The following is a 123,961-nucleotide window of genomic DNA, read 5'->3' as shown; positions in this document are numbered from 1 at the left end:
CCAAGATCCTCCATGAAATTAACCATATACTAGATGTGCAAATCTATTTAAGATCCTACAAATATTGCACCAGACTCTACAACAGATTCTTAATTGATGTAAAATTATTGACATGTTCCTGTGAGTCAAAGAGAAATATCTCAGTACGTTTAAAATACTTGACCTGTTAATCACAGTTAAGCAGTATGTACTATTTATGTTAGTAAGAATCTTTCTGTGTTGTATTAAAATTAATTTTGAACATTAATAATCCAGCAGATATTGCTAATATAAATTTATCAGCTTTGTTAAATAGCCAATGCCAAATGTCTGGAGCCAGATCAATGGATTTATGCAGACTTGCATTTATCATTATGATAGTTCACCATCAAGAGAGAATATTAATGTGCACATTGTATACTTTCCAAAGTAAAATGATACAGTTAACAAAAGCAGTACTGAAGTGAATGAGTGTGAATGAGTTCTCTGGCTCAAATATGTAAATCTGGAAACAAAAAACAGTTTCAAAAGCCAGGTAAGTCTGTAAGTCTGTCATGTAACAACTAAAATTTATGTCATTAACAAAACCCAAAGCACTGAAAAGCAAAGAAATTGACATTATAAATCTTACCCTATTTACCCAATAAATAAGTACCTTATTTTTATCCAGTATATAGAAATACATGTACTCTAAATGGAAGTATGGGTCTCTCCCACATTGCTTGCTTCACAAGCTGTACTATTTTTCAATATGTACATTTGGTTGCTGCAGATAGAAAGAACTAGATGTTGTGTGACAAAAATTGTAGCTATACATAAACTGTTGGAATTTTTGTGTATTGTATTGTGGTATCATTGTCTGATACCATCTCCTTGGGTATTTTTTGTCAGGCAAAGATGTGGTTATGCTTAGCAGTCACTGTGGAAGATTTTGAGTTCCATAGCACTATAATAGTCTACTAGAATCACACTGATTTTATTATCTAGTGTAAAAATTTCTGATGCCACCTTTTGCCATGGAGATAATGTCATGTTGTGACTATGCTTGTGGGAGGCCTGCAGAGGATATACTACTGCCTCAGCTGAGTGGTCAAGCAAAGTGGGATATCACACTCAACTTGAGAGATTACATTTCTCTGTTTGTCTGAGAGGGACATAGAGGGCACACGAAGCCCCTGGCACAGAGGAGAAGGGAGAAATGGGGATGCACACAGAGTCCCTTGCATGAGGGAGGAGGTGGGGATTCCAGAGAGTTGCTTAAATAGAGGGGGATAGGAAGGTGGCCTAAAGGGAACTTAGGATGGGGGGAGGGGAGAGAATGCAGGGAGCCCCTGGTGTGTGCCTGGTGGCCTCCACAAGAAACAAGGTGTGTGACCTTCTATTGGATATTCTCTTTTAGCTCAAGCAGTAAGGGCATGGAGTTCCTGAGTTTTTTCACATATGGATGGCCATTAAGTATATCTACACTCAGCCATGATATGTGGCATAGTTGGTGACCTAAAGATCTATGTAGCAGTGAAATCTATACATAGGTTAGGCCTCACGTTTGATTTTTCTTTGCTTGCTTTTAAAAACCAAGGATCTGCAGAACCTAATATGAATAAGATTATATTAATGATTTTTTTCAATACAAGTATTCTCTCCTTTTAATTCAAAATGTTCCCCTGCTAGTTTGTGATTCCAGACACAACACTGTACTAATATATGAGGTCCCACAAGTAAAACTGACCAGTCTGGTTTCACCATTGGTGCAGAAGGAAGTGCAAAAAGGAAACAAAGCTTAGGGAACAGTAAATGAGATTTTTTAATCTTTCTCAATTTACTCAGGTATTCTTTGCAGTATTGCCAACCTCAAGCAAAGAAAAATCATGAGTTAGCCCCCCCGCCCCCCCCATACCATGACTGGCTTAAAAATCATGATTTTAAAAAAATACGAAATTTAAGATTCTTTCTATTTGCCTTCTTGTTTGACCTTTTAGGGTGCAGTTCATGTTTTCAACTTTTCTCTGCAACCATGGGGGCTAGAAACTTACTTTAACAAATGTGGAGATTCTCATGCAATCTCTTCATTCCAGGAATTGGGACTTCAAGAAATACACTGAAATTGTGGGACTCAGATGGCAACGCTGTCTTAGTAACAAAAATAGGGACATAGTTGTAGAATAGCTATTTGAATTTCTACCTTGAGTGCTCTTTTAAATCCTTTGTATTAAGGGCATATAGGGTCAGTTCTCCCCATGCCATCACAAACATCAGATAGGCCTACATGTCTATGGTTTTGTTACTTCTGGATTAGATATGTTTGCTCTATCCACAACAAATACTAACAAAGAAAGAGTTAAAAAAAGAAAAAATATATGTCCAGCAACTAGATGGCTACAAGTAAAGTCAGAGAATAACTTTATTAGACTTCTTCAGTTGAACATGGTCATAGATTCAAACATTTATTTCATTTTCTGTGTCAGTTAGTCACAGGAAGGTAAGACTTATATCTCAACCAAATGCACTTACACAGACTAATGTCAGGCTTTTTTCATCTCATGAACATTTCATGTATGCATTGAAAAACATTTTTTCAGGAAAATAAGAGTGACTGTGAGTTTAGTTATCCTCATCTCATAACTATTAGAGAGTCACAATAAATAAGTTTTAAAAACTGGAAACAAAGTAAAGTAAACAAAATCCTACCTTCATTAGGCACTAGAAAGCACTGAAGTGCAAAATCTAGTTAAGAATGCTGAAGAATGGATTTGCATATTTCCTTGGTCAGAGATTAAAACAGCTCTTCTGTGATCCAGTGGAGTAGTACAGGATATATGATACCTGTGTCTGAGAACTAGTAAACCTCACCTGACAGTATTTATTTGTTATACAGATCTTTGTCTTGTCCCAGAGTCCAAACAGGGTACCAAGACAAATTTCCATGTGAAAACTTGGGAATTCTCCCATCTACAGTTATGTTTTTTTCATAGTAGTTATAGTTCAATAATAGCATGACAGAGGATCTCTTTTTAAGAAATAAACCTCAATCTGCAGCATGGAATAATTTGAGCCTGTCTACAATTCATTTAATATATGACTCTCTGTGGGAAATTAAGGTATCATCTCGTATACACGTCTGCTCAATCAGCTGTTAGCCCTGTGATTCATTCACTGCAGCAGCCTGTCTAATAGCTGCTAGACCTTGCTCAGCTGCAGCGTTCAACAGCTGTGCTATAATAGGAGCCAGTCAACTTGACATTTCTGTCTAAACACTGTTAGCCCACATTCTGCATGTCAGATCATGCTGGTCTTTGGTACCATTAAGTCATCTCTATTATAGGAGCGTTTGTTAGTAATAGTAACATGAGGTCAGAAACATTCTTAGGATTATTGGCCTGCCACTTCAACTGGATAAGGTATTCTTCTCTACTTCCTATACTAAATAGTGATTGTGCAGGGTTGCTGATGCCATTAATATGACTGCATTACCCATGTAGGAGGCATATGAATTTTGGTGGTGGATGAAGTGGCATGATCTTAATGGGCAAAACCCTGGCCCTGGGCCCATTGCCTGTACAGTAAAACATTGCTAGCTATTCTGCTTTGGGTATCATCATCCTGCCATGGCAGGATAGGATTCCACACATAGGATCAAGTTCATTGCACTGTTTTTTGCTCCATTTTGTGGCAGCAATGTATTCGCTGCAGTAATTGCCTGTTTACACATCCTCTGGATCTCAGCATTAGAGCATATTGAATTTTGGCCTACCCTGCCCCTTTATCTGACTGAAACCATATCTTTCGTAGGTATGGCCTATGTCCAGTTGTGTTGAGTGTGTCTACCTGATTACACAGTTCTGTGAACACAATTGCAGAATTCTCTCTGACATGCTACATGGTCTCCTGCAGCCTGAACACCCGGGGTTATCTGAACCCTCCCTTTTTCCAGGTCTCCAGATGGTTACAAAGATAACCTTCAAAATATGAACCATGTGTAACCAGTGCAGTGCTATCTATATGAGCAAGCGCCAAAAGAGTTGTGAACAGCCCCTATTCATCTCAATGGAGTGCTGATTGTGAAGCATAACAGCTGTGATTTAGATACAACCTTGTCAAAGGAGGTGCTGTCGTCATCATGAATAGGTCAGAATATGAACAAGAGGCTGCTAAGCAGCTCTCTAACACCACTTTCTACAAGCCATTACCCTCTGATCCCACTGAAGGTTACCAAAAGAAACTACACCATCTGCTCAAGAAACTCCCTGAAAAAGCACAAGAACAAATCTGCACAGACACACCCCTGGAACCCCGACCAGGGGTATTCTATCTGCTACCCAAGATCCATAAACCTGGAAATCCTGGACGCCCCATCATCACAGGCATTGGCTCCCTGACAGCAGGATTGTCTGGCTACGTAGACTCCCTCCTCAGGCCCTACACTACCAGCACTCCCAGCTACCTTCGAGACACCACTGACTTCCTGAGGAAACTGCAATCCATCGGTGATCTTCCTGAAAACACCATCCTGGCCACTATGGATGTAGAAGCCCTCTACACCAACATTCCACACAAAGATGGACTACAAGCCGTCAGGAACAGTATCCCCGATAATATCACGGCAAACCTGGTGGCTGAACTTTGTGACTTTCTCCTCACCCATAACTATTTCACATTTGGGGGCAATGTATACCTTCAAGTCAGCGGCATTGCTATGGGTACCCGCAATGCCCCACAGTATGCCAACATTTTTATGGCTGACTTAGAACAACGCTTCCTCAGCTCTCATCCCCTAATGCCCCTACTCTACTTGCGCTACATTGATGACATCTTCATCATCTGGACCCATGGAAAAGAAGCCCTTGAGGAATTCCACCATGATTTCGACAATTTCCATCCTACCATCAACCTCAGCCTGGACCAGTCTACACAAGAGATCCACTTCCTGGACCCTACGGTGCTAATAAGTGATGGTCACATAAACACCACCCTATACCGGAAACCTACTGACAACTATACTTACCTACATGCCTCCAGCTTTCATTCAGGCCACACCACATGATCCATTGTCTACAGCCAAGCTCTACGATACAACTGCATTTGCCCCAACCCCTCAGACAGAGACAAACACCTACAAGATCTCTATCAAGTGTTCTTACAACTACAATACCCACCTGCTGAAGTGAAGAAACAGATTGACAGAGCCAGAAGAGTACCCAGAAGTTACCTATTACAGGACAGGTCCAACAAAGAAAATAACAGAACGCCAGTAGCCATCACCTTCAGCCCCCAACTAAAACCTCTCCAACGCATCATCAAGGATCTACAACCTATCCTGAAGGATGACCCATCAGTCTCACAGATCTTGGGAGACAGGCCAGTCCTTGCTTACAGACAGCCCCCCAACCTGAAGCAAATACTCACCAGCAACCACACACCACACAACAAAAACACTAACCCAGAAACCTATCCTTGCAACAAAGCCCATTGCCAACTGTGTCCATATATCTATTCAGGGGACACCATCATAGGGCCTTATCACATCAGCCACACTATCAAAGGCTTGTTCACCTGCACATCTACCAATGTGATATATGCCATCATGTGCCAGCAATGCCCCTCTGCCATGTACATTGGCCAAACTGGACAGTCTCTATGTAAAAGAATAAATGGACACAAATCAGATGTCAAGAATAATAACATTCAAAAACCAGTCGGAGAACACTTCAATCTTTTTGGTCACTCGATTACAGATCTAAAAGTGGCAATTCTTCAACAAAAAAACTTCAAAAACAGACTCCAATTGAGAGACTGCTGAATTGGAATTAATTTGCAAACTGGATACAATTAACTTAGGCTTGAATAAAGACTAGGAGTGGATGTGTCATTACACAAAGTAAAACTATTTCCCCATGTTTATTTCCCCCTTCCACAACTGTTCCTCACACGTTCTTGTCAACTGCTGGAAATGGCCCACCTTGATTATCACTGCAAAATGTCCTCCCCCCACACACACACTCTCCTGCTGGTATTAGCTCACCTTACCTGATCACTCTTGTTACAGTCTGTATGGTAACACCCACTGTTTCATGTTCTCTGTGTATATAAAATCTCCCCACTGTATTTTCCACTGAATGCATCCGATGAAGTGAGCTGTAGCTCATGAAAGCTTATGCTCAGATAAATTTGTGAGTCTCTAAGGTGCCACAAATACTCCTTTTCTTTTTGCGGATACAGACTAATAGGGCTGCTACTCTGAAACCTTGTTAACTGTTTCACAGATGATCAGCGCAAGCTAGAAAGGAGAGGGAGGGTCATATTGTGAAGATCATCAGACTCTGTTTTGTGTGACATCTTGGTTTTTACATCTCATGTGATTAGAGAGTGGACCTTGGTTTGCGTGTGCAACTTTATTTTTTTGCACAAACCTTGGGAAAGTATCACTACTTTTCCTCCATCAATCCATTTGACCTGCACCTATTTGTGAAAATGTGGACATAATTTAAGAAATGGAACCTAAATCATAAAGAGTGCATCCAGGGATGGCAAACAAAAAGTGGGCAGGTGTAAGAAGTATGAGGACACAACAATGAATGCCATATATGGCTTGTATTCAGCCATAAATCATTTTTAAAAATGGAAAATGTGTTCAAGTTTTGCTAAACAAGATACCTTCACTATAGTTGTTCATTGTTGTAGAGTGAGTGTTGGAATTTGGAAATGAAATTTAGAACTGGAATTTAGTTCTTTGATGATCATCTCATTGAAATTATATTTTATAAATAAATATAATGGCTTTAAATAGATATTAATCTACAAACAAAAATAAAAAATGGACATGGAAATAGTTCTAGCTGAGGGGTAAATCTATGATCAATTTGAAAATAATTGAGTGAATAAGCTATAAATGGCTGAAAAATATCACATTGGAACACATGCAGCAGACATCTGCTATCATGTCCATGTATATGAAATCCATATGAAAGTTCATCTCAGTCTAAGGTTGTTTTATTTGGTCTTCTGTAGTCACTCTTAGACATGGAAAGAGAAGAACAGCAGGCCAAGAATGAACTTCATTCCTCCAGCTATGAAAGAGATACTAAGCATAATTTGGGACACAGCACTGCCAGCTAAAGGGTGTTGAATTCTTATGCTGAGGTTTACAGGAGAAAATTACACAGGTGCTTTGATAAGTATTTGGCAGAGGTTGCAATGCAGATACCTAAAAGTCTGTCACACTTAAGAGCTAATTGCACAATATGTAGAAGCGAGTGAAAATAACCAGAATAAGGCCCCCAACTTTACGGTTCATCTTTATGGTTCTACAATTAGCCTTGTCTACTGTAGCTCTGCTATATGTAACGTTTGGGTTACTGTTTGACAATGTTTTCTTTGACACAAAAAAACAAAAGAGTTTTTTAAAGCTGATATTAATGAGCATTGTTAATTTTTTATATTAAAATACTATATAGCCTGAGCCTAGCTTTCATAGCTATATTCTACAGTTATTGCTAGAAAGTGAAATACTTTTGATGATGTTCCAAAATGGTGGATAACACAAACACGTCTGGGAGGATTTTACTAAGTTATGTCTCTGATGGTAAACAGTTTTTTAAACTAAAAAGCAAGTGGCTACTTTTAACTTTGTTACTCTGTGAATTTGTGTCATAATGTTACACTGCTATGATTGGTAATCACAGATTCAAATATACAGGCTACAGATGGAAGTTCTGAAAGTTAATTTAGTATGTGTGAAAGGTACTGGTTTGCCAATCAATCCGTAGCGTCATGTAGGCTGGTTAGTGAATGGGGCTCAAGACGCTGACACAATGCAGATCCTTCTTTCATCCCTTGTAGATGCAGTGGGGCCTTTGAATAGCATCTCTACAATTAGGGTTGCCAACATTGTATTTCAAAAATAAGGGACTGTTTTCTGAGCACCCGGGGCCACCCTTCTTCCTGATATTATTAATTATTATTTAATAATAATTAACAAGTGGTACACACCTTCATTCGCTGGGGTATTTATTGTTGCTTTTTGCAGCACTCAGCAACTCCCTATCTTGTTGTACAGAGATGAAAAAATAAGGGAATGATGGGTAATAAGGAAATGTTGTCAACCCTATCTACAAGGCATGCACAGATATCTATTCCATGGCTTGGAAGAAGAATTTTTTTCTCCTTAATCCCTAGTGGAGATATTCAGCATCCAGCCCTATTACTTAGGCTGTCCCTGGATTGGTCATTAATGAATAGGTGATAATATATATTACAGAGGGCTAAAACAAAAATGTTAATGCACTGATTTCACCACCCACTTTTTAACGTAAGGAGTTCATGCTATTCTCTCAGTAGCAGCAGGGGAGGGATTGCTGACTGGAGCTAGCTGGCTGATTTGTCAAAGGCATTTGGTATCATCAGTTACAAAATTTTATCACACTAGTTAGATAACAGTAACTTGCCTGGGTGAGGTCATAAAGTTATTTATCTTCAAGCTCTACCTCATTAGTTAGGCATATAAACTCTAGCCAGACTAATCTGAAACTATCCAGTTTTGATCTTCATCTTGATGTGCTGTAAAACTAGTTTTTATAAAAAGAACAGGAGTACTTGTGGCACCTTAGAGACTAACAAATTTATTTGAGCATAAGCTTTCATGGGCTACAGCCCACTTCATTGGATGCATAGAATGGAACATATAGAAAGAAGATATATATATATATATATACATACAGAGAACATGAAAAGGTGGAGTAAGAGGCTAATTAAGATGAGCTATTAGAGACTAACAAATTAATTAGCTATTAGCTCATCTTAATTAATTAGCCTCTTACTCCATGTTCTCTGTATGTGTATATATATATATATATCTTCTATATATATCTTCGATATATGTTCTATATGGAACATATAGTAAGAAGATATATATATATATACACAGAGAGAGAGAGAGAGAGAACATGAAAAGGTGGAGTAAGAAGCTAATTAATTAAGATGAGCTAATAGTTCACCTTAATTAATTAGCCTCTTACTCCATGTTCTCTGTATGTATATATATATATATATCTTTTCTTACTATATGTTCAATTCTATGCATCCGATGAAGTGAGCTGTAGCCCACGAAAGCTTATGCTCAAATAAATTTGTTAGTCTCTAAGGTGCCACAAGTATTCCTGTTCTTTTCGCGGATACAGACTAACACGGCTGCTACTCTGAAACCTAGTTTTTATATATGACTACTCACAGAATAAGGAGATATTATATACAATCATGCATAAAGATTATTATTCATATGTTTAAGGGACAGTTTACATACAAATGTAAACTTTAAATTTCCTTATTTTTCTGGATTTTAATTTTCAAATGTAATACTTAATGTCAGTTTTTGCATTAAAATATAGTGGTAAACTTCTACACATTTATAGAGTACCCTCCATACTGAGGAATTTCAAAGCACTTTCAAGTTATATACGAACTACAGTATAGAAGGATCTTTTAATTCATCAGTGAAATGCAGCTACTGAGAGGATGAACCACAGCAGCTGTTTAAAAGCACACAGCCTCATACAGATATAAATATGATAAATGTGTAGTGTAGGAGTAGTGTAAAATAACTGAGTAGTGTAATAACTAGTGTAAGATTCTGCTCTTAATTACCATGATCTAAATCTGGAGTAACTCCAGCTAAGAATGCTGTTAGTGTTATTCCAGATTAACAGCATTGTAACAGACAGTAGAATTTGCCATTTCTTTCACGTTAGAATTTACTTCAGCATTGCCTACATGAAGAGGCTGCATGAAAACTATTTACCAAGGTATTAGAATAACTTTATGGAAGAATCTATTTTCCCTTACTTTGAATAATCAATTATATTATTCTATACCATCTTACATTATACCAACTCAATAATGTTTTACAGCCAGCCTGTGCTATACTGATGTATTTTTGGAAAACTTTGATACTATATTTAGTTAATGCTGGATGTAGTCCACAGTATTTTGAGAAGTTCATTCAGGCAAATTGTAATTATATTGTATTTTGTTTTTTTTACTTTTTGTTATTATTGTAGGAAATATGTTATTCTTAATGTTTGGACTTTAAATATAGGGACTTAATGAAAGTGAAGACATATATTGTTTGTATTTGGTCTGTTCTAGATCATGGAAATAAACAGTGATTACACTGCCCCCTGCTTACTTGTACAGGGTCAAATTCTGGAATTCTTACTCAGTCCTTACTCAGGCAAAACACTTGTAAAACCAGTGTGAGTTTCACCTGAATCAGCTGCATGACATCCCCTACTCAGCACATTGAGCAAAGGTTCAATGGAACCTTAAGTGATTTATCTGATATGTTGTAACCAAGCTACCAGCTGCATTTTAGAGGAAATAATAAGTGTGTGTGGTGGGAGTGTTCGGGAAGTGGTTTTAATCTATTTAATCTATATATGTTTGCAAAGTAACATTTAGTGCCACATTTAGTACAGCCATTCTAAGTACACTCCTCAGATATATGACAGTCTGCCCACCAGGGTGACCCAAGTAAGAAGTTTCTACTGTATATGGATCTACTTGGGGTATCTGTGTCACATGGTCTGTTGAAAGGGAAGTATTGCCTTCCTCATCACTTGTCTATAGCGGATAAGGGCAGAGCAATCAGATTACCCTCTGATGCAATCCTACAAGCATGAGTCTCCTAGAAAGTTTAAACTGGAGGTGTCACAATTATAGCTTGCTAAACTATCTTAACAGAGTCAGATTTTCCTGTGGTCAATAAGGTTAGATATGTCATTATTTGTTTTAAAGTTTTCCACTTAGGAAGCAACAACTAAAAACAAAAAAATTCTATTAGTTTTGTGTTGTGTCGATATCCTACTTGATCACAGACATTTTGTTCCTCAGCTCAGCAACTAAAATTATACTCACAAGTTGTTTGCCTGCAGTTTTTGGAGCTGAAAAAGACATATTTGCATTTACAAATGTATACTTGCACATGCAAATCAGCAGTTAGACATGTAACGACCTGACTAATGTGTGCAAATACCCATATTCATATGCAAATCTGAGGATTCAGTGTGCAATTGTTTACACATTTGTGGGCACAATGTTAGAGGCTGATTTTCAAAATGTTCCCCTTTGCATCTATAAATAGTCAGAAATAAACTATTTAAACATGTGAGCTCTATAATAACCATCCTAAAGAATCAGTGGGGTCAGCTGTTTAAAAAAATAATTTGGCTGGTCTGTTCTGTTTTCTAACTTGTCTATTTTTAGCAAGGCTTTTTTAATATGAAATATTTTGGTTCACATCTTTTTGCTTATATATATATATAAGAAAGATTTATGTAGAATAAAATATACAGGGGAAAAAGTCAAATGTTTAAATAAAAATATAAACACTGCAGGGTTTTAACCCAACAGGACAAAGTCAGATGTGACTTTGGTAAACTGAGCAAAAGCAAACAATATGCATTTTAATATGGCTAAATATAAACATATGCATCTAGGAACAAAGAGTGTAGGCCATACTTACATGATAGGGGGACTCTATCCTGTGAAGCAGTAACTTTAAAAAGATCGGGGGTTCAGTGCATTATCAACTGAACATGAGCTCCCAGTGTGACGCTGTAGCCAAAAGAGCGAATGCAATTCTGGGCTGCATAAACAGATTAATCTCAAGTAGGAGTAGAGAGATTATTTTACCTCTATGTTTGGCACTGGTGTGACCATTGCTGGAATATTGTGTCCAGTTCTGGTGCTCAGAATTAAAGAAGGTTGTTGATAAATTGGAGAGAGTTCAGAGAAGAGTCATGAGAATGATTAGAGGATGAGAAAACATGGCTTATAGTGATAGAATGAAGGAGCTCCATCTATTTAGTTTAACTAAGAAAAAGTTAAGTGGTGACTTGATAACAATCTATGTAGGGAACAACTATTTAATAATGGGTTCTTCAATCTAGCAAAGAAAGATATTGTTGTGTATTTGGTTGTCATGGTAATAAAATCTTGTTGGTGCTATGGCAATAACACAATCCAATGGCTGGAAGTGGAAGCCAGACAAATTCAGACTGGAAATAACATGTATATTTTTAACAGTGGGAGTAATTAATCATTAGAATAATTTATCAAAGTTCCTGGTGAATTCTCCATCACTGACAATTTTTAAATCAAGGTTGGGTGTTTTTTCTAAAATATATGTTCTAGGAATTATTTTGGGGAAGTTCTCTTGCCTGTGTTTCCAGGAGGTCAGACCAGATTGTGATGGTGTATCTAGTCCACATAGGTGTAAAAGGGATTAATCCTGGGTGTGAGCAGTGGAGGGGAGTCCTCAAGCAGCTTAGAGAGGCTGTGCTGGGTGCAGCCAGCCAGGGAAGGGCTGCTGGGAGCAACCAGTATCAGGGCCCAGTGGTTAAGAAGTTGCTGGGGCAGAGGCACAAGGATTCAGGACTGTGTCTCTTGCAGGTACCATGGACAGAGCAGTTGCTGGCAGGGACCGGAGGAGTGAGAGGGAGTTCCTAACTGGCTGCTAGGATTGACATGCTGAGGCCCTGAGCTAAGGGTGAAGCTGCTGGGGCCACAGGGAAGTGGCCAGGGAAATGTACTGAGAAGCTGGAGGGGATGCAGTACATGGCTGCCATCCACAGGGTCCCGGGCCTGGGACCCGGAGTAGTGCGAGGGACTGGGTCTCCCCAACTTGCCACTGGGGAAGCGATACTAAACCCTGGAAGGGGGGCAGGGGGAACACAGATGGTGACACAGCCAGACGGCTGAGTCATGAAGTGGGTGCTGCAGTTTCTGAGGCTGTGAGAGGGGTTTCAGGCAGCTGCAGTGATGGTGTGTAAACCGCAGACAGGAAGGGGTGGCCTTGAGCTAATCCCCAGAATGACCAGGAGGAGGCACCAGTCCGGCAGTGAGTGATGTGCCCTGTGACACAGATGATCACAACGGTCCCTCCTGGCCTTGGAATCTATTAAACTGAGCATAAATGATGGTGTGTGTCACACATTGGTGAGTTAGCAAATGAGGGGATATATCACATACACAGAGAAAGAAATACTAAAGTTTAGTTAAAAAAACAAAACAAGGAACAGGAGGGTATAGCTAAGGTTAAGATAAAACAGCACCTGCCTTGAGTCATGTTTTAGGCTGGTCTACATAGAAACTTGCACTGATTTAACGGCATGGGCCTGCTAACATCAATTTAGTTATTCTGGTGCTAGTTTCAGTGTGGGTACCTATTGTGGAATAAAAGTGGTTAGCGAAATCAACTTTAGCCACTTTTCTTCCACTATGTAGGAAACTCAGTTCTAGTCCCTGCTCCGATGAATATTTAAGTATTATACAAAGTGGAGCAGCTTCAACTGGGGAGATGTTCTAGTTAGGAGACTTGGATTTAAGTCCTTGCTGCACGTCAGGCAGAGTGGGGATTTTTACCTTGTTTCCCACATTCTGGGCGAGTGCTCTAACTATTGGGCTATAGCGCATCGGGGCGGCCGCACCACTACCCCTTCCTCAGCTTTTCTTGACAAAGGGCTGACCTGGCTTAGGCACCTAACTCCAGGAGAGGATTCATGCCTAACTCCCTTTGAGGGATGGGTTTTAGGCCATGCCCCTCTCGTTGGCATTTCTTACTGGCTAGCTTATGCAGTTTACCACTCAGCTTGCTGAATTCTGTGAATCCCTTTTTTCAAGTATCTAACTTTCCGCATGCATTGTACAGGGAGACTGGGGGCTGTGAATTCCACTAGGTGGCAGGGCACCTAAAAGTTAGGTGCTGCAATGCTGAGCATTGTAATGCCTAAGTTCCCCTTGAATCTAGCCCTAGAGCTTTTACCTGCATAGCTGTATTGGCACATAGGCAGCAGGTACCAGAATCTGGGGGAGGCTGTGCCTCCCCAAAACAGCCAGGCATGGCCCTGCCCATGCTCCAACCCTCAACTCTCTGCTTCCGCTCTACGGCTACGGCCTGGCTCCAGGGGCTGGGGCCTTGCCGCCCACCCTCCGGATGTTCCAGGGCTGGGGATACCGCAACCATGCTGCCCATGCTCCCTCCCGGTGCTCTAGGGATGAGGGAGCTGCGGCTGTGTGCTGCCCTCCCTCCCGGGGGTGGGGAGGCTGTGGCCACCCTCCTTCCCAGGGCTGGAGAGGCTGGGGAGACTAGCCTGGGGTGGGGACTGGTGGCTGCAGTAGGAGGGCTCTGGTGGGGGTGGATGGGGCAGGGCCTCAGGCAGAAGGGGTGGGGCTGGGGGCTAGCATCCCCCAGCTGGAGGTTCACATGCCGCCCATATGTATTGGCAAAAAGATCACACCTCTAACGGAGATAGCTGTGCCGGCAACACTTTCTAGTGTAGCTCTGCCCTTAGTTAACCTGTCAATTTTTTCCACTTACCTGAGATGCAAGTTGACAAATGTGTTCTGACCAGTAAAATACGACCAAGGCCTAAGGGCTGTAAATTTCAGTAGCTAAAAACTTACACATTTACTAAGTGTAACGGACTCTTTGCTGAATGGGCTATATATTTTTGCAGAATTTTTGCATTCTTTGCTGATCCAGCTGCATATTCTCTTTGCCAAAAAGATGATCACAACAGTACCCAAATTCCACTGCTATAAACAAAAAAGTCTGTCCACTTTTTCACTAGTGACCCTGTATTCCTAAGGTTCATACTGGTCATTTTTTTTTAAAAAAGGTGCTAAATATGGTTGTTGAAAGCAAAGAAATCTTGGAAAACTTATATAATGGGCTCTCTGTATGAGCAAGAAGTGGCAACATTTTTCAGAGGCGGGTGTCTGAAGGAAGGCAAGCGGCCTGTTTTTCAAAGATACTGAGCATCCAGAGCTTCCAGGGATTTCAATGGGAATTACAGGTGTTCAACATCTCTGAATGTCATGGCACTTTTAAAGGTACCTAAATGTGGATTTATTCTGAAAATTTTGAGCCAAGCCTTTAAAAAAAGTTTGTAGAACTGAACAGCTGTAGGCTCAGCAAGGTCTTGTGTGGAAATCCATGCAAGTTTACAGCGAGGGTGATATCAGAGCATATAGCGATGTTCTGGACCAAACTATTTCTGATGCAGGCCACCTAGCTCCTGAACTGCAGAGCTCTGTCCCCCAATGTACTTGCAGAGGGGCTTTTGTAGGATCATGCTGCAGAGCTTTTCTACATCAGTCCTTTGTCCCAATGGGGTGGTGCCTTCCCTAAAAAATAACAAATGGAAGAAAGGGGACGTTGACAGTAATGAATATAAATCAGAAGCTAGGAATTGTAGAAAATTGATAAGGGAAGCAATAGGACACAATGAAGTCTGTGGCCAGCAAACTTAAGGACAATAAGGAGTTTCCTAAATATATTAGGAAGAAAAAGAATCCTGAGAATGGTATGGTCCAAGGAAGATATTCTGCTGTACTACTGTCAAGGTTCCTTCCCCACTCTGAATTCTAGGGTACAGATGTGGGGACCTGCATGAAAACCTCCTAAGCTTACTTTTACCAGCTTAGGTTAAAACTTCCCCAAGGTACAAACTATTTTACCTTTTGCCCTTGGACTTCCACTGCCATCACCAAACGTCTGACCAGGTTTATTTTTGAGAAAGCGTTGTTTGGAAACGCCTTTCCCCCAAAAATCCTCCCAACCTTTGCACCCTACTTCCTGGGGAAGTTTGGTAAAAATCCTCACCAATTTGCATAGGTGACCACAGACCCAAACCTTGGAACTTAAGAACAATGAAAAAAAGCATTCAGTTCTTACAAGAAGAATTTTAATAGGAGAAACAGTACAAAAGAATCACCTCTGTAAAATCAGGATGGTAGATACCTTACAGGGTAATTAGATTCAAAACATAGAGAATCCCTCTAGGCAAAACCTTAAGTTACAAAAAAGACACACAGACAGAAATAGTCATTCTATTCAGCACAGCTTATTTTCTCAGCCATTTAAAGAAATCATAATCTAACGCATATCTAGCTAGATTACTTACTAAGTTCTAAGACTCCATTCCTGTTCTGTCCCTGGCAAAAGCCTCACCCAGACATACTCTTTGTTTCTCCCTCCTTCCAGCTTTTGAACGTATCTTGTCTCCTCATTGGTCATTTTGGTCAGGTGCCAGCGAGGTTATCCTAGCTTCTTAACCCTTTACAGGTGAAAGGGTTTTTCCTCTGGCCAGGAGGGATTTAAAGGTGTTTACCCTTCCCATTATATTTATGACAACTACTGTGTCTAGTTCTGGAGCCCACAATTCAAAAAGTATGTTGATAAATTGGAGAGGGTTCAGAGAAGCGCCACAAGAATGATTAAAGATTGGAAAACATGCTGTATAGTGATAGATTGAGCTCTTTGAATTTATTGCTTAACAAAGAGAAGATTAAGGGGTGACTTGATTACAGACTATAAGTCTGTACATGGGAAACAAATATTTGATAATGGGCTCTTCAGTCTAACAGATAAAGGTATAACATGATTCAATGGCTGGAAGTTGAAACTAGACAAATTCAGACTAGATATAAGGCATAGAATCATAGAAGACTAAGGTTGGAAGAGACCTCAAGAGGTCTTCTAGTCCAACCCCCTGCTCAAAGCAGGACCAACCCCAACTAAATCATTCCAACCAGGGCTTTGTCATGCCAGGCCTTAAAAACCTCTAAGGATGGAAATTCCATCACCTCCCTACATAACCCATTCCAGTGCTTCACCACCCTCCTAGTGAAATAGTTTTTCCTAAAATCCAATCTAGACCTCCCAAACTGCAACTTGAGACCATTACTCCTTGTTCAGTCATCTGCCACCGCTGAGAACAGCCTAGCTCCGCCCTCTTTGGAACCCCGCTTCAGGTAGTTGAAGGCTGCTATCAAATTCCCCTCCCTCCCCCTTCTGCAGATTAAATAAGACCAGTTCCCTCAGCCTCTCCTCATAAGTCATGTGTCCCAGACCCCTAATAATTTTTGTTGCCCTCCGCTGGACTCTCTCCAATTTGTCCACATCCTTTCTGTAGTGAGGGGCCCAAAACTGGACACAGTACTCCAGACGTGGCCTCACCAGTGCCAAATAGAGGGGAATAATCACTTTTCTTGATCTGCTGGCAATGCGCCTACTAATGCAGCCCAATATGCCATTAACCTTCTTGGCAACAAGGACACACTGTTGACTCCTATCCAGCTTCTCATGCACTGTAATCACCAGGACCTTTTCTGCAGAACTGCCACTTAGCCCGTCGGTCCCCAGCCTGTAGCAGTGCATGGGATTCTTCCATCGTAAGTGCAGGACTCTGCACTTGTCCTTGTTGAACCTCATCTGATTTCTTTTGGCCCAATCCTCCAATTTGTCTAGGTCACTCTGGACCCTATCCCTACTCTCCAGAGTATCTACCTCCTTCTAGCTTAGTATCATCCGTAAACTTGCTGAGGGTGCAATCCATCCCGTCATCCAGATCATTAATGAAGATGTTGAAAAATCTAGCCCCAGGACAGACCCTTGGGGCACTCTGCTTGATACCAGCTGCCAACTAGACATGGAGCCATTGATCACTACCCGTTGAGCCCGACAATCTAGCCAGCTTTCTATCCACCTTATAGTCCATTCATCCAATCTATACTTTAACCTGCTGGCATGAATACTGTGGGAGACCATATCAAAAGCTTTGCTAAAGTCAAGATATATCATATCCACCGCTTTCCCAATATCCACAGAGCCAGATATATCATAGAAGGCAATCAGGTTGGTCAGGCATAACTTGCTCTTGGTGAATCCATGTTGACTGTTCCTGATCACCTTACTCTCCTCCAAGTGCTTCGAAATGGATTCCTTGAGGACCCGCTCCATCATTTTTCCAGGGACTGAGGTGAAGCTGACCGATCTGTAGTTCCCCGGATTCTCCTTCTTCCCTTTTTTAAATATGGGCACTATATTTGCCTTTTCCCAATCATCCGGGACCTTCCCTGATCACCACGAGTTTTCAGAGATAATGGACAATGGCTCTGCAATCACATCGGCCAACTACCTCAGCACCCTTGGATGCATTAGATCCAGACCCATGGACTTGTGCAGTTCCCGCTTTTCTAAATAGTCCTGAACCTGTTCTTTCACCACAGAGGGCTGGTCACCTCCTCCCCATACTGTGCTGCCCAGTGCAGCAGTCTGGGAGCTGACCTTGTCTGTGAAGACCGAGGCAAAAAAAGCATTGAAAAAAAAGCACACTTTTTTAACAGTGAGAGTAATTAACCATTAGAATAATTTACCAAGAGTTGTAGTGGAATCTCCATCACTGACAATTTTAAAAATCAAGATTGGATATTTTTTGAAGAGATATGTTCTAGGAATTATTTTGGGGAAGTTCTCCAGCCTGTGTTCTCCAGGGAGCCAGACAGGATGATTATTCTGGCCGTGGAATCTATGTGTAGTAGCAGAGGAGAGTGCACCGTCTATCGTTACTTTAGAATGTATCATTATTGATCATGGGCTTGACTTTGCCATTTGCCATAGGATGGTGTGGAGTAAACCTTCCGCCCCTCCAGGAGAGGCTGGGGAGGGATGGTGTCTCAAGGAAGCCAAGGCCTTCCCTCAGCTGTCTGGTATCTATGGGGGAGTGTACAAGCTACACCATCCTTTGTGAAAGTGTAACCTGCTCCCCTGGGCTTGCCTGGCTGGCTCAATAGGCTGGAGCAGGTAGGTATGTTGTCAAGGCCCTACCCCTGCCCTACTTTATTTGGGGTGATTTGTGCCCCAAGGGGCACCAGGAGGAATCAGTTCTCTGCAAAGGTTTCTAGCATTGTAAGGGGTGTGCAGGGAGGGAAAAACTCCTCTTGCTTTCTCCCCATTTTCCTGTGCAGTCAAGCTAGAGCCAAGGACAGTCTGGCCCCACTACAACATTTTGTGCAGAAATAGCATTAACAGATTTGCTTATGTGAAAATAGAGTCCAACAAGAGTTTATTATTTCTGACAATTTTAGTGAGAACCCAAGAAAGACGCCATTGTAACCTCATATACTGAAATTGAAGATAGCAAGAAGCTGACAGGATGGGACATTTACTGAATCAATGATAAACAGATAATGAAAGATTATGGTTCCAGAAATCAGTTTGCGAATTTAAAAGAATTCAGTAGAAAAGGGAAAATGAGTCTAAAAATAGTTTATAGAACAGGAGATTGCCAATGTGCACTGATGAAAACAACATCAGCCTTTGTACCAATTCATTGTCAGGCTGTTTCCAGGAAAACTACAATAATGAAGTAAACACTTTATCCACAAACCAGAGTTTTAAGTGCTTTTATAGACGGAACAATTACAGGCTCTTGTGATGCTCATTTTCTGAAAATGGACCCTTAAAAAGGAAAGAAGGGCAACTGTGACATAGGCACCACTGTATTCACATCCTACACATTCAGTATTGCCAACTTCAAGAGATCAAAAAAATCCTGAGTCTGACTCCCAAAAATCACGAGATTTTTTAAAAAGATGATATTGTATTTTTTAGGTCAGTCTCTTGATTTTTGAATTCCCCCTGCCCATCCCCCAGATGTGCGCATGTGACAATTAGTTTTGCCCACTCTGCCACATGTACTGGATAAGGTGACGTTGGCCCTTGCTGAAAAAACTCTTGCTCCCACATCTGCCCCTCTCCTGCCCAGGAGTGGCTCTTGCTGTCAGTCAGCCCTGGGTGGCCAGGGCTGTCATTGGGAGACAGGGCTGTCTGTGATTTCTAAGTAAAAAAAAAAAATCCTGACATTTGAGAGTTCTATCATGAGAGAGGCTTAATTTTACTTAGAAGTCACATCTCTTGTGATTAATTTGCAAGAGTTAGCATGTCTGCACGCTACTGTAATGATCTTGTAAAAATTTGCCGTGGGAGGTATCATTTGAAAACTAATAACTCACTGATTACTAATATACTTCTCTAATACATGTATTAAGTATTATGAATATACACTGGAATTATGACTAAAGCATAAGTAAACCTGGTATGTCAGAGGGAGTTGGTAAACATGTCTGCACTAGACAAAGGAATACATTTTCCCCACCTGAAAGTTACATCCAAGGAAGTACTGTACTTTGAAAGAATGAGAGCATATTTACATATCAGGTAACAGATCCACCAAGCTAACAAAAGATGGAGGCAAACCTCAAATTAACAAGTGGGGGAGAAGACAGCATGGCATCTATACCCATCAGGACAGAGAAGGTTGGTCTAGGTTTTACTTTTTGATAAATACATTGCAAAGGTTTACTGGCCTATGATGGGAAGGGGCAGGTGTTGAACCTCAAGTGATAAACAATTTAATCTAGTGACTGTATACACTTACTGAATTATAAAAGTGTACAGAATGAGATCTTTTCTGAAAGCCGATTGTGACAGCGTGTGACACACCCCTGCAGCACCTCTTGCTGGCTGTCCTGGGGATTAGCAGTGTATGACAGTGCCCCCTCCTCTGGTGGCATCTTCCCACCATCACTTCTGCTCCAGGAACCCACATCACTCCCAGGTCCGCAGCATCCTCTTCGTGACACAGCCCTCCAGCCATGCCACACTCCATATTTCCCCCTTCCAGGGGACAGTATCGCAGTTCCTCAGTCCAGCCACTTCCTCAGTGGCAAGCAGGGGCAGGGGGATCCAGGCCCACCCACTACTTCTGGTCCCAGCCCAGCCCAGGGACCCTGTAGGTGGCTGCCACTTGCTGCATCCCCACCTACTCCTCTGTACATCTCCCTGGGCCACTTCCCCACAGCCCCAGCACCCTCTTTGCCGTTGCCTCAGGGCCTCAGCCTGCAGATCCCTGCAGCCCACCAGGAGCAGCCTTTAGTTCCTTGGGTCTCTGCCTTCAGCACTGGTATGTGCAGGATACTTGCTGCCCTCTGCCTGCAAGGCAGCCAGTCCTTCCTCCTCAAGCTTCTTATATGGGCCAGCCCAGCCCTGATTGGCTGCTCCTATAAGCCCTTCTGTGATTGGCTGCCTCCTGCATAGCCTCCTTCGGGCTGCTTTTAACCCCTTTTCTGCCAGTGTGGGGCAGATGCCCCATCACACCGATGACATACTAGTAATTAATATCACTGTTAAACATGGATACTTAACCATATTATGTTTTAAAGTCTGTGGTGAAACAGGGAAAAACAGGTTCTCTACTAGACAGGAGAGAAGGCAGCTATTTACCTGTTTTGAAAGTAAATTAAACATGGTGGAATCAAAACAATGGAAGCTCCATTTTCATAAAGGGCAATGGGAAGCCCACAGGGAGGGAAGAACAGCAACAGGTCATTCTGCCTCTTGAAATAAAGTCATTGAAAGATACAAGCAAAGACAGAAGTCATCTTTGGCATGCATCACTAGACAGACACAAGGGAACAGAGCTCTAGCAAGCTGAGAAAGGTGGGTTCTTCAACCTACCAGGATTGAAGTCTCTGGAAACAGAATATAGATGAAAAACAATCATGAACCATGCCTGTACCTTGCTAGACTAAGGCTTGGTCTACACAAGGAAATTAGGTTGGTATATCGACATCGCTCAGGGATGTGCAAAATCCACAACTCTGAACAATGCAGTTAAACCCACCTAACCCCCAGTGGAGACAATGCTAGGTTGATAGGAGAATTCTCCCGTTGACCTAACTAACCCCTCTCAGAGAGATGGAGTATCCATGCCAATGGGAAAACCCCTCCTGTTGGCTCAGGTAGCATCTTCACTGAAGTGCTACAGTTACGCTGCTGCACCTTTTTTAGTGTGGACAAAGCCTACGTTTTAGACTTTTAGACGTGTTTCCACATGTATTTACTTGTAACTCTTTGTAACTTTATTCCTTTCACTTGGCATCTCTTAACCTGTGTCCTATTAATACATTTGTTTTATTTTTACTACACACCAACTCAGTGCTGAGTTTAAATGAAAGGGTGCATTTACCTGAGTTAAGTTAATAAGCTGTGCTGTGCTTTTGTGTCCTTTGAAGAACAAACAAAACTTATTATTTCTCTGAACTGTCCAGGAGAGGGCTGGAAATTATAAATTACATGGTATGGGGGAAATTCAGGACTGGAAGAGTGTGGGGGTCATCTTGGTAGTTGTAACCTAGGCTGGAGGAAACCAGAGTGGGGCTGTAGACAGGCTGCTGGGATCTGAGCTGCTGAACCAGGCTGTCTTTCTAGCACACAGACTCTTCAGGGTGTGACCTGCGTGATTGTCCCAGGCTGAGAGCCACCACAATAAAGCAGTGTCAGGCACCTAGGGTTGCAGAGCAAGTAGTGACACAACCCCTCACTGGTCTGGATTGCACCCCAAACCCCAACCCAGTAATAATTAAAGCATTTTTGCTAGAAAACTCTGTTGTGAACAGCAACACTGATTAAGTTTAAAACTTGCTGTAAAGCAGTGCAGAGGATGTGCAAGATCATGTAAGGTTTAAGGCCTCTGGTTAAAACTAGGTATACAATTTGCTATTTACAATTTATTGGGCAAATGTAGCCCTTTTCATGTTCATGAATTGTCCATGAGCAGACTGGGGTTGTGATGCGTTGGTTCATTAATCAAAATTGTTTCATGAATGCTTTGCCCAAATAAATTCCAGCCTATGTGCTCACAAGTTGTTTGTTGCAAGTACTCCTTAGAGCAGGGGTGGGCAAACTTTTTGGCCCGAGGGCCACATCTGGGTATGGAAATTCTATGGCTGGCCATGAATGCTCACGATATGGGGTTGGGGTGTGGGAGGGGGTGAGGGCTCTGGCTTGGGGTGCAAACTGTGGGATGAGGCCAGAAATGAGGAGTTCAGGAGGGGCTCTTGGCTGGGGCAGGTGGTGAGGTTGGGGTGGGGTGGGGTGGGGAGGTGAGAGCTCTGTCTTGGGGTGCAGGCTCTGGGGTGGGGCTGGGGATGAGGGGTTTGGAGTGCAGGAGGGTGCTCCGGGCTGGAGGGAACAGCAGGGGAGGGGCCAGGAACTAGCGTCCTGGGCCAGGAGCTCAGGGGCCGGGTAGGAGGGTCTTGTGGGCCAGATGTGGTCCGCGAGCCATAGTTTGCCCACCTCTGCTCTAGGGGTTATCACAATATCGATGTTAATAAAAATAATGCAGATCAACTTTTCTTCACAATTTTACAGTTCCTATTATAGCTTTGGGACAGGAATGGGCATTAAATAGTTTAAAACAACCAGTCCAGACCTATTTACATGAGATGTCCTTATCCTAGAACATACCTATGTTTTGGGATGTTTGTAAATGACATCCAGAATGACACTGTAGATACGTTTTTCTTTGCTACTACCTTTGCCTTCCTCCAGTTAGACTTCAATATTGATGCAAAGTTAAGATGCTTCTCTAAAGTAAATTAAAACTATTATAAAAGAAAATTGGATCCTTCTTGCCATGTAGAAGCTCCTAAAATAGTCTGTTCAATCCAAAGCCCATATATGGCTACTTTAATTACAGGGTGAGGGCCAGACAGTAGTTGGCCCTTAAACAAGAGAGCAAGAGGAGAGAGCAGACTTTTCCCACCGTTGGGAAGCTTGCACAAAAGCCAGTCACAACTACTCCTTCTGAGTGCAGGGACTGCTCCCTGCTAGGCCCTGCTGAATGCTAGCCATCCCAAAAGGATCAAGCTACACCCCTACTCCTCTTCTGTACTGGCCAATGGATCTGGTTGGCCATGGAGGGGAGTATGTGCTATACTGTCCAAAGGGTGTGGTGTCCTGAAGGCTAATATGTTTTCCTGCGGCACAATACCTCCCAGAGCTCTCCTGGAAGCAATGCTGCATGTCACTTTCCCTTATGCAGGCCTGTGCCTTTATGGCGAGGGCCCTAACAAATTCATGGTCCATTTTGGCCAATTTCAGGGTCACAGGATTTTAAAAATCATAAATGTCATGACTTTAGATACCTTAATCTGAAATGTCATGGTCTTGTAAGTGTAGTGGTCCTGACCCAAAAGCAGGTTGGGGAGGAGGGGTCTGCAAGGTTATTGCCATTCTTACTTCTGCACTGCTGCTGGCGGCAGCAGCGCTGGCTTCAGTGCTGGGTGGCCGGAGAGTGGTGGCTGCTGGCCGGGAGCCCAGCTCTGCAGGCAGAGCCATCTCCAGCAGCAGTGCAGGAGTAAGGGTGGCATGGTATACAGAAGATGTTTTTATACACACGGACCATGAAAAAAATGGGTGTTTATCACTTCAATTTTCATGGTCCGTGTGTATAAAAACATCTTCTGTATTTTCCACAGTATGCATCCGATTAAGTGAGCTGTAGCTCACGAAAGCTTATGCTCAAATAAATTGGTTAGTCTCTAAGGTGCCACACATACTCCTTTTCTTTTTGCGAATACAGACTAACACGGCTGCTACTCTGAAACCTATCTTTAGCAGTAATAGGATAGTTCAGTCTTCGTGCCTATTCTTTGCTGACACTACCTTGAGCTGCAAGTTTTTGTGGACACTTTTCTACTAGAAATTGGAGAATTGTTTCACATAGATGACTAAGTAACCTTCATATGGTGATGATTTTGGCTCACATTCTATGGTTCTTACTGAACTGAAACGCCCAGTGACTTCAATGGGACTTTTGCTCCAGCCAGGAACTTAAAATTTGTCCCATAAATCACTAGTGATGTGAGTCAGTCTTGAACCACTGAAAGTTTTAAAGCAATCCATCCACCCAATCATCCAAATCCCCCCTAAAATAAATGTTACATTAAAAGTCAGGAATTTTCTTGGGGATTTTACTAGCTATCTTTGCATCCTTGCAAAATGATTTTAACTTGGGAAGCAAACAATCAAGATGTCAAGTTATTTCAAGTTGTTTGCAATTTTGCTTTGCTCAGAGCACCTAAGCCATCTTCTGTAAATTCTTCAATATTAAATATTGTATTTGATAACATTGTATCATCTTGTTTCAAAATTGAATGTGATGTTACTTGGGCTATCTAATCATACCTGTTCATTTTAAGTTTCTGCACAAGAGATGAGAATGCAGATTACATGTATGCTTTGATGGGAGACAGTGGTCAAATATACTGGACTATACTAAATGATCTTCTAGACAGTATAAAATAAAACGTAGAACTTTAAATGAAAACCATACCAAAAAAAAAAATAAAAGGACTTCTGATTACTAGATCAACTGTAGTCTACTGTACAGTGATGTATGTTGGTGGTATTGGTATCAGCAGCATAATTTCCCACACATTATTGGGCAATGTCCTAGTGATAGAAACTATTCAGATGTTATAGAAATGGTATGGAATCATACCTGATTTTCATCAATATGTAGGAGTACAAAGTCTTTTAAAATTAACTGAAGTTACCCTGGGTTGTGCAAGAAGATTTGAACTTTAGAAGGTGTCTCCACTTTAAAAGATTTGTATGTGGATATGAGAAAAGCTGGTTCAGATGAGCATCTATTTTGTAAGATTAATGTCAAAACTGAAGAACTCCACATGATAGAGGAAGAAAGTAACTCTTATCTAAAGGAAAGCATGACATGCAAGTGAAATGTTAAAATGACAGGTAAAAGACATTGTGCAAGCAAGAGATATATGAGATCCCTTGGGAAGTGCTGTGGCAGTGAAGTACATACAGCAGTCCACATCGTACATTGTTTATGTAAAATATTTGCTTGCATTTTGCTTCTTCATAGCTTTTGATATTCTTATGGAGAGTTTTGTGACATTACTTTAAAGATCAATAAAGACTAATAGTAATAGTACTATTCACTTGCCTAGTGAAATGCTTCCTAGTCAAAACCAGTCAGCTCTTCCAAAGGATTTTAAAATGTAATAGTAATACCCACTTCCTTTGCCAGTCGAACTTTCAACACTGCACAGTCCAGTAAAAGTCACAATGAACGTAAGCATGGAAAAAACTATGTAAAAGGTCTTCACTAGCATTACATTCGTGCGTCTGCAAGGAGAAGCTTGGCACTCAGTCAAGTGCTATGAATGTTCAGTTTCTCCATTAAAAGAACTTGCCTTCACAGTTTTCCCTCTACAAAGACGCCTCTTAGCTTGGATTCTTTCCTATGTTACAGAATACCGACTAGTTCTGGAAAGAACAGGACATAATTTAAAAGCACAGGGAGTGAAGGACATCTTATAAACAGATGGGCATTTATAACAAAAGATTGTTTGCCTTATGTATTGAAGCAAGATTTCTTATTTAGTTACAATGTGCATGCCACAAAGTGAATTTGGTTTCTATTAACTAATTTCTCTGGTTTGTAACCTCCTTCATCTCTCATTTAAATGACCACTCTAATTGTGAAATCAGGTAACTACTGCAATGATATAAAGAGGCTCTGATATTAGTGATATGCTGTAACTGAATTTCCCTGCTGCACCGAGACCATATTAGTTGGAAGGGCTAGATAAATTGCAAGAACCTTCTCCTCTGCAGCTCTCACCATCTGAAAAAGCTTTGTAGTGTCCGTCTTACTGAGTTTCTATGCCTCTTTAATTTTTCTGCTCCTGTGGTGTTTATTGTTTAACTCTATGAAGGAAAGATTTGGGGTAGAGTCCGCATAAGCGACACTGTACAAACCAAAATGTTATTGTGTAAGTGGAACAGCAGGACTCATCTGCCCAGTTATTCCACTGAACTTTCTCTGGGGCAGTTCATCACAGCTGTCTAGCAGTTTCCATTTCAATCCATAGTCAGAATGATGGCTGTTTTTTTCCAGTCTCATTTCCCCCCTCTTTCTTTTAGAATTAAGTTTTTCATTTGATGCATTTAAAATTATACAAAGTTACATTAATCAGCGACAGATTAAAAAAAACATGAAGGTACTTCACAGCTGGGCAGAATGCTCCCTTCCAATTTTGAGAGCAGGATCTGTGGTGAGGTAGAGGAGAAATATCCAGTCTAACGAGGTAGCTGCAGATCAGGACTCTGGGTTTGACCTTGCTTTCGTGGAAATCAATGGCATCACCTTGAATGATGCAAATTCAACCCCTTCACTTCCTCTTGCCCAGTCCCATGGAATTTACTCTTCAGATAGCTGCTCTCTGGTTTGGGAGGGCACCTCTCAGTCAGACAGGGGTACTGCAGTAAATATCTTCCATTGATTGATTCGCCCTCCTCGCACTGAAACTTCCCCACTGAGGAGGCCTTGGGGAAACTAGTGATAGAAGACCCCTGGGAGCATAGCTTCTGAAAGATGTGAGCTTCCTGGGTGGAATGGGGGAGAAGTGGGGGTACTCCTGGGTAGTAGTTTAGAGGAATCGAACCACTGCCCAAATGCCCCAGACTTCTTGCAGGGGTCTTGAGACCTGTGAGATTAATAGATTCCAAGGCCAGAAGGGACCACTGTGATAATCTGGTCTGATCTCCTGTATAACACAGACCATAGAACTTCCCCCGAATAATTCCTAGAACAGATCTTTTAGAAAAACATCCAACCTTGCAACCCTTCCCGCCACTCTCCATGTGTTTGGAAGGCCAAGCCTTCAGTGAGAGTGTTCTGGGCTGGATTAAGGCAATCAGGGCCTCCTGTGGCTCCACCCCCAGAGGGTTGAGTGGTGGTAGCAGGGGCCTCCCTCTCCTCCAAAGGGACAGGGTCAACAGCATGGGGTTCCCTGTCACCCCCTCAAGGACAGCAGCAGGGGTATCTTCTTCCCCTCAGAATGGCTGTGGTAGCAGTAGGGAGTGCTCCTAGTACTTATCCCAGCATGTGGGGTGTACTTGAGTGGGAAGTTGCACTGGGCCTACTGCATTTTTCTCCTGCCACCTGCAGAGCCCTCTCCTGGAGTGGCATTGGCAGGGCCCCCTAGAGCAGTGGGTCTTGGAGTTATCAACCCACTGGCTGGTGCAGTTTACTCCCAGAACTACAGCTTCAGGCTCTCTGCTGACTCAGGCACCAACTAGGCTCAGTTCACTTTTTCAATTTTTCTTTGCAACCATGACAGCTAGAAATTAGGGTTTAAAAAAAAATGGAAGGTGAGATTTTTCTACAATTACCTGACTCCAAGAGCTGAGGCCCTAGATAGAGGTCCACAGTGCCTGTACCTTAATCCAGCACTGTCTGAGCCTGTTCCATAGTAGCCGCAAGACTTGCCTTCCAGTAGACTGATCTAAAGGAAACTGTGCAAGCTAAAACTCAAGAGTTTTCTGGCCCTTACATGGCCTTATCCTGCATAGAAGATTATATGAGTCAAAGGTAGGAAAAAGGAATATATACACATGAAACTATTTTAGTTAATTACTTTTAAAAATTAATTTATAAATTTCCTTTTCAAACCCTACTGATTATATCTTCAAACCAGAATTATTTGGTTAAATTAAATATCTAATACAATATATATACTGGACATAAGTACTAGAAGAAATTAATACTCAGTTTGTGTGTCAGACTTATTTAGTGCACATGTTTAGTTTATATATGTCAAATATATTTATTTAATGCTCAGACACCAGAGTGATTTGCGTAAATCTGGGCTGTCAAGAAAATATGTTCAAACTTGGGCTCTAATATTGCAAACATTGAAATCAATGGGGATACCCACAATAGTAAAATTAAATACATGCATAAGTATTGGCAGAATCTGGGGCCTCAGGTCTGAAGTTAGGCTCTAATATCCACAAAAAAGGTGTCTGAAACTCAGCCCCCCAAAATTGAGGAATCCCCATAGAAGTGGATACCTTTGAAAATGTGAGCATATGTACTTCAATTTAACTTCTTTCTCTTCCCATCTCATTGCCTTCCCTGAAAACAATAAATAGGTAAGGAAACAGTTGCTGTTTCTGAAGCAGAAATGCAGTCAGCTGCCATAATAATCCTGCAGATCATTCTATAACCCAGCTCAGTCAACAGAAAGGGTGTTGTATAACTTTTCCTAGAGATGGCCTTGAGATATTTCAAACCTGCATGTATTACATTTAGTCTGCCTGCAATTCCAAAAGGCTGCCACAGGGTATCATATCAGTATGGTTTAGCTGTCTTTGCAAGCACAATTCTTTCATGCTGTGTAGATTCTGTTAGGCTCTTGCTGCATTGTATTATATTAGGTGTCTCATTAACTGTTTCTTTCAAGATCTGTATAAACAAAAAGTGCCTATCCAGATTCTAGGCTCTGTAAACAATTGTTTTAGAACACAAACCATACAAAAGAATTTAAAATCGACAAATTCAACTGCTTTTCCTCACCGACAGGAGAAAAATGAGAGAGCCAAACAATGAAACCAAAAGACTGAACCCCCACCCCGATCCTCCACAAAGAAATGAAGCCTCGTATCACTCTTCCCCAAAAGCCCCTCCTCAGGTACACTGCAGAGTTGGCGCCCCACAGTTTGGGAGAGGTTGGGCCTTGATAATCAAGAAACTATAGCTGTTTCAGACCGTGAGTGGGAAGTTCGTTCTCCACTGAGAATGCTCTGTCAACAGCTCTCTCCCTTTTAAATTAGTCTTAATCATGCACCTCCCTGAACAAGACCATACAAGCGATATATTTTTCAAAGCTATCAGTTCTCTAAGGCACAGCTTTCTCCAAATTGGCAAGGTCACTTAGTCCATGTACCACTCTACTGTAATTAGCTTTTTTTTTTCAGGGGAGGATGGGCAGTTTTCCACTATTTGACAATTGACCTTTCTGAACTAACAGTAGCTTTCAAAGGGAACATGTCTTGTTGCTTGCTAATACCACCTGGGATGATAATGCTTAACACGTATTTAACATTTTTCATTTCCAAAGCCATTAACAAGCATGAACTTACCTCACAACAGGGAGGCAGGTAATTATATATTAACCCTATTGACAATTGTACAGATAGTGAGAGTTGAGGCAGAGATATAAAGTGATTTACTCAAAACCCCAGAGAGAATCAGTGTCTGACCTAGAGTTAGAGTTCAGGAGATCCCAGGTCCCAGTCCTGAGCTCATGACACACCTCTTTCTCTCTCATGGATATTACTTAGGCAGGCTTACGATTATGGGAAGCCAGGAGGGGGCACCAACTCCCCACTCCCTTTGGATCACCTTCTCTGCAGCTGCCCCCTCACTGTGCAGCAGTGGACTTCATAAGAAGAAGCAGTCTAAGCAGTTGCTCTTTTCCTAGGGTGACCAGACAGCAAGTGTGAAAAATCGGGACAGTGAGTGGGGAGTAATAGGCACCTATATAAGACAAAGTCCTGAATATCGGGACTGTCCCTATAAAATCGGGACATCTGGTCACCCTATCTTTTCCCCCTGCTGCAGCTGTTCAGCAGCATCCCCACTGGCAGCCTGCCACAACACAGCAAGAGAGAGCCTCCATGTCCTTTTACCCTGTTTTGGTAGAACTGGGGAAGGAGATGCAGTGGATACCTCATATAATTGCACCTGTCTCTTACTCAGTTCAGAAAAAGTACACGCTCTCCGAGGTTGCTTTTGGCCAGGTGTCCCACATGAAAACGTAGTGATTGAGGCAAAAGGGGAGATCAGTTGAACCTAAAGCACTAAGCGCCAGTGTCCTGCACTGATATTCATACACTCAACAGTTTTATTAAGCCATAGCAGCACTCCTTCATGTCATGGATGACCAAGCCTACATGGCCAGAGGGCAGGTCAAGCTCTGACATAAAGCCTCTGCCTTGTTTGAATCACTTCCTTAGGATGAGCTGCGGGAGCTCAGTAGGATTGTGAACATTCAAGTGAATGTGGCCCAACTTCAGCAGCAAGTGGCCTTTATAGTTGATCCAGTAGCAAGAACTGTCTGAAAGGACACTAGCCACACCTACCTCTGGCACTTTTCACCATGCATGGATCATAAATTCCAAGGGCAGAAGGGACCATTGTAATCATCCAGTCTGACCTCCTATACAGCACCCACTGCAGAACTCCCCCAAAATAATTCCTCAAGCAGATCTTTTAGAAAAACTTCCAAGCTTGATTTAAAAATGGTCAAGTGGTGGTTATGGGGGTGGCAGCATGTTGCTATATTTCTGCAGGGCTGGGAAATGTAGCTAATATGTTTATGAATATAAGGTATATACGCTGTATAGTCATAGTCATATATTTATGTTTTTAACTGTATTAGGTTTTAGTTGCTCTTGCACAATATTGAATTGGACACAAAACTGGTGTTATATTTCCTTTCTCACTCTCCAAGCCCTGTAGATTTCCTCTCCTGTTCTGCTCAGGATAAGAATAGCCCGTCAAGCTTCCTTTTACTTTTTTTCTCAGTGTTTTTTGCTTTAAGTTTTTGTTCCCTCCAACTTTTTCTCAACTTCTAAAACTATTTTATTTCAGACTTTCCTGCAAGCGACACAAATGATTTCAGCTTGCTGGATACAGTGGGATACATGGTTTTGGCTCCAGTTGGCTAAGTGTAGCGATTCTGAGAAGGTTATATTGCCTTTCTGGAAATTTCAGGACATGGATCTAAAACAAGAACAGAGCCTGATTACTGTTGTCCCTCTGCTGAGCAGGGTCAGATGTCAGGGCTTTGCAGGTCAGTTCCCCAGTGAAGGAGACATCAGTGACATGCTGTTAGGGTATTTTCTTAGTGTAACTTGTTTTATTTACACTAGACATCAGTCCTTGAACAGAGGTGGTCACAAATAGCCCATAGGCAATCTCTTTTTTCAAAAATCTCAGCCAAAACACCAATGTCCAGTTCCCACGGAGCAAGTCTCCCCAGAAATGGCTCTAATTAGAGAGATTAAGGCAGAGAACAAACTCCATTGCTGCTTGCCACAGCTCCCCTAAATAGAAAATACATCACAAAGCTAATGACAATGCAGCACTCCTTTGAAGACTGAACAGTGCTCACATACTAGGAAAAACAACTTGTTAGACTGTGTAACTCCCTCTGGCAACTCCCAGCATAACAATATATAGAAAGGCATCCAGGCAACCAGTGTGTAGCAGTTGTGGTGCTACAGGAGCCATCAATGACATTGTCTCTCACTGCTCCTTCCCCGTGAGCAGTAAAACAATGGCCACAACAGGAGGCCCTATGAAAGTGCTTCTATGGCTTGAAATAGGACAGAGGTGAAAAGCGTGGTTAAGGCCAGGCTGCCCAGTTTGAGCATAGCTTATGCCAGCACCCTGAGCAACTTTATAAGGTTCATTAATTATTAAATATTTTTATCACCTGATTTAGGAGCATAGTATCATATTGGGCCTGAATCTCCTCTCACCTGTATTGGTGTAAATCAGGAATAACTATCTGCACAATGGAATTACGCTGGTGTAAAATTAATGTACATGAGAGCAGAATCAGGCCCATGGTGAAAGTTGCTCCTCTGCTTTTTCATCGTGACAATGCAACATTACATCCCAAACAGCATGCTAGAGGCACATAGGGTTGTGCAGGAAGCAGAATGATCTAGTGGCTAGGCCTTGGTGAGACTTAGGAGACCTGGGTTCTATCACTTTACTTTATTGTACTTCATTTTCTCCACCCACCTCTTGCCTGCCTTACCTATTTGGACTGTAAGCTCTTCAGCCCAGGGGCTGTCTCTCATTATATGGATGTATGGTGCCTAGCACAATGGGGCTCTGATCACAGCTGGGACCTGTAATAAAAATAATAATAATCGTGATGTGTGTATTTGTCCTACTGGACAAACTATTAAAAATGTGGCATCCCTTTACCTGGTATTAAACATATAAATAACTTCCAAAGCATAGGCAGCACATAATGGAAGCAAGGGGAGGCTAAGCCTCCCCAAATCTTTTGCCACTGGGGTGAGGGCAGTAGTGGATTTGGGGCCCTGTCATAAATATAAAGGGAAGGGTAAACCCCTTTAAAATCCCTCTTGGCCAGAGGAAAAATCCTCTCACCTGTAAAGGGTTAAGAAGCTAAAGGTAACCTCGCTGGCACCTGACCAAAATGACCAATGAGGAGACAAGATACTTTCAAAAGCTGGGAGGAGGGAGAGAAACAAAGGGCCTGTGTCTCTCTCTGTCGGTATGCTGCTTTGCTGGGGATAGAACAGGAATGGAGTCTTAGAACTTTTAGTAAGTAATCTAGCTAGGTATGTGTTAGATTATGATTTCTTTAAATGGCTGAGAAAAGAATTGTGCTGAATAGAATGACTATTTCTGTCTGTGTGTCTTTTTTGTAACTTAAGGTTTTGCCTAGAGGGATTCTCTATGTTTTGAATCTAATTACCCTGTAAGGTACCTACCATCCTGATTTTACCGGGGTGATTCCTTTACTCCTATTTACTTCTATTTCTATTAAAAGTCTTCTTGTAAGAAAACTGAATGCTTTTTCATTGTTCTCAGATCCAAGGGTTTGGGTCTGTGGTCACCTATGCAAATTGATGAGGATTTTTACCAAACCTTTCCCAGGAAGTGGGGTGCAAGGGTTGGGAGGATTCTGGGGGGAAAGATGTGTCCAAACTACATTTCCCAGTAAACCCAGTTAGAGTTTGGTGGTGGCAGTGGTTATTCCAAGGACAAAACATAAAATTAATTTGTACCTTGGGGAAGTTTTAACCTAAGCTGGTAAAAGTAAGCTTAGGAGGTTTTCATGCAGGTCCCCACATCTGTACCCTAGAGTTCAGAGTGGGGGAGGAACCTTGACAGGCCCCCTGAAAAAATCTCCCCCAGCCAAGGCCCCACTGCCGGAGGAGCTTGCAGTGGCACAGAGCTTTTCTGGTCTTGGGGTTGCAGTGGGTGGGGGGGAGGAGGAGTGGGGGTGGAGTCTTGGGGAAGTGGGTGGAATGGGGGTGGCGCCATGGGGGGAAGGGTCAGAATAGGGTGGGGCCATGGGCAGGGCTGCAGGTGGAAGGGGTGGAATGGAGGAGGGCAGAGAGCTCTGCTGTGTTCCCAGCTGAGCCTGAGAGCTTGACCCCAGCCAGGGCCAAGCACTCTGTCCCCTCCCCGTATCCCCATCTGAGCTCTAAGGCCCACCCCTTTGCCCCAACTGGGGCCATGGGGGGGGGAAGGGACCAAGCTCTCAGCCCTCCCCCGTGCCCTGGCCAGGGCCATGGGTGGGGCTGAGAGCAGTGAGCGGTGGGCGTGGCCTCAGCCTGAAGAGGTGGGGCAGGGGCCGAGCCTCCCCATGGGGAACCTTCACCTGCTGCCCATGTTCCAAAGTAAAAAACAAACTAGCAGAACCAAAATCCGCCAAAGAATAATGAAACACTGAAAGTTAGGGACAAGGTTCACTACTTTGCTCCTGAACGTACTTGATATTTCTATCTGCTGTGCTGAGCGTATTGAATGGATCCTAATATTCCATTGGTTTCAGTGGAATGGCACTGGATGGCACCTGCAGTCTTGCAGAGGACCAGCAGTGAAAGAGTTAAAGGACCCCCAGACTGTTCATTCTGGAAGCTAGCTAAAGATTGAAAATTTTGTGAACAAACACTGAAAATGCTAACTGTGAAACTAGAAAATGGTAAGGATGACTAAAACCATCATAAATGCTATGCCACCACTCAGCACATTATTCCCTTGGATTGCTCCCCTACCCCTTTTCCACGTCAGTGATATGCTTCTACCAACAGTGATTAGTGAAAGATCAGGTGTGAGGGGAAAAAAACATGGAGTATTATACACAATAGTTTACCTCAGAACTTATTGATATCTGATACAAGCATGATGGGAAATTATTTCTGTATCATGGGTAGCGTGACTCACTGCTGATTACATACAAAGTGTCAATGCAAGAATGTATGACGTGTAAAATGTTCAGTATCAGAATGAATTTTACTATTATTCCCTCCCATCCCCCGCCCCCAAAGAACCATTCTTGATAATGGAAACTACGCATCTAATTTTCCATTCACCTGCCTGAAAATGTGTCCCTTTCCTCTTCTATTCCCTGCACTCATTTTCCTTCAAGATCCGATAACTTGATTCTAGGATATACACACCAAATAATATAGGGCCCAATCCAAAGATCACTGAAGTCAATGGAAGTCTTTCCATTGATTTCAATGGGCTTTGGATCAGGCCCACAAAGTCAGGGGCAGAGCTAGTCTAAGTTCCAGCTTCCCTGACTAATTCTCTACTCTTCTGAGCATCACTTAAAAGCACACGTGTGCCAAACCAATGCACCAAAGCTGTATGATGTTTCCTGGTGAAGCTCTGAGAACAAACAAGCATTTCCCAATCCCTCTCTTTCCCACTCATGTGCCTGATCCAAAACATTTTCTAATCTGGCCTTCAGCATTCAGTTTATTTTATTTAATTTATTTATTTATAATATTTCATATAGTTAAGGCTGTAAGAAAATTGTGGGCTGCGATTTTGTTCCTGAACCATCAACTTTCAGCACTCAGCACAACTTTCAGCCCACACTGCAATACTGCTGCAAATTTTAGTGGTGCTGTGACCTGCCCACCAGGTTGCAATGCTGCTCACTCAAATGAGGCCTGGCTACCCTGGCGTCATTACTGGGTCAGGCTGGCGGCAGAGGGGGACTAGGAAGAGGATGGGGACCCAAGTGGGCTGGGTCCAGGCTCTCCAATGGGCTCGCCCTGTTTGCTGCCCTGGCTCTACACTGAGTGCTGTTCCCTGCACTCAGTTCTGAGGGCACTGGCCTTGCACTTTGCCCATGTGCAGTTCTGCCTCCGCTAGGTGGTGCAGGCTGGGCCTGCTAAGCAGCAGTGGCTCCTGCATGACCTCGAGGACTTTGCCTTCTGCAGCTGCCTGGCCACACTGTGGGACGGGCTTGGGAAGAGCCCTGTGAATGGGACACGGGGAGGCAGGAGCTTGTGCCTCCGGCAGGGCACAGTAACAAGACATGGGACCCCCGGTGGTGTTAGACCCAACAGGGCCTCTAGGGGTCTCTGAGCTGGGGTCAGCTCCAGGGCACAAGGGCTGAGGACCTTGCATCCTACCCTGGGATTGGAGGAATGGGAGGGGGGTTTCCAGCCCTTGTTGGAGGGTAAAGGACCCTGCTGCCAATTCAACATCTAGTCAGTTATAAAACAAGAGTGCCCACATACACCTGCACCCCCCACACCTCTGGCCCCCCTACCCTGCAACCCTACCACACCTCTGCCTTGGGGGCACCTCTACACACACCTGCACCTGACCAATATGACATAGGGACAGTTGGGATAAATCTGAGTGGCTTTTCAACCCCATGAGCCAGGTCACAGTGCCACTCACTCATATTTGGCCCCACACCAAAACTACTTCAACAAAACTGTGGCCACAACTTTTGAACCTAGAAAAATCACAACTTTCTTACAGCTTTAATGATGAGAGTGTTATAGAGGTCAGGGTTTTCCACGCTAATTTTTAGATTCACAGAATCAGTTTGAATTCACAAACCATTTGCTTCTTAATTTTTTCCTCTAAAAGGAGTTTAAATATTTTAAAACCTCATGTTTTTAATTAAAGGGAAACTTGTGTTATGTACATAGGTGCTGGAACGAATGGTGCAGGGGGTGCCGCAGCACCCCCTGTCTTGAAGTGGTTTCCATTATGTACAGGGTTTACAATTTGATTCAATGGCTCTCAGCACCCCCACTATAAAAATTGTTCCAGCACCCCTGGCTATGTATGGGGGAGAGATGAACCTCCCCAAAAGCCGGATTGACCATGTGTATACTGGTATCTTTCCATTAGAGGCTCTGTCTCTCTCTCCTCCTCTGCTCCTTTCTTCAGTTTTTCTGCATCTATGCTGCACTAAGCTTGTTTCTGCTGTATTTTCACCCTATTCATTTACTGGACATTTCCCTCTTTACTTCATTTCTGCTCCTTTTTTTCAGTGTCTCCCCTAAGCAGAGCATTAATCCAACAATTAAGCTCTAGTCAAACTTTTGAACCTATTAGATTCAAGTTGGTTAAGGACAAAACATCTTTCAGCATCTTTAATTTCAATAATCAATACCTATTCTAGAAAGTGGGTAGGGTTAATGAATGGGTTACAGCAATTCCTAGATGGCGAGATAAAACAAATCCACTAATTTTCTTACCACTGATCTGTACCTTTCTTGTCCTCAACATCCAGTCTCACACTCACACAGAACGTTGGTTGAGATACTGGGGGAAAAAATATGCCAGCATTAGACCCTTGGTCTTACTGGAGTGGTCCAGCTCTGAAAATGGTATGAAATGATGGATTCAGTTCCTAACAGAGTTTCTGTGATTTGACAGGAATGAAGGCAGCTGCATCTGAATATCTCTCTCTGGGCTGCGTTATTTAATCTTCCCAAGCACTCCCCTCTTCTCTCTTCATCAGCAACTGAAATTTCAATCTTGAATCATCCCCTTTTCCTTGCAGGTCCCTCTCAGGATTACTTTGTTGTTGTTTGGCAGGGGGCTGGGAAATGGAGAAGAGCCCAGCCACTGAAGTCAAGATTCAGTATAAGTTAGTGCTGTATGATGGGCCAGGAGACAGCAAAGTACTGGTGCATTAATTAGGCTCATAGGCAAATATCTGCCAAATATGTGCCTCAGAGTGGTTATTAATATGTTGGTTTGTGACGGCTGTTATGCTGCTGCTTCTTTGTCAAAAAAAAGTGAAAGCTCATGCTCAAATAAATTGGTTAGTCTCTAAGGTGCCACAAGTACTCCTTTTCTTTTTGCACCCTCCTGGACACTCATACTGTAGTCTGGTATATTTTTTAGAGAGTTGCTTCATACAAAAGATGTAATAAGATTAAAATATGAATCCGATCAGGGAAAATTTGGTTTTCATGGCTTCTTCTGAATGATCTTCCCTTGTTTTGATTGGTCTGAAGCTCAAGTGGGATTCAGAAACAGAAGCTTTTTCCATACTATATCCTGGCACATTCAAACTGTGGATTTAGATAGCATGTCCTCATCTACAAACTATGCTTCCTCCCTGCCTGAGGGCAGAAAAGTGACTCACGCAAGGTATGACACAATATTGAGTCAACTGGAACCACTGCATACATATTTTTTTAAATTGCACATAAACTGATACTTAAATGGAGAAGGCATTTTGCTTGCAGTGCAAAAATCCACTTTACTCCCCTTATGCAGTTTCAGTTTAAAAAAAAACAAACAAAAAGCAATTTGTGGGAAAGGCGAGCTGAAAGGGAAGAAGTCAATTTTGCTTGCTGCCCATGTTCTTGCACTGATCTGTATTTAAGTGACCAGCAGCATGTGCATTTAGGATGACGTTAGAAAAGGCTTGGATAAGAAGGGACCTAAGTGTTGAATTGAAAGGCATTGCAATGTATGTTATCCAATCTATTATGATTTAGTTTTTGCACTGTATCTTTAAATGGGAAGAAGTCCTCCTTCCTGCTAATGAGGTAAAATCCTTGTAGTGTTCTGGTGCAGCCTACCACAGAAGAGAGACATACAGTGCATGTAGGGTGACCAGACAACAAGTGTGAAAAATCGGGACAGAGAGTGGGGGGTAATAAGCTTCTATATAAGAAAAAGCCTCAAATATCAGGACTGTCCCTATAAAATCGGACATCTGGTCACCCTAAGTGTATGTCTTCCTGATGACAGAAAACATACTATTCTTCCTTCTTGCTTTTGATGTTCTCTAAAGATTATTCTGACTGCAAGTTTGTGATTTCTATTTGTGTACAGAGATACACAAAATAAATAGCGAGGGTAAAATGGACGAAATTCAAAAGTTGCGTCTTTCTTTTCTTTCATTGTTTTCTTCTTATTCTATCTTTTGTTTTTGAGAGACAGTTAGAATATGAAGGTGAATCAAGTTAGAAAAGGGAAATGGAAGAGCAAGTAGGGAGGGAGTGGATTAGTGATTTGTTTTACTACTACCACCGCACAAGCCAGCAACAGCCCCATCCCCTGGCTTGCTCGAGAAGCCAAGTGTCAGTAAGGCAGGAGCACACATTGCAATAGAATCACTGTAGTTTTTACGATGAGTTTGTGGTATCTGAAAGGACTTGGCTTGACATCCTTAGATGCTGAAGAGGTACAGCATGGGAAATGGCAGTGCCCAATGTCCCAGCCAATGTGCCCTAGCCTCAACACCTCTAGGGGAAAGAGAGCAGTTCACTCTCCAACCTCTTTTTATCTTTGTTCTCACTCATGAGGCTGCCAATTGCGATGTGGATGCAGATCTGCTAGGAACTGGACTGAGACCAGCAACCCATTTTATGATCACACAGGCCAATAAAAATCCATCAGATGGTAAAGACTATTGATCTGGACTCCATTTAAACTTCTGCCCTAGACATGAAAAGCTGTGTGTTCCATTACCAATTCCTCAATCTTTCCAGTCCCCAGCAGCAGTACTTTAAACAGGGGTAAATTCTACACAGGTGAGGGTATTAAAACAATACCTTATACTTACACAGTGTCTTTTATTTCTGTAAATGCCAAATTGTTTTGCAAACTATTATATATATATATATACTCACAAAAATTGTTACACCCACCATTGAAATGCAACAGCCTCTTATCTGGAATGCAATAGCTATTTAACAACAACCCGCAATGCACTACACAACAGTTTAAGATAGGTTTCAGAGTAGCAGCCGTGTTAGTCTGTATCCGTAAAAAGAAAAGGAGTACTTGTGGCACCTTAGAGACTAACAAATTTATTAGAGCATAAGCTTTCGTGAGCTACAGCTCACTTCATCGGATGCCACTTGCATCCGATGAAGGTGCAACAAGTACTCCTTTTCTTTTTACAGTTTAAGATAGTAACTGAAGGAGAATACAATATCCAGGAGATTTCACTAGATTTACTTCTGAGTTTCACCAGTGCAAAACAGATCAGACCCAGGTGCTCTAGCTTCAATGGGAGTTTTTGAGGAAGTAGTGAATGATCGGGCAATTTGAGTGGACTATACACTAACTAGTTGAGTATGGATGTTATAAAAACAAACATAGCAACCATGGATTGAAAACTGAATGTAAATATGCTAGATCGGTGTCATGCTGTCTGAAATGGCTTACAACTGTGAGTGCCAGCCTCAGGTCAGACTGTCAGAAAACAGGGCAGACACTCCAAACTGATGGTATAGTCTATAATTAGATTTCACCAAGCCAGTAACATGTATGCACTCCTGGATCACTATGTTAGTCTTACCATGGAGTCACAAACAGTCCCCTTAGGCTCTCCAGCCTGCCTTGCCACCCAGACAATCTGGATTTTGTTATAATGGTCCCTTATACCAATGGTCCCTTATACCAAATTACACTACATTACATTAGGTTACTCCCAACCCTAAAGGGTCGGTCACTTACCCGAGGTCAGTGGATACTCTCGATCTCACACCAAAGACAATGCTAGCAGTCAATTTCTCTAGTATACTAACTAAAGATGTATTCGCTAAGAAAAGGAAATGAGAGTTATTGAGAGGCTAAAGTAGGTAAAATGCATTAACAGGTAAATCAAAGTCTGTAAATCCAAAATGTTAACAGAGTTGTAGTAATCTGCTAGATTTCGAAAAGGATAATTCTGGGGATCTCTGGCCACTTGTTCAGTATTCCGCCCTGCCACAATCCAAAACAGTTCAGAGATACTGGATTGACCCCATATCCATTCTTATAAAGCAATTTGGCAAGTGTTTTCATCATGGCATGGGCTCTTCCTTTGTTGACTAAATGCAAACTGAGCCTGTGAATTTCTGTTGTCAAACACAGTCACCCAGGCTTTGAAGTTAGCAATCTACTTCCTTGCATTCACAAGTAATTTAGGGCTTGTCTACACTGGCAAGTTTTGTCTACGAAACTAATGTCAACATGAAAAAATCAACAAAATCAAAGTCGCCAAAGTGAGTCTACATTTGCTCCCTCTGTCAACAGATCGTGTCCACATTTGGAGCACCATTGTTGACAGCGAGAGCAATGCACGGTGGGTATGTATCCCACAGTGCCTGGCGACACCAAATGTTGCTAGGTTTTGTGGGAAGGTGGAAACAGAGCGCGGTGCATGCTGGGACGTGCAAAATATTGTGCATGACAGCAGAGTTACTCGCAAAGTTACTGACAGAGGATGAATAGCAGGCACCTGAGTGTGATATGGACAGCAGCAACTTATCAGTGCTTTTGGCATTCACAGAGCAGCTGCATATGATAGACCGTCACTTTTGGGCTAGGGAAACAAGCACTGATTGATGGGATCGCATTGTCTTGCAGGTGTGGGATGACGACCAGTGGGTACAGAACTTTAGGATGCATAAAGCAACCTTCGTGGAGCTATGTGAGCTGGCCCCCGACCTGCAGCGCAAGGACACCAGAATGAAATCTGCCCTTTCGGTAGAGAACCATGTTGCAATCGCTGTGTGGAAGCTGGTGAATCCAGACTGCTACTGGTCAGTTGCAAATCAATTTGCAGTGGGGAAGTCCACTGTTGGGGCTGTATTACTCCAAGTGTGCAGGGCAATAAATCACATCCTGCTGCGGAGGCCCGTGACTCTGGGAAACGTGCATGAAAGAGTGGCTGGCTTTGCAGAGATGGGTTTCCCTAACTGTGGCAGGGCGATTGATGGCACACACATTCCAATTTTAGCACCAGACCACCTTGCCTCTGAATACATCGATAGGAAGGGATACTTCTCCATGGTGTTGCAGGCGCTTCTGGATCACTGGAGGCATTTCATGGACACCAGTGCAGACTGGTCTGGAAAGGTGCATGACGCATGCATCTTCAGGAACCGTGGTCTATACAGAAAGCTGCAGGCGGGGACTTTCTTTCCAGACCACAAGATCACAGCGAGGGATGTGGAAATGCCCATAGTAATCCTGGGAGACCTGGCTTAACCCTTACAGCCCTGGCTCACGAAACCTTACACAGGGTACCTGGACAGCAGCAAGGAACATTTTAACAACAGGCTGAGCAGGTGCCACATGGTAGTCAAATGTGCCTTTGGCCATTTGAAAGCTCACTGGAGGTGTCTCAATGGCAGGCTAGAGCTCACTGAGGATAATATTCCCATGGTCATAGCTGTGTGCTGCACTCTGCATAATCTGTGTGAATCGAAGGGTGAAATGTTTGCTCAGGTGTGGAGCACTGAGGCAGAGTGCTTGGCCGCACAGTTTGAGCAGCCAGATGCTAGGGCTGTCAGTGGAGCCCAGAGGGCTGCTATTAACATCAGAGAGGCTTTGAGGAACCACTTTGACAATGGGGGCACTAACACATGTCTGCTTTGGAGTTGCTTCCCTGGTGCATCCATGTACAATTTTGGGGCCCAAGCTCCATGTAACAAAATGCTTTAGAAGTCTGTTCCTGAGATTGAATTGATTGCTGTACGCTTTTGTAGAACACAGAATAAAAATGCTGTACCATTAAATACCTTAGCCTTTATTTATTGTTTAGCCTTTATTTATTGTTAAAATGCTGTACCATTACATACCTTTTAGCCTTTATTTATTGTTAAAAAGGTAAAACCTCACAACTGTGTTCAAGCTGTGAGAGGGGGTGGAGAGATGGGGAAATTCAGGAGTGCTGTGAAGTGAAAAGGAATGTGTGGGCATAGAGGGGGGTGGGATTGGCAAAGAATTATACATGTGCCTGTTCTACAGAGGTGGTCGACCGTTGATCTGCTCAGCCTGCAGCTGTATCAAAGACTTAAGCATCCCTGTGTGATCCTCCATAACTTTTATCATCTGCTCTGTTGCTTGCCGAGAAAATGCTGCATTGGGTTCCCAGCACTCTTTGCATTCCCTGGTCTGTCTCTCATCATGCCGCAGCACCTCTTGGAACACGTCTTCTTTGCTGCGTTCTTTGCTTCTTTGCTCGGGTTCTTCCTTACCTGATGAAGCTGGTCAGCAGGGGCACGTGTTGTGTTTCTCAAGGTCTCAGTTGCTATGGACATTTCACAGAAGAGGCATTGTTACATTCCAACATTTCAGTAACAAGGGCCTTTTGCTGAGTAGTAATCACTTTCTCACTGACTCCAGGCAGGCACACAGCAATGTGAGCACCCCAATCATGGTGAGTGTTGGAAGTGGGGGGGAAGGCGATTGTGTGAATGGACAAAACGGTCACGGCTTGCAGGGCAGCTTTGCAGGGAACTCATTCTAAAATTATCACACACTTTTTCACAGGCGGCCAATCTACTTGCTGACATCTCATTGCTGTGGGTGAGCAGGGAAACCAGGGCACAACTACTGCATGCTTGCGGCTTTCAACCCAGTCTATATGCATCTCAGCTACGTGCTGCTTTGGTCCCAGCTCCAGTGATTGCTAAATGGCATGGTACAGTTTCCTACAATGTGGGAACTAACAAGGCTGCAATCCCTTGGAATCTGCGGCAGAGGATTAACAAGTACCTCTTGGAAACTTTCCAGAGCCTCTCTCTGGAGGATTCCCTGCAGGTCTCAATGTCTATCGACACCTTGCTTGGTCACACAGATTAGCTACACAGGGCAATGTCCTGCTCACATAAAGCACTACCTGCCTCCCACTTTTCGATTCCCTGGACACAAGCCACAGCAACTTACCTGGCATCTCATCTGCTTCCTGCTCCCTGCAGAGCACTTCTGGAGTGGAGAAAAGTTCCTGTCTGCCTGCCCCACCAGGCGAACCTGCTGGGAGCTCCACATTCTCTTCTATCTCCACTTCTTCGTCCACAATTTCAGCCTCAGGGTTACCCCCTCTTTCAGCAGCCTGTGAAGTATCCACGGGGCAATCGGCAATGGAGGCGGGGTCACCACTGAGGATAGCATTCAGCTCCTTATAGAAGCGGCAGGTCTTAGGTGCACCACCAGAACGATGGTTCGCCTCCCACGCCTTATGGTACGCTTGCCTCAGCTCCTTTATCTTTGCTCTGCACTGCTATGTGTCCTGATCATAGCCCTTTTCGCACAGCCCTCAAGAAATTTGCCCATATGTGTCCTGATTCCTATGGGTTACTCGCAGCTGCCACTGAACAGACTCCTCTCCCCATACAATGATCAGATCCAACAGCTCAGCGGTGGTCCAAGCGGGAGCGTGTGTGGTGCAATAGCCAGCCATGCTTACCTGGGAAGCCACCTGGGAAGCCAGCAAGCAGGAAATGAGATTTAAAATTCCCAGGGCTTGCAAGGGGGAGAGGCAGGTTGGCTGCAAGGCAGAGGAGTTTAAACCGCTGAGCAGAGCGGCAGCATGGGAATTGTGGGACACTTTCTAGAGGCCAATAAAAAAAAATCCTGCTGTCTACACTGGTTGTTAGTCGACAATAAAGGGAGGTGGAAAGACAAAAGTCTCTCGTAGGGGTCGAAGTTTTTTGTTCCCAAAACTGGGCTTGTTCTTGCTACAGAAGTCCCATTGTAGTGTGTATGCTATTGCTGTTTTGTCGCCAAAAGGCAGTTTTTGGCAACAAAACTTGCCAGTGTAGACAAGCCCTTAGTTACAATGATTACATAATGCAATTGCCTGCCATTACATTAAAATAGGGCTAGATAAGTGAAACAATACAAATAACATTTTATTAGTTTTCATGCAGTTGACATATCAAACATCTTCTCATTTTAGCACTAACACACACTTTAATCTAGGGTTATCTAATAACCAGTCATACATAATGTAATGTGATAGCAATCAACAATTTATAGATAAGTAAAGACAATATCACTCACATTTCCTTTGAATTAACACGAGTGAATTAGTATACTTACCATTTCTTTGATATTCACACACAAGTGAATTGGCCAATGGGTTTGATTTGAGCTGGTCTATCAGTGTCACAGTAGGAATCATTTACTCTTTTTGATATATGTATATATTACTTTAAAAAATCTATTTATGTTACATATGTTATGGCTCAGGTATCAAAATGGTGAGAGTGAAATTCTGGCCCCTTGAAGTCAATGGCAAAACTCCCATTGACTTGAAAGGGGCCAGGATTTCACCCTGTTTAACAAAGCCATTCAATGAAATATAGTAGTGTCATTTGCTTTTTGCCTTTTAACATCTTTCATTTTGATTGGTTAGCATTTCCTTCCACTTTGCACAAGTTAATGAGCCAGACTATAGGAAGAAGGATGAAATGGTCAGCAACCAAATTTAGAACCTGCAAAGGTCAAACTGAAACTGCACTATTTCAATGTATAGGTCATGTGACAAATTGTGCTATTTTGTCCTTGTATTGGAGACTACAAGAATGGGGAATTACAAAGATTCATGCTATTTCATTTATACTTTGCAGACTGAGGATTTGAATTTCTGTATTCCTCAGATGCTGGAACCACCACCGAGTGACACTCTGCTGTGAAATGTTGCAGAAATGATTATGTATTATGCTTTCAGTTTCATAAAAATATCAGAATTGCCCCTCAAAGTTTTATCTAAACTAATGGTTTGCAAGAGATTGCAAGTGGGGCAGCTGGAAAATTTCCAGGGGCTAGAATGCAAAAGCTATTTCTTTTGTACACTGTAGAATGCATTCCACAGCACATCCTGTACTTGGCCAGGAACGTCCCTTTGGTGAGTGCAGATTTTTCAATAAAATGGGTCAGGCTGGATGGGTGTGGGGGGGGGGGGCGGGGGCGGGGAGGGATGAGTAGCACACAAAGACCTTCCCCCCTTCCTTTTGTAGCTTGCACGAGAATCTGTCACAATTGATTTCAGAGTGGTAGCCATGTTAGTCTGTATCTGTATTTGTTTTTGTCACAACTGAGTCCCTGCATTAGGGGATGGGGTGGGACTACTTGCCTGGTGTGCCCAAAGGGGTGGGGAGGAGAGGGAAGGAGGTGGGGTCACAGTCCTGCCCTGTCCAGGCCAGTCCACAGAGGAATCAGAATGCAGCAGGTGGAAGAACAGACTTCATCATCCTAACAGATAGTACAGTCCATGTGGTCCCCTTGTGTATGCTGAGCCACATGGGGAGGGATTATGCTTCTCTGAAGTACAATCCCTCTCCAAGATCCCTATAGGGCAGTTGTGATATGCACTATTCCCTAATTCAGGCCTGTGGTATTGCCATAATTTCTCTACAGTATTCAGTATAGGAAATCAGGAGTATTATTGTCTCATAATCCCCCTTAACAAGCAAGGCCATATTTGATTGATGACTCTCCACTACCTATAAAGTTTAGTACACTGAATTCAGAATGCAAACTGCTGCTGAATTAGATGTTATTACTGACATATTACCTCTCTAGCTACTTAGTTTTCAGTCTTAGTGGGGGCTTTACATTTTCTTTATTTTTTTCACTGAAATGGGTCCACTGCCAGACTGTCTTTGGGATTCACTCTCTTCTAGGGCTTGATCCTGCTCCAGTGAAGTCAATGGGAGTTTTTTATCTCCCCCACCCCCGCCAATTTGCCCTTCTATTCCATGGATATCTCATGGGTAGCTCTGCTCTGGTTATCTTTTCCCTACAGATCTCCATCAAGCTCACTTTCTGAGGGACTTATATCTACCTGTCTTGACTCTATCTGTTTCTGACTATAATTAGCAATAGATTGTTCCAGTAAATGTTTCAATACTGAAGTATTTCTCCTGAAAAACTGTCCTATTTGTCCCATGTCTCTGATTACTATCACTTTCCGTTATTCAGATATTTTTGTTTCCAATGTCAGAAATCTTGGAGACATCTTAATCCCCAAATTATTTTCTTCTCTCACTTCTCCCTTTAAATCTCCTTATCATCACTTCTGGAACAAATGCCAGAAATTGTCCTGTCCCTGACCCTAGCCTGGGCTGCAAGTTATAACCTTTATTCATGCCTTAATTACTTCCCACCTCAACTACAGCAACTCCTTCTTTTAGAATCTATCTAAATCTCTTCTCTCAACTTTAGGTAATCCTGAATTCCGTGGCCAGATTACTCTTTCACTCCATGAAGCAGGACTATGTCATTTTCAATTTCATCGTTTATGCTGGCTTGCTGTTTACAAACTGAATATCAAATTGTTTTCTTTGTTTCCAGTATTACCCATGGATCTGTGCCACCCTACCACATAGATTTAACACCAACATATTCTACCCCCCAACTCACTCTCCTCTTCTAGTCCTGACGTCTGTCTTCTTCCTTTAATTCTCTGCATTTTGGAGTGGCTACCTCAACACAACTGAATCTTGTCCTCAAGCATCTTCCCCTTTTTTTCCCTTTAGGTTATAATTGACACGTTTGTGGCTTTTTCTAACACGTTGTGGTGTTGAAGATTGAGGAAACTACATCTAAATAAATGTAAACACTAGCACAAATGACTTAGGTTGACTCTGTGGTCACTATTTTTTTCATTTTACAGAAATAAACTGAATTTCAAGGGTCAACTTTTATTTAAAAAGCGATCTACAACTGATTATATTTTAACCACTATGCTAACTGAAGTCCCCCAACTCTGATTTAAACTCTGATAAACACCTGGCCTCTGAGGATATCAAACAAAGAAGAGCAAACACTACCAGAACAGAAATGGACAGAGATTTAGACAAAGTGCAGGTCATTCAAAAGAGGGCGAGAGAGACCAACAATCCCTTCCAATTTAGAAGGAGAATATTTTTCAAATGTTTGGCCTTGCAGGATACTGCTAAAAACTCTGGGTGAAAATTAATGTTCAGACACAGGCCCAAAAATGAAGAGGACTGAGGAGGGTAGATAGAGGGAGTGAGGGGTATTCTTCTGTTTTAACCCTAATGTGCTACTTTCAGGTGGAAAGTATACAATATGGGCAATTTTACATCCTGTTCAATATGCTGATAGATGATTATATTTTCCTGTACCCAGATCTTTGGGGCTCGATCTGACCCATTATGATGCAGAGGTACAATACATCTGCAAATCTCCATCTTTGTCCTTGACAAAAATGGAAGCCTGAGTCTTCTCTCCCTTACATGGGTGTAGATCATTGAAGTCAATGGAATTATACCAGTGTAAGTGAGGTAGAACCAGGTCTGAGGCTAGCTTAAGAAGCAACCACACAGTGGAGGGAGTATACTAGGGTCTTTAGCTTGGGGAAAGCTAGCAACTCAGGGTATGTCTACACTGCAGTTAAAAACCCATGGTGGACCCATGTCAGCTGACTCAGACTTGTGAGGCTCGGGCTAAGGGGCTGTGTATTGCAGTGTAGATGTTTGGGCTCTAGGACCTTGCAAGGTGGGAGGGTCCCAAAGATTGGAGTGCAACCCGAGCCTGAACGTCTATACCACAATTAAACAGCCCCTTAGCCCGAGCCCCAAAATACTGACTCAGCTGGCATGGGCTAGCCGCAGGTGTCTAACTGCAGTGTAGATGCACCCTTAGTGTCTTTACACCAGCCTTCACCCCAGAAAGGACATAGCTAATGAGTTGCTCATTACACAAGGAGGGTTGAAGCAGTCTTTTGTTTTTTCCTAAAACAACCTGAAGATAGTGAGAAATTACAGCAGAACAGTTTGAACACAGATGTAAAAAACAGCTGTGTGAATAACTGATTTTTGGTTCGCTGCAATTCCAAAAAACTGAAAACAATTGTTTTGGGTCATCCCCAAAACATGAAATTTATTGTGAATTGAAAAGTCAAAAAAATTCATTTCAGGTTGAATGAAATGTTTTATTTGACCCAAAACAAAACATTTTGTCTGGATTTTTTAATTCTTTAATTTTTTAAAAAATAAAATGGAAGGGCTTTTTTCAAAAAGTAATTTTCAATAAAAAATTCTAGATGTTTCACCTTTTTTTGATTTTTTTTTCTGACATGAACAATTTGGCAAAAGTGATGAATTCATGTCACATTTCAGTTTCACCAAATTTGCATTTTTTGTCAGAAAAAAAGTTTTGGCTGAATAATTTCACCCAGCTCTAGTAAAAAGTTTCCACAGACCCCCTATATTCTATACATTCAAATGATTTATAGAAAACTAAACAAATTTAACAGTTACTTGAGAACTTCAGTCCAATTCATTGCTGCCAAAGCTAGAAGTCATTTTGATCTTGTTTACAAGTTAACTTGCAGACACCGTGTGACAAGTAATGTGTTTTTCCCCCAATATGCCTGTCTTGTCTACATGGGGACACTCAGGAAAATTAATCCGAATGATAACTGAATTAGTTAAACTTCATTAAACCCCTGTGTGAACATGCTCATTCAGAATTAAAGTGGCCTTAATTCAGTTTAGAATATTTCACTTTAGAATTAACTTTCCTGAGTGTCCCCATATAGACAAGCCCTAAATTTAGCTGGATATAAGAGAGCCATTTCCACTTTAAGTTTTGCGAAAGCTTATCCAGTGGGTGGACATCCCACATTTAGCCTGAGATTTAGGGCAAATATTTGGAAAAAATAATGGAACAGATCCTCAGCTGGTGTAAATTGGCCACACAGAGCTATGCCAATTTACACCAGCTGAGAATCTGGCCTAATATATGTTGTTTTCCATTGTACAGTATAGAAGATCTGCTTGTTCCTGGCTGCAGTTAGGATTCTATCCGGATCTCTCAGTCCAGAGAGACCATCACAATTCTTGAATTTCTATTAGTAGAATCCTGTTCTATTCTTTTGATAGGGAATCTGCAGACTCTTTCAACTTAAACCTGTTCTTCAGTTTTCACCTTTAGTTATCCATCCACACACTTAAAAAGCCAACAAGATCTCTGCATTCCATTCCATCTGGAAATTCTACAACCCACAGACAAGCAGCCGGCTCTTGATTTTCCATCACTTCTCCCATGCGGTATTCCAATAATTTATTGCTTTACAGTCTGAATGTCGTGATATGGCCAAAAATCTCATTTTTGTTGTTCATCTTTTTGAAGTTAATCTGTCCCCAGTACTTGAGTGACAGCAGAGCTCACCCTGTTTTCCACATTATTGACATGAGAAACCTGTTGATCCTGGCTGGCATCCATCAGTGCCAGGGATACTTTAATTTCAGTAGCATTTGAGTTAATTTATTAAAAAATTGTCCAATACAGTTTTCAGAACTCACAAAAGGGCCTGCATCTTTGAAAATACTAAAATGAATCTCTAAAGTCAGGGTTTATTTTTGAATCAAAGAGCTTTAAAAGCTAAGTAAATTGGCCTCTCAGTACCCTCTGAGGTAACTGCTATACCAGATAGAGAAATTGAGGCACAGAGAGATTAAAGTGACTTGCCCAAAATCACAGAATACATCAGTGGCAGAGCTAGCAATAGAGCCCAGGAGTCCTGGCTTCTTGTCTCTGTCCTAGCCACCAGACAACACAACCTCCTGAACTAGCTGAGGCTCAACTAAGGGTTAACCTCCAGAGTGCTAAGAACTTTGAAATGGCACACTAATAGACATGCTGGGTCTTGTGCAGGTTTAAAGGTAGCCATGTGGGTGGGAGGAAATGGCAGGTATTTTAGGAGGAGGCAGGGAGGTCTTTGGGGACTAAGTCAAAGGGTCTGAGTAGCTCCCAGAAGTTTCTCCACTACTGAAGTTTATGGTATTTTCTATTCTTCACTTTCTGCTTTTTTCCCCGGAAATAATAGTGCCTCAAGCCTGGTCCTACAACCATCTACACACTGTCAACTGAAGAAGAGGGGGCTCGTTACTTATCCCTCTCTCTTCACTCACACAGTTGTTTTTTCCCATTCTGTAAGAACAGCAAATCCTTCCCTCCTTCAATTATTAGTTACCTCCCTGAACTGATTTCCACCTCCCGCAGAACTCATCTTCTCTTCCAATGGGACTAATCCCTGCTGTTAATGACAATCACATTTCTCTAGTCTGCTACCAGGGTTCTCTGGAGCCTCTAATGGGATCCTGCTGTCTGTAGTGCTTCACACAGGGCCTAGCAGAATAATTCCTACTGCAGCAGGAAGTTCGATAGCAGAATATTAAAGGATCCTGTTGAGAAAATGAGAATGCTTCACAGAGCTAAAGATAGGAACAGCTCTAGGTTTTATGGGACTCTATGCAGAGTAACACATATGGAGTCCCATCCAGATCGTCCTTCCTTAATTTATTTACACCCTCTCCCATCCTCAGCCAGTTTGGAGCTCCCTCCCCCACAGGGTATCCTGAGTGACTTGCATATTTGACTCCACAGCTTGAGGTGAGGCTCCCCCACCAACCCAACATAGTCTGGAAGGCTACGAACCAGCGCTGAAGTGCAATTTTCCCAAGAGAGAGGGCATTTAGGGAATCCATCTCTGCTAGTTTTGAAATCAGTTTGGAACATGGGTGAGCGTAGGGGTGTGGCACACTGGCTAGGAGATTTTGTGTGGGTGTGGCTATGTCTGTGGAAAGGAGGAGCCCAACTGTAGCCACATAGATCTCATAGACCTAAGGTCAATAGCGGCTACTGGCATGTGAGACATTGTTAGGAATTAAATAAAACAAAAACCCTTCTCCGTAAGTAAACATCAACAAAAAACCCAACCCTAGAGTATGTCTAAAATTGAAATACAATGAGAGAGGGATTTCTCTGATGAAACTGTAGAATGACAATATAACCCAGTTAACATTATTTGTGACTGATTTTCTTCTTGCTTACACTGGAATAAATCAGGCATAGCTGCATTTATGCCAATACAGCATTGCAACTGAGATTAGCATCAGGGCCTTGGCGTTGAAGACACAGAATAGCAGGTATTTGCATTCTGCTCAGTGGCAAAAAGTAATTTTCCCCTCTGCTGATACTCACCCCTTCTTGTCAACTGTTGGAAATGGGCGATGTCCACCTTGATTGCACTGGCCTCGTTAGCACTACAAAAATAATTTTCCTCCTTTGATATTCACCCCTTCTTGTCAACAGTTGAGAATATGCCACTTCCACCTTAACTGAATTAGGCTCGTTAGCACTGATACCTCCCACCCCCTTGGTTAAGCAACTCCTATCTTTTCATATGCTGTATATTTATACCTGCTTTCTGTATTTTTCACTCCATGCTGAAGTGGGTTTTAGCCCACGAAAGCTTATGCCCAAATACATTTGTTAGTCTCTAAGGTGCCACAAGGATTTCTCGTTGTTTTTGTATTTTTTCAGTAATGCTATCCCTGTCTTTAGGTTAGCAAAACGAGGCCTAACAATTTCAGAGCTAAAGCATGCCCTGTATGATAGGAGAGTGCTTTCATCTTTTCCCAGCATCTAATACAAACATTTAAACATTATTTTGTAAGATCTTCAATTCAAGGTAATGTTTGAACATTTAGATCGTGGCAGAGTGGGTCACAGAACCGGGAGAATGATTAACTTAATTTGACTATCTTGTTTGTTTGATGCTGTCTAAGTCGAGTGTGAGTCAATAAAACTGACACAGCATTAACACAGCTTTCAGCGCAGAGCCAGCCTGTCCCAAAATGGGGATTAGCAAAGCCGTCTTTCTGTTATTTTTATTTCTATACACAGGTAAGGTTTCTTTATATTGCATTTTAATCAAAGTGAGATTCTGGCCCAACTTTCCAAATTTGGGGCTTGGAATTGGGTACCTAAATCCATATCTAGGCACCTAATTCAAAGGGCCTGATTTGCAGAGGTGCTGAGCAACCACAGCTCCTAGAGAGGAAAATGGGAGCTGTGGTTGTGCAGCAACTCTGCAAATCAGGCCACTTTTATTTACTTGCCAAACTTTAGGCACCCCAGTCTGAAAACATTGACCTATATATTTAAAAGTGCAAATTAGTAACGTTGCTAGCCTTTAAAGATCTATGTGAAAGCCACACAGCCCAGGGTCACTTATCTTCTTTCAAATCTCTATTTGTTGCTCCTTTATGAAGGCTGTCTGACGAAGCATGGTACCTACAGAAAGGGGACCTTGCAGTCCTGACTAACTGCTGCTGCTAGTATTTGGGAACAACAATATTTCTATCCAGAGCCTAGTTCAGATTCTGAATTCCTTCAAAGCTCCAGAATCTCCTGATCTAAATTTTGGTGTAGTCCCCTCTATTCTTAAAGTAATTGTTATGTATTATACACTATATTGTATATCATTATATATAATAGTATATTTGTCTCATTTCCTGCTGTATATGTTCTTCTGATTCAATGTAATGCACCTAGGGTGACCAGATGTCCCAATTTTACAGGGACAATCCCGACATTCGGGGCTTTGTCTTAAATAGGTGCCTATTACCCTCCACCCCTGTCCCGATTTTTCACACTTGCCATCTGGTCACCCTAAATGCACCACTAGGATACTCACTAATTTTTGTGATTGTGTCATACCAGGCAGCCCTTAGAACAAATAACAACACAGTTTTAGTTGTTTGCAACTTTGTCATACAGTACCACATTCAATAAGTGGTCGGTTAAACAAAGGATTTGGCTACACTAAATGGTGTAAATCGTGAAACTTCTGACATAGGCCCAGTGGTAGCAGAGATCTCACATATTTATTCTGCTCTTTGCTAAAGTGCCAGGAAAAATGATGAACCATCCTTCAATGTTTTGTGTTGAACAAATGACTTTAATGAATTATGCAACAGATTTACCAGTGGCCAGATTTTCAGAGGTAATGAGCTGCCACAAATCCGATGGAAGTCAATGGGAGCTGAAGGTGCTCAGCACCTTTGAAAACTAGGCCAATACAGGCCTAATATAAAAGCTGTTTAAGTCCATGGAAAGACTCCATGTGGGCTTTAGATGAGGCCCGAGGTCTGTTTATTACATCAGTTACTATCAAATATCCCAAAGCTGTCTGATTTTGATTTATTTATTGCAGTATTACAGATTGTTATTTTTTGTTTGTTTTTAAATCCAAAGTGTTTTCAAAAAAGCAGAAAGAAAAGAAAATATCCCCTGTAGCACAGAGATTTTAGTCTCCTCTGTGGCCAGCTTCTTGTAAGAGGCTTTCCTGTTACTGATTTGTATGGGGCAATAAAGCATTTCAATAGATTGGAATTTAATCTTCAGTAGTCTAGATGCTATAAGATTAGTTCTTCAAAAGATAAAAACAAGAGGATTTATAAAATGCTAGACAATACGTTAGGTCTTTTAAAATATATATCTGTTTTACGAAGATCAGCGAATGCGATGGAGATTTTGAATAAGTACTCTGTGTGCTGTACAAATGAAACTTGACTCAGATATCAAAGCCTGACGGCATTTCTTCCCGCAGACATTGTATATATCTACATGAACTGCTGCAATAGCACTTTTAAAAGTGAGGTTAACAATCAAGGCAATAGTTCATATGATTATATAACAACTTTATCTTCATAGAGATCATATGGAAAGATAACAGAAGAAAACGGATGTGTTGTGTGTGTGATTGTGTGGGAGTGAGGGGTATAAAAGAAACAGCTGTTATAGTTACTTGTAAAAGGTATGAATAGATTCTAGCTAATGGAAGTTAGGATTTAGAAATATTACAGAGGGGCCCTTCTATCACAAAATATAGTAAATAAAGCATATCCAAGTGAATTTAAATTCTAGTTTCTGAGTTGTCCTTACTGATATGAATACTCCTAACTGAAAGCAAAGGGATTATTTATGTGAGTGAGGACTATTGATATGATTAGGGGTTTACAGGATTTTGTCCTCTGTTGGCAATGTAGTCAAGAAACATACCCAGTATTTGCCTTGCCGATCTGTTCATGGGCCTTTCTCAAACTGCTGTAAATGTCAATCTTTGTTCCCTTTTCTGACTAAGAAAGTAACATCTTTTTAATGGTAGAGAATTCCACAGACTTAGAAAAAACTGCAGTCGGCGCATGTCACAAGCTCAGGGCTGGGTGAATAAAAGTATCAATATTATTCACATAAATTTTCATTGTTTTCTCAAAGTACTACTCTCTGTACTGACACCATGAGGGAAAAGAAAAGAAAAAAAATCATATGTCTTTAAAAATTAATTTAATCTAATTTTAGACCATCAACACTAAATGCCTTAATCACAACCATATGGGTATTGCATGGGGTTGCTATGGGGCAGCGGTAAGGTTGTTTGGATACCCTAGCAATATATTTTCATATCTTAACATGTTTGGACTTCTTTAAGTTTAACCTTTACCCTGAATTTTCAGGATTAGTAATGAATGTATCTGAGATGAGTACAACATCCCTTTATTTTATCCTAAATTACTGATGTGTTCTCTCAATCTTACTTCTTAGTAATGCCATTTTTGTCTGGGAATACAGTAAAGAGTAGAATCAGCTAGATATGTGTGTAGTAAATCTAAGTAACTGTGTGACCTTAATATTGTAACTCCTGTCTGTTTTCCTAACCCTGTCTGTCCTCCCTGTTCTTATTTGTAACCATCCCTTGCATCATGTCTACCATTAGATTATATGCTCCTAGGGACGGGGATGACAGGCCAAAATCTGCCTTCAGCAACACCAGCGTAAATCCAGAGCAACTTTAATGACTTCTGTTGGGTCTCAATTTATATTGATAAGACTGAGAGAAGAATTTGCCTCTTTGTCTATTTTATTTCTCTGAAAGGCACCTAGCATACTGTAGATGCGAAATGATGATTAAGAATAATGTCGTATTGCAGGGTGATTATTGTAGAACTTGAATGAACAAAATCACTCCATTTTCAAGTTGTGCTGGCTAATGCCAGCAGAGGCCCACTATGGTCACAGGAATGTCTCTTTTCAGAATTAGGGCTATGTGACTATTCTGCTTGAATTGTGTTTATCAAGGAGGTGTAGTCAGTCAAGTGGCTATTAGTTTTGTGTCAAGTTTACCCTCACCATTAAGCAATAAATCCCATTTAGAAAAGGGAAGATTCCTTTTTGGCTTTGGAATGGGTTATTGTTACTTTCAGCCCCCTGTAACTTGGCTTGTGTCAGGGATCACTAGGCTTTCCCTATTGACTGTGCTCACTGCGTTAGGCCGATCACTTTCCCTCTCTTGGGATGGACTGCACTACTTCCCCCCAAACAGTCTCAGACCACAGGGATTTTCAATGCAACCAAGTTCATTAGAGTCAGACAGAGAAAAATAATAATACAATAATATAAATGGTATCAAAGCAGTCTTAGCCAGACCTGTAAAAGCTCATTTAAACAGATACAGACCCGTAGGTAAGGAAAGAGAAATCAGATAATAAAGTACTCACATGTGTAGCACAATGCCTCGTGTGGCATCCTGTGAAGATTTGTCAAAGTGACCACTGCTCTTACAGACAAGCTGTGGTTCAGCCTATCAGAGTCAAAAGATGCTTATCTTGTTATGTACAACACTCATATTATAGTCCCTTTGAAGTGAGTAGTTATTAGATTGCCTTAACATTCCCCATAGAGTCCCTTGTTTGAGAAATTACTATTTGTACAGGTGTCCTCTCCTTGGGATGTTCCTTTTTCATACAACAGCCATTGTATGTTTCCAGTTCTATTCAGTATTTTTGGATTGTCCTCTCCTAAGTAGCTTGGGGTCATCTGCATCCTGTCCCTTCACAGGTTCATTTCTAAAACTTCTTTGAATGCATGGAAGTATCACCCAGTCATATATGTCTTTTCTTAGCTTAGGCCTTGTTTACATACAACTTGCACTGATTTAACTAAAGGAGTGTTTTGAAATGGATTTAGTTGAAGCTAAATCAAAACAAGCCACTCTTAAATCCAAATAAGACTGTCTACACACAAACTCACACCAGTTTAACTAATTGTTTAAACCAGTACCAGTTTTTGTGTAGACAAATCCTTACTCCCAACTCAGAATGCCATTGATGCAAGATTGATCCAACGTGTGACTTCCTCAAATATAGAACACCCTGCTGTCAACTGATTACCCAGAGAGATAAAAATGTACACCCATTCAATGTCATTGCCATTTACATGCAGTGCTGGCTGGCCATTCATTTCCGTTTTATAGGAAGCATGCATATGTCAGGGGGGTTGAAGAATGAACCTGGCATCACCGCATAGTGGTGGTGATCTGGGCTGTATCGCCCAGTGGCGAGGGTGAGCGGCCATATTGCCCAGTGGCGAGGGTCAGTGGCCATAGGGCCCAGTAGCAATAGGCAATGGCTGGGGGCAGGGGAACCCAGACCCTCCCTGCTCCACTGGGTTGCAAGCCAGGATCTTGTGAATAATAGCTCAGATATATGAGCTATGGGTGGCTGCCCTTACTCTTGTTCCCTGTTCCACTTCCTACCTTGGCTTCAGTTCCTCTGTCTGTGCCATTAGTATGTTTCTGGATTCCCCCAGGATTCCTTCTGATCATACTCCAGAGGGTGTTCCTCTATCAGCCATGGCCTGTTGTTCCCAGCCTCCCTGGGGTTACGGGCCTGCGGTCGCTTGGCAGTGGGGCCTGGTCTTGGCTGTGTGGAGCCCTGGTAGCTTCTCTGCAGAAGCTTGCAGTGCACAACTGCTCCCCTGCTCTGTCTGCCCAGACTCAGCTGAGCCCAGTCTCCAATGTGAGCATGCCCAGCAGGTGCAATTGAGCAGGGCCTTCTGGGCCCAGAGCTGTTCTTTAACCCTTAGTTCAGCAGTGTGGGGCTCATGCACCCCATCACACACCCTCCTCCTCAGGTTTGGGCCTAGCAGTGGGCCTTCCTCCTGCTCTCCTCCTCCATCCTGAGGAAAAAAAATCAATTTTGCGTGTGCCCTTCCCAGGCAGTTGAGCATGTGGAAGTCATAAGGCTGCAAGAAGCTGTACCATCTCAATCCGGACATCGGTGTCCTTCATAGAATTTAGCGAGCAGAAGGGGGCGTGATCTGTGAAGAGTAAGAAGGAGTTTCCTAGTAGATAATCGTATAGGTCCTCTATGGCCCATTTCACAGCCAGGGCCTCTTTTTCAATCTCCTCCTGTGGGAATAGTTTCATACTCAGGTACAATATTGGATGTTTCTCACCTCCTATTTCTTGGGACACCATGGCCGCAAGACCCACTTCTGACATGTCCGTCTGAAGGATCAAAGGCTCTGAAAAATTAAGGTGGAAGAGAACTGGCCCCTGAGCTAGCCGGTTCTTCAGAGTTCTGAAGGCCCTATCACACATCTTTGTCCATTGCGCCTTCCTGGGGTGGGTGCTTTTTACTAGGTTGGTAAGACGGGGGTGGGGGTGGGGAAAGCGGGGCAACTATTGTGGCAAAGCCAGGCATGAGTCACCTACAATAGCCTAGTAAATGTTGCACCTGCTCCTTGGTTGATGTGTTCATACCATGGGTTAGTGCCTGCACCTTATCCACCAGGGGGTGTTGCTGGCCCCACCCTATGGGGTACCCAAAGTACGTCACTTCTCTCTGCCCAAGGTGGCACTTAGCCAGATTTGCAGTAAGCCTTCCCAAGGGCTTGACCAACCATGATGATGTATTGTAGGTGGTCTTCCTGACTGTAGCTATAGATGACTATATCATCAATAAGGCGTCCATGGGTCATGGTGTTGCAGCACCTTATTTGTCAGTCACTGAAAGGTGGCAGATGCTCTGTGTAGGCCAAAAGGCATAGTCACAAATTGATAGAGGCTAAAGGGAGTAGGAAAGGCCACCTTCTCCTGGGACATCTCTGCCATAGGGATTTGCCAGTATCCTATAGTCAAATCTAGCATGGATATATACTCGGAGCTCCCCAGTTTCTCTAGTAGCTCATCCACCTGGGCATTGGATACGCATCAAATAGCACTATCGTGTTGATCTTTCTAAATTCTATGCAGAATCTCATTGAGCTGTTGGGTTTTGGCACCAGCACAATAAGGCTTCTTCACTCACTGTGGGACTTCTTGATGACCCCCAGTGTCAGCATAGCCTGGAGTTCTTTGTGGACCACCTCCCACCTTTTCTTTGGCGGGGGATGATGAGTCTCCTGTACTTGCTACATCCTCCCTGGGATGGCTGAGAACACCATGGGGAAGGCCTGAGTCAGTTGCAGTGTTTGGTCTTGGTGCCTTGGGTTGAGCTCTGGCCCCATTGGCACAGGAGCTAGGTTTGTGGATGTCATGGCTTGAGGCCCCAGTTTTGGTTCTGGGGAATAAAGGGCTATCAGAAGACCATCTTGAGTCTTCCAGGCCTTCAGTAAGTTGATGTGATAAATTTGCGTCTCCCTCTATCTCCCAGGCTGACGGATCTCATAGTCAACTGGCCCTACCCTTTTTACCACTTCAAATGGCCCCTGCCACAGGGCCAATAGTTTTGAGTCGGGCATTGGGAGTAACAACAAGCCCTGTCACCTGGTTTGAATGTTCGCAACTGTTTCTCCTTGTTGTTGGTCCGTTCCTGGGCCTTCAAGAGACCTTCAAGAGGTTTTCCTTAGTAAAGTCTCTTAGCATTTTCAGCTATTCTTGAAAATTGGAACATATATGGCACTGAGCCCACCACCACCCCAGTCTCCTATTCCTTCCAGGCCTCGTGGAGAAGGTCCAAAATCCCCCTGGGCTGTCTACACACAGAAGCTTGAAGGGTAAGAATCCTGTGGTGGTTTGGAGGACCTCCCATATGACAAATAGCAATGATGGTAGCAGTTGGGCCCAGTGTCAAGGATCCATGTTGACCAATTTCCGCAACATGGCCTACAGGGTCCCATTGAACTGCTCCACCAGCCCATCTCTCTGCAGATGGTAGATGGAAGTTTTCAGGGCTTTGATCCTCCACAGTTTACACAATTCCTATGTCTGTTTGGACATGAAGTTGGATCCTCGGTCCATCAGTATTTCCTTTGGTATTCTGACCCTGGTGAAGAGCTTCATGAGTTCATTCACTACGGTGGGCATATTTGTTGTGTGTAGTGGGATGGCTTCAGGGTACTGTGTGGCATAGTTTACTATCACCAATAAATAACAGTACCCAGATGTGATATTCTCAAGGGGCCCCCACTAAATCCTTTCCTACCCATTCAAAGGGTATGCCCACCACTGGGAGCAGAATTGGGCCCTTTGGGCCCTACCAGCTGGCATTCAGGGCACAAGACAAAAATCTAGCACCTTTTTTGTGGATTCCCAGCCAGAAGAATCTAAGGGACCATTCTCTCCTGCGTCTTTTTTCACTCCAAGTACCTGGCATATGGCACTGAGCGGGTTCGGTGTAGAAGCCTCCAGTGGAACTTCTTGACTCCCAGCAGCCATCGCCCTGTTTCCTGGGTTTGGGGGTCTCATCACTCAGTAAAGCCACTAGGTCCAAAGTTCAAAGTGGGGCCAGTGCTTTACTCATTGGGTTTTGCCCACCTCCCCATCGGAGACAGCTATCTGTTACCATGCCCAGCTCAGAGTCTGGTCTTCCCATTGTTCTTGCACAAAGTCCTCATCTTCTGGTAGCCAATTGTGGCTTATTTCCTCAGGTGTCCCAGTGCTAGTAGGCTGCTGGGTTGGCATTGCTGGCTGGAGGGACATTCTCCGGGGTCTTCCATTGTGTCTTGGCCCATAAACCCCCTCATTTTCAGGCCTGGGTTGATTTCTGAGGTGGGGAAGTCCCTGCTCCACTGCTTGAGGAGTCCCTCAAACCACTTCCCATCCTGCCCTAATGTTATTGGGTAGGCCAGGGTGTCTGCTAGGCTGACCTGGCAAGTCCCAGTGTAACCTCCTACCATCAGCTGCATTCTTGTTGCAGGGACTCATGTCCCTATGAATGGACTGGAGGTAGGGCAGAGCAGCTGATGTATCAGGGAACTCTACTAAGCTTGTCCGTACAATGGTTTGGCTATACCCAGAGTCTATCAGATGCATCATTTCAGCTCTGTTGACCCATACTGGCAGCAACACCTTGCCAGGCCCTGCCTACAAACTCTGGTGCCTGCCATCCATGCCTGTCCATAGATGCAGTCCATGAAGGGGCACTCCCACCTAAAATGCCTTTGCTGTCCACACTCGAAGCAACTCCTTTTTGGGTTACATTCAGCTGGCTTGTTCCTGGGGCCACGGGACCTCCTGGTGGGCATACCCCGCTTTTGGTAACCATTCTGCCTCAGTGCCTGGGTCCTGCTCTCCAAGTGGGGGTGACACAAAGGTAGGTCGCCAGTTCAGCCACCCTTGGCCTCCCCTCCTAGCAGGCTCCTCATTAGGGGTCAGTGTCCTGGTTCCGGGGGCTCCCATCCTAGGTGTCATTGAGGCTGGACTATTGGCTGCCAGGTCTTTCTCCATCAAGGTTACAGCCTCTGCCAGCATTGACAATTGATGGTGTTTCACCCACTCCTTCCTGCTGGCTGGGAGAACCTGTACTGCTGCAACAGGATAGCCTCTGCCACCTGTACTCTGGTCTGCTTCTTGGGGTTCAACCAGAGCCAACACTGTTCCTTCAGGTGTTGGGCCACCACCTGTGTCAGGCTTCTGGCAAGTATCTCTCATTTCAGAATTGCTGGTGGAACATCTCAGGATTGATGTCCAGGTAGTTGACAATAACTGCCTCTACCTTGTTGTAGTCTAATGCTTCTATGTAGTCCAAGCCCCAATAGGCAGCTTCTGCAGGTCCTATCAAATATGGGGCTATCATGGTGGCCCAGTGTTCTTGGGGCCAACAGGCTGTGGTGGCCACCCATTTGAAGGTGACCAGGAAGGCTTCTGGGTCATCTCATGGTCCCATTTTCGTAAGTCTGATGGGCAGCCCAGTGGGGAGGATGTCCCCTGAGGGTCCAGGCCTCCAAGTGTTAGATGCCCCTTCAGGCTGCAAAAGTGATGCCATCTGCTGAATTAGGTGTTCTTGTTGCACCTGATGCTGAATTATCAGTTCCTGGAGTAGCTGGTGCTGCTTCTGGGCCACTTGTAGTAGTAGTAGTTGACCTTGCTGTTGCTGGGCCACCTGCCGTTGCTTGCTCTCTACCATTCATTCCACTAAAATTTTTTGTATCCATGGCCACTTTTGGGTCAGGTTCACCATTACACCTCCTGTCTTTTTAACAGGACTTGGCCAGTACCCACATTCTCCAACATGTGTTGGAGGAGTTGAAGTCCGAACTTTGCAGCACCACCCAGTGGCGAGTGTTGGTGGCCATGTCTCCCAGTGGTGATGGTCTGGCTGTAGAACCTGTGAATAATAGCTCAGATATGTGGCTTAAGGGTGGGCACCCTTATGTCTGTTCCTTGGGCCATTTCCTATCCTGGTTTTGGTTCTTCCGTCAGTGTCACTGGTTTGTTTCTGGATTCCCTCTGGAGTGCTCTCTGATTGTGCTCCAGAGAGTCTTCCTCTATCACCTGTGACCTGTCATTCCTGACCTCTGTGGGGTGAAGACACTGTGGTTACTTGGCAGTGAAACCTGGCCTTGGTCATGTGGAGCCCTAGTAGCTTCTCTGCAGTAGCTTGCAGCACACAACTGCTTTGCTTTGTCCACCCAGCTTGAGGTGACCTTCTCCCTTTTGAGCCTAGCCTCCAATGTGAACATGCCATGCTGGCGTAGCTAGGTGGGGCTTTCTGGACCCAGAGCTGTTATTTAATCAGTAGTTCACCAGTGTGGGGCTTATGCAAGCCATCACAGCGTAACTTTGGTTATATCACGATTGATCTTAAGTTCCAGAGATAGCTTTTCCCCAGCTCTTTCAGTATTAGCCATAGTTGGACAGTAGTCTCTCTAAGTAAGACAATACAGCCATATATTCAAGATGCTCTAAAGATGAATCTTTAAATTTCACACCTCATACTTTGGCCTCAGTCAGCTAGATTTTTCCAAACATTAAATAATGTATGTGAGAGAACATATACCTGGCATAGTCCTGAGACCCAGTCTGTAATACAACCGGTGGCGTTCACATAGATAAATGCACTGAGATTCAGTTCCTCCACTTGGCACACTAAGTCTGCAAGCATTCCATATTGGCACCGCATTATCCACAGTGTCAATGCACAGAGGCAAAAGAAGCTACAAAGTCTATGAACATGATGTTGACTTCCTTTTGTCACTTGAGTCATTTTTCAATCACATTCCACAGAGCTTATATAACATGGGCGGTAGATCGACCTGTGCAGAAACCACACTGGTTGTCTCTCATTTTTGGATTGAAACAGTATTTCAGCTGGTGCAGTAGTCTGATCATCAACACCTTCCTTGGGACTGACAGCAGCATTATCCCTCTATAATTTGAGCAAGCTGATCGCTCTCCTTTTTTGAAAAAAGGGATGATGCAGTCCCTTTCCCAATCTTCTGGAATATGACCAGTTTCTCAAACTTTTAAGATGACTCTCTGAAGCCAATGAACTAAATCTGGGCCTCGTTTTCAGTTCTAATGAGATATTGTCAAAACCAGAAAGAACAGGAGTACTTGTGGCACCTTAGAGACTAACCAATTTATTTGAGCATAAGCTTAGCTTAGCTTATGCTCAAATAAATTGGTTAGTCTTTAAGGTGCCACAAGTACTCCTTTTCTTTTTGCGAATACAGACTACCATGGCTGTTACTCTGAAACCTGTCAAAACCAGGTGCTTTATCATTTCATGACCATTTGTCCACTAGCATCACTTCTTCTAATGTCACTGGCCTGTTGTCTGCCAGGTTCATTGCTGGAATAAGTTGTAGTTTACATCTTGGTGGTGATCTGTTCATCAATTCACAAAATTGCTTATGCCAACACTTAAGTAATACATCAATATCCTGGCAGCATTCTCCATTTTTGTCCTTAACTGGCAGAAGCCACGAGAATGGCCTGCCAATTAGATCTGAACAGCGAGTGACATCTGCTTACTGAGCAAATGCAAGAAACTAAATCTTGTCCCCAGAGGGCTCACCATCTATAACTCTCTGATTATCTACAATGCCACAGAAGTTGATCCAATAAAAGATATTACCTCACCCACCTTGTCTCTCTAAATCAGGGGTGGCCAACTTGAGCCTGAGAAGGAGCCAGAATTTACCAATGTACATTGCCAAAGAGCCACAGTAATGTCAGCAGCCCCTCATCAGCTCCCCACAGTCCCCACGCCCAGCGCCCCCCACCCACCAGCAGCCCTGCCAATCAGCACCTCCCACTCCCTCCCCGCACCTCCCAATCAGCTGTTTCGTGGCATGCAGGAGGCTTGGGGGAGGAGCGAGGGCACTGCAGGCTCTTGGGAGGAGGCAGGAAGAGGTGGAGTGGGGCCAGGGCCTGTGGCAGAGCCAGGGGTTGAGCAGCGAGCGCCCCCCCGGCACACTGGAAAGTTGGCACCTGTAGCTCCAGCCCCGGAATCGGTACCTATAAAAGGAGCCGCATATTCATTTCTGAAGAGCCTCATGTGGCTCCGGAGCCACAGATTGGCCACCCTGCTCTAAATGTTGTCATAACAGAAGTGTCATTAGCCCTTGTGAAGATTATCATTTTTTAAATCTTTAAAGAAAAAAGCCCCAAAAGACATTTGCTCAGTTTTACCAGCACAACCTCACATATCCCAAACAAGTGAGCCACACTGACCCCTCTCCGAACCTCAATGAAACAGTCAGTTATGTATTCTAGATCAGCCCTGCAACATTTATAAGTGACACATATATAACCAGAACAGATTAGTTTCCTTCCAGATATTTGACGGGCCTGTTAATTAATTTCTTTGTGCCATTTCTGCATTTATAACAAATTGGACTTTAGGTTAAAATAATGCACAGCCTGTTGTATTTTGAAATCAGTTATTTTGTTTGTATTTTGCTATCTTCATCAAGGAATTTGTCATATTCTCTTGTCTGTTACTAGTTACCAGTTCAGCCAAAATTATCTTATAAACACCTTCCAAATGTATTTGTGCACAATTTAAATCAGTTCAAAAAAAAAGAGAAGGAGCAGCAGCTCTGTAGGTGCAAAGATATTAGCAAATGTTGTTTTCTATTCATGACACTGATGAGTAAGAATGGAGCTGCTTCCTGTATGATCACAGAAAGCAATGAATATCTGAGGTGGGACTGTTTTGGAAAACAGATAGAACTTGAGATTAGAGATGAGCAAAACCATAGCTGGCCTGTAAACTGCCATTGCCCCATAATCATACAACAGGACACTAGGGATGTGAATCCCACAGCACGTTCTCCAGCTATCTATTCAAGGTATTTATATGGCGCCTGTCACCAGAGTGTCTGAGTACCTCACAATCTTTCAGTATTTACCCTCAAAACACCCCTATGGGGTAGGGCAGTGCTATTAGCCCCATTTTACAGATGGGGAATGGAAGCCCAGAAAGGTGAGTGATGTGCCGAAGGCTACACAGGAAGACTGTAATAGAGTAGGGACTTGAACCCAGGTCTCCCAAATGCTAGACTAGTACACTAACTACTAGACCCTAGCTACCTTGCTAGGGATTATGGGTGGTAGGGACAGTAGCTGGCAGTAGGACTAGGAGTATTTCCTCCCATATCTGATACTCTGGATCTGACTTTGTCTGCACTTACACTGGTGTAAATTGGAAGTAACTCGCTGAAGTCAATGGAATTAAACCAGTGTAAAACTTGTGTATGACAACAGTCAATGAGAGGGTTGGCCGAGGCAGGTGCTTTGTTCCCTGCATACCCAGATTGTGAGGATTGAGGAGAAGTGTCCGTTACCTGTGGCACGTCCGTGAAAACTCCAGGAGAAGGTACATTTGGCTCCAGAGAAAAGGGCAGGCCACTAGAGCTCCACAAAGACGTATCAGTAAGGTGGGGGTAGATATGGGATTCCGAAAGGTTGGGGATTTTCTTGGATGCTTGGATTCTTATACTACTTAGCCACCCCCTCTGGCACCTATAGAACAATACCCTTGATGTGTGACTTAACTACAACGGAGATAAATTTACTTTGATAGCTGCAACAAAAAAGCATTTGGTATAATATAACTATGAACAGTATGTATGTATGTAATGGTGTGAACTCTGAAAACCCCCTTAAATTCATTGGAGTTACACTGACATAAAAACTGGAGTAATGTAGCAGTGAATCAGGCCCAATATGTGTTGATTCAAATCAACTTCTATGAGAGTGAAGTACATCCCTGTGCAGAAGGTCAGCACAAGGTGTAAATGGATTTGAGTGATGTGTAGGCCTTGGGGTCACTCTCTGTTTAGGGGTGAGTTTCACACTTCAATAATTCTCAGTATCAAACATTTATCAAGAATATCCTCATTTGAAAAGGAAATGATAAAACCGCATGATTAGCGCTCTCTGTAATCCTGCTGCTAAAAACAGCAGAGAAACAATTGTCTAACTGATGAATAGTCATTTAGAATTTTTATAGATGTCAGAGGAAAGTTAATTAGGTAGCAAATTCCTTTACAAGGGTGAATGTAGTTGAACATCTCGGAATTAATTGGTTCACACAGATGTAAAACATATTAGCATATTCATCCAACACATTTAACATGTAGGTCTGGCTTTCAGAAATTGCCAAATTAATTTATTTACCAATTCACAATTTTGTGTTAATTCACTGCAATCAAAGACACAACCGGACAACTTGACTATTAAATCTGATCCGGTCTTGAGATATTATAACAACAATAAACATGGTCATTGTAAGTGACTGCAGTGATAGCCTGATGACTGATGTTCTCTTGTTTCCACTCAAAACATCTGGAGACTGACAACAAAGAAGACGTGACAGATAAAACTGAACTGACTACAAATTCAATGAGATTGTGTCACCAATGGAGAGTCATTTTTTCACATGACTCCCATCCTTCCAAGATCTTCAAAATACTGTTACCAAAATCATCTCCCTTGTTTCTGATTCACTCCGTGTCACTTCCTCACCCCTTTGGGTCTCTGTGTCTGCTTCCCATTCCCTAAGCATCAAATGACTTGTTCTCATCGTCAAAGCACTTTGTCTCTGTCCCTGTGTCCAGTAATGCCAACCTTTACCATACCAGGAGAATGGAGCTTATTCAGGGTGTGTTACCATTAACTCAAATGCACACAAAATTAAATGGCAGCGTCACTTGCCAATGTATGACAGGAAATGGGATTTAAAAGTACAAATTATATGAACTGCAGAATTCTCACCTTTTAATCCCTGCTCCTTTTTTTTGGTTTTCTTTTAGCACAAGGAGATATACTAGACAACTATGTAAAAACGGAGGGTGCTTGGATAGTTGCTCAAACAAAACAGATTTACAGAACAAACCGTAAAGAAGAATGTGCTGAGAAATGTGAAGCTGAAACAAAATTCACATGCAGGTAATTTCTGTTGTGTCCCACAGCTATATCCCATTGTGGCTGACTGAGTATTCTGCTTTATACGTTAAGGAAGCTTTCTAAAGGTGTTCCTCAGGAGTAAGTTTATTCCGAGGTTTGGAAGGAAAGAAAAAAATGCCCAGAAAGTCAATACATGGGGGATGTGGGTGAAAAGAGAAGATATGGAAGGAGACACCAAGAAGATGGTGTTTTTAATTTCAGCATACGTATTGGAAAAAAATTGTGACAAACAATCTAACACACCAATATCCAGGTACCTTCAGACCCTTTGCCATACATAGGCCTATAAGAAATGAGCTGCTCAGAAAACAGGACATCAGCAACAGCACTTGTTGGGTTTATCACATTCTTATTCTGCATCTTGAGCCAGAGGGTCCCCTGCACTAATGTGTGTGGACTAGATCTTCCCTTGCCTCCCTGGGAGGGAGGAAATGGCACCACCTCCACCCCTTGCTTCCCTGTAGAGGTCCTATGAATAAGGGTCTCTGTGGGATTTTGGGGCATTGGAGGTGATGGAGTAGGGAACAGGCCAACCTGCAGCACTGTCCCCTGCTCAGTCGCCATATATCTGACTGGATATTCTACTGACAGTTATCGTTCCTTGCAGCAACATTGACTGCGGAGCCAAGCATACTGCCTGAGGGATGGGGGCCAGTGGAGCAGTGCAAAGGGAGAAGCCTGCACTGTAAAGGGAGGGTCCCTTCACACCAGGTCCTGTCCATCCATGGGGTTGGGAGGCCTTCCTCGCTAAACTCCAGGGGTCCCCAACCCTTTCTCTTCCAAATGATGCTTCTTTGAAAACTACAGAGGTGAATCTTATGGAATTTTCTGACCTTCTGATTCCCCTCCCTCCATTCGAGCCACAGGTGATCTGGTGCTGAGTTTTTAAAGTGGTGTATAACTTGGCAATCAATTTAAAATCTGCTGTAAGTTTTAAAAATGGCAAAGATCCACCGAGAAACAACTTTCATTTTAAAGGGGCTACCAAACAGGATCACAGAAGTCACTGCCAGCTACTATTTTCATGCAAATGAATCATCACCCATCCTCTGTGAACCACCCCTCTTTTCCTCCCTTCAGCTTAAGCTACGCAGAGGATGCAGAACTTCAGCAACACTCCTGGAGTTCTCACCCAGGAAAGGCAAGATTGGACCAAGTTCCTTAAAGAAATGTTAAAAACACACATGTATCTTTTGTAGAGGGGTAACTGTTCCCTGCTGGGACCTCTGCATATACAATATCATCCCTCAGCCTCCTGATTGCTAGTGTGGAAGTCAGGGCTGCAGCCATGAGCCCTGCCCGTGGGACCTGATCCTGCATCACTGAAGTTTATGGGGATTTTGCTGCTGAAGCAGGATTGAGCCCCTGTGCCTTTGAGCCCTTGCTCAAGCCTGGTTTTTAGACCAATGGGACTTCTTTGTATAAGTACTTTTAAATCAACAATGTATGCTGATTAGCATGGGGGCCGGGGGAGACCAGGAGAAGAAGGTTGCATGAGAGGGAGCATGTGATACCTTTATATAAATACTACAGGAATGGATTCAACATTGCAGCTTAATGTAATGTTTCTGCCATGTTTTGGCCCATAATTGTTGAACACTGTTTTGTTTGTGGTGTTGTTTTAGTAAAGGCAGTCTGTCATGGTGTATCAGGCTTTGCTAGACCAGGGAAAAGCTGAGTGTAGGTCAGACTTCGTTAACATGAGCTAGCTAGGACTCCTTTAACGTAACCACTTTTCCTAGTGTGAAAGCAGGCTGACACCTGTCATTCAGTTTGTGCAGGTTGAGTTGTAGCCTAAGCAGTTATAACCTACTCCAGACAAAGGGTAACATTTTCAAAATGTGCTGGAGAGACTTAGGAGCCTAAGTCCGATTTAGGCATTTCAGGTGCTTTTGAAAATTTTACCAAAAGCCTAAAATGTCTCTAAACTGCCGTGACTGATAAAATCTAAAATGGATAATGAAAAATTTTCACTAAGACAATAATTTAAACAACATTAATGACCGTTTCTTACACTGCTTTCCCCTCTCAATTTCAACAGGGCCTTTCTATTCACCAGTAAAGATCAACAGTGTACTACATTGCCTGAGAACACCAAAACATCAGAGTTGGTTAGAAGAACAGATGTAGTGCTCTTTGAGAAGAGAAGTATGTATATATTTTGATATTACTTCTTTAATATATGCTCACCTGACAGAAATATATCCTTGACCACTTTTCTGAGGTTGCTAGTTTACTGTCATTTATGGTGGTGATGATTTCTGTGAGATGGGTGCAGGGAAATGGACTGAAAACACTAAAGTAATTCCATATAGGCCATTGAACAGTCCTCAAATGGTAATACACCCAGCTTGGGCTGGATTCAAACCATCCTCCTTGAAGGGAAAGGATGTAGATGCATTTCTAACCCTCCATCTAGTCCCAAGCATTTTATGTTTTTGGGATCACACACATTGAACATGTTTCAACCAAAAAAATAAAAAAAAAGGGATACATTTCTCCACCCATAAGTGTTTGCAGCACTCTGCTTAATGGGTCTGGTGGAACCTATTATCATGTGAGTTTTCAACCCTACTTGGTTTCCTATTTCTACGCTTTATTTTCAGTTCCTTAATTTTCTGTTTATGTGGTTTAAATATGTCCCAGAAAACCAGGGAGGAGTCAACGGAAGAAGCATTTGATCTCATATTCTATCCAGTGGCGAATTAACCATTGGACCAGTGGGGCCTGTGCCCAGGGGCCCTGGCCAGTTGGGGCCCCCCAGAAAAATGGGCACCACAACTCACTCTGCCTGTCCAGCACTCATGCTGGGGAGGGGGTTGGGGCGTAGGGGCTTGCCCCACTCTACCTGCCGGCCCGGGGCTCTGCCAGGGAGTGGGGTTGGGGAACGGGGGCTTGCCCTACTCTGCCCGCCTGCCTGGCGTGCCTGCCGGGGAGCGAGGCAAACTGCTGCACCCCGACTCTGCTCCCAGCAGGAGTGCTGGGCGGGCAGGATGCGCCACAACCCTGCTCCTTAGCAGGAGCGTGGGGAGGAGTGGGCGACTGCAGGTGGAAGGGAAGGGAGGGTCCCCCACTTGCTCTGGCTCAGGGCCCTACAAAACAGTAATCTGCCTCTGATTCTGTCTGTCTATAAACAATGAATCTCTCAATAAGAAAATATCGAATATCCATGTTTTTTATAAGCTCCCTTTTAAAATCTCTGTTCAAGGCTTATAGTATGCTCAGATGAGTGGTTGGGTTTAAGACTGTTTTTGGATTCCTTAATTCTCCCCTTGAAGTAAAATTATAGTCAAGCCTTGAAAAGACCATAGGCAGTGAGAAAAATAAATTTCCATTTTTAAATGAGACCACTTCTACCAGTTCCAAGGGAAGAAAAATTACATAGTAACATCAACTGACTGAAATGAGAGTTCTTGGAGAAAAGAAAGGTCTCATTTGCTAATCATTCAAACACCTAGGGTAACTGGCTAGCATACCTTGTAGTGTTTATAGTGACCTGTGTTAAATGATGCTGTAATCACCAGTAATACTTTTTCACATTTTTTGATGAGTTTGAAAAATATGCCGAAATACTAAGCTTCAGACAGCCTTGAAGCAGGTCTCATTTACTGCATAATGGTTCTATAAGAAAAACACAATGGACCACATTCTAAACTGGTATAAATTAGCATATTTCCACTGATTTCATTGACTTCAGCTCTGAAGCTGGCCCAGAACCCCCAAAACTGGAATTTAAACATCAATGAGCTTCATCAAACTTCATCCTAGCTCTCACATTCACATCCTGGAACACCTACAGGATAACATAGTGTAATGTGTCGGACACCAAGAAAGAGGCTAATTTGTAGAAGCCAGTAGCTTCAATAGTTGCTAGATAAAAGTCGTATCTCTAGTTTATGATCAACCAAGGAGATTTTGTTTTGATGATGTAATACCTGTAACTTGATATCTTCCTTCAGAGTTGAGGCAATTAAAATTTCTCTGGCTTTGGAATTAGCTGTCCTGCTTTTGCAGTTGAACTCAGTTGAATTACTATAATCTCTTAAAAAATTAGAAAAATAACAAGCTTTATTAACTCATCATCTGTCTCTTAAATGTTACCGGTTAAAATTCTTAGTTGGTGTGAATGGCCCAAATGCCACCAGAGTTATTTGCACTAACAGAACATTGGCCCTATGACTCCAACCCAAACCCAGTAGCTAGAGCTTCCAGCTGTATAGTGTATATACAGCTCTCTGCCACTTTCTTTTTTCACATATTCCTCATAGAAAATTGACTTAATAAGTCATTGGTATTAAAAGCCATACTCAAAAGTTTGAAGCCACATCACTTCCATTAAAATAGGCTTAAGAATAGTGGACTTTGTAAATGTCTTTACTTAACATTTCAATAGTGGGAGTTTCCTTTGAGTAAGGATTGAATAAAAACTGAACAAGGCCTTAAAAGTTGGCCCTGTATAGTTTTTGTTATAAATCTGAAAAATCAATGGACACATTAGCAAGTGATGAAGTAAGATGAAATTAACTCTTCACTTATAAGTAATTAAATATTCCCATTGACACAATATAAATACTCCAATGAGAGGGCCAGATTCTTATTTTGGTGTACATGGCTGTAAATTCAGAGAAAGGCCAATGAATCACTGAGAGCAGAATCTGTCCCATAACACCACAACATTGTAACTCTTGTGTCATTAACACATGATGCATTGATGACAACACAATGACATGTCAACCCTGAAAATGTGTTTGGGACACTGTCAAAATCAGAACTATCCAGCAAATATAAGGATGGGTGATGATCCTACCATATGCAGACTGAGATTTTCAAAGAATTCTAAAGGAGTTTGGTGCCCAAATCCCATTTAAACTCAATGGGATTTGGACATCCAACTCCCTTAGGATCCTTTGAAAATCTCAGCCGTGGATCTTGGGGGTTTCCTGTTAAACAAGCTGACTATATAAGCCAATCAATAAATATGGTAGAATTGCGAACCCCAAGCATTCGAAAACCATGAGTCAAGCTAGAAAAATCACAAGATTGGCTTAAAAACCATGAGATATTTAAAAAAGAAAACGTGGGGGGCTTTTTATTTTCCTTCTGTCTTTTAAGCCATTGGAGTACACTCAGGTCACATTTTCAAGCGCCTATCTGCAGCCATGAAGGCTACAAATTTGCTATTTTTTTTCTATTTGAAAGCTGAAATTCTCATCTAATCACTTCCAGAAGCTGGGGCTTTCAATAAAATCCTAATATAATAAGATTAGTGCTAAAATCAAGGGAGTTGTCAACTCTTGATTTAGTCATTCCTTTATTTTAATTTGTACTAACTACACAAAAAGATCCAGTCTAGTTTCCAATAAGCTTCTTTCTGTACAGTGGCCTCCGACATAAGGCACAAAGGAACTCTGACTGTTATGCATGAAGCTGCGAAACTCCCTGTGAAAAGTTTAGGACAGTGCAATACATCTGGTTCAGTGAGATTAGAGGTTTTACTGGAGCCTACTGAATATTTAGCTGTGTTCCTCTGTAATTCACCTTATTATTGTCAGAGTTTTAAAGCATCTTGTATCAATCCTAAAGATAAAACCATGTTATCTGAATATGTTGTTACAGAACAGGAAATAGGAATGAAGGATTTGCCTCATTGGCTCAGATCAATGATTTGTGCAGTCTATTGTGCTGCCTCTGGCAGTCACTAATAGCCTAATGTGTCAAAGGAAAGTGAACGCTTCCCATTAGGCATCTAAATGATTATGCAGTGCTGTAGATGGAACCCAAATGAACAGCTCTTCCCTTTTGTCCACAAGAGGTCATCTTACACTCTCAAAAATGAGACTTGATTACCCTTCTCTATCTTATCTTTCACAGCCACAGATGCTGTTTGATAGGGAAAAATGTGCAGATTTTTTCCCAGAACTTCCCCATTAAACATGTTATTAAACACAGAAGCCAATTTAGTTTGTGCTATGGAAAGAGGGATGGAAATTAAAGGCCGTATTTGGACGTACCAATTTGTAAATTGTTAACCCAAATGAACATGGGCTTGAGTTTAGGGTTCAAAGTTGGTTATTTGTTAGCAGATGGGAAAAAAACCTAAAGGTTATATAAACTGTCAGAAGTTTATTCAAACAAAAAGAATTTGTGTCAGCACTTGACTGCTTCAGTGTTCATTACTTCAGATTTTTGAACGTGAACACATTGCAAAACGACTTAGGGTATACAAAATTCTGTGGTAGACTAGCTATTTATCCATAAGTATAGTCTGGCCAGATTAGAAATAGGCCTGAATCAGAAACCCAGATCCAAATACCTCTCAATTTTAGGAAAATCTGGACTCCCATCCATAAACAAGCAGTAAACCTAATTCTCCTCTTACTGTACCTAGGTAAATCAATTTTATGTCAATTGAGTTACTCCAGATTTACACTGATGTATATAAAAGGATAATTATGCTCCTACGGTAGTTGTGGTGCAGGTTATGTTAAGAAATTTTGAAGCAAAACTGAGAAACAACAAAAATTCTCCATAGCCAGTGTTCAAAAACACTGAAACCAACCTGATGAAACCCAGCCCTTCTCAGCTAGAGAAAAGGGAGACACTGAGCACTGACACTTTATTACCAGGAGCAGGGGAGACACTGAGCATTGGCATGGGGAATGGGGGAATGGGGAGGAAAAATAAAGGATGCCAGAAGTCCCCTGAAAAAAAAATCACCACCTAGGCCTATTCCAGATCCTCTAAAAACAAATACCAAGTAAAACCTGTCCGAAATGACCAAACAAGGGACTGTCGAAAATTGGTTGCTTAATGGAGATCACGTAATAAAAGTGGAGCAGGATTGTATTAGAATGCTTGGTGACACTTGTGGTAAGTCGGTTTAAACAAGTGCGTGCCAGTAATGATTATCTCCTGTACAGATTTCATTGTGGTAAACTGTGCGAGAATGGTTCATACAGGAACCAAGACGACACTCACCATTATTAGCTCATAAAATGAAGAATTTGAAAGCCTCAAGGTTGCACTAATTTGCAGCTCGGGACCAACCTGGCACCAGGAAATAAAGACTGCAGCATGACAAATGTTGTTTTTTACTGGTGACCACCGGATAGGGATGGAGTTTAAGTGCATGCTGTATGTCACTGCAAATGGGCACGGTTGGGAAGAGTCAATCAGAGATGCTGCTGCTCAACCTCTGCAATTTCAGATGTCCAACCCATAGGCAGCCCTAGTTCCATCAGCAGTAGCCTGGTCAGCACTGAGCCCTACAGCTGTCAACTGCTCTGTAGTCTTAGTCATAGGTTCCTTGATTTGGGCACGGTTTTTCCAGACCTCAAAGGCCAGTCTTGGATGGCTGCGAGGGGACTGGACAAATCACTGACAACTGAGGCTTTCAGTGCTACTGGTCATTTTACATCTTCAAGACTATCTTCATAAGGAAATGATATAGCTAGGGTGACATCCTGGCCCCACTGAAGTCACTGTCAAAACTCCCAGTTACTTCAATAAAGCCAAGCCTTCACACAATTAGGCCAGTCCCACAAAGGCCAGCACTGCCCAAAATTCAAAGTTTAGCTCTATCAGACTCATCCAGCTTCATCTTGTGCAGTGGTGACTCATGGTTTCAGCATAATTCCATAAATGAGTCAAGTTTCATTCATGAGCAGGGGGATCTCAGTGAAATACGTGGTCTATGTTTACTGTTTGTAACAAAACCCAAACTTGAGTAGGTCTGAGTTACAAAATTCTACCTTTTGAATCTCCAAAGTTCAGGCATGTTTAGATCTGTGATTCTTTCTGGGGCCCACTCTGCCTGAAATCAGGTGAGTTTCATCTGCTTTTAGGTTTTGTTGAAAATATTTTGCCCAGCTTTACTTGTAATAGAGCAACACAAACACAGAGGCAATAAAAAAAACTATGTTTTATTCCACTCCCAAGAAGGGAGCATTATAGCTGTTGTAATCTGAACTCACCCTTCAGAAACAACCATAATTTGTTATATCTGTTTCCCTAAACATTTTTGGTCTTTACGTAAACATTCAAGTGATCTTCCTTATGTATGTCATTAAAATTTGCAAACTAACCTATTTTTACTATAGCACAACTCTGGGGTTTTGGAGGGTGGGGGCAAGAGAAGATTTGGAATGTGGGTATTTAGGCTGATTAGCATGTGTGTAGAATCTGTATATAGTTATTTAATTCAAACAGATGTGACATTATGATACTGATAGATAAAAATGTATTTCGTGTCAGTGTATCTTTTAGAATGCAGGACTGGTAAGGGGAAGAACTATAGAGGAACAATATCTAAAACTCAGAATGGTGTGCCCTGCCAGAAGTGGAGAGACAGTAAACCTCATATACCTAAGTATGTCCTTTTCATATTTGTGTATATGTTATTCTGAACCTATTCCAAGCCATCCATATTAAATGTGTACTAAAGAATTTTGTAGAGTATATCATTAAAGCAAGTTGTTCAGCATTCAAACTCATTGGTAAGAAATCATTTCCTCCTTGTCTCAATCACTGTGATCTCTACCTGTTCTCAGAAAGACCTGCAAGGCTGACATATTTCTAAGCATCTATGAAATTTATCCTTCAGTGATTCAAGGGGATGTACTAGATGACCAAAAGGATGATTTCAAAGATAGCATTTCTGGCCAAATTTGGTGGTCCTTAAGCAAGCAAAACATTCATTGGATGAAATCCTGGCTCCGTTGAAGTCAATGGCAAAACTTCCACTGACTTCAATGGGGCTAGGATTTCACCCGTTCATTTCAATGAGTGCTAAAAGTGGCAAAGGAGATAGAAGTTACATCATCTTATTGGAGACCCCCTTGCATGTTTCCATGACAGTATTTTATGGCATTAAATGAGAAGCCGTCAACAAGATTGAACTGTTAACCTCCCATTCACACAGGATGTGTTAGTATCACATGCAAGTTGTTGACAACTCTCGTATTTAGTTAATGCCCTTTTTTGCGTTCCCCGGGAAAGTGTTCTGTATGAAATATTGCTCTTTTTAACTATGTGTGTTAGAAAAACACAGCAGGCAGTTATTGATGGAGCTCAGACCCTGGCAGTCCAACAGCAACAATCCGTTGCAAGTGTAAAAGAGCATTCTAGGTCTATGAGGCTGTCATATTTCCTACAAACTGTAGATATGAAGCTGTTGGCTTTTCTCCAGAGTCATCAAAGAACTGACATCCAGTAGCTATGAAGAGGCTACTAATGACAGCGACAGAATACTCTTCAGATAAGGATTTCAACTCTGGGCAACCAAAGGGAGCATCTATTTCCTTGGCCTTTCATGTGTATGACTAGAGTCCAAAATCACCTGAGAAATTAGGACATTTCACTTTCGCTGTAATGGCATTTTTATTTTATTTCAGTTATACACCTGACAACAGTCCCCTTGCAGGATTAGAGGCAAACTACTGCAGAAATCCTGATGAGGATGAAAAAGGACCCTGGTGTTACACAACAGATCCTGATACCAGATTTGATTACTGTAACATCCAAGAATGTGAAGGTCAGGATACACACACCAAAGATCTTTTTACATCACCATATCTCTAAGTATGTTAAATTGTGCAAGTGCTTTTTTTTCAAAGTATGGAAAATATTAGCTCCCTGACCCCATTATCTCTTCATTTGAGACCATGCCAGCAAACTTGAATCCAGAAGCTGCAAAAAACTTCCTCAGGTGAGTAGTCTTTATTCAAGTGACTTGCAGGATCAAGCCCCTTGTTGTTCTTTTGGGTAGCCTCAGTGGTATTAGAACAGTTCCCTAAGGTCAACATACAAGTACATGTGTTCCAGAGGACATATCCTTTTGACAATGACAGAGGAGGACATCTTTTCTTGGTTAATATTATTGTACTGCATTAGTATCACATCCTATTTTTAATCATCAGACCGATCCCACCATAATATATCTAAGGACATCAAAATCTGAGGACCTGGCCCATTTTTGTGGTAGTTAATATGGCTATTACCATTGGCCTTAATTCAGCAAGGCACTTAAGCACAAACCTAACTTTAAGCATGTTAATAGTCCCATTGATATTAATAGGTCCCCTCATTTACTTAAGTTTGGGCATGCGCTTAAGTACCTTACTGACTCAGGGCCTTGTTTGTGTATGACCTTGTTCTTGGATGTTATCGTTTGCCATAATTCTGTCTGGAAACTTTCAAAACTAAAAAATAGGGTTTTGCCACTTCCCAATGGTTTTGTTTCAGCATCCCACTTCAGAGTCACTTAACATTTCCATTATAACAGCTCCTTGCCAGATCATTGTATGGTACGAAAGGACTCATAATTAGAGACGAGCCTGATCCAAAAATCTGGATCTGAAGAAACTCCTATTTGAGGGAGTTAAAAAAACAGACACAGATCTCAGTTTTGTGCTTCAGGTCCATTTGTGCTTTGAATTCAGATCCAGCTGGGACTTAGCACGAAAGTTCTCAACAAAAAGGATGTCTCCCTGAATGGCTTAAATTGTATAAATATTTAATAGATATCATGGAATCACAATTTTCGGTTGGTTTTAGATACTTTTTGATCTGCTCTAACTAGAAAATGGCATATTTAAGAAAAGAAAAGAAAAAGAAAAGAAAAGAAAGATTGACCTGACGATCATGGTCATGCAAACAACGGCCATTGACACCAGTGGGAGTTTTGCATGCAGACATATGGCATGGGCCAGTCCTGAAAATCTTGCAGTCACATAAAATTTGATTCAGTTGATGAGCATAAGCACCATGAACTTCTAGGGATCCTTTGCTCAGTGCATAAAGAGATTAATCTTGGTTCAACTCCCCTATTCTAAACATATGGCTCTTCCTTTATTTTCCTTCTAAATCTCACGCAGACAATTCTACTGAACCGAGGTGGGACTTCCTCTGCTGCATGGGGCACAAGTAACTTGCAGGTTTAAACTAGAGAAAATGGTGATTCTCTGTAACTTGAAGTCTTTAAACCATGATTCGAGGACTTCAGTAACTCAGCTGGAGGTTAGGAATCTATTACAGCAGTGAGTGGATGAGGTTCTGTGGCTGGCAATGGGCAGGCGGTCAGACTAGATGATCTTGATGGTCCCTTCTGATTTCAAAGTCGAATCTATGAAACTTAATGGATTATGTTCAGGAAATCAAATGAACATCAATCCAGAGGGTTGGCCTTGCCATGGTCTGATTGTTGAGAGTAGTGGGAGAATGTTAGCTGTTTAGTGTCATCATATTACATCCCATGGAACCAGAGTCTTCATTATCCAAGTCAAGGAGTACTTGTGGCACCTTAGAAACTAACCAATTTATTTGAGCATAAGCTTTCGTGAGCTACAGCTCACTTCATCGGGTGCATACTGTGGAAAATACAGAAGATGTTTTTATACACACGGACCATGAAAAAATGGGTGTTTATCACTTCAATTTTCATGGTCCGTGTGTATAAAAACATCTTCTGTATTTTCCACAGTATGCATCCGATGAAGTGAGCTGTAGCTCACGAAAGCTTATGCTCAAATAAATTGGTTAGTCTCTAAGATGCCACAAGTACTCCTTTTCTTTTTGTGAATACAGACTAACACGGCTGTTACTCTGAAACCTGTCATTATCCAAGTCATTACTCTTTAAAGGAAGCTACGTTGCAAAGGAAGTTTCGACAGTAATATATACATCCTAACAGCTCCTTAGGAATCTTCTTGTCATATCATAGTTTTTTAATTGTAATTTTCATTGTTTTTATTTAAAAAGATACACTATAGTGTAACCAATAAGCCAAATAAAATAAAGGTATTTAAGTAGGTGAAGTCACCCACCAGTAGAAAGACGCTTGCCATTTTAGAATAGTCCTTCACTCTAGTTTTGTCTTCTAATTGGTCTCTTGAGCTGATGGCAAGTCCAAAGGGAAAGTTTCCAGACCAGTGCTGTTCTTGATTTTTTCTTTGTTTTCACTCCTGCTTGCCCATACAGAAGAGTGTATGCATTGCAGTGGCGAAAACTACCACGGCAAAATCTCCCAAACCGAGTCTGGGATGGAGTGCCAGCACTGGGATTCTCAGAAGCCTCACTCGCATGGGTACATCCCTTCAAAGTAAGTCATAACCAGTAATAAAATAACTGATCAGCTAGATGGACCAAAGACCAGGGAAATAGCCCCTGGGGTCTGGAGCCAGAAGGGAAAAAAGATGGTTAGATTATTTTTCATAGTAATTTTCCAGTTTCATGTTGATAATACTTGATCATGTTTTTTGGTGGCCAACCTCTCCCTTGGCCATTTGAGCCAATACATTTTTGCATGTACTTGACGTTTTGCTTGTTTGCCATACTAATACCATCGGCAGCCTTTGGGAGTGTGTGTGTGTGTGTGTGTTTTTAACATCCTTCCCTTAAAAAGAGAGGGCTGGGGAGGCAAAAAGTTCTGTTTTGGTCCAGGGCAACAACAGGGCTGATCTGCTACCTCTCAGTGCAATGGAAAAAGGTAAATCAACAATCCTTTCTCTTTTCTTTCTGTTTCTTTGGAGGCCACTCCAAGTTATCTGAAATTCAAGCTAGGGAAAATTGTAGTGACTGAAGAACCTCAGAAGGCTCTGAGGTTTGGTTCTGATAATAATTAATAATACCTAACATGTACATGAAACTTTTCATCTATAGATCTCAAATTACTTTACATTGCTAAGCATCATAGACCTCATTTTATGGATGGGGAAACTGAGGGTTTTTTTTATGTCTCATTGTTTTACTGTGTTTCCCCTGCCTGTCCTTTTCCACTTGTTGTCTCTTGTCTTATATGTAAATTGTAAGCTCCTTGGGATGTTCTTTGTGCAGCGCCTAGCATATTGGGGTCCTGGTCCATTACTAGGGCTCCTAGGTGCTACAACAATACCAATAGCAAAACAAACAAATAACACCTATAATATAAGGGCAGAGATTTCAGAGATGCTCGACATCCAGAGTCCCAATGACTGGAGTTGTCAGGGCTGAGCACCTCTGACTATCAGGTCCTAAGTGGCTTGCCCAAGGTCACATAACAGCTCAGTAGCAGAGCAGAAGTAGAACCCAGGTCTCAACTCTCAGGCCAGTGTCTTATCCACTGGACTATGCTGCCATTCATAAAACCTATAATAACCACCTTGCAAAACTTGAATGCTTGGCCATATTTATCTGAAACTTTTAAGATCTTTTTAGTGCTCCCCATTCTCAGCTGATGTATAGAACATAACAGCTGGTGACATGAAACCTCCTCAGGTGGCCCTTCATTCTTGTCTTATGAGTCAGAATGAACAAGTAAGAGGTTGAATCTGAAAGACAGTAACATTTTAAAGTCACCCTCCCCCTTTTGTTAAAGACAGTCTCTAATAAACACATATTGAAACAGACAAGCTTACAGAATATCAGAAGAAAGATGAGGTAATATTATGAAAGTTTTCTGCTCTGAGATCTTAAAAAAATGGAAACCAGAGAAACAGATTTATATGCTTCACAACTTTAAGCTGACCTGCCAGGAAGGAATATCTCCTGCAACGTCACAGTATTGAACAAATTGCCTGGGTGGTGGTTTGGGGATTCCCTTCCTCTGAAGAACTGAGATTAGTACAGGAGTAGTCAGAGCAAAGGTTTGATCCCCTGGGGCAAATGCTTGATTTCTTTCTCTCTCTTTTATCTTCTTCCCTCCCTCATGCTAAACCAGTTCTCTTCACCCTCTCCCTTCACCACCACTGTCTCTGCTGACCCTGACAGTGTTTGTGTTCAGGGAATAGAGAGATAGTGATTATGTCTAGATCCTGAGCAGTCAGCTGGGAGGCAAGTGTCCTGTACCTTCTCCTACACATGTGCAATCAGGAAGAGCTAATCACACCAACTGGTCCAAAATGTTGAGGGGAAAAGGAAAATGGAAAACTAGACATAGGTCACTGAGAGCAGAGCACAACACAGTGGATCACATGAGCAATTTCAATTTACAGCAAATATATTCAGATTTTTAAAATTTTGTAGTATGATACATTGCATAAAGGCGAGCTACTTAGGAAACGACCAAACAAAGCAATATCTCCTTTTAAAAATAGCTCGCTGTTAGAGAAGGGTCTAGTAATTCCTTTAGGCCCCAGTCCAGCAAAGCTCTTAAGCACATACGTAAGTTTAAGGATGTTCTGCCTCCTTGTGTGCGTGCATCATGGCACAGTATTTAATTAAATGATCACAAGCCATTTGCTGTACAAGACCCCTGTCTCATTCAGTGCACAGAATGGACAATGAATGAGGCTGTGGGTTGCAAGAAGAGAAAGGATGTTCTCTTATGGGTAAGAAACTGGACTGCGACTCTTATTGCTGGTCTGCAATAGTCTTTCTGCATGATGTTAGGCAGAACTACCATAGTGCATGTGAACAAGGGGCCCAAATGGAGGTTGCACAGGTAACCTTAATTCTGGCATTTCCTAACTTTTTGAGTGTTGACTTTGGAACCTTACTGTTCTTTTAATATAGTTTTTCCTATGTAATGTATATTTCATTCTTTAGCCCAGTATCAGAGTGTCCAAAAAAGCCCCTTGTGCCCCAGAAGGGGCAATTCATACTGTCAGCCATTAGTGAATTAGCTTCTTAATTTAAACTTCTAATTTTCAGCTTTCCAGAGAAGAATCTGAGGATGAATTACTGCCGTAATCCTGATGGCGAGCCTCGGCCCTGGTGTTTCACTACCAACCCCACGAAACGCTGGGAATTTTGTAACATTCCACGTTGCAGTAAGTGTTACTTATGGAGATTGTGGAACCCAAGCTAGCTATCACGGCAGGCAGTTGCAACAGGTAGACGCTAGAGCCAAAATGTAGGGAAAAGTTGGGGGTGAGGCTGGAGGGTGGAATCCATCAACAAATATTCCAAGAAGAGCCTTCTGTACCAGGGAAAGTGCATCATTAATAGAATCGTTTACTAAGTTCTACTCATTTAAACCTGTGCAAGTGCATTGAGGGTGATGAGGCTGCGTAGGTTTACTGAGTGCATAATTTGCACAGTTGTCTCTGAAACTCAAATTTGCCCTGCAGAAATTTTATTACTGATGTTAGCTCTAGAGGGAAATAACTCAGATTGAGTCTCAGGATGCATCTTCACTAGGGAAAAAAGGGTTTTTTTAAAAAAAACTCAAGTTAACTAACAGGAGGTCAAATCCTAGTGAAGTCAAGGCAGTTTGTAGTTTTCACAAGAGTTTGCAGGTCAAGGAAAACTGTGGGGAAGCCTAGGATTTACTGTGGCCTGTTAACGCATGTGAAAACTACAAACTGTGTTGCCATCACTAGGATTTTATCCTATGTTAGATAACTCAAGTTAAGAACACATCTTTTTTCCTAGTGAAGACAAGACCTCTGAGCTCAGGGCTAGCAGTTAAAAAAATCCATTAAACTGAGCACATTTGACATGCAAATCACAGAGACAATAAATATGGTGCACCACTATGCCATTTTCAGACCAGAATTGCACTTTGAGGAGCAGGCTTATATTTATGTCATCAGTCCTAGTCTTCTCAAGTATATGCTTTGCTCACTGCTTTATGAAGAAGCACATATTTGCTGGATAGAGATCAATTAAAACACATATTTATTGATGGAGGGTGAATATTTGACAGGTTTCTCTACAGTAAGAAATGGGTTGAGAAAGTGTAAGATCACTGATACTGAGTTTAGAACTTTAACTAGTTTTATGGAACATGTTGACCTTTTAGAACCTTATTATTCTTCCATCGGGAAATTATATGTACAGTCAAAATGTATGTTCCTTTTCATCTTCAAGTTAAAAAACAAAACCAAATAAATAAATGTGGACTCACAACCCAATGGTAGCTCATTTACGCCTTTGAGGTTCCCAGTGCTCTGGTTCTCCTTGGAATACTTGTGGGCTGTGGCTAATAGACACCTGCCTTTCTTAATGCTTATTGCATAAGTACCTGAGTAGTTCTAACCATCTTCCTTTCTTCAGCATTCTCCTTTTGCTGCCAGACCATCTCAGGCTCCTTGTTCCAAGACTCGCTCTTCCCATTAAATCTTCCCCCTCCAGATTTGTGTTTTGCTGCAAAGGCCCCACACCCTGCTGTGATGCTTCTCTTTACAACATCTCACAGGGCCTCATCCTCACTACCTCCTGTCCTAACAATCTCTGCTCTTCCATCCTACCTCTCAGACTCACCTAGTCTTACTCCCTCACCTCACTTTTCTCACCTCCATTGTGGTGAGACAGCTAGGGCGGAGGAAAGGATGGATGGTTTAAATGTGGTCATGTTGCCGCCAGATGTTTCAGAGGGTTCGGCATAGAACAGAATTCATTCTTTGGAAAGTTTGATTCCTTTTGAAAATTTTATGGCAACTTAAAATCCAAGTGAGATGAGTCAAGAAGGAATGTTTTCTCTGTGCTTTGGCTTATGTCCTGCCATAGCCTTCAGAAACCTCACCAGTATAGAAACAAAAAGTGCATGTTCCACATTATGCAAAGTTAAGCTGAGTTATGCAAAGTTAAGCTGACATATCTTGAAGGCACTGTTTATATTCTTTTCCTTTTCTGGTATAGCTACACCACCACCACTTCCTGGCCCAGGACGTCAGTGCCTGTCAGGAAATGGAGAGGATTATCGTGGCAGGATAGGTGTCACTGTGTCAGGAAACACTTGTCAACGTTGGAATGCTCAGTTTCCCCACAAACATGCCAGGACTCCAGAGAGCTATCCCTGCAAGTATGTAAAACCTCTTCATTATTTGGTGCCTGCTGGAAGTACCAAGGAACACAGTCATTTCATGATGATGTAGACATAATATTGAGGTTGGCACAATTTTTGTCCAACCATATTGCTAAGTTCTCCTTTTTCCATATTATTTCAGCTCTCTCATTATTCTTCTTTAATTTCTTCACTTGATCCTGCTCTTTGATTTTTCCTGTGTTCCTCCTCTTCATCTCTTGTTCTTATGTACTTGCATCTTCCGCTCTGGCATTCGTGGTCTTCCTATTCTTCCTTTCCCCTCTCACATCTATCCTTTACTGTATTCCATACCCAGGTGCTTCCATGTAGAATAAGAGTGTTAGAAAAATTATTTTTCCCAGTGATGATACTGTTCCACAATGTGCTTTATCTGCACTACTATTGGTGTCCTGTCACAAGTGAAGGAAGCACAAGTGTGATCCACTGGTGAACATGTGTTACAGATTCTCCTCTGTGCTGATCCGCAGAGGATACGAGCTGTTACAGCCTCCAGCTATAGAGCCTTGGCTCTTAAACTCCATCTATAGCAGCACATGCATTAAGTCTCCAGTTCAATGTGACCACTGCTATCTTTGCCAACATACCAGGGACCTCCAGAGCTAAAAGCAGGAGCAGCTACAGTTTGAGCTGAAGAGTCGAGGCTGTAAAACTAGGGTTTGTAACAACTCATATCCTCGGTGGATCAACATAGAGGGGAACCTGTAATACTCACCTGGGGTTACATAAGCATCAGAAAAGCTGCTCATATTCTTAGCATGTGGACCTTTCTTACCTAGAATGCTGACCGGACTCACAACAATAATGCATTGCAGTAATTTGTCTTTATTACGGATAAATGTAATTACTGAGCAACATTTTGCTGAAGTAGTGACTCACAATAAATACAATAATAAACAGGTGAGGAAACATTCCCCACCCCCTTGTTCTCGGCCATTATCAGATTTCCACGAGAAGCTAATTTTCACACAGTGCTTTTACTTCAGGGCTTTAGAAGAAAACTACTGTAGAAACCCTGACGGTGAGATCAAGCCATGGTGTTATACCACCAACAGCACAACACGATGGGAATACTGTAACATACCCAGCTGTGATGAGACAGATGCAGAAAACACTGGTAAGGAGAGTGGATGCACCTGTGATATGGAAGTTGAAGGAATAGTGGGAGACAGTCATTCTTTTTTTGTACCAATTGCAAATAAATCATTGTTTATTCATATTTTTATTAATGTGGTGATCTGAACACTGCAAACCACGTCTGAACATTAGTGGAAGGTTGAACCTGTTGAGGGTAGGATTTAAGTCTGGGGGGAAAGTGCAGTGTGAGGAAGAAAGGTTTTACATCATATTGTTCCACTGACTGCCTTGGCTTTGGAAAAGTTACTGAGCAGTGGGCTTACGGAGCTTCATTTTTCCTTTTGAACTTAGTATCTTTTCTAACATCAGAGAAGATTTAAAAGTGTGGAAAAAGTTAAAAAACAGGAAAAAATGAAAAATAAAACCCTAGAAAGCATTAATCGATTGCATTCAATGGCAAGGAAAGAAAAAAATGGAGATAAAGCAGAAAAACATAGTAATTAAAAATTCAATAAATATTCCATTTTTGAAAACTGAAATGAAAATTTTCCTTTTGTTTCAAAATTTCTCATTGCAATTGTTTTAAAAAATGGTTAAAATGACATTTCTCTGTTAAAAATTATTGTTTTGGACAAAACTCTTTTTTTTGTTGAGAAAATTTTGGGCTCAAATTTCAACCAGCCCTTCAAATGATACAAGTACAGTAGGATCCCAGTTACCCAAATTGCTTGGCACCATCAAGTATGCGTAGATACACCAGATGTGTGTCCATCGATAACAAATCAATAGAAGCTGCAATAATTTAAGAGAAAACATCAGCCTCCAAACTCCAACCCCTGAAAAATCCAAACCAACACTTCCACCTGTTTACATATCCTAACTAACAACCCCAAACTCTTTCAGTACAAACAAAGGGAAATCATCCCAATGCAAGGTCACTAGAAATACATCTGATATAAAAGCACAACTTTGGATCCACATTCTGAACTTTCACAAAAAGAAAAAGAGTACTTGTGGCACCTTAGAGACTAACAAATTTATTTGAGCATAAGCTTTCATGAGCTAAAGCTCACTTCATCGGATGCAATCAGTGGAAAATACAATGGGGAGACTGAATGCATCCGATGAAGTGAGCTGTAGCTCACGAAAGCTTATGCTCAAATAAATTTGTTAGTCTCTAAGGTGCCACAAGTACTCCTTTTCTTTTTGCGAATACAGACTAACACGGCTGCTACTCTGAATTCTGAACTTTGTGATTCTCTAATCCAAGTATGCCCATAAACACAAAATTGAAACTGAGATTGCATCTAAGGAACAGCATCTGACTCATGAAGGTAACCCATTAAAATGCCCCTTCTGAATGAGATCTTGTCATAAGAAGGTATCTGTGACAGGCAGGCTAATCACTCTGACTTGTTTGTTTATTGCTTTTATTTGTTTGTTTTGTTTTTTCTGTGCTCGTTTATCAAAGTAAAATTCACCTTTAAAGCACTGCTTTTTATTGTTCATTACAGATGCAATTGTGCTTCACCAGGGTCCAGTCATTGAGGATTGCTTTCGAGGCACTGGCCTGAGTTACCGTGGCACAGCTTCGATGACTGTCTCAGGAAAGAAATGCCAAGCATGGAGATCAATGTCTCCGCACAAACACACAAAAACCCCAGAGGCATATCCAAATGCGTATGTTTACTTCGACCACTATCACAAAAGCAGTGTAGGCATTGTCCAGAAATCTGTTAATTGTGCCATCCACGTAAAGGGACACTGTCAAGTTAAAATTCACATTGCAAACAAATTTCTTTACCAATTTACTAAGAGTGCCTTGAGAGATAGAATTTTAAAATCCAATTCAGTTGTTGTTATTTTAGGTCTTTGTTTAATTGTTTTAGTTTCTCCCACTTGGACAATGAAAATCAGCTAAGCCAGCTTCACTTTCAGGATCTTAATACTGCAGTGGTTTCAAACACTGGAAGAGGATGTATTTCATTTAAAATAACATCTTTCATTATTATTTTGTAAACCAATGAAACATTTATATTGGTCTAAGATTTTAAAAAAACTTGTTTTCACAAAATTTAAATTCTGGGCTAAATGTAAGTACTGTATAGAGTCTTTTAAAATTGCTCTTAAAGAAATTAAGAGTTGTCATAAATATTCCAAGAATCAGACTTATGGCCAAATTCTGCCATCAGATCCACACTGTAGGTCATAGAAATATGCACTGTGTTATGTATTTGAGAATCTGACAGCTGCCTTTAAACCTGCTTCAGAACAGTGTATGGGAGAATCTAAGAAAATGGAAATTACTTATATGGACACAAATAATGTTGCAATACATACTGCTCAGGAATATGTATAGTATTGCTAAGTTATATGTATTTTGTGACTGCTGTAGTCATAATTAGGAGATGGGGGTTGGGAATATTATATATAGCGCTTAACTACCCTGATAGTTAAGAAGTTTTGCCTAATGTTCAACTTAAACCTCCCTTGCTACAATTTAAGCCCCTTGCTTCTTGTCCTATCCTCAGCAGTTAAGAAGAACAATTTATCTCTCTCTTCCTTGCAACAACGTTTTATGTACTTGAAAACTGATATGTTCCCTCTCAGGCTTCTCGTCTCCAGACTAAACAAACCCAGTTTTTTCATTCTTCCCTCATAGGTCATGTTTTCTAGACCTTTAATCATTTTTGTTGCTCTTCTCTGGACTTTCTCCAGTTTGTCCACATCTTTCCTGAAATATGGCACCCAGAACTGGACACACTACTCCAATTGAGATCTAATCAATGTGGAGTAGAGCAGAACAATTACTTATCGTGTCTTGCTTATAACACTCCTGCTAGTACATCCCAGAATGATGTTTGCTTTTTTTTGCAACAGTGTTACACTGGTGACTCATATTTAGCTTGTGATCCACTATGGCCCCTACATCCCTTTCTGCAGTACTCCTTCCTAGGCAGTCATTTCCCATTTTGTATGTGTGCAACTGATTGTTCCTTCCTAAGTGGAGTACATTGCATTTGTCCTTATTGAATTTCTTCCTATTTGCTTCAGATCATTTCTCCAGTTTATCCAAATCATTTTGAATTTTAATCTTGTCCTCCAAAGCACTAGCAAACTCCTCCCAGCTTGGTCTCGTCCACAAATGTTATAAGTGTACTCTCTATGCCATTATCTAAATCATTGATAAAGATATTGAACAGAACTGGATCCAGAACTGATTCCTGTGGGACCCCACTTGATATGCCCTTCCAACTTAACTGTGAACCACTGATAACTACTCTCTGGGAACAGTTATATATTATATTAGCCTTTTTTACAACTACATCATATTGTTGTCTCATATTCAGTTTGTGATCCATCACCCCCAAACCTTTTCAGTAGAACTACCATCTAGCCAGTTATTCCCCATTTTGTAGTTGTGCATTTTTCCTTCCTAAAGGAAGTACTTTGCACTTGTTTTTATTGAATTTCATCTTGTTGATTTCAGACAAATTCTCTAATTTGTCAAGGTCATTTTGGATTTGAATCCTGTCCTTCAAAGTGCTTGTAAAACCCTCCCAGTTTAGCGTCATCTGCAGATTTTATAAGCATATTCTCCACTCCATTATCCAAGTCATTAATGAAAATATTGTGTAGTACCAGACCCAGGACTGATCCCTGTAGGACCCCACTAGATATTCTCTCCCAGTTTAATAGCAAACCATTCAGTAGCAAACCTACTCATTGAGTAGGGTCTCTCAACCAGTTGTGCATCCATCTTATCATAATTTTATTTAGACCTTATTTCCCTAATTTGCTTATGAGAATGTCCTATGGGACTGTGTCAAAAGACTTATTAAAATAATATATCACATCTACTGCTCCCCCCCCACATACCTACCAGTTCTCTAAGTTTGCTTTTTTCTAAGTCCTTTGTTCTTTTTCTGCTTCTCACTCCTTTCCTTCCCTATAATCATGAGAGCTATCGCTTCATGGTCACTTTCACCCAAATTGCCTTCTGCCTTCAGATTCACTATCAATTCCTCCCTGTTGGTCAGAATCAAATCTAAAATGTCTGTTCCCATGGTTACTTCCTTCACTTTCTGAAATAAAAGGTTGTCCCTGATACATTCCAAGAACTTACTAAAAATTTTGTATTCTGCCGTATTACTTTTCCAATAGATGCCCGGGTGATTAAAGCCTCCATTACTACCAGTTCTTGTGTTTTGGACATTTCTGTTTTTTGTTCTAGAAATGCCTCATCCACCTCCTTTTCCTGATTAAGTGGACTGTAGTAGACCCCTGCCATGACATCACCCTTATTTTTCCCCTTTTATCTTTACCCAGAGACTTTCAACTGGTCTGGCTCTTACTTCCATCTGGACCTCAGAACCAGTGTATATATTATGGATGTATAATGCAACCCCTCCTCCCTTTTTATTTTGGCTTCCCTTCTTGAATAAGCTATACCCCTCTATACAAATATTCCAGTCATGAGACTTGTGCCACAAAATCTCTGTGTTGCCAGTTAAGTAATAATTTACTTTATGTACTAACACTTCTTGTCAGCAAGTTAAAGAAGTATGGGCTGGATGAATGCACTATAAGGTGGGTAGAAAGTTGGCTAGATTGTCAGGCTCAACGGGTAGTGATCAATGGCTCCATGTCTAGTTGGCAGCCGGTGTCAAGTGGAGTGCCCCAAGGGTCAGTCCTGGGGCCGGTTTTGTTCAATATCTTCATAAATGATCTGGAGGATGGTGTGGATTGCACTCTCAGTAAATTTGCGGATGATACTAAACTGGGAGGAGTGGTAGATACGCTGGAGGGCAGGGATAGGATACAGAGGGACCTAGACAAATTGGAGGATTGGGCCAAAAGAAATCTGATGAGGTTCAATAAGGATAAGTGCAGGGTCCTGCACTTAGGACGGAAGAACCCAATGCACAGCTACAGACTAGGGACCGAATGGCTAGGCAGCAGTTCTGCAGAGAAGGACCTAGGGGTGACAGTGGACGAGAAGCTGGATATGAGTCAGCAGTGTGCCCTTGTTGCCAAGAAGGCCAGTGGCATTTTGGGATATATAAGCATAGCGAGCAGATCGAGGGACGTGATCGTTCCCCTCTATTCGACATTGGTGAGGCCTCATCTGGAGTACTGTGTCCAGTTTTGGGCCCCACACTACAAGAAGGATGTGGATAATTTGGAAAGAGTCCAGCGAAGGGCAACAAAAATGATTAGGGGTCTGGAACACATGACTTATGAGGAGAGGCTGAGGGAACTGGGATTGTTTAGTCTGCAGAAGAGAAGAATGAGGGGGGATTTGATAACTGCTTTCAACTACCTGAGAGGTGGTTCCAGAGAGGATGGTTCTAGACTATTCTCAGTGGTGGAAGAGGACAGAACAAGGAGTAATGGTCTCAAGTTGCAGTGGGGGAGGTTTAGGTTGGATATTAGGAAAAACTTTTTCACTAGGAGGGTGGTGAAACACTGGAATGCGTTGCCTAGGGAGGTGGTGGAATCTCCTTCCTTAGAAGTTTTTAAGGTCAGGCTTGACAAAGCCCTGGCTGGGATGATTTAATTGGGTATGGGCCCTGCTTTTAAGCAGGGGGTTGGACTAGATGACCTCCTGAGGTCCCTTCCAACCCTGATATTCTATGATTCTATGATTCAGTTATTCTGTTTATTCCCCATACTCCTTGCATTTGCGTATAGGCATTTAAAAATATGCTGGTCTCTCTTATGCATAGTAAATAAATAACGAGGAAACCCATCTTGGATTGACAAATTGAAATGAGGGGTGGTGGGATCAATGTAAATAGCAACTCACTGGGCTTCTTAATACTCACTTCTGCCTTCTTTAGTCTGTCCAAAATACAGAAGCTTAAATAATCATCCTGTCACAGCTCTCTAACCATGTTGTTGTCTTCTCAAGGCCTTTCCTGGAGTCCCTGTCTCTTTCAACGTAACTCCTAGCTGAAACCCTGCTTACATGTCATCTCATCTGTTGCAACCACTTTGTCATCTGCACCTTGACCAACTGGCTGCTCCTTTTGCCTCCTCCTCCAAGTCTGGCGTCTTGTGCCATTTTTCATGCTGCTGCCTGTGCCTGGAAGTGCACCCTTTTTTCCTGTGAGCCACGCATCTCCCTTCTCCACTTTTAAATATCTGCTCAATATCCACTTCTGTGGCCTTACTTTCCGCAGTGTCCTCCATTTCTCTGCTCTAATAAATGGGTTAGTCTCTAAGGTGCCACAAGTCCTCCTTTTCTCCACTCCTCTGCTATCTGCTTCTCCTCTCTTGCCACACCTCAGTCTCTGATTAAATGTACCAGTATTTATATGACGAGCAAACGACATATTATATGGCCCACATTCTTTTCATCAAACCCCCATCCCTCTTTTTCATATCCATTTCATCCTCCTTCATGTTCTTTATGTGTCTCTATTTTATGCCCCAGCATTGCAAACCCATATGCATGGGAGTTGTCCCAATAAATTCAGTGGGACTATTCTTACACAAAAAGTTATTCACATGCAAAAATGTTTGCTGAGCCTTAGACCATAAGAACTTAGAGGGAAGGGCCTGGTATTTTCTTATTTTTTATTTCAAAAAATCCTTCATTTTGATTTCTAAAAGCAACCCCACCCATCCTCTCCCCCCCTCCCCACCCTGCCACCAAAAGCTCTGGATCTGTTTGAATATTTATTAATACATAATTGCTAAGGCCCTACTTGAACTGCAGGATGATTGTCAAAAAGTTGTGGCAGAGTTGCAGGCAAGCCGTGGAAAAATTGCAGACCAGCAATAATGGACCTTATTATTTGTGGTAATAAAGTCCATTATTTCTTTTCTGTGATTTTCCACTGTTAGCCGCCCGGAGCTGAGAGCAGCGGGCCCACGGCTGAGAGTGGGCTGGGGCAGCCAGGGCTCCTGTTGTCAGCGCCATGCATGGTGGGGCTCCTGCTGTCAAAATTGCGGTGGAAGCCTAATACTGTGGAATCCACATTTTCTACAATATCGCCCATTAATTTTCTACTATTGTATACAGTTATTTGTCTTTTATTAAAGATAATATTATGACACCAGTCATTACTCAGCAAATCATGATATTGGTATAGCTTTTGGCTTAAATTCTGCAAATGTTGTTTTATGTTTCCTCATGCATAAAAAAGGATTGTTACCAGTTATGATGTCAATATGAACTTCAGCCCTCTGCTGATATAATAGCCATAAAGGATGTTTTCTTTTGACATGGTGGCAATAGAATTTCTGCTATCTATGTTAAATAAATATATTGTGACAAAATGGCCAATGTTGGTATGGTAGGTCCCATGCTTTTCTTGGCAGGGGGCTAAGACGCTACCCCTTGCCCCTGCTCTTGGGGCACCAAGGGCCCTGTTGGTGGCCCAGGAAGGTGGTAGAGGAGGGAAGCGGGGGAGGGGTCTGGGTTTGCTCCTCACTCTGAGCCCCAGCCCTTGTCAACCCCTGCAGGTTTCTTACCCTCTTCCCCCTTGTGTAGGGTTACTCTCCGTCCTTGACGTTGGGGGAGGGAGTCTTCCTGCCATGCTGAGGCAGGGTCTCCCTTCCTTCAGTTCGCTAGTCTTTCAAATCTCAGCAACACACCTCCAAACTCCAGTCCTCTCTCCTTCCTCATACCCCCTGACTGCCTGAAGCAGGGGGGTTTATTAGGTTCCTGACAGGGCCTTAATTTACTACAGGTGCTCCAATTAACCTGTAGCAACCCTCCCTAGTCTACAGGGAACCATGCCTTAATTAACCTAGGGCTTATATATTTCCCCTCTCCCACTACTCCCTGGCCCTGCTGTATCACAATACACAATTTCTTTAGTGTCTACATGCATACCGTGTTTTTATAGGAGGTTCCCGTAAACTCTTTCAGTGCCGTAGCATGAATAAGAACACACTGTGTTTACATTTCTAGGGACTTGAAGCAGAACTATTGCAGAAACCCAGATGGTGATAGAAGCCCCTGGTGTTACACCATTGATCCTACTGTGAGATGGGAATACTGCAATCTGAGGCGGTGTGGCAATGTACAATTGTCTTTACCAAAGCCCCCTCGGACAACGATGGCATCAACCCTTCATACAACAACACCCACCCAAACAGGTAACCAGCAAAATATAATCATTATGTAAAAGACTTATAGCGTTTAATATGGCTTCCATCCATCAGAATGCTTAAGTACGTACTTAACTTTAAGCATGTGAACAGTCCCATTGAAGCCAACGCTTAACAACTTGCAGCATCAAGCCTTTACGCATTGGTGCTTCAGACACATGCCTGAGGCCCTGGCTCTTAGATTCATGTGAGGTCATCTGTATCTAACCTTTTCTTTAAAAAATATTCTAACACTAAAGGCTGCCAGGAAAAGGTTACACTGGGGCCACATCTTGAAGTGATGCATGATGTCTGTGTAAGTTTTTAGAGAGCCTGAAACCGTTGCTCAGAAGTTGGAACTGCCCCATTCATCTTCATTAATTGTTAACTCTGAAACCTGCAGCTCTGCTGAGAAAGCCCTGGTGACACCAACCAAGGAAGGAACTTGGTGTAATGGGAGCTTTTTCAATTGTTTTTTCCCGATCCGATTGTAGAAGATATTTAGCCTGACATTTTATGAAATAAAATTGGAATTTCATAAAATTGCTCTAAATTCACACGTTTTGTGAATTCCCAACACACATTTTGACAAAAAAACAAACAACATTTTCATTATCAGTATTTTGCCCATCTCCAGCAATAATCCTAGCCTACGCTATCTTATACGTTCTTATACCATCCTGCTAGTTTATTTTTCTGCTACACCACAGGGCATGTAAGTACCAAAAGTACATAACCTCTGAATTTGGCCCAGTGATACACAGCAAAGAATCACCCTCTTATTTTCTCTCCTGGTTGCAGACTGTGTACTTGGCAATGGTAAAGACTATCGTGGCACAATAACAACCACCGCAAGTGGCAAGACTTGTCAAGAATGGAATTCTCAGAAACCTCACAGCCATGAGTATTTCACGCCAGTGACTCATCCACGGGCAGGGCTGGAGAAAAACGTAAGCAGCAGTTCTGACAATACTTCCTGCCGTTGAGCAGTCATTCTTTCCGTTCTGCCATGTTTGTGGATCACTGAAGAACTCTTCTTACTTTACTTTACTTTTCTCAGGACAAACTATGAACCCGATCATGTAAATCTCTTATTCAAGTAAACATATCTGCAGGTAGCCTCCCCTGCTGGAAGGAGCAGTTTGTGGTAGCAGCAGCAGGGACAGAAGGGGAGGACACAAGATTGGCTCCAGGCTTCTCCAGCCACAGCACACTCCTCAAACACCCCTCTAGACAGCATCTATGATCCATCCCAGGACACAGACACTCTCCTACCCCAGCGCGCCTCTAGCTACCCTGACACTCCCCCCTGTACCCAACAGCTGCTGAGTTTTGTGTGGTTCCATATCCTATCCCTACCATAGCTTGAGGCAGGGTGTATGTGGGAGATGGGGTGCACTCTTAGCATCGCCAATTCCCCCAATGTCATCCTCAGTAATGTGGTTTTGGCCTCCGCTGGAACCAGACTCCCAATGATGTGAGAAACTCCAGCCTCCAAACCCCACTGGGGAATAAACTCCCTCTGATTGGCTGCCTGCCCCACTTCCCTGCCTCCTGTGGTGGAGCAGGGCTGTGCTCTCCCTTCCCATAGGAGCTGAGGAAAGTTTTGGGGTAAACCAAGAGGACAAAAGGAGTAGCTGACACCATTTTCACAGGAGGAGAGAGCAGAAAAAGCCCAGCAGAGCTCAGGATGGCTCTGCTCCCTCCTCCTCCTCCCATCCTGGGAGCAATGGGTCCATCTGCTCTCTTTCTCCCCCTTCCCCTCTGCACCCTTCAACACCTCGTATGGGAAGGGGGGGATGAAGAACCTGTGGAGCTGCAGGAGAAGCAGAGGTGCTCTGAGATGTGAGGGGGCGATGTGGAGGACTGGGGGTGCATAATTTATTGGGCTTTGGGCAGATGTGGGGCTGTATGGCAGCAAAACTGATGTGGGGATTAGGAGGTGCCTAAGTAATTGCTGAGCTGGTGGGGTTGAGAGTTAGAATGTTGGCATCCAGGAAGAAGCTGCTTGAGGGTGTAGAGATTCCAGCCTGCGAGAACTCCTGCAGCTGGGGCCAGCTCACTGTGCTCTGCACATTTGGGGCTGCCTATAAATTATGTAACACGTTGTTTGGAGATTTTTTCAAGACCCACAACCCCACGGAACACCGAAACAAACATGACAACTGAGGACCAACCCATCCTCTAATGCGTTATGTAATTTAAGGACAGTCCCTGTGAGAGAGCTGGCAACATTTTAACTGGTACATATCCAGGGGGAAGTTCAGAATTCAAAAGAAACACTGACAACAAAAAGAAAAGGAGTACTTGTGGCACCTTAGAGACTAACCAATTTATTTGAGCATGAGCTTTCATGAGCTACAGCTCACTTCATCGGATGCATACTGTGGAAACTGCAGAAGACATTATATACACAGAGACCATGAAACAATACCTCCTCCCACCCCACTCTCCTGCTGCTAATAGCTTATCTAAAGTGATCACTCTCCTTACAATGTGTATGATAATCAAGTTGGGCCATTTCCAGCACAAATCCAGGTTTTCTCACCCTCCGCCCCCCCATACACAAACTCACTCTCCTGCTGGTAATAGCTTATCCAAAGTGACCACTCTCCTTACAATGTGTATGAAAAACAACGTGGGCCATTTCCAGCACAAATCCAGGTGAGAAAACCTGGATTTGTGCTGGAAATGGCCCACCTTGTTTTTCATACACATTGTAAAGAGAGTGGTCACTTTGGATGGGCTATTACCAGCAGGAGAGTGAGTTTGTGTATGGGGGGGGCGGAGGGTGAGAAAACCTGGATTTGTGCTGGAAATGGCCCACCTTGATTATCATAGGTTTCAGAGTAACAGCCGTGTTAGTCTGTATTCGCGGAAAGAAAAGGAGTACTTGTGGCACCTTAGAGACTAACCAATTTATTTGAGCATAAACTTTCGTGAGCTACAGCTCACTTCATCGGAAAGGGGGGGTGCAAGTGTTGGGAGGATTGTTCATTGTTCTTAAGATCCAAGGGTCTGGGTCTGTAGTCACCTAGGCAACTTGGTGAGGCTTTTTACCAAACCTTGTCCAGGAAGTGGGGGGCAAGGTTTTGGGAAGTATTTTGGGGGGAAAGACGTTTCCAGACAGCTCTTCCCCAGTAACCAGTATTTGTTTGGTGGTGGTAGCGGCCAATCCAAGGACAAAGGGTGGAATATTTTGTACCTTGGGGAAGTTTTGACCTAAGCTGGTAAAGATAAGCTTAGGAGGTTTTTCATGCAGGTCCCCACATCTGTACCCTAGCGTTCAGAGTGGGGAAGGAACCTTGACATGGTGGCATAGTGGTGGGATTAACCTGAAATCATTTTGAGATCCAGTTGAGATTTTTTGAACTAGAAATACAGATTTTAAAAAGGAAATTTTTTTTTCCTTTGGAAAGGAAGTCCAGAAAGCAGCTGAAACTGAAAGCAGCTTGTTTTTTCTCTGCTTTGTGGCCAAGCAGAGACAAAAGGGGATAATCTTTGTGAATTGCAGGTTTTCTTTGCCTGGAGGCAGGGTACTTAACTCCTGCAGGGAAATTCACAGTCTTCCAACCCAGAGTTTTTTTTTCCCCTAAAAGTAAATGGGGGGGGGGGGTGTTCTACCCATTTGCCTGGAGACAAAAGTGGCAGGGATTTTTTTTTTGGATTTTGATTTTTTACAAGGAGCACAAATTTAAAAAGGAAATTTTTTTTTCCTTTGGGCTGCTGGTAAGCAGGTTTCCAAGTAGTTGGAGGTTTTTTGCTTTGATTTGGGCCCAGAGCAGAGACAAGGGAATTGTCTTTTTCTGTAGGCTGACAATCACTATCAGAGAATAGGTATTCTATTCCAGCACAGCAAAATTTTACAGCCAAGTTTTGTTTGTTTATTTCTAAACCTCGGGTGTAAAATTAGTTAAAAACAGAGAGGTTAGAATGACAAAATCCATGGCTCGACAGAAGCTGGAATTAGCCAGATTTCAGGCTGAGGAAAGACAAAGGGAACATGAAAGACAGATAGAACTCATGCGGCTGAAGAAGGAGGAGAAGGAACAAGAAAGGGAGGCAGCGAAAGAGGCAGTGAAAGAGGCAGAACAACACCAAGCGGCTGCTCAGAGGAGAGCTATGGAAGCAAGGGACAAAGAACTGGAGGAGAAGGAAAAAGAGAGGAAGTATGTGGAGGAGATAGAGAAGATAAAGGCTCAGCAAAATATCCCAACAAACCTTAGCAATCCTTCTCCAAGTACCACTTCCCATCCCAGAAAGTTCCCCACCTACAAGGCAGGCGATGATACTGAGGCCTTCCTAGAAAACTTCGAAAGGGCCTGCCTTGGGTACAACATCTCTACTGACCAATACATGGTAGAGCTGAGGCCGCAGCTCAGTGGACCCTTAGCTGAGGTGGCAGCTGAAATGCCTAAAGAACACATGAACAAGTATGAACTGTTTAAATCCAAGGCGAGAGTCGGAATGGGGATAACACCCGAGCAATCTCGTCGGAGGTTCAGACCCCTAAGGTGGAAACCAGACGTGTCATTTACCCGACATGCCTACCACATTGTGAAACATTGGGATGCCTGGATATCAGGAGCAAGTGTTGAATCTCCAGTAAATTTGCCCTTCCTAATGCAAATGGAACAATTCTTAGAGGGGGTTCCTGAGGAAATAGAAAGATACATCCTAGATGGGAAGCCCAAAACTGTAATTGAGGCAGGAGAGATTGGAGCCAGATGAGTGGAGGTGGCAGAGAAGAAGAAAACTGGTCACAGTCGGAGCAGAGACCAGAAGGGACAACCCCAGACCACACCCTATTACCGGGGGCCGCCCAAGGCCCCACCTACCTCCCAAAGAACCCTCCAGACCCCTTATCGTCCCACCACCCCATTCTCCAGCAACCCACCTCACCCCAGTGACCCGTCAGCTGGACGATGTTTTAAATGTAATGAGCTGGGGCATGTAAAGGCCAACTGCCCCAAGAACCACAACAGATTACAGTTCATTGCACCGGAATCACACCAGAGGTCCACAGGCCCAGATACCTCCCAGATACCCTTGGAGCGGAGGGAAACTGTGAGTGTGGGCGGGAAAAAGGTCACCGCGTGGAGGGACACCAGAGCACAAGTGTCAGCTATCCATGCTTCCTTAGTGGACCCCAATTTAATCAACCCAGAGATCCAAGTGACGATTCAACCCTTCAAGTCCAACTCTTTCAATTTGCCTACAGCCAAGTTGCCTGTCCAGTACAAGGGCTGGTCAGGAACGTGGACTTTTGCAGTCTATGATGATTATTCCATTCCCATGCTGTTGGGGGAAGACTTGGCCAATCATGTGAAGCAGGCCAAGAGGGTGGGAATGGTCACCTGCAGCCAGGCTAAACAAGCCGTGAGGCCTAGCTCTGTTCCGGAAACTTCTATCAGGACCCGGTCAGAGGTGATGGACCCAGACCCCAGGCCAATGTCTGCAACAGCAGTAGAGGATCCAGTCCCAGAGACCCAGATGGAACCAATCCCAGACCCGGAACCAGCCGAACAACCAACACCAGACCCATTGCCAGCACTGAATCCAGTACTTGCAACCTCAACACCAAAGGGCCCCACCGAACCTGAACTGGCAGCAGCCCATAACCCTATACAAGAGGCTCAGCCGGAGCCTGAATCCCAACATAGTGTACCAGTGGAGAGTGGTTCACAGTCAATGGAAACAGCCCCATCCCCTACATCGCTTCCAGAGAGACCAAGCCTAGGTCCACAATCCCATGAGGAACTGATGTCTCCAACATCAAGGGAACAGTTCCAGACTGAACAGGAAGCAGATGAAAGCCTCCAGAGAGCTTGGACAGCGGCACGGAGCAACCCACCGTCTCTCAGCTCTTTTAATCGATCCAGGTTTGTTGTAGAAAGAGGACTTTTATACAAGGAAACTCTTTCTGGTGGACACCAGGAAGACTGGCATCCTCAGAGACAGTTGGTAGTTCCAACTAAATACCAGGCCAAGCTCTTGAGCTTAGCCCATGATCACCCTAGTGGCCATGCTGAGGTGAACAGGACCAAAGACCGTTTGGGGGGGTCATTCCACTGGGAGGGAATGGGCAAGGATGTTTCTACCTATGTCCTGTCTTGTGAGGTGTGCCAAAGAGTGGGAAAACCCCAAGACCAGGTCAAAGCCCCTCTCCAGCCACTCCCCATCATTGAAGTTCCATTTCAGCAAGTAGCTGTGGCTATTCTGGGTCCTTTTCCGAAAAAGACACCCAGAGGAAAGCAGTACATACTGACTTTCATGGATTTTGCCACCCGATGGCCGGAAGCAATAGCTCTAAGCAACACCAGGGCTAAAAGTGTGTGCCAGGCACTAGCAGACATTTTTTCCAGGGTAGGTTGGCCCTCCGACATCCTCACAGATGCAGGGACTAATTTCCTGGCAGGAACTATGGAAAACCTTTGGGAAGCTCATGGGGTAAATCACTTGGTTGCCACTCCTTACCACCATCAAACAAATGGCATGGTGGAGAAGTTTAATGGAACTTTGGGGGCCATGATACGTAAATTCGTAAGTGAGCACTCCAATGATTGGGACCTAGCATTGCAGCAGTTGCTCTTTGCCTACAGAGCTGTACCACACCCCAGTTTAGGGTTTTCCCCATTTGAACTTGTATATGGCCGTGAGGTTAAGGGCCCATTGCAGTTGGTGAAGCAGCAATGGGAGGGATTTACACCTTCTCCAGGAACTAACATTCTGGACTTTGTAACCAACCTACAAAACACCCTCCGAACCTCTTTAGCCCTTGCTAAAGAAAACTTACAGGATGCTCAAAAAGAGCAAAAAGCCTGGTATGATAAACATGCCAGAGAGCGTTCCTTCAAAGTAGGGGACCAGGTCATGGTCTTAAAGGCGCTCCAGGCCCATAAAATGGAAGCATCGTGGGAAGGGCGATTCACGGTCCAGGAGCGCCTGGGAGCTGTTAATTATCTCATTCCCCACCTCCAACTGAAAGCCTAAGGTGTACCATATTAATTCTCTAAAGCCCTTTTATTCCAGAGAATTAAAGGTTTGTCAGTTTATAGCCCAGGAAGGAGACGACGCTGAGTGGCCCGAAGGTGTCTACTACGAAGGGAAATGTGCTGGTGGTGTGGAAGAGGTGAACCTCTCCATGACCCTTGGGCGTATGCAGCGACAGCAGATCAAGGAGCTGTGCACTACCTACGCGCCAACGTTCTCAGCCACCCCAGGCCTGACTGAACGGGCATACCACTCCATTGACACAGGTAATGCTCACCCAATTAGGGTCCAACCTTACCGAGTGTCTCCTCAAGCTAAAACTGCTATAGAATGAGAGATCCAGGATATGTTACAGATGGGTGTAATCCACCCCTCTGGAAGTGCGTGGGCATCTCCAGTGGTTCTAGTTCCCAAACCAGATGGGGAAATACATTTTTGCATGGACTACCGTAAGCTAAATGCTGTAACTCGCCCAGACAACTATCCAATGCCACGCACAGATGAACTATTAGAGAAACTGGGACGGGCCCAGTTCATCTCTACCTTGGACTTAACCAAGGGGTACTGGCAGGTACCGCTAGATGAATCTGCCAAGGAAAGGTCAGCCTTCACCACACATCTCGGGCTGTATGAATTTAACGTACTCCCTTTCGGGCTGCGAAATGCACCCGCCACCTTCCAAAGACTTGTAGATGGTCTCCTAGCGGGATTAGGAGAATATGCAGTCGCCTAGCTTGATGATGTGGCCATATTTTCGGATTCCTGGGCAGACCACCTGGAACATCTACAAAAAGCCCTTGAGCACATAAGGGAGGCAGGACTAACTGTTAAGGCTAAGAAGTGTCAAATAGGCCTAAACAGAGTGACTTACCTTGACACCAGGTGGGTCACGGAACTATCAGCCCCCTACAGGCCAAAGTGGATGCTATCCAAAAGTGGCCTGTTCCAAAGTCAAAGAAACAGGTTCAATCTTTCTTAGGTTTGGCTGGTTATTACAGATGATTTGTACCGCAATACAGCCAAATCGCCGCCCCACTGACAGACCTAACCAAAAAGAAAAAGCCAAATGCTGTTCAGTGGACCGAAAAGTGTCAGAAGGCCTTTAACAAGCTTAAAGCGACACTCATGTCTGACCCTGTACTAAGGGCCCCAGACTTTGACAAACCGTTCCTAGTATCCACAGATGCGTCCAAGCGGGGTGTGGGAGCAGCTTTAATGCAGAAAGGACCTGATCAAGAATTCCACCGTGTAGTGTTTCTCAGCAAAAAACTGTCTGAGAGGGAAAGCAACTGGTCAGTCACTGAAAAAGAATGTTACGCCATTGTCTACGCTCTGGAAAAGCTACGCCCATATCTTTGGGGACGGCGTTTCCACCTGCAAACCGACCATGCTGCACTGAAGTGGCTTCACACCGTCAAAGAAAATAGCAAAAAACTTCTTCGGTGGAGTTTAGCTCTCCAAGATTTTGATTTCGACATCCAACACATCTCAGGAGCGTCTAACAAAGTGGCTGATGCACTCTCCCGTGAAAGTTTCCCGGAATCAACTGGTTAAAATCATCCTTGAGATGTAGAAAATATTGTTAGTCTTTATGTACTTGGTAGTATATTTAGAGATGCATGTGTCTTATTAACTCTGTTTTTCCTAGAGCTCCAGGAAGAAATCCCAGACAGTGTTTCACCCTAGCTGAGATTTGGGGGGCGTGTCATAAATATAAAGGGAAGGGTAAACCCCTTTAAAATCCCTCCTGGCCAGAGGAAAAACTCCTCTCACCTGTAAAGGGTTAAGAAGCTAAAGGTAACCTCGCTGGCACCTGACCAAAATGACCAATGAGGAGACAAGATACTTTCAAAAGCTAGGAGGAGGGAGAGAAACAAAGGGTCTCTGTCTGTCTATGTGCTGTTTCTGCTGGGGATAGACCAGGAATGGAGTCTTAGAACTTTTAGTAAGTAATCTAGCTAGGTACGTGTTAGATTATGATTTCTTTAAATGGCTGAGAAAAGAATTGTGCTGAATAGAATAACTATTTCTGTCTGTGAATCTTTTTTGTAACTTAAGTTTTTGCCTAGAGGGATTCTCTATGTTTTGAATCTAATTACCCTGTAAGGTATCTACCATCCTGATTTTACAGAGGTGATTTCTTTACTTCTATTTCTATTAAAAGTCTTCTTGTAAGAAAACTGAATGCTTTTTCATTGTTCTCAGATCCAAGGGTTTGGGTCTGTGGTCACCTATGCAAATTGGTGAGGCTTTTTATCCAACATTTCCCAGGAAAGGGGGGGTGCAAGTGTTGGGAAGTATTTGGGGGGAAAGACATTTCCAAACAGCTCTTCCCCAGTAACCAGTATTTGTTTGGTGGTGGTAGCGGCCAATCCAAGGACAAAGGGTGGAATATTTTGTACCTTGGGGAAGTTTTGACCTAAGCTGGTAAAGATAAGCTTAGGAGGTTTTTCATGCCTTGTTTATCATACACATTGTAAGGAGAGTGATCACTTTAGATAAGCTATTACCAGCAGGAGAGTGGGGTGGGAGGAGGTATTGTTTCATGGTCTCTGTGTATATAATGTCTTCTGCAGTTTCCACAGTATGCATCCGATGAAGTGAGCTGTAGCTCACGAAAGCTTATGCTCAAATAAATTGGTTAGTCTCTAAGGTGCCACAAGTACTCCTTTTCTTTTTGCGAATACAGACTAACACAGCTGTTACTCTAAAAACTGACAACAATATCTTTTAAAAGAAATCTCCTGATTTTGGAACCTTTGGAGATGGAATTCTGCACTCTCGTTCATCCATGAGAAATGATGCACCTGGAGAAACCCAAATCTTGGCAGCTTTGATAGTCCCCTTGACATTAATGGATCTGCAAGTACCAGTAAAGTCTACTTGCATGAGTACGCTTTTGCAGGATCAGGCCCTGTTTGTTTGTTTTTGTTATGTTTGTAATCTAACAACAGAAGTGCTTTTCTTTCATGAACTGAAATTAGGGCGTATTTATCAGAACTGTCCTTTGCACTTGAGTGGGGGTTGATTTTGGGAAAGGTTAACGGATGCATCCAAACATAATTCACTAATATGATATAAAATGTGTATTCCTCAGAGAGGGAATCACATGGGCTATGCTGTGGTCATTTCTTGGAGGGAGATTCGTTGGAGGAAGATTCATTCCCCTTCCTACCACCTGCACAAATCTCCAGCACCTGGCCCAGAATTTCAGATTGAGCCCCGGGAGAAGGATTTGCCCCTAAGATGTGGCTAGGTGGCACAACTGGTTAATGCACTAGGCTGAAATTGGGGCAAGAGCCTGTTTGACATAGTTCTTTTTTAAAATGATAAAATGCATTGAGATAAAATTCTGAGTGCAAATAAAATCAATTACATCTTACTCCACAGCACCTTCATAGAATCATAGAATATCAGGGTTGGGAGGGACCTCAGGAGATCATCTGGTCCAAGTCCCTGCTCAAGGCAGGACCAATCCCCAACTAAATCATCCCAGCCAGGGCTTTCTCAAGCCTGACCTTAAAAACCTCTAAGGAAGGAGATTCCACAACCTCCCTAGGTAACCCATTCCAGTGCTTTACCACCCTCCTAGTGAAAAAGTTTTTCCTAATATCCAACCTAAACCTCCTCCACTGCAACTTGAGACCATTACTCCTCCTTCTGTCCTCTGGTACCACTGAGAACAGTCTAAATCCATCCTCTTTGGAACTCTCTTTTAGGTAGCTGAAAGCAGCTATCAAATCCCCCCTCATTCTTCTCTTCTGCAGACTGAACAATCCCAGTTCCCTCAGCCTCTCCTCATAACTCATGTGCTCCAGCCCCCTAATCATTTTTGTTGCCCTCCACTGGACTCTTTCCAATTTTTCCACATCCTTCTTGGAGTGTGGGGTCCAAAACTGGACACAGTACTCCAGATGAGGCCTCGCCAACGCCGAATAGAGGGGAATGATCATGTCCCTCGATCACCTGGCAATGCTCCTACTTATATAGCCCCAAATGCCGTTAGCCTTCTTGGCAACAAGGGCACACTGTTGACTCATATCCAGCTTCTCGTCCACTGTGAGCCCTAGGTCCTTTTCTGCAGAACTGCTGCCTAGCCATTTGGTCCCCAGTCTGTAGCAGTGCATGGGATTCTTCCGTCCTAAGTGCAGGACTCTGCACTTGTCCTTGTTGAACCTCATCAGATTTCTTTTGGCCCAATCCTCTAATTTGTCTAGGTCCCTCTGTATCCTATCCCTACCCTCCAGCATATGTACCACTCCTCCCAGTTTAGTGTCATCTGCAAACTTGCTGAGGGTGCAATCCATGCCATCCTCCAGATCATTAATGAAGATATTGAACAAAACTGGCCCCAGGACTGACCCTTGGAGCACTCCTCTTGATACTGGCTGTCAGCTAGACATGGAGCCATTGATCACTATCCGTTGAGCCCGACGATCTAGCCAGCTTTCTATCCACCTTATAGTCCCATTCATCCAGCCCATACTTCTTTAACTTGCTGGCAAGAACACTGTGGGAGACCGTATCAAAAACTTTGCTAAAGTCAAGGAATAACATGTCCACTGCTTTCCCCTCATCCACAGAGCCAGTTATCTCATCATAGAAGGCAATTAGGTTAGTCAGGGATGACTTGCCCTTGGTGAATCCATGCTGATTGTTCCTGATCACTTTCCTCTCCTCTCCTCTAAGTGCTTCAGAATTGATTCCTTGAGGACCTGCTCCATAATTTTTCCAGGGACTGAGGTGAGGCTGACTGGCCTGTAGTTCCCAGGATCCTCCTTCTTTCCTTTTTTATAGATGGGCACTACATTAGCCTTTTTCCAATTGTCCGGGACTTCCCTCGATCGCCATGAGTTTTCAAAGGTAATGGCCAATGGCTCTGCAATCACATCAGCCAACTCCTTTAGCACCCTCAGATGCAGCGCTCATCCAGCTTTTCTAAATAGCCCTGAACCACTTCTTTCTCCACCGAGGGCTGGTCACCTCCTCCCCATACTGTGCTTCCCAGTGTAGTAGTCTTGGAGCTGACCCTGTTCATGAAGTCAGAGGCAAAAAAAAGCATTGAGTACATTCGCTTTTTCCACATCCTCTGTCACTAGGTTGCCTCCCTTATTCACTAAGGGGCCCACACTTTCCTTGACCTTCTTCTTGTTGTCCTTGTTGACCTTGTCTTCTTCTTCCCAATAGAAAAGACCCTAGCTCCCACCCCACATGCAAAGCAATTCCCTCCCTCCTAAGTATTAACTCAGGGAAAAGCCTGTGTAAATAAACATATGCTAATGATATTGGTGACCTCATCCTGTTCCACTGGGTATGTTTATTCACCAAAAAACCCACAAGAGAATTCAGCATATTTGGCAGTCTTCTCAGGGGGCAGCTCACAACTGAGACAAATGGTGGAGAGGGGAGGAAACATTTAGACATTTCTTAGCACTGCGGTATTTAAGCAGGTTGGGATTGATGTGCATTGGCAAGCTATGTAGGAGAAGCTTCCACTGTAGCTGCCTGGCCCCATGACATACGGGGTCCTTTGCAAACCTCGGAAAGATGCTCTTTGGCATCTCCTCAAGATCTTGAAAACAAAGTGGGCTTTGGCAATATGCTTAGCATTGGCTTAATCACTCTGACTTCAGTGGGAACAGAGTTAGGCCAGCACTGAGCGCCCTAGGAAAATCCCATCTTATGTTTGTTGTACTCTTGAGTCCATAGGATCAATCAGAGATTCAGGCTGGCTCTGCTACTTGTGACTTGCCTGGTTGAAGAAAGTTGTGTCAGTTTTATTTTCATGACATTTCACTTAATTCATCGAACCGTTTTGAGAAAAAGAAAACAAAGGATTTTATTGCAATGAGAATAAATGATTATCAACAAAACAGTGAAATATTGTCTGGGGGGAAAAATCCAACGTTTAGTTTTATATTATTATAAAAACATAAATCAATTGACTTTTTAATTCCCTTCTTAATATTCAGGGCTTTACTGTTTGTTTGTTCATTTCTGTATTTATTACAGTATTGCAGGAATCCTGACGGAGATATTAATGGTCCTTGGTGCTATACGACAGACCCAAGGAAAGCCTGGGAATACTGTGAAATCACCGAGTGCCGTAATTATTCTTTAAAGAGTCTTGTCTCCCCTATTTATGCTTTTGAAAATGTTTTTATGACACTTGCAATGGGTAATTTTATTTTTCAATCTGAGTGGAAAAGACAGGCTTTAACAATAGCTTTATATTTCAAATTATAGCTCCATGTAACTGACAACAGCATCTGCTGGTAATAATCAGCTAAAGTTTAGGTAAAAAAGTTGGGTGTAATCTCTACAAGATTGTCTGATCCCGACAGAATATGCTGTTTGTCATTGCTGGAGGTGGTCATCCAAAAACTGAAGCACCTGACATCACTAGTCACTCTTAAACATCTTAGGCAAACTCTACACAGAGGTTCTTATTCATGGTTGTAACTAAACCCCACCCCAGAGTATGGGCCTGGTCCCAAGCCCATTGAATTGAATGGGAGTCTTCCAATTGGCTTCAGTGGGTTTTGGATCAGGCCCTAAATCTGCAGGTTGTTCTCAGTGCTATTGGGTGGGACAGATGCAGGAGAAGGCTGAGCCAGGCTGACCTAGAGATATGCTTACTTAGCTCTGCTGGAGGGATGCAGTCCGAGACATACAAATAAATCTGCCCTTCCCTGGCAAAATGCTCTTCATGCTAGCTGGGGAGTGAATCTGGCCCTAAATATTTAATTTGTTTACTTAAAAAGAAAGGCATTTGGGGGTCAATAAAGGGAAAGTGTTGAGGGGTGCATGTTTTACTCCAAGCTTTTTATTGAATTTAAAGAGCAAGGCTCATATTCTAGCTTCTGGGACACATGAACAGGAGCTGCATGCATGCGTCTGACAAAACTCAGGCAGCGGGTGGGCTGTGACTGCTGCTTGCCACACTGATCATAATCATCTCACTCTAACCTTGTGCTCTCCACCCCCACGTTTGTTGTATCTACTGGTTGTCTTTTGTCTTACAGTTACATTGTAAGCTATTTGGGGTAGGGGCTGGCATTTTTTTATGTATGTACAGTGCCTAGCACAATGAGGTAGTGGCCGGTAGGCCATACCGCAATACAAATAAATAACCACAACAACAGTGACCTGAAATGAGACTATCCCCACTACATGCTTTCTAAAGATTTTATTTATTTATGTTGCAACAGTTAATCATTCATATCCAAAACATTGTGTGCAAATCAAAACCCTAGGACCCACTGAATGAAATAGGAGGTCTGAGTGCATATGGAAGTCAAGATGTAGCTCCAACTTTTTAGCTCTCTGGAAAAGGATTTTGAAAGTTCGGAAAAACATGAGCACTCTGGTTTGCCTGTAATGGCAAATATTACATGGACCACAAACATTTTTCCCAGAACAACTTATTTGAAACAGTAACTAATAAAAGGTGGTTTTGAGAGATCTCGCCCTAAAAATAGCCAGACTAGCTGAAACCTTTAAAAAAATTAAATAAAGTATATGCAAATATGTTACACTGTGCCTAATGTGCACACAAAAGGGCTTGAAAATGCCGCCTATGGCCAGGAGCTGGATTGCCTGTCAGTTAATTAATTAATTATGTGTTGTTGTACTATGGGAGCATCTAGAAGCCACGACCCACTGTGTTAAGCACTGTACAAGCATAAAACAAAGAGACAATCCCTGCCCTAAGAAATTATATAATTTCTCCACTCTGTATTTTTGTAAGATGGACACATGATGCTTGTCCTTTGGTGAGTATCCCTGACCAAACCCCAGAACAGAGCAGGTAAGCAGAGTAAGGGATTCTGCAAGATACACACACCACAACTGTAAACCAACCCCACTGGCTTTATTGTGGTGGGTCACTTGTTGGGGTATACAAACTCCACACTAGAGAAGAAGGGGTTAAGGAGCTGCTCTGGGCCCAGGCGGCCTCACCCCACCCCACCCCACCTGCAAAGGCTGGAGGAGGAGGTTAAAGAGAGCAGCTGAGTGGCAGGCAGACAGTGGAAGTAAACTGCACTCCCAATGAGCTACTGTGGCCTGACCATTCCTGCAAAGAAAGGACTGGTGAAACTGTGAAGGTCAGAATCTTTATTTTTATTTTCAGTTCTTTACTTTACCCTATGGGAAGAGAGGGTGCTGGTAGCAAGTGATCCAGGGAGACAGCCATAAGATGCCCACCATTATGCCCTAGATCAGACCCTGGTGGAGAGGATGGTCCTGGATTTCCCTAACACTTTTAAAGAGGGACAGCTCTGAAAGCTTTTGGCAGGGAACACAGAGACAGTGACTGAACTTCATTTACCATTGCTCCAGATTAGTTTAAATACAGTCAGAAGATATGGCTTGTAGGGTTGCTGTACTCGGTCAGAGATGTAAGGGTACTTACTGAGGCAATTTGGGGAATGTGTTTTCTTTTTTTTCTTTTGTTCTTTTCCCCTTACTGTAATTTTAGCCCCGTTTTGTTTCTGACTCGCTGATATCCAAATGGTACATCTGTAAACTTTTTGCCATGTAAATCAATGTGTTGTCATCTTGAAAGCAATATTTTGGTCACAGACATTATTAACTGTTCCAGATCAGAATAACCTAACAAAGTTTATGCAGTTTTTGCTGTGTAATTGCTTCATAAAGAGTGACAAACCAGAGGTGTAAAGATAACCTTCCTCTCCCCATTTATTTAAATATATTGTGGATGGTATGACAGCTGCTTAAAAATTCTTCAGGTTGACTTCATTTCATTCTTTAGCTCCTCCCGAATATGAGTGTGGAAAAGCCAAGACCGCTCCAAAGCTGTGCCCTACAAGGATTGTGGGCGGGTGTGTTTCAAATCCACACTCTTGGCCCTGGCAAATCAGTCTCAGGACAAGGTATAACTATTCCACATTGCATTACAACTTAGAAAGCACCTCACTACATGGGGCACCTCAGCAACAACTTTACAGAAAGGACTTCACTCTTCATGTTTCTGTATGTGGAGCTGACGCCATCTGGAGAGTAGTCTTGATCTCTCCCTAAAAATGCCCCCAAACTGAAATGCCTCTAAAATAAATCTTTTCAACAAAATATATTGCACAACATTTTTTCCTCTTGACAAGATTGTCCCAAGCTAGTAAATGTAATGTAGTTAACTAGAACCCCTCCCATTTTTGTCCTAAACATTTACATAGGGCCGATTTGAACTACTCGTCCAAAATGTGCTTTAATTTTAGTGACATAGGAAACAAATAATTCCCATTGAACGCAACGGGAGTTATTTGTATCCATGCCATGGGGATTTAGACCCGGGATGGAGCCAGCAATTTAAAATTTGTACAGATGGTTTTCTGTCATCCCTGCTTATATGGGATCCAGTCCTGTTTCCACTGGAGCCAAAGGCAATACTTCCATTGACTGTGATCAGAGCTGTATCAAAGCCATAATCTCCAGGACCGAACATTTTCAGTGTCATATTGGTTGTGGTTAGTTATAGAGATCTAGCAGTGCTAAGAAAAGGCCTGATGAAAATGCCCACAAAAATCTGCTGGTCACCATAAAAAATAATGTCCTCAAGACAATGAAAATTGTATACCTTGGCATCAGTGATATATGCCTACCTACTCACAGCTATGCAGCGTTGCAAGCTTTTGAAATTTGTCCAGTAGGACACCACAAAGCAAATGGTTAAGATTAGGGCTGTCAATTAATTGCAGTTAACTCACGCGATTAACTCAAAAAAATTAATTGTGATTAAAAAAATTGATCACGACTAATCCACTGTTAAACAATAGAATACCAATTGAAATTTATTAAATATTTTCAGATGTTTTTCTACATTTTCAAATATATTGATTTCTATTACAACACAGAATACAAAGTGCATAGTGCTCACTTTATATTATTATTTTTATTACAAATATTTGCACTGTAAAAATGATAAAAGAAATAGTATTTTTCAATTCACCTCATACAAGTACTGTAGTGCAATCTCTTTATCATGAAAGTGCAACTTACAAATGTAGATTTTTTTCTTCCATAACTGCTGTCAAAAACAAAACAATGTAAAACTTTAGAGCCTACAAGTCCACTCAGTCCTACTTTTTGTTCAGCCAATCGCTAAGACAAACAAGTCTGTTTACATTTACAGGAGATACTGCTGCCTGCTTCTTATTTACAATGTCACCTGAAAGTGAGAACAGGCGTTCGCATGGCACTTTTATAGCTGGCATTGAAAGGTATTTATGTGCTAGATATGCTAAATATTTGTATGCCCCATCATGCTTCAGCCACCATTCCAGAGGACATGCTTCCATACGGATGATGCTCGTCAAAAAATAATGCGCTAATTACATTTGTGACTGAACTCCTTGAGGGAGAATTGTATTTCTCCTGCTCTGTTTTACCAACATTCTGCATATATTTCATGTTATAGACGTCTCGGATGATGACCCAGCACATGTTTGTTTTAAGAACACTTTCACAACAGATTTGACAAAACGCAAAGAAGATGCCAATGTGAGATTTCTAAATATAGCTGCAGCACTTGACCCAAGGTTTAAGAATCAAAAATGCGGTCCAAAATCTGAGAGGGACAAGATGTGGAGCATGTTTGCAGAAGTCTTAAAAGGGCAAAACTCAGATGCGGAAACTACAGAGCCTGAACCACCAAAAAAGAAAATCAACCTTCTGCTGGTGGCATCTGACTCAGATGATGAAACTAAACATGCATCAGTCCGCTCTGCTTTGGATCATTATCGAGCAGAACCCATTATCAGTTTGGACGCATGTCCTATGGAATGGTGGTTGAAGATGAAGAGACATATGAATCTTTAGCGCATCTGGCATGTAAATATCTTGCAATGCCTGCTACAAGAGTGCCATACAAACGCTGGTTCTCACTTTCAGGTGACATTGTAAACAAGAAGCAGGCAGCATTATCTCCTGCAAATTGTAACCAAGTTTGTTTTTCTGAGTGATTGTCTGAAGCAGGACTGAGTGGACTTGTAGGCTCTAAAGTTTTACATTGTTTTATTTTTCAATGCAGTTATTTTGTGTACATAATTCTACATCTGTAAGTTCAACTTTCATGATAGAGAGATTTCACTACAATACTTGTATGACATGAATTGAAAAATACTATTTCTTTTGTTTTTTACAGTGCAAATATTTGTAATAAAAAATAAATATAAAGTAAGCAATATACACTTTATTCTGTGTTGTAACTGAAATCAATATATTTGAAAATGTAGAAAATATCCAAAAATATTTAAATAAATGGTATTCCATTATTGTTTAACAACACGATTAATCATGCAATCAATCTTTTTAATCACATGGTTAATAGTGATGAATTTTTGTAATCGCTTGACAGCCCTAGTTAAGATATGTCATAATATTGATTATACTTCTGAACACAGAACCCTCCTGTTGAAATTGGGACAATCTTTCAAAATTCAAGAGAGGAGTCAACTATCTTTTCTCATGTTTTGAGCCAACCAAACCTCAGCTCTTGATGAAAATCAGTATTTTCTTTCTCATGATCTGTAGAATAAAATCTGGGAATCCTAAAAGCTCCTGAATAAGTGAAGTTGATGGTTTACTAGTAGTCCTCAGTGTGCATTGCTGTGATAGTGGAGAATTAACTTCACATTCTCAAACTAATCTCATGCCTTTCCTCTCTATTCCAGTTTCAACATGCACTTTTGTGGTGGCACTCTGATAGCCCCACAGTGGGTTCTTACCGCCAAACACTGCTTAGACAGGTAAGTGTCTATTGTAGCCTGCTGCAGATATTTCCTACAACTGGAGAGGCATATCAAAGAGCGAAAAAAAGTGTGCTTGGCAAAGTGTTTCTTTGATCTGTCTGAACCAGAAGTTGGCTTTTGCCAGAAGCTGGGAATGAGCGACAGGAGATGGATCACTTGATGATTACCTGTTCTGTTCATTCCCTCTGGGGCACCTGGCATTGGCCACTGTCAGAAGACAGGATACGGGCTAGATGGATCTTTGGTCTGATCAAGAGGGCCATTCTTATGTTCTTATACTCTTAACCAGCCAATGCTTCACCTACATGATGGCTCTTAGAGTGGTTAACTGCTCTGTTACTTCTCATCCCCAAGCTCAGTTCATTCAAGTTAGAGCAGAGAGAAAGAGATAGGGTAACAGTGAGGTTCCTTACTGAATAATGAACCTGTTCATATCTGTAAGGGCAGCACAGTCAGGCCCTGATTTTGTGCTTGTGTAATAAGCAAGAGAGATGCTCAGATATCTCAAGAGAGCAACTTACCATCTTGAGGAGTCACCCAGCTATGTGAAGCTGACACACTGATGGCTGAAAAGAAAGCTTCATGTCATAATAAATGTTAGTGGGATGCTTGGCGAGACCTTAATAAGCAAAACTCTGCATCCAAAACAGAGTATCTAGTCATCTGACTTCATGGTTGCTGTAGCTGTAAGAGTTACAGCATTTGCAGTTTTATTGTTGTATTCAAACTGTGACGTAGATCAGTGCTGCTCAAAGTGGTGATCTGCGGACCGGTGCGGGTCCGGCTAGCCATCAGCTGCCGGTCTGCGCGCACATTGGAAAAAGAAAATGCCGGTCCCCCACATCAGATAGCTTGAGAAGCACTGACGTAGATGACATTTATAGATGTAAAATTCCAGCTGAGACCAGAACATGCTTTGTTTTTCAGATTCTGATACAAAGAGATGGCCAAAAATATGATTACATAGACCAATAGACTTAAAGACCAGAAGGGGTCATTGTGATCATCTAATCTAACCTCCTGCACATTACAGGCCACAGAACCTCACCCACCTTCTCCTGTAATAGACCCCTAACCTCTGGCTGAGTTATTGAAATCCTCAAATCATGGTTTAAAGACTTCAAGTTACAGAGAATCCCCCATTTACTCAAGTTTAAACCAGCAAATGGCCTGTGCCCTATGGTACAGAGGAAGGCGAACCCCCCCTCCAGAGTCTCTGTCAATCTGACTTGTGGGAAAATTCCTTCCCAACCCAAAATATAGCGATCAGTTGAACCCTGAGCATGCCAGCAAAACCCACTGGCCAAACTCCTGGGAAAGCATTCTCAATAATAACTCAGAGCCCTCCCCATCTAGTGCCCCAGCTCTGGCCATTGGGGATTTTTGCTAATAGCAGTCACAGATGGGCCACATGCCATTGTAGGCAGTCTCATCATACATCCCCTCCATAAACTTTTCAAGCTGAGCCTTGAAGCCGGTTAGGTTTTGCACCCCCCTTGCTTACCTTGGAAGGCTGTTCCAGACTTTCATTCCTCTGATGCTTAGAAGCCTTCTGATTTCAAACCTAAACTTGTTGATGGCCACTTTATATCCATTTGTTCTTGTGTCAACACTAGCCCTTAACTTAAATAATTCCTCCCCCTCCCTGGTGTTTGTCCCTCTAATGTATTGATAGAGAGCAATCCTATCTCCTGCAGCCTTTGTTTGGTTAGGCTAAGCAAGCCATACTCCTTGAGTCTCCTTTTGTAAGGAAGGGTTTCCATTCCTCTGATCATCCTAGTAGCCCTTCTCTTCAGTGTTCCAGTTTGAATTCATCCTTCTTAACCATAGGAGACCAGAACTGAACACAGTATTACAGGTGGAGTCCCACCAGTGTATTGTATAATGTCAATAACACTTCCCTATCTTTACTGGAAATACCTCGCCTGATGCACCCTAGGATTGCATTAGCCTTTTCACAGTCACATCACATTGGCGGCTCATAGTCATCCTGTAATTGACAAATAAACCCAGGTCTTTCTCCTCCTCCGTCGCTTCCAACTGATACGTCCCCAGTTTATAGCAAAAATTCTTGTTGTCAGTCCCTAAATGCATGACCTTGCACTTTGCATTGTTAAATTTAATCCCATTTATATGACTCCAGTTTATAAGGTCCCCCAGATCTTCTTGTATGATATTCCGGTCCTCCTCTGTATTAGCAGTACCTCTCAACTTTGTGTCATGTGCAAATTTTATTAGCACATCCCCACTTTTTGTGCCAAGGTAATGGATGAAAATGTTAAATATGGTTGGTCCCAAGACTGATCCCTGAAGAACTCCACTAGTAACCTCCCTCCAGCCTGACAGTTCACCTTTCAGTATGACCCGTTGTAGTCTCCCCTTTTGCCAGCTCCTCAACTACCTTTCAGTTCTCATATTAATCTCCATCTTCCCCAGTTTAACTAATAATTTCCCATGTGGAAGTGTATCAAATGCCCTACTGAAATCCAGGTAGATTAGATCTAGGGCTTTTCCTTTGTTTAAAAAAATCAGTAATCTTCTCAAAGAATGAGATTTACCTTTTGTAAAACCATGTTATACTTTATCCCAATTACCCTTTACCTCTATGTCCTTAACTATTTTCTCTTTCAAAATTTCTTCCAAGACCTTGCATACAATTGAGGTCAAACCAATGAGCCTGTGGTTTCCTGGATCACTTTTTTCCCTTTCTTAAAAATAGGAAGTATATTAGCAACTCTCCAGTCATAGAGTGTGGCCCCTGAGTTCACAGATACATTAAAAATCCTTGCTGTTGGGCTTGCAATTTCATGTGGCAGTTCCTTTAATATTCTGGGATGTGGAGCGCGGCAAATTTTCTACTAGCTAGAGAACTATACCTACTACTAGCTTTAGCTCAATATGAAAGATTTAATGGGAATAACAGTGAAAAAACCCTGATGAGAAGCCTACCCCCTCCAACTCCCACCATGCTAGCTTCAGCTAAAAGGAAGGATGCTGTGATTAATACCAGGGTGCTATCTCCTGAACTTACTGAAGGAGTCTATCCTTCATATCAGTGCCTGGTAGGTCAATGCCTGATAAAAGTGATGCTCCCTTGTTTATGTCGGCTCTTGAACACCACACTCATCACTGTAGTAATCTGTGCACCTATCCACCCCTCCCATGCCTACCTTCCTCTGCTTGCTGATAGAGCAAAAGACATCTTCCCAGAGTTTAGGGCGGGAGGGATAGCTCAGTGGTTTGAGCATTGGCCTGCTAAACCCAGGGTTGTGAGTTCAATCCTTGAGGGGGCCATTTAGGGATCTGGGGCAAAAATTGGGGATTGGTCCTGCTTTGAGCAGGGGCTTGGACTAGATGACCTCCTGAGGTCCCTTCCAATCCCAATATTCTATGATTCTTCCCCCATCCCCTTCCTAGCACCTCAGTCTAACCACGGCACCATTCTGCCCTCTCCCACTTTTCTGGGTGCTGCAAAGCCAGATGGGATCTCCACCCCACTATCTATCCCCCAACCAGCTGCTGCTGCATGGGGTGGGTTTGTGTCAACACTCTTCTACCCTTTTCCCAGTCTTTTGGTTGCTGGGGCAGAGCGGGAGAGCATATGTCTACACCTTGTTTCAGGTCTTCCTCCCCAGTAAATAGCTTCACTACCTGCCTCTGTTGCTGCTTGGATCTTGGTCAAACATTGTAATTGACACTGTACCTCCTATGCATCTTCCTTCATAGGGATTTAAGGAGCAGCTGTGACATTGATCACATGTTCACTGTTGCTACTTGGGAAAGCAGCAGCAGAGCCACTGGAGCAGTATATCTGCAGATTCAGGAAGAAAACATGACATCACTTTATAGACTGTGGATTTCTTCATAACTATGAGAGAGCTAAACATTAAAAAAAACCCTAATGCTTAGATTTTTGCAAAAATCATCAGTATGTCCCAGCTCCCTATCAACTACAGTTCTTCAGGACTTGCTCCCCACTCAGCAGGGATGCAAGCCCTGATTATCTGTATAGAACCTCACCATGTGCAATCACCTCTTCCAGGTCACCCAGGCCATCTGCATACAGGATCTTCCTTGGACTACACACTGAAAAGGCGGAGGAGTCGTCTGTGCAAATCCGAGAGGTTGAGAAAATAGTCAAGGAACCTGGTAGGGCAGACATTGCCTTGCTGAAGATGCGCAGGTATCGTTTCAGCCAAAGCTTTCCCCCTAAAGCCCTTTAGGCTGAAGTCATGAGTGTCCTTGTCAGGATTTAGATCTGACAAATACGTGGTGTGGAAGTGACTAGTTAATGGACAGTGGGCAGCTACCCATACCACAAAGTGTATAAAGTCATTTCTAAGCATTTATTACAGGCTTCAAAAATGTGTTTACATCTATGCAGAATACACGTTAATGACAGAGAAGATTATTGAAAATACTACAGAACAGACCAGTTTCCATCATAGAAATGTTGGACCGGAAGAGACCTGGAGACATCATGTAGTCCAGCCTCCTGCGCTGAGGCAGGACCAAGTAAACCTAGACCATCCTGACTGGTGTTTGTCTAATGTGTTCTTAAAAATCTCCAAAGATGGGATTTCCACAGCATCCCTTGGAAGCCCATCCCAGAGCTTAACTACCATTGTAGTTAGAAAGCTTTTCTTAATATCTTACCTAATCGCCCTTGCTGCAGATTAAGCCCATTACACTTCTTGTCCTATCTTCCATGGACATGGAGAACAATTGATCACTGTCCTCTTTATAACAGCCTTTAACATATTTGAAGACTGATATAGGTCCCCCATCAAGCTTCTTTTCTCAAGATGAAACATAGTTAAATTACATGGTTTGACTAAAGAGATTTTAAAGGAATATAGTAGGCAGAATTTTCCAAGTTGCATTCCTGTATTAAATAAATCAAAATTACACTTACATGTCAAACACATTCCAAAAGGATCCCAAGAAGTTTAATAATGTTTTTAACAAGGAGTGCCTAATAGAGATTTTCTTAGAATTTCTAAAATCAGGAGTCAAAATTTGGAGAGAAGTCGGCAGTATGACTTTCTGATCTTGAAATATCTCTGTTCCATTTTCAACCTATGCAAGCCACAATTTGAAGTCTAAGCAGGGCACCTGAGTTAGTCAGAAGAGTTTCATATGGATCCTAAAGCAATCCTATTTAGTAACTTCTGTGAGTTGTTGGAAGAAAGCCTCGTCCACCTCATCCCCCTGGGCCGGTGGTCTATAGCAGACTCCCAACATGACATCACCCTTGTTGCTCACACTTCTAAACTTAATCCAGAGACACTCAGGTTTTTCTGCAGTTTCATACTTGAGCTCTGAGCAGTCATACTGCGCCCTTACCTACAGTGCAACTCCCCCACCTTTTCTGCCCTGCCTGTCCTTCCTGAACAGTTTATATCCATCCATGACAGTACTCCAGCCATGTGAGTTATCCCACCAAGTCTCTGTTATTCCAATCACATCATAATTCCTTGACTGTGCTAGGACTTCCAGTTCTCCCTGCTTGTTTCCCAGGCTTCTTGCATTTGTGTATAGGCACTTGAGATAACTTGCTGATCGACCCTCTTTCTCAGTATGAGGCAGGAGCCCTGCCCTCCTGCGCGCTCCTGCTCATGCTTCCTCCTGGTATCCCACTTCCCCACTTACCTCAGGGCTTTGGTCTCCTTCCCCCGGTGAACCTAGTTTAAAGCCCTCCTCACTAGGTTAGCCAGCCTGCTTGCGAAGATGCTCTTCTCTCTCTTCGTTAGGTGGAGCCCGTCTCTGTCCAGCACTCCTCCTTCTTGGAACACCATCCCATGGTCAAAAATCCAAAGCCTTCTCTCCGACACCACCTGTGTAGCCATTTGATGACTTCCACGATTTGATGGTCTCTACCCAGGCCTTTTCCTTCCACGGGGAGGATGGACGAGAAGACCACTTGCGCCTCAAACTCCTTTATCCTTCTTCCCAGAGCCAAGTAGTCTGCAGGGGATTGGTCCTGCTTTGAGCAGGGGGTTGGACTAGATGACCTCCTGAGGTCCCTTCCAACCCTGATATTCTATGATTCTATGATTTAAACCCGGCTCTTTGTCAATGTATGGAAAATGACCTGACACCTGCTAGGTTTTGCGGATCCTGAAAAAGAAATGAATTTCTTGTTTTCTGCTGCAGAAGATATTCTCTCCAAGATGAAAGAGATGGGTGTTATGCCCATGTTACACAGGTGTAAATGATTGCACAAGGTGCAAGGAAAGAATCAGATCCCCAGGCATCCAGCACCTGAATCTTGATTGAATCCCAAGCAGTCCAGTTGCATTGCTAGCAGATGGGCAGTTAAGACTCAAGATGGTTATGTCTAGGCATGTAAGGACAGACCCTGCTCTGTCATCTAAGCATGTGGAGGGCCCCCTGCCAACAGAACCAGTGTGGTTCTGTTGCACAGTTTTGGGAAGGGAGGGGACAAATTTGGGGGGATTGTAAAAGAGGGTGCTTTTCTGACTCCCGACAGGCTGGAATTCTGCTAAGTGGCAGCACCGCTGAGGAGGGGTGGGTGGAAGTGGAACAGCAATAGGGGTATGGCTGGAGCATCTTCTGCCTTGCGGCTCCTATCATCATCTCCCATCTTGAGGAGGAGATGAGATAGGGCTGTAGTAACGGCCATGGGGTGTCTCCATAGCTTCTCCTTGGTCTGGGTGGGAGGATTTCTTCCTCTGGTGGAAATACCCAGTGCCCAGCCCATCTGAGTATTTAATGATGGGCTGAGCATTTGGGCCCCGATACAATAATAGTCAGGTTTCAGAGGAACAGCCGTGTTAGTCTGTATTCGCAAAAAGAAAAGGAGTACTTGTGGCACCTTAGAGACTAACCAATTTATTTGAGCATGAGCTTTCGTGAGCTACAGCTCACTTCATCAGATGTTTACCGTGGAAACTGCAGCAGACTTTATATACACACAGAAATCATGAAACAATACCTCCTCCCACCCCACTGTCCTGCTGGTAATAGCTTATCTAAAGTGATCAACAGGTGGGCCATTTCCAGCACAAATCCAGGTTTTCTCACCCTCCACCCCCCCACACAAATTCACTCTCCTGCTGGTGCTAGCCCATCCAAAGTGACAACTCTTAACATAATCAAGTCGGGCTATTTCCTGCATAGATCAAGGTTTTCTCACATCCCCCCCGCCCCCATACACACACAAACTCACTCTCCTGCTGGTAATAGCTCATCTAAACTGACCATTCTCCAGGTTTTGCGGTATACTGAAAATGCCTGCGTATATTTGCCTGAAGCCCTGACCAGGGTCCTGCTTAGACATCCAAGCAGGCACCTCTGAAATCCGATCTGTCACGCTGCGGCTTGGCAAATTCTCTGATTTATTTTAATTTTATTTCTTCCCCTCCAGAAGGATCTGCCAAATCTCTCCAGCTGCTCGTCACTTCTCCCCTTGCCTGTACACGCACCACACTGTGGGAGGGTCCTAAGAAGAAAGCTGTTTTGGGCCTGAGAGAACACCTCACTTAAAAAAAAAAGTTCTACCTCAAGACTTGCAGGGCTATACATAGGTGCTCAGCACCAATAGCTCTTCTTGACTTCATTTGGGGATTGGTGCTCAGCACCTCTGAAAATCAACCCCGTTGTGCACCAAGTCTCCCTCCAGAGCCTCAGAATGTAACTGGTGTCAGGGACAAACAAGCTAAAGCTATGCCTCTGTGGATTTGGTTTTCATTTTGTTTTGTTTCAGTCCTGCAGTAATCAGCAATGAAGTGATCCCAGCTTGTTTGCCTTCAGAAAACGTGATGTTAGGAAACAGAGCAGAGTGCTATGTGACTGGCTGGGGAGAAACAGAAGGTGAGGCACATTCAGTGCAGTTGAAAGATCAGTGCAAACCCCAAATGTATGCACCCTCTGTGCTCGAAAAAACAAATCAATATACATCAGTATTTACCATATAGCAAATATCATTGAGCAATGTCATTCTTTCCACCTCCCTCTCTCTATGAGTTTGATTCTCATCATTCAGGAATGCGCCACTGAAATCAATGGAGTTACACCTTTATAAAAGCAGTATAAAACGAGAGGAGAATCAGCCCTAACAATGTCAACCCATTCCCTCTTTATCCTCCTGTCTGTTGCCCCAGCTTGGGTTTCTGCACAATCAGCAGGGATATTTTTCTAGCCTTGCCCCTTCTCTAAACTGCATGATGTTGACTTAGTTTATTCTCTTGAATGACTTTCTCACAAAGACTCCAATCCGTACTCAGAAGGAGACTTCTTGTCCTCATTTTCAAAATCTGCCACATTGCCCTGCCTGACTAGAACGTTGTCTCCTAGTCCAACCCCTTTATCCCCTCAGTTACACCAGTGATGCCATTCCCTCATCCTGTGTCTGTCCTGTCTGCTTAGGCCGCAAGCTGTTTGGGGACTGTCAGCTACTTTGTGTGTTTACATTGCCTAGCACACTGGGGCCTATGCTTGGTTGGTCCTTAGCTAGTACACACGGTTCATAATAATGATAATACCCCATTTGAGTCCTGCTCCCATCTGCGCACATTTTTCCATCTTGGCCCCTACATAAGAAATGTCCTTCACATACCTGTTTGCCAGGCCACTACTCTCACTTTAAGACCCTCCTCTTAAAAACCCATCTTCTTCAAGATGAGAGGCGTGTCTGTACTCAGCATTCCCAGTCTCCACAATGGTTGGGACCTATGTCTTTATGATGTTTCAAGCAGTCTGTCTGTCAGATTTCTGCTCTCAACTGTGGGTTTCTTTGGCCTCAGGGGGTTCTGTGGCATCTTGCAGATGGGTAGTTGCATATTTGAAATGTCATATCCCATCACCACACTGGCTTCCAGATGTTTTGACCTTTGCAGCTTTTCCCACCCTGAGGTTTAACATTCTTGAGTTAGATTTAAAATAAATCCAAGCTAATTCCTTCATCTTTTTTGCTGAATCAGCCGTGCTGCTATCCTAATGAGAGCCTATCAATACTAAGCCCTTGTCTGCTGCTTTTTATTTATTTATTTCAAAGCACTTTACAAAGGAAAATAATCAGTATTATCTCCATTTTATAGATGGGGAAAATGAGGCTCAGAGAAGTTAAGTGATTTGGACAAAGACTCCCATTGACTTCAATGGGCTTTGGATTAGGCCCACAGTGAGTCAGTGGCAGAGCCAGGAACAGAAGCCAGGTTTCCTGATTCCCAGGCCAACACCGTATCCATTGGGTCATACTGCCTCTGCTATGGAGTTAATTTATCTGTGCAATTTATACTTGTTTTGTTGTTTACTCACAAAGGTACTGGTGGAGAAGGTAAACTTAAAGAAACTGGCTTCCCTGTGATTGAGAATAAAGTGTGCAATCGCCCTGAATTTCTGAATGGAAGAGTTAAAAACACTGAGCTCTGTGCTGGGAATATTGATGGTGGTACTGACAGCTGCCAGGTAAGAAAAGAATGGGGACATCAAAACTGGCTTTAAGCATAAGCAGGAAAAATGACACTTGGGGCTCTGTACTTTAGGGGCACAGTATTAGTCTCAGCAACTCATGGCTCAATACCCTCTTGAAGTGAAGAGCTGAAAATACATACAGAAGCTAGTTCTCCCTCACTCCTTCTTCCATTGGTACAACCAGAGCTGGAGATAATTCATAACCCCTCATCCCAAGCAGTGAGTGGGTGTGAAAATCTACAGTTGACCCTGTGTGAACGATACTCCATGTTGGATTCCTTAGACCCTTCCTTTGTTAGGGGAAGGCATGTTCGTGATGAATGTTCATAAGTGTAGAAAGGCTTTTTTTTTTTTTTTTTAGTTCAGATTAGGACTGAAGTGTTTCCAGTTTTCTGATTTCCTTGAATATGTGAAAGGACTTTAGAAATTCTCCTTAATCTAACTGACTAAGGGGATCAAGCTGGGAGCTTTCCGCATTGAAAAGCTGGGACTCCTTGATAAAAGAAGAGTGAAAGTAAATATGAACCTGCCTCAGCAGGCCTTCTGCACCAGCAGTGTTAATGGTATTTCCTGAGTGTGCAGAAATCTCCATGATGTGCCTGTCACCCAATGGGCATATGTGCTTGAATCAGGGTTCTGATATTTACAGGTAGTAAATTTCTGACCAGGTGGGACATAGGGTGTGAAGAAGCTACTGTAGGTCTAGAATTTGGACAGGAGCTCAGATCTCTTCTCTTGCTCCCTAGCTGTCCAGTGCTGCCTCCTGTTTTTCCAGTCAGCTGGTATTTTTTTAAACCCTTTGATCCCCCCCACTCACTCAGAGGAGATGCTCTCTTTGCCGGCTGCGTTAGTGAGAGGTTCCTTTCTCTTCCCTGACCAGCTCATTTACTACGCTCGCCGCCCTCTGTTTCTCCCCCAGCTCCCACGTGGTGTGTGGGTCTCACTGGGTAGGAGGAATTGGGAGTAAGAAGGCAGAGGAGTCAGCTCTCCCACAGGCATGGGTAGCAGCGGTAATAGTGCCACCCCGCTTGAAGAGCCAAGACTTCAGCGAGAGAGGAGTAGGAGAACTGATGGGATGTTCTGAAGGAAGGAAGTGGGGTGGGAGAGAGCGGAGCTCAAGGGAGGAAGAACAGGGTTAAACTGTGCAGTCAAATGCCCCTTGACATCATGCTCTGATTCTACAAACATGTTTCATGCCTGGCTGTCTCTAGTACTGTGGATAAGTTGCAGCTTTACAAAAAAGCAATATTGCCAATTCAGATATTTCCGGGGTGGGGGGGTGGGGGGGTTGAATTCCAGGCCCTGCCCACACCCCGCAGGGACCCTGGTCCGGTGCCTGCTCAGGCCTCTCCCCGGCAGCGACCCCAGGTCCCCCTCGGCTGGGGAGTCTCCCCCTGCGGAGCAAGTAGGGCGGCATGGTCCGGCACGCTGTACCAGTAAGCTAGTTATAGCCAGTAGGCTGTACTGGAAAGACACAGGAAGAGCGGAATGAGGGGGGGGCCCTACACCGGCAGATCCTCCGGAACAGCTGTACCGCCCCCAGCCTTTCCATGCAGCTGTGTGCCTGCATCTCCTGTCTGGGGTCTGTACAGCGGCTCCGCCCCGGAGGAGTTGCCGGTGTGGGGCCGCCCCACGTTCTGCTCCTTTCGCTGCTGTGGTTCCCCGGAGATTCCTGTGGTTCAGGACTCTCCCGGGAACCGCAGCGGCAAAAGGAGCAGAACCCCACGCTGACAGCTCCTCCGGTGCGGCTCTACTGCCCTTAGCCTCATGCCCCCAGCCCTGTCCTCCAGCGAGGCTGCTATACAGACCCCGGGCAGGACGCAGGAGATGCAGCTGCGTGGAAGGGCTGGGGGCAGGGCTTGGGGTGGTACAGCCGTGCAGAGGAGCTTCTGGTGTGGGGCCGCTGGGCAGCCCCACATTCTGCTTCTTTCACTGCTGCGGTTCTGGAGATCCCCATGGTTGAGAAGTCTCCAGCACAGCAGGAGGAGGACAGAGCCCCCCCACCTCAGGTAATGTGGGATGGATCATGGGCAGGGGACGGGGAGAGCATGGGGCCCGGGCTAGGGGCAGTGTAGGGTCATTTGAGGAGTCACATGGGAGGTCATGTGGGGAGGTCACATGCCCCCCGCCCCACACTTCAGCTGGTGCAGCGTACCAATAAGAAATGAATTCTACTTGTACCACTCATCTCCCCTCTCTTACATGAGCTGGTGCTGCCAGGAGTCGAGTTCTCAGTGGACTCCTCTGCACTCCACTGTACAGGACCAGACTCCCTATGCACCAGATGGAGGGGTGGCTGGGCCAAATTTCAGTGGCATTGCAACCACTCAACTGGAGCGATGCAACAGCCATGATTTACTATAAGACTGCTGCTTAAAAGTGTCAAGGTAATGGTCTTCACGGCGTATGGAACTTTGACCAAAAACCTTGGGGCTAGAGAGGGGACATTCACGCACACACACCAGTTCCCTTAATTGGCACCACTACCAAAAAAGTCAACCAACACGCAGGCAGGGAAAGCATAGCTCCTCCCTGGTCCCAGTTGAGGTGTTTTCTTATGACCACATCCTTGGCCTGTGACGATATTTCCACTTCTGTGCCTGCGACCTGCATGTTACTGTTTGCATAGTGTGCTTTCAATAGGGTAGCAACCTCTCTTTCTTCTTTGTAGGGTGACAGTGGAGGACCCCTAATATGTATTGAGCAAGAAAAATTCTTCGTTCATGGCGTCACCTCTTGGGGTCTGGGCTGTGCTGAGCCCATGAAGCCTGGTGTTTATGCCCGAGTTTCTAGGTTTGTTAATTGGATTGAGAGGGTAATGAGTACCAGCTGAGTCCTGGGGATTCACTGACCCCTCCTGGAAGGCAACGCACAAAGCAGAGATGTGGGATTCCAAATACAGTGTTGAAATCAAAATTATTTACAAGAATCTGAAATAAATATTGTCATCTATTGTAAGTTACTGTAAATTAACAGTCATTGCCAAGAAACCAAACTGACTGTTAGCCTCCTTCGGTGTGTTTTATATTCTACAATGAACACACGTTTGTGAGGTACTTGTTGAAAAATATCCTATTCTCTCTTTTCCATAACTGGACCCAAATACTTTAATCCTTGATATAGTACCAGAGCAATAAAATAGAAGGGAAAGTAAAAACTTTGCGAACTATTTGTTTTTTGTGCTCTCAGGTTATTAATAGAACTACCCTATCATCACTAGTTATTGCAGTTCAAATTTATTTTTCCTAGTCTCTAACAGGACACTAATTGCACCCAACTGAGTGGT

At 42.9% G+C, this 123,961-nt stretch overlaps 1 protein-coding gene across 1 annotated transcript; it reads left to right on the top strand.

Moving 5' to 3' along the window:
* Nucleotides 1-64,551: 64,551 nt before the first annotated feature.
* Nucleotides 64,552-123,508, top strand: LOC140908803 (plasminogen). Its single transcript, XM_073336675.1, has 19 exons — nucleotides 64,552-64,567; nucleotides 66,399-66,534; nucleotides 68,594-68,700; nucleotides 74,806-74,920; nucleotides 75,945-76,084; nucleotides 78,529-78,649; nucleotides 81,178-81,296; nucleotides 83,110-83,272; nucleotides 84,280-84,410; nucleotides 85,885-86,050; nucleotides 92,295-92,482; nucleotides 93,275-93,423; nucleotides 105,479-105,572; nucleotides 108,243-108,363; nucleotides 111,160-111,234; nucleotides 115,280-115,420; nucleotides 118,967-119,073; nucleotides 120,524-120,669; nucleotides 123,347-123,508. Exons 1-19 carry the CDS (start codon nucleotides 64,552-64,554, stop codon nucleotides 123,506-123,508), a joined length of 2,397 nt encoding a protein of 798 aa, XP_073192776.1.
* Nucleotides 123,509-123,961: the final 453 nt, after the last annotated feature.

This window comes from Lepidochelys kempii, chromosome 3 (assembly GCF_965140285.1).
Source record: "Lepidochelys kempii isolate rLepKem1 chromosome 3, rLepKem1.hap1, whole genome shotgun sequence".
Lineage (NCBI taxonomy): Eukaryota > Metazoa > Chordata > Testudines > Cheloniidae > Lepidochelys > Lepidochelys kempii.
Note: the sequence above shows the minus strand (reverse complement) of the source record. Positions and strands in the feature narration are given on the sequence as shown.

Coding starts and splice junctions, on each gene's coding strand:
- LOC140908803 (XM_073336675.1), top strand. Junction 92,483..93,274: donor AACAACACCCACCCAAACAG/GTAACCAGCAAA, acceptor TCCTGGTTGCAG/ACTGTGTACTTGGCAATGGT. Junction 111,235..115,279: donor GCCAAACACTGCTTAGACAG/GTAAGTGTCTAT, acceptor CACCTCTTCCAG/GTCACCCAGGCCATCTGCAT.